The following is a 121,896-nucleotide window of genomic DNA, read 5'->3' on the forward strand; positions in this document are numbered from 1 at the left end:
TCCAAATTTTTTTTCTGGGGGGGCGCAAACAAACTGGAAAAAAAAAAAACATCAAGTGCAGCCGCTGTGCCCATCAAGTGCAGCCGCTGTGCCCATCAAGTGCAGCCGCTGTGCCATCAAATGCAGCGAATATGCTCATCAATTACTGCCAGTGTGCCCATCAAGTGCAGCCGCTGTTCCCATCAAGTGCAGCGAATGTGCCCATCAATTGCTGCCAGTGTGCCCATCATTTGCAGCTACTGTGCCCTATCAAATGCTGCCATTGTGCATTGCCCGCGAGTTGCCTGTCTTGCAGCGGGTCACGGTGGCGTCCTCCACATCCATGCTCCTCGATGTCTCCGGTCCTCTCTATCAGGCGTCCAATCACAGAGCCTGTTGTTTCAGCCAATCAGGTGACAGGTAACCAGACCCAAGCACCTGATTGGTTGAGAGGCGGGTCAGTGTTGGGAAAGCGATTTATTTGCTTCTCTAACACAACACTGAGTAAAAAGCGAACACACAGCATTGCGCCCGCTGTTTACCATTTTAAAAGCCAATTGGAGCCTACGGCTCTCATTAGGATGCCTTATAGAGCCTAAGGCTTCCAAAAAAAAAAAAAAAACGCTGCTGTAATTCAGGCTCCCGGCGCCGAACAAGGGGCCCGACACCTGAATAGGGGGCGGCAGCGGCAACCATAGATGGATAGATTCATGCAATGCATGAATCTATGGTGATAGAGGGGTGACCGGAGAGGGGGGCGGCGCCCCTGCGCCCTTTATGGACGCACCGTCACTGCTGTTCAATTATGTTGAAAAGTTAACAATTTCTATGGAGTTTACTTAATTTTTTACATGACTGTAAGTGAAAGCAATGCTGTGCTCCTTGGAGTCATATATCCTATAGTGTATATAATTGGTACCAATGTCTTTGGGCCCTTTCACACAGGCGGTGTGCATTCTGATCAGTAGGGGATCCGCTCACAAATCCCTTGCTGATCAGAGCAGATTGGGGCGAATGACAGGTTTGTATCCGCTCAGTTTATGCAGAGCGGACATGGACAGACCTACTCTGCTCTATGGGCATCTGGAAGTAAATGGACTCCGCTGTCCGTTTATACCTGGCTGACTCAGATCTGGTCCCCCCAAATGGAAGAGGATGCAGTCCTTCTTAATTTGTTTTTTCTAGCGTGCCTGATTGGACCCAGATAGGCAGGTGTAAACGGACACAAGTCCGTCGGTCTGTAGGGATGCTTGGACCTTCTGGTCGGGTCCGTCTAAAAAACTGACAGGCAGACCTGATCAGATCGCCCCGGTAAAAGAGCCTTTACTTGGAGTCCTGTATCTTATACTGTATATTAGTGGTAATGTGCAGTGGCGTCACTAGGGTTGGTGTCACCCGGTGCGGTAAAACATGGTGTCACCCCCCCCCCTCTGTGTAGGCTGCCCAGCACCAAGCAGGCAGCGCACGGGCATGGGGCGCACCCCAAACCAGCCCCTGTAAATGATAGTATAGGGCAGTATAGTGGCAGGTTAGGGTAGTATAGAGTGGTATAGTGGCAGGTTAGGGTAGTATAGAGTGGTATAGGATAGGTTCAGGTGGTATAGGGCATGTTGGGGTGATATAGGGTGGTATAGGGCAAGTTAGGGTTGCATAGGGCAGGTTGGGGTGGTATAGGGCAAGTTAGGGTGGTACAGGGCAGGTTGGGGTGGTATAGTGCAAGTTAGGGTGGCATAGGGCAAGTTAAGATGGCATGGGAAAGGTTGGGGTGGTACAGGGCAAGTTAGGGTGGCATTGGGCAGGTTGGGGTGGTATAGGGCAAGTTATGGTGGCATAGGGCAGATTGGGGTGGTACAGGTCAAGTTGGGGTGGCATGGGAAAGTTTGGGGTGGTACAGGGCAGACTGTGGTGGCACAGGGCAGGCTGTGGTGGCACAGGGCAGGCTGTGGTGGCACAGGGCTGTTTGGGGGGTACAGGGCAGGCTGGGGTGGTACAGGGCAGGCTGGGGTGGCACAGGGCAGGCTGGGGTGGCACAGAGCAGGCTGGGGTGTTACAGGGCAGGCTGGGCATGTCAGCTAAAAAAAAAAACGGGATGGTGTTACCCCTCTAGCGGGTGTCACCCGGTGTGGACCGGACCCCCCTAGCAACGCCTCTGGTAATGTGTTCCTTGCTACAAATTATGTTCTGATTCTCTTCATTTTCTTGTTTCAGGGCCCCCCGAAACCACTGCGGCAGGGAGGATGGGCAGACGACTCCTCGGGGACCTCCAAGTGAGTGTTTTCTTCTAACATTGGGGATAATGGTGAGCTGTTGATGGAGTACTGGAAGAGTTACAACCTGGGACACCCTCGGCAATCGGGGAAAGTTTTATGGGAAAACTTGGGGATCCTTGGGGCTCCAGCATGGCATCTGGACCCCACATAGGTCACATTCCTTTACATGATATCAGTACTAGGAGAACTTTTCAGAATGACATACAGAAAGATTGCTCGCATTACATTTACTGGATAAAAAGATGTTTCTTTCTTGCAGGCTGGGAAAGCGTGGTGCGGAGGACGTGGAAGAGTAAGTGACGCCATGTAAAGTGTAAAGTGATGTACTTTGTGAAAACATGGCAACATCTTAGAGGGCAGAGAATGACCTGCTCGCTTCACTGTAAGATGCCGCCATGTTTTGCCTCTTACAACCATTCACACGAGGAAAACCTATTACTGAATATAATATTTTCCTCCAGCAGTCCATCTCTTCTCTACTATCGTGTAATGTGATTTGTATTGTTAGGTGTGTCCAGTAACACAATCCTAGAATTGGCCCCCAGTATAGTGTACAGGACAAGGACCACCTCCCATCCTTCTCGTCTCATTATAGTATGCTATGTACATTATGTTATATATTATTAGATATCTGTGTACATTATATTATACATTATGGGGTAGATTCATAAAGACTTACGACGGGCGTAGCAGTAGATACGCCGTCGTAAGTCCGAATCCCCGCCGTCGTATATTGTGAGATACGCTTAAATATTGCTAAGATACGACCGGCGTAAGTCTCCTATGCCATTGTATCTTAACTGCATATTTACGCTGGCCGCTAGGGGCGTGTACGCTGATTTACGCCTAGAATATGTAAATCAGCTAGATACGCCTATTCACGAACGTACGCCCGGCCGTCGCAGTAAAGATACGTCGTTTACGTAAGGGGTTTTCAGGCGTAAAGATAAACCACCAAAAACATGGCGCAGCCAATGTTAAGTATGGACGTCGGAACCGTGTCAAATTTTTCAAATTTTACGTTGTTTGCGTAACTCGTCCGTGAATGGGGCTGGCCATAATTTACGTGAAGCAAGATGGCGGCGACGGCATCGAATGTGACGAGCGCATGCTTGTCGTAGTCGATGACGTCACCATGTTCGCGCCATTCAAAAGAACGTTGGTTCTTTTAAATCGTACATGTATTTTCCTGACGAGGATCCGGGCCGTGTGTACAGGGCTTAAAGCGGGGGTTCACCCTATTAATAAAAAAAAATATGTTTTTTTTCCTCTAGCATAAAATGAGGCATAGTAGCGCGAGCTACAGTATGCCTGTCTTTATTTTTTTAGCCTCGTACTCACTGTGCAATCGTAGAGACAAGATTCCGACTCCCCTCGGGGAATGGGCGTTCCTATGGAGAGGGAAGGTAATTGACGGCCGGCTCTGGCACGTCACGCTTCTCCGGAAATAGCCGAAATAGGACTTGGCGCTTCACGGCGCCTGCGCATAGTCTGTGCGCAGGCGCCGTATAGCGCCGTGAAGAGCCGAGATCTGTTCCGGCTGTCTTCGGGGAGCGTGACGTGCCAGAGCCGGCCGTCAATCACCTTCCCTCTCCATAGGAACGCCCATTCCCCGCGGGGAGTCGGAATCTTGTATCTACGATTGCACAGCGAGTACAGGGCTAAAAAAATAAAGACAGGCATACTGTAGCTCGCGCTACTATGCCTCATTTTATGCTAAAATGTTGTCATGGAGGGTGAACCACCACTTTAAGGCTTGAAAAATTAAACCAATTCATTATAGTGATAGCAGCAACATTAGGAGTGGCCAAATCAACAGTTTGGTACATTCTGAGGAAAGAAGAATGTACTGGTGAGCTCAGCAACATAAAAAGACCTGGACATCCACAAAAGGCAACAGTGGTGGATGATCGCAGGATCCTCTCTTTGGTAAAGAAAAACCCATTCGCAACATCCAGACAAGTGAAGGACACTCTCCAGGAGATGGGCGTATCACTTTCAAAGTCTACATTCAAGAGAAGACTTCATGAGCGCAAATACAGAGGGTTCACCACAAGGTGCAAACCATTCTTTGGACTGATGAAAAAAATAATAATAATCTGTACCAGAATGACGGGAAGAAAAAAGTGTGGAGAAGGCTTGGAACAGCTCACGATCCAAAGCACACAACGTCATCTGTAAAACATGGAGGAACTTGCAGTGTGATGGCATGGACATACATGACTTCCAATGGCACTGGGTCATTGGTGTTTATTGATGATGTGACAGAAGCAGCCGGCTGAATTCTGCAGTGTTTAGAGATATACTGTCAGCCCAGATTCAGCCAAATGCAGCAGTTGATTTGGTCGCGTTTAACTGCACAGATGGACAATGATCCAAAACGCACTACAAAAGCAACCCAGGAGCTTTTGAAGGAAAAGAAGTGGAATATTCTGCAATGGCCGGGTCAGTCACCTGATTTCAACCCAATTGAGCATTTTACTTGCTAAAGGCAAAAATAAAGGCAGAAAGAGACACAAACAAAGAACAACTGAAGATGGCTGCCGGTAGAACCTAGCAACGCATGAGAAAGGAGGAAACCCAGTCTTTAGTAATGTCCATGGGTTCCAGACTTCAGACAGTCATTGCCAGTAAAGGATTCTCAACAAAATATTAAAAATTAACGTTTTATTTATGATTATATTCATTTGTCCAATTACATTTGAGCCCCTGAAAATGGAGGGACTGTGTATAAAAATGATTGCATTTCCTAAAATTTGCATTTAATATTTATGTTCAACCCCTTGAATCAAAGCTGAAAGTCTGCACTTCAAATTCATTGTGATTATTTCGTTTACATTTTATTCTGGTGGATTACAGAGCCAAAAGTATGAAAATTGTGCCCGTGTCCAAATATATATGGACCTAAGTTTACATTCTGTGTACATTATAATATATTTTTACAACTTTGTACATTATAGTATGCCGTGTATATTTTATTATACTTTCTGTGTAAAAATGTAGTACGCTGTGTACATTCTCTCTTCTGCAGCAGCCGATTGAGACGGCAAAGTCTGGATGAGTCGGATGAGGGTGAAGGTGAGTGAGATGCATGGAGTCCAAAGGTGGTTGTGTGGAGTCGCATGAGCCCAGAACCAGGATAACCAAGAGAAGACAGGGATACGGGTCCATGACAGGGATAACAGAGAGAAGACAGGGATATGGGTCCATGACAGGGATAACAGAGAGAAGACAGGGATATGGGTCCATGACAGGGATAACAGAGAGAAGACAGGGATATGGGTCCATGACAGAGATAACAGAGACAGAACAGGTTCAGGACAGGGATAACAAAGCGAGCACAGGGATACGGGTACAGGACAGGGATAACAGAGAACACAGGGATACTGGTACAGGACAGGGATAACAGAGAAAACAGGGATACTGGTACAGGACAAGGATAACAGAGAACACAGGGATACGGGTACAGGACAGGGATAACAGAGAACACAGGGATATGGGTACAGGACAGGGATAACAGAGAACACAGGGATACTGGTACAGGACAGGGATAACAGAGAACACAGGGATACTGGTACAGGACAGGGATAACAGAGAACACAGGGATATGGGTACAGGACAGGGATAACAAAGCGAACACAGGGATAGGGGTACAGGACAGGGATAACAGAGAACACAGGGATAACAAAGCGAACACAGGGATACGGGTAGAGGACAGGGATACGGGTACAGGACAGGGATAACAAAGCGAACACGGGGATACGGGTACATGACAGGGATAACAAAGCGAACACGGGGATACGGGTACAGGATGGGGATAACGCAGAGATACGGGTACAGGACAGGGATAACAAAGCGAACACAGGGATACGGGTACAGGACAGGGATAACACAGAGATACGGGTACAGGACAGGGATAACAAAGCGAACACGGGGATATGGGTACAGGACGGGGATAACACAGGGATACGGGTACAGGACAGGGATAACAAAGCAAACACAGGGATAGGGGTGCAGGACATGGATAACAGAGAACACAGGGATAACAGAGAACACAGGGATACGGGTACAGGACAGCGATAACAGAGAACACAGGGATACTGGTACAGGACAGGGATAACAGAGAAAACGGGGATACGGGTACAGGACAGGGATAACAGAGAAAACGGGGATACGGGTACAGGACAGGGATAACAGAGAACACGGGGATACGGGTACAGGACAGGGATAACAGAGAACACAGGGATAACAGAGAACACAGGGATACGGGTACAGGACAGGGATAACAGAGAACACAGGGATAACAGAGAACACAGGGATAGGGGTGCAGGACATGGATAACAGAGAGAGCACATTTTGTGATATTCTGACATTTTTGGAATTGTCTCGGTAGATATTCCGGTGATTCCAGATCTGGAGGAGGTTCAGGAGGAGGATTTAGCCCAGCAAGTTGCTGCACCCCCCAGGTAAGAATTGTTCTGTATCTTGCTATGGGGGTTATTTACAAAAAGCAAATCCACTTTGCACTACAAGTGCACTTGAAATTGCACTGAAAGTGCAGTCACTGTAGATTCGATTGGGACATGCAAGGAAAATAAAAAACAGCAGTTTAGCTTGCACATGATTGGATTTACAGCGACTGCACTTCCAAGTGCACTTTTCATTTATAGTTTGCGCTTGTAGTGCAAAATGGATTTGCCTTTTGTAAATAATAACCCCCCTATGTCTCTGTATGCTGTGTCCTCTCCATCCCTTGCTTTGTCCTCTCCACCCCTTGCTGTGTCCTCTCCATCCCTTGCTGTGTCCTCTCCATCCCTTGCTTTGTCCTCTCCATTCCTTGCTGTGTCCTCTCCATCCCTTGCTGTGTCCTCTCTACCTTTCCACACTCTCACTGTGTACTTCCTTGCTTCTTCTATAACATTACAGCGTGTGCCTGAATTTTCTTTCCTTTTAGTGTTCAAGTAAATCGAGTGATGACCTATAGAGACCTGGACAATGATCTTATGAGACACGCCGCTTTCCAGACCCTGGTGAGCTCCCTACGTCCCCCATACTGCCACTAGACACCCCGTCTGCCTCGCATACAGCCACTAGACACCCCGTCTGCCCCGCATACTGCCACCAGACACCCCGTCTGCCCCACATACTGCCACTAGACACCCCGTCTGCCCCGCATACTGCCACTAGACACCCCGTCTGCCCCGCATACTGCCACTAGACACCCCGTCTGCCCCGCATACTGCCACTAGACACTCTGCTGTACATACTGCCACCAGACACCCCGCCTGCCCCACATACTGCAACTTGACACCTCGTCTGCCCTGCATACTGCCACTAGACACCCGTCTGCCCCGCATACTGCCACTAGACACCCCGTCTGCCCCGCATACTGCCACTAGACACCTCGTCTGCCACACATACTGCCACTAGACACCTTATATGCCCCGCATATTGCCACTAGACACTCTGCTGTACATACTGCCACCAGACACCCCGTCTGCCCCGCATACTGCCACTAGTCACTCTGCTGTACATACTGCCATCAGACACCCTGTCTGCACCACATACTGCCACTGGACACCCCCTGTCCCCCGCATACTGCCACTGGACACCCCCTGTCCCCCGCATACTGCCACTGGACACCCCCTGTCCCCCGCATACTGCCACTGGACACCCCCTGTCCCCCGCATACTGCCACTAGAAACCCCGCCATGGATGCCTTAATTGCCCCAATTCAATGTAACTACAATAGGATTTACCTTAAAAGATGTAACTCCTTTTTCCTTGGACCTCCACCTCACTCCCATTGATCTGCTGTCCTGTCACAGAAGAAGATCTTCTCCCAGTAAGGGGTGAACATATGACCAGATCTGAGTATTCCCCATTCATCCTTACACTGAATTTTTGCCAAAGGTTATCCACCATCCTTCTTTACAGTGACTTGCCCCAGAAAATGCAATACACCCTCAGCCCAGAGTACCTGTGGTGTCTGCTGTAGTATGGAGGTTGGTGTAGTTCTGGTGTGGTGGTAGGGGTGGTGTCACCGGGGTGGGTGGTTCTTGTGTTTTCATGGGTATGACACGGAATGACTATTGGGTGTAAACAGAAAATCTGCAATTATCTATATTAATGGACAGTTTGTCTATAGACGTTTCTTTTCACTCAACACTATCATATTCTTTTATCAGGATGGAGACATCGATCTAAAACTCCTCACCAAAGTCTTGTCACCAGAAGGGGAAGTGAGAGAGGTGAGATCACAGACTGCAATGATGGGAACCAGATTAGACAATGGCCTGTTCTAGTTATGGTCCTGGGTAACTGTGATTGGTATTGGGGGGGTTTGCCATGTCTGGGATGGGAAATAACATGTCGGGGGGAGGTAACATGTCTGGAAGAAGGGATATGACATGTTCGGGGGTCCAGCTAGGGGTGATGGTATTTTGTGGGTGCGATGTGGTAATGTGGTTTTCCTCCACAGGACGACGTGCACTGGGACTGGGATTTGCTTTACACTGAAGTTTGCTCGGAGCTCCAGACGGAGTGGGATGTGGGGAAGACGGAGGATGATGGCTTAGTCTGTTGACTGTAAAGAAAAGTTTATTTTTCTTTGTACATATGCAATAAACTTTATTTTATATATTTGTAGAAGGAATTGGCTATGTCTTGTAGTATTTGTCCGCAGCTCTTCTGTGCCCTGACCTTAGCACCCTCCTGCTGGGTAAGGGCAGAAGGTGCCATGTCATAGCAGTGCCATGGAAAAGAGGCATCTGCCAGGGACACACGGCACAGTTAGGTGGGTGTCAGTTGGTCACAGGCCAGAAATTCGGGACAGATGGTGTGCAGGTCATGCTGGCTGCCCTGACAGGCCACGTACTGATGCCAGGCTGGACCCTCAGTCCATGTACAGGGAGTGGTGTATGAGCTGTATTAGTAAATCTGAGTGACCATTGTGCACCTTGCTGAGCTGCCAGTGTACTGCTGCCATTGTCTGAGCCTGCAGAGCTTCTAAAAGACTCGGGGGGGGGGGGGGGGGTCACCTATCATTTTACAAGGAAGGGGGGTCCTCCTATTGTATTCAGACTCTGGCTGTGTCCCTGTCAGGTATTACACTCCCCCCCCCCCCCATATTCACCCCATGACACCCCCCCCCCCCCCCTCTGATATGAGCCAGTAAAGGGAGATTTTCCGATGAGATTACATCCTCCTGATCGTATCTGTAATGTAGTGGCTCTGCTGCTCTTATTAGCTGATGATAATTAGCATGTGATGACAACGTCAAGTGCAGCTAATGATGCTGAGGAATGTAAGCGGCGTGTTCCTCCGAGACCTTACTGTGCACTCTGCAAACATGGGACCCGCACTGTGTACTCTGCAAACATGGGACCCGCACGGTGTACTCTGCAAACATGGGACCCGCACTGTGTACTCTGCAAACATGGGACCCGCACGGTGCACTCTGCAAACATGGGACCCGCACTGTGTACTCTGCAAACATGGGACCCGCACGGTGCACTCTGCAAACATGGGACTCGCACGGTGTACTCTGCAAACATGGGACCCGCACGGTGCACTCTGCAAACATGGGACCCGCACTGTGTACTCTGCAAACATGGGACCCGCACGGTGCACTCTGCAAACATGGGACCCGCACTGTGTACTCTGCAAACATGGGACCCGCACGGTGTACTCTGCAAACATGGGACCCGCACGGTATACTCTGCAAACATGGGACCCGCACGGTGCACTCTGCAAACATGGGACCCGCACGGTGCACTCTGCAAGCATGGGACCCGCATGGTGCACTCTGCAAACATGGGACCCGCACTCTGCAAACATGGGACCCGCACGGTGCACTCTGCAAGCATGGGACCCGCACTGTGCACTCTGCAAACATGGGACCCGCACGGTGCACTCTGCAAGCATGGGACCCGCACTGTGCACTCTGCAAACATGGGACCCGCACGGTGCACTCTGCAAACATGGGACCCGCACGGTGCACTCTGCAAACATGGGACCCGCACGGTGCACTCTGCAAGCATGGGACCCGCACGGTGCACTCTGCAAACATGGGACCCGCACGGTGCACTCTGCAAACATGGGACCCGCACTGTGTACTCTGCAAACATGGGACCCGCACGGTGCACTCTGCAAAAATGGGACCCGCACAGTTCACTCTGCAAACATGGGACCCGCACGGTGCACTCTGCAAAAATGGGACCCGCACAGTTCACTCTGCAAACATGGGGCCCGCACGGTGCACTCTGCAAACATGGGACCCGCACTGTGCACTCTGCAAACATGGGACCCGCACGGTGCACTCTGCAAACATGGGACCCGCACAGTGCACTCTGCAAACATGGGACCCGCACAGTGTACTCTGCAAACATGGGACCCGCACGGTGCACTCTGCAAACATGGGACCCGCACGGTGCACTCTGCAAACATGGGACCCGCACAGTGCACTCTGCAAACATGGGACCGCACGGTGTACTCTGCAACCATGGGACCCGCACGGTGCACTCTGCAACCATGGGACCCGCACAGTGCACTCTGCAAATATGGGACCGCACGGTGCACTCTGCAACCATGGGACCCGCACAGTGCACTCTGCAAACATGGGACCGCACGGTGTACTCTGCAACCATGGGACCCGCATGGTGCACTCTGCAACCATGGGACCCGCACTCTGCAACCATGGGACCCGCACTGTGCACTCTGCAAACATGGGACCCGCACTGTGCACTCTGCAAACATGGGACCCGCACGGTGCACTCTGCAAACATGGGACCCGCACGGTGCACTCTGCAAACATGGGACCCGCACGGTGCACTCTGCAAACATGGGACTCGCACAGTGCACTCTGCAAACATGGGACCGCACGGTGTACTCTGCAACCATGGGACCCGCATGGTGCACTCTGCAAACATGGGACCCGCATGGTGTACTCTGCAAACATGGGACTCGCACAGTGCACTCTGCAAACATGGGACCTGCACGGTGCACCCTGCAAACATGGGACCCGCACGGTGCACTCTGCAAACATGGGACCCGCACGGTGCACTCTGCAAACATGGGACCCGCACGGTGCACTCTGCAAACATGGGACCCGCACAGTGCACTCTGCAAACATGGGACCGCACGGTGTACTCTGCAACCATGGGACCCGCACGGTGCACTCTGCAACCATGGGACCCGCACAGTGCACTCTGCAAACATGGGACCGCACGGTGCACTCTGCAACCATGGGACCCGCACAGTGCACTCTGCAAACATGGGACCGCACGGTGTACTCTGCAAACATGGGACCCGCATGGTGTACTCTGCAAACATGGGACCCGCACTCTGCAACCATGGGACCCGCACTGTGCACTCTGCAAACATGGGACCTGCACTGTGCACTCTGCAAACATGGGACCCGCATGGTGTACTCTGCAAACATGGGACCCGCATGGTGTACTCTGCAAACATGGGACTCGCACAGTGCACTCTGCAAACATGGGACCTGCACGGTGCACCCTGCAAACATGGGACCCGCACGGTGCACTCTGCAAACATGGGACCCGCACGGTGCACTCTGCAAACATGGGACCCGCACGGTGCACTCTGCAAACATGGGACCCGCACGGTGCACTCTGCAAACATGGGACCCGCACGGTGCACTCTGCAAACATGGGACCCGCACGGTGCACTCTGCAAACATGGGACCCGCACGGTGCAAAAATAGGATTCTGCAAACATCGCATCCTGCACTATGCACTCTACAAAGAAAGAACCCCACACTATGCAATTATGGGACCCCATTCTCTCCTCTGCCTGCTGGGGGTCTGTTCAATGTATCTACGTTTCCTCTGTGCCCCCTTATCCTGAACAATGCCCCCGGGATGGCATCTCACTGTGGCATGCACACAATCCCCGGGCTGTGCTGACAGGACACGGCTCTCTGCTCTGTCACCGGCGGATGTGGCTCAGGAACCTGCAGCTTCGGTTACAGCCTGTCGCTAGCACCTGTCTGCACCATCCTGCAGGTGTGTGTATGGGGGAGGGGCGCTCCGCACAGGAGACGACTCATCTGTACATTGCACAAGTGGGAATCTAAAATATTCATCTAGCTAGTTATCACTCTAGCATCCTTCTCTGGTTTGGCACATCCCTTCTCCCACTGGGGCCGAAATAGACAAAACTTTTTTTTTTTTTTTTCATTTTGGATAGAGCAAGGGAGGGTTATAACCCCTGGCAGATTTTTGTCTCGCCATCTGTGTCCCATTGCAGAGATTTCCCTTCACTTCCTGTCCCATAGCCAAACAGGAAGTGAGAGAAAATCTCTGAGAATTAAAGGGGTTGTAAAGCTTTGTGTTTTTTTCACCTTTTAAAGCGGAGGTCCACACAAAAAAAGAACCTCCACTTTCCGGAACCCCCCCTCCCCCTTTCTGTGTCACATTTGGCACCTTTCGGGGGGAGGGGGGTATAATACAGGTATTTGCACCCACTTCCAGGCATAGATTCCCACGGGGGGTCACGCCCCTTTAACCCGCACTGTCACACCCCTTCCTCGCTGTCTTCTGGGAAACACAGGTCCCAGAAGACAGCGGGGGCCAGTGAGGACGCACAGCGCGACTCGCGCTTGCGCGGCAGGGAACCGGGAAGTGAAGCCAAAATGCTTCACTTCCTGATTACCCCACTGAAGATAGCGGCGGGGGAAGCCAATAGCCGATCAATTGATCGGCTTTGGCTGCCGACATCGCGGGCACCCTGGATAGGTAAGTGTCCTTATTAAAAGTCAGCAGCTGCAGTATTTATAGCTGCTGGCTTTTAATAAATATATATATAATATATATATATATATATATATATAATATATATATATATATATATATATATATATATTTCTCTTTCGTTCATAGACGGACACAGCCTTCATTGACCTTAGGGTTATGCTTCTTCCTACATCTCCTAAATCTCCTGGTAGGAAGAAGCATAACCCTAATGTCAATGAAGGCTGTGTCCGTCTATGAACTCAGAGAAATGGATTTTACGGTGAGTACAAAAATCCTTTTTTTTTTTTAGGCGGACCTCCACTTTAATGCATTAAAGTGAAGAAACACCTTGCAGTCAACGAGCCCCTGTTTTACTTACCTGAGCCTCGAATCTCTGTGGGCGCGATCCCACGTCGGCTCTTCACTGGATGATTGATAGCAGCGCAGCCATTGGCTCCCACTGCTGTCAATCACATCCAATGACGCGGGGCCGAGTCACACAATTGGTGGCTATGGACGCCGATTGAATGGAACAGGAGCGTGCCCACAAGCTAACCCCCCTCGGGAAAGAGCTTCCCAGAGGGGGTTAGCTTTTGTGGGGAGAAGCTGCGAGAGCCGCCGTGGGACCCCAGAAGAGGACAATCGGGGGCCTATCTGTGCAAAAAGAACTGCACAGTGGAGGTAAGCATGACATGTTTGTTTTGTTTCTTTTTTACATAATATTTGAACCTTTACAACCCCTTTAAGGGAATTCCTTGGCGACCCCCCCCCCCCCCAGGTCCCCAGAACTAGTGTCCCCATAAATTATATTACTTTTACTTTTAAATTATAAATTATATTACTTTTCTGACAAAAAAGCAACCCAAAATTTGAAATATTCTTTTAAGCCTCATGCACACAATCGGATTTCCATCGGACAAATCTGTGGATTTTTGTCCGAAGGGCGTTGGCCGTGAACATGTTCTGCATACAGACGGCAGAACTTTTTCAGCCAACATACACGAAACAATGTGGTTTTTCTGCTCTTTAGCGCTACCCTTTGGGCAACTTCTGCTATTGTTGTGTTACGATTAGCATTGGTTTGCAGCATGCGTGTTTATACTTTGAATTTTAGTCCGACGGACTTGTGTACACACCATCGGATAATCCGACGGGACACATTTGTTGTCGGAAAATTTGAGAGCATGACCATCCAACATTTTGTTGTTGGAAATTCCGACAACAATTGTCCGATGGAGCATACAGAAGGTCGGATTATCCGACAAAAGCCTTCCATCACACAATTGTTGTCGGAATATCTGATCGTGTGTAGGGGCCTTTACTTTTACTTTCAATGATAATGAGCAGTTGTTCGGGTTTTAGAGGCTGAATTGTTGGTGTTTTGAGCTGAGACCATTAGACACATTGGGGGTTATTTACGAAAGGCAAATCCACTTTGCACTAAAAGTGCACTTGGAAGTGCAGTCGCTGTAGATCCGAGGAGGACATGCAAGGAAAATAAAAAACAGCATTTTAGCTTGCACATGATTGGATGATAAAATCAGCAGAGCTTCCCCTCATTTCAGATCTTCCCCTCAGATTTGCAGAAAGTCCTCAGGCGCAGCTATTGTGGGGAATGCAATAGTGATTGAATGGGATTCCCAACATGTTCTCCCATTCTGTTCCCATTATATACCCTTTCAAAATAGGGTGGGCTCAGGACACAGAGCATTGCGTTTGGAGCCCACCCAGTTGTGTTGCAACAGCGAATGAATATTAACACTGATCCTCCTCCTGGCCAATCGGGAAATGGGTCTGATATCCGTCACCCGATTGGCTGTAAAGACAGGTGATCCTATCGGACACCTAGGAGAAGGGGAGGAGACGCACAGTAGAACGAGAAGGTGAAGGGCCACTGGCCAATGCCTGATCCCTACCGCCCCTTGGATGCCCGAACCCTACCGCTCCTCGGATGCCCGAACCCTACCGCTCCTCGGATGCCCAAACCCTACCGCTCCTCGAATGCCCAAACCCAGCCGCTGCTGATCGGATGCCTGCCGCTTAGACGGGGTAAGTGCCAGTGGACCGACCGGCAGACAGTGTGGGGGTGGGGGGTTTGCGTTGCCATGGGGGGGCTGGTTTTCCCCTCCCCCCAACAAAAAAACACCAGCCGCCACTGATTCAGTAACGTCCAGTGCAGCTGAGGCTGCAGCGGGGGGGGCTGATGAATGTCCTCAATCCCTTTCTCAGTCTCAAATGTGAGACATTAGGGGGTCTGTTTAGACCCCTGATATTTCACAGCAGCTCCCAACAGGGCAGTTAAAAATGTAAAATTAAATAAAAAATGTAATTCTAAAAAAGCAAAATGTAACCAAATAATAAAATAAAAAAATTAAGGACCCATTTAAATGTGCTTTGCTCTCTGATCCTTTGTGATCCAAATGCTGACTGCTCTTCAGAGAGCAAAGCACATTTGACTGGCAGATTTAACTGCTTTAAATGGGTTGTAAAGGTAAAAAAATGTTTCCCTAAATTGCTTCCTTTACCTTAGTGCAGTCCTCCTTCACTTACCTCATCCTTCCATTTTCCTTTTAAATGTCCTTATTTCTTCTGAGAAATGCTCACTTCCTGTTCTTCTGTCTGCAACTCCACACAGTAATGCAAGGCTTTCTCCCTGGTGTGGAGAAAGCCTCTTGAGGAGGAGGGGGCGAGCAGGAGGGTCAGGACGCTCTCTACTTTGCAGATAATGAAAAGAGCTGTGTGTTAGTGGGCGTCCTGACACTCCTGCTCGCCCCCTCCCCCCTCAAGAGGCTTTCTCCACACCAGGGAGAAAGCCTTGCATTACTGTGTGGAGTTACAGACAGAAGAACAGGAAGTGAGGATTTCTCAGAAGAAATAAGGACATTTAAAAGCAAAATGGAAGGATGAGGTAAGTGAAGAAGGACTGCACTAAGGTAAAGAAAGCCATTTAGGGAAATTTGTTTTACCTTTACAACCCCTTTACCTACACTATTGTACTGCAACCACATGCTTTACACTTTAGTGGGTCTATTTTCTGCCATGGCTGCAAAGCATAGCATTGTGGCTGTGGCATTTTAGTGAAAATATCATTCAATATTTTCGGAGGGGGGCCCTGTCACGTAGGCTGTACTTTCTAACAGCGGCCCCGTATGGGGGTCCCTGGGTATAAGATAGGAGCGCTTCATTGGATGTATAGGATGGAAATATGGGGCCAGATTCTGATAGAATTACGTTGCTCCACAGCAGCGTAACGTATCTGATTTACGTTACACCGCCGCAGGTTTACAGCGTAAGTGCCTGATTCACAAAGCTCTTACCTGTAAACTTGCGGCGGTGTAACGTAAATCCGCTCGGCGCAAGCCCGCCTAATTCAAATGGGGCGGGCACCATTTAAATTAGGCGCGTTCCCGCGCCGAACGTACTGCGCATGCTCCGTCGGGTAAATTACCCGACGTGCATTGCGCTAAATGACGTCGCACGGACGTCATTTGTTTAGACGTTAACATAAATGGCGTCCAGCGCCATTCACAGACGACGAAATTTCGACGCGGGAACGACGGCCATACTTAACATGGCTTAGAACACCTAGGGCTCAGCCCTTATTTTACGCTGCGTATCTCGACGGAAACAACGTAAAGTTAGATCGACGGGCAGCGCGGACGTTCGGGAATCGCCGTAACTAGTCATTTGCATATTCTACGCCGACCGCAATGGCCGGCCTAGAATTGCATCCTTAAGATCCGACAGTGTAATTCAATTACACCTGTCGGATCTTGGGGCTATCTATGCGTAACTGATTCTATGAATCAGCCGCATAGTTAGGACGGCCGGAACACAGAGATACGCCGGCTTATCAGGAGATACGCCATCGTATCTGTTCTGTGAATCTGGCCCACGGTGACCAGGTGCTGCATTTATAGAGTGATATCAGGGCTGTGTATGGTCCAGGTCTCGCCATGTACATTATTATCTCACTCGCTCAAAGCTGGAGGTGGTAGGGCCATATACAACACTGAGGCCAGGTCACAACATAGAGTAGCCTCCCCTTCATTGGAGGCTGTAGCTGCTTGTTGTAGGCTTTGGCTATCTTTTACCCTTATTAGAGACTGCCAATATACTGGACGCCAGAACCAACATCCGCTGATATGACTGGCTGACCAGTAGGATGGAGTCCTGGGATGTTAGAACATCATAAGTGAATAGATTGGTGCTGGTGCAGGAAATGGGCCAGATTCACATAGAGATACGACGGTGTATCTCCTGATACACCGTCGTATCTCTGATTTACGTCGGTCGTATCTATGCGACTGATTCATAGAATCAGTTACGCATAGATATGCCTAAGATCCGACAGGTGTAACTGTGTTACACTGTCGGATCTTAGGCTGCAATTCCCGGCCGGCCGCTAGGTGGCGTTTCGCTTTATTTACGCGACGATTATGCAAATGAGAAGATACGCCGATTCCGAAACGAACGACCGCCCGGCGCTTTTTTTTTTTTACGTCGTTTGCGTTCGGCTTTTTCCGGCGTATAGTTACCCCTGCTTCTATGAGCCAATGTTAATTTACCCGTCGTTCCCGCGTCGAATTTTTAAATTTTACATTGTTTGCGTACGTCGATTCTCAAAAGCGCTGGACGCAAGTTACGCTCACGCCGAAACCAATGACGTCCTAGCGACGTCATTGGGAGCAATGCACGCCGGGAAAATTCGCGGACGGCGCATGCGCATTTAAATCGGCGCAGGGACGCGCCTGATTTAAATAATACACTCCCCCTAGCCGCGGAATTTGAATTCCGCCGGGGGATTTACGATCCGTCGCCGCAAGTTTTGAGGTAAGTGTTTTGTGAATTACCTACTTGCCTCAAAAACTTGCGGCGGCGGATCTTAAAACACATAGATCACGCGGATCTAAAGATCTGCTAACCTATGTGAATTTGGCCCAATGAGTTTTGCTGGTTTGTATGACATAAAATGTGATACAAATACAATTTGTCTATAAATTTCTTATCCATGCTGCAATTCATATTTGTGGCAGAGAAATGATATTATAATGATGATTAGACTTGGTGCGGATCAATGTATGAGATACGTGACACAAGAATGTCACATATCCCCCAGTGACACATGTGACAGCCAGAGGCTTCAATAGACAACATAATGACACAGCATGTCAGGGTCAGCTCTGTCACTGGAACCACTGAGCTGTGGGTGCAAAATGACCGAGACAAAGATCTATGGTGACCACATTGTAAACTATGGGGGTAGATTCACAAAATAATTACGCCGGCGTATCTCTTGATACGCAGCATAATTTCAAATTTTGCGCGTCGTATCTTTGTTTTGTATCCACAAAACAAGATACGACGGTATCTCGGATCGATCCGACAGGCGTACGTCTTAGTACGCCGTCGGATCACGGGTGCATTCTTTCGGCAGCCGCTAGGTGGCGTTTCCGTCGATTTCCGCGTCGAGTATGCAAATTAGCTAGTTACGGCGATCCACGAACGTACGTCCGGCCGGCGCTTTTTTTTACGTCGTTTGCATTCGGCTTTTTCCGGCGTATAGTTACCCCTGCTATATGGTGGCGTACTCAATGTTAAGTATGGCCGTCGTTCCCGCCTCGCATTTTAAATTTTTTTACTTCGTTTGCGTAAGTCATTCGTGAATAGGGATTTGCGTAGAATGACATCACCGTCGTAAGCATTGGCTTGTTCCGGTTTAATTTCGAGCATGCGCACTGGTATACCCCCATGGACGGCGCATGCGCAGTTAAAAAAAAAACGTTGTTTACGTCGGGTCACGACGTATTTACATAAAACACGCCCCCATCACATCACCGTTTGAATTTTGCGCCCTCACGCCGCCAAAGATACACTATGCCGCCGTAACTTACATCTACACTTACAACTCACATCAGAGGGTGAAGGGTTAACCAAAGTATGGTTCACAGTGGAGGCTGAAATGTTAAGGAAAGTATCGCTCACATCAGAGGGTAAAGGGTTAACCAGAATATGGCACACTGCGGAGGTGAAGGGTTAACCAGAATATGGCACACGTCAGAGGGTGAAGGGTTAAACAGAGTACGGCTCATAGCAGAGGATGAAGGGTTAACCAGAATATGGCACACAGCGGAGGGTGAAGGGTTAACCAGAATAGGGCACACAGCGGAGGGTTAACCAGAATAGGGCACACAGCGGAGGGTTAACCAGAATAGGGCACACAGCGGAGGGTGAAGGGTTAACCAGAATAGGGCACACAGCGGAGGGTGAAGGGTTAACTAGAATAGGGCACACAGCGGAGGGTGAAGGGTTAACCAGAATAGGGCACACAGCGGAGGGTGAAGGGTTAACCAGAATAGGGCACACAGCGGAGGGTGAAGGGTTAACCAGAATAGGGCACACAGCGGAGGGTGAAGGGTTAACCAGAATAGGGCACACAGCGGAGGGTGAAGGGTTAACCAGAATATGGCACACAGCGGAGATTAACGGGTTAACTAGAATTTACTATAAAGCAGAGAGTGAAGGGTTAGCCAAAATACAGCCCACAGTGGCAGATGAAGGGTTAACCACTGTACGGCATATTGTGTAGAATGAAGGGTTAACCAGAGTATGTCCTGCAGCAGAGGGTGAAGGATTGACCGGACTACGGAACACATCAGAGGGTAAAGAGTTAACCGGGTTGCAGTACACAGCGGTGGGCACAGGGTTAACCAGAATATGGCACAGTGCGGAGAGTAGGGGGTCAAACAGAGCACTGTGGAGGGTTACCTGGGGTACAGCGCACAGAGGGGGAAGGGTTAACCAGCACACGGTTGGCCGCCTCTTGCCCAGTAATGGACGATGGACTCTCTCTCGCTCCCCAGTGCTCCCAGTGCTCTCCGCTAAAAGCTTCTTTTCCAGATGTGACTCCCAGTATAAATAGAACTGTGTCCCAGGAGCGGGAGACAATGGCCCCTGCCAGGCTCTCTGGGGCCACTTCCTGCCCTAACATAACTTCACCATTAGGAGGATGAAATGTGGATGACAGCAAGATACTGCAAAGCCAGCTGACCTCCTATACCTGCCCCCCCCCCCCAATTCTTACCTTCTTTCCTTTAGTAACTCTCCCATAATTACCTGTCGTCCTCTAATACCCCTTATACCTACCTGCCCTCTCCTAATGCTCCCAATATTTACCTGCCCTCCAATACCCCTCATACCTACCTGCCCTCTCCTAATACTCCCAATATGTACCTGCCCTCCTCTAATACCCCTCATACCTACCTGCCCTCTCCTAATACTCCCAATATTTACCTGTCCTCCTCTAATACCCATCATACCTACCTGCCCTCTCCTAATGCTCCCAATATTTACCTGCCCTCCAATACCCCTCATACCTACCTGCCCTCTCCTAATACTCCCAATATTTACCTGCCCTCCTCTAACACCCCTCATACCTACCTGCCCTCTCCTAATACTCCCAATATTTACCTGCCCTCCTCTAATACCCATCATACCTACCTGCCCTCTCCTAATACTCCCAATATTTTCCTGTCCTCCTCTAATACCCATCATACCTACCTGCCCTCTCCTAATGCTCCCAATATTTACCTGCCCTCCAATACCCCTCATACCTACCTGCCCTCTCCCAATACTCCCAATATTTACCTGCCCTCTAATACCCATCATGCCTACCTGCCCTCTCCTAATACTCCCAATATTTACCCGTCATCATCTAATACCCATCATACCTACCTGCCCTCTCCTAATACTCCCAATATTTACCTGCCCCCCAATTCTTACCTTCTTTCCTCTAATAACTCTCCCATAATTACCTGTCGTCCTCTAATACCCCTCATACCTACATGCCCTCTCCTAATACTCCCAATATTTACCTGCCCTCCTCTAATGCCTACTATATGTTCCTCTCCCTCTCCTAATGCCCCCTACATTACCTGTCCTCTTTTGATGCCCCCATACTCACCTGTCCTCTCCTAATACTCCCCTATCCTCCTCTATTTCCCCCTTATTGGCGTGCCCTCTTCAGATACCCCCCCCCCCCAATACTTACCTACCCTTGTCTAATAATCCTCATACATATCTGTCTTCTTGTAATACCCTCATACTTATTTTCCCTCTCCAAATCCCTTCCCCCTACTTATCTGCCCCCTCTAATACCCCCATACTTACCTGTCCTCCCCTTATCCCTTCTTACTTACCCATCCACGTGTATAACTCATGTACAGCAGTCCTCAGGTAACCCTTAATACAAACTTTCTTCATAACACCTGAGTGAGCAGCTATGTGCATAATATGAGGCTGTAAGCTCTGTGGCCAACCCCCCCACCATGTGTGTATGAAAATCCCCCCCCCCATGTGTGTATGAAACCCCCCCCCCCCCCATGTGTGTATGAAAATCTCCCCCCGGGATTTGGTCAGTGTGTGCAGCATTGTGGAAGATGTTATCAGTGTCCATCTCTTCCTATTCTCTGTGGACCCCCTTCCCTGCTCCTCCATCAATCGCTCTGTTCACAGTTCATGTCACCTGGCTGTCAGAGCTCCACCGAGTCCCGCCCCCACCTCACTCTAACAGCCAATAGAATCAGATCCTATGTTTATCAGATTTGTCTGACCAGAATCCTGAGAGTTCAGTTTACTTCTCAGTAGAGCACCCAGATACTGGTCTGACCTCCACTCCTATCACAGAGATCCTCCGTCCACCCAGATACTGGTCTGACCTCCACTCCGATCACAGAGATCCTCCGTCCACCCAGATACTGGTCTGACCTCCACTCCTATCACAGAGATCCTCCGTCCACCCAGATACTGGTCTGACCTCCACTCCGATCACAGAGATCCTCCGTCCACCCAGATACTGGTCTGACCTCCACTCCTATCACAGAGATCCTCCGTCCACCCAGATACTGGTCTGACCTCCACTCCGATCACAGAGATCCTCCGTCCACCCAGATACTGGTCTGACCTCCACTCCTATCACAGAGATCCTCCGTCCACCCAGATACTGGTCTGACCTCCACTCCGATCACAGAGATCCTCCGTCCACCCAGATACTGGTCTGACCTCCACTCCGATCACAGAGATCCTCCGTCCACCCAGATACTGGTCTGACCTCCACTTCGATCACAGAGATCCTCCGTCCACCCAGATACTGGTCTGACCTCCACTCCGATCACAGAGATCCTCCGTCCACCCAGATACTGGTCTGACCTCCACTCCGATCACAGAGATCCTCCGTCCACCCAGATACTGGTCTGACCTCCACTCCGATCACAGAGATCCTCCGTCCACCCAGATACTGGTCTGACCTCCACTCCAATCACAGAGATCCTCTGTCCACCCAGATACTGGTCTGACCTCCATTCCGATCACAGAGATCCTCCGTCCACCCAGATACTGGTCTGACCTCCACTCCGATCACAGAGATCCTCCGTCCACCCAGATACTGGTCTGACCTCCACTCCGATCACAGAGATCCTCCGTCCACCCAGATACTGGTCTGACCTCCACTCCGATCACAGAGATCCTCCGTCCACCCAGATACTGGTCTGACCTCCACTTCGATCACAGAGATCCTCCGTCCACCCAGATACTGGTCTGACCTCCACTCCGATCACAGAGATCCTCCGTCCACCCAGATACTGGTCTGACCTCCACTCCGATCACAGAGATCCTCCGTCCACCCAGATACTGGTCTGACCTCCACTCCGATCACAGAGATCCTCCGTCCACCCAGATACTGGTCTGACCTCCACTCCAATCACAGAGATCCTCTGTCCACCCAGATACTGGTCTGACCTCCATTCCGATCACAGAGATCCTCCGTCCACCCAGATACTGGTCTGACCTCCACTCCGATCACAGAGATCCTCCGTCCACCCAGATACTGGTCTGACCTCCACTCCGATCACAGAGATCCTCCGTCCACCCAGGTACTGGTCTGACCTCCACTCCGATCACAGAGATCCTCCGTCCACCCAGGTACTGGTCTGACCTCCACTCCGACCACAGAGATCCTCCGTCCACCCAGGTACTGGTCTGACCTCCACTCCGATCACAGAGATCCTCCGTCCACCCAGATACTGGTCTGACCTCCACTCCGATCACAGAGATCCTCCGTCCACCCAGGTACTGGTCTGACCTCCACTCTGACCACAGAGATCCTCCGTCCACCCAGATACTGGTCTGACCTCCACTCCGATCACAGAGATCCTCCGTCCACCCAGATACTGGTCTGACCTCCACTCCGATCACAGAGATCCTCCGTCCACCCAGATACTGGTCTGACCTCCACTCCGATCACAGAGATCCTCTGTCCACCCAGATACTGGTCTGACCTCCACTCCGATCACAGAGATCCTCCGTCCACCCAGATACTGGTCTGACCTCCACTCCGATCACAGAGATCCTCCGTCCACCCAGATACTGGTCTGACCTCCACTCCGATCACAGAGATCCTCCGTCCACCCAGATACTGGTCTGACCTCCACTCCGATCACAGAGATCCTCCGTCCACCCAGATACTGGTCTGACCTCCACTCCAATCACAGAGATCCTCTGTCCACCCAGATACTGGTCTGACCTCCATTCCGATCACAGAGATCCTCCGTCCACCCAGATACTGGTCTGACCTCCACTCCGATCACAGAGATCCTCCGTCCACCCAGATGCTTGTCTGACCTCCACTCCGATCACAGAGATCCTCCGTCCACCCAGGTACTGGTCTGACCTCCACTCCGATCACAGAGATCCTCCGTCCACCCAGGTACTGGTCTGACCTCCACTCCGACCACAGAGATCCTCCGTCCACCCAGGTACTGGTCTGACCTCCACTCCGATCACAGAGATCCTCCGTCCACCCAGATACTGGTCTGACCTCCACTCCGATCACAGAGATCCTCCGTCCACCCAGGTACTGGTCTGACCTCCACTCTGACCACAGAGATCCTCCGTCCACCCAGATACTGGTCTGACCTCCACTCCGATCACAGAGATCCTCCGTCCACCCAGATACTGGTCTGACCTCCACTCCGATCACAGAGATCCTCCGTCCACCCAGATACTGGTCTGACCTCCACTCCGATCACAGAGATCCTCTGTCCACCCAGATACTGGTCTGACCTCCACTCCGATCACAGAGATCCTCCGTCCACCCAGATACTGGTCTGACCTCCACTCCGATCACAGAGATCCTCCGTCCACCCTGATACTGGTCTGACCTCCACTCCGATCACAGAGATCCTCCGTCCACCCAGATACTGGTCTGACCTCCACTCCGATCACAGAGATCCTCCGTCCACCCAGATACTGGTCTGACCTCCACTCCGATCACAGAGATCCTCCGTCCACCCAGATACTGGTCTGACCTCCACTCCGATCACAGAGATCCTCCGTCCACCCAGATACTGGTCTGTCCTTCACTCCGATCACAGAGATCCTCCGTCCACCAAGATACTGGTCTGACCTCCACTCCGACCACAGAGATCCTCAGTCCACCCAGATACTGGTCTGACATCCACTCCAGAGATCCTCAGTCCACCCAGATACTGGTCTGACCTCCACTCCGATCACAGAGATCCTCAGTCCACCCAGATACTGGTCTGACCTCCACTCTAATCAGAGAGATCCTCCGTCCACCCAGATACTGGTCTGTCCTTCACTCCGATCACAGAGATCCTCCGTCCACCAAGATACTGGTCTGACCTCCACTCCGACCACAGAGATCCTCAGTCCACCCAGATACTGGTCTGACCTCCACTCCAGAGATCCTCAGTCCACCCAGATACTGGTCTGACCTCCACTCCGACCACAGAGATCCTCCGTCCACCCAGATACTGGTCTGACCTCCACTCCGATCACAGAGATCTTCCGTCCACCCAGATGCTTGTCTGACCTCCACTCCGATCACAGAGATCCTCTGTCCACCCAGATACTGGTCTGACCTCCACTCCGATCAGAGATCCTCCGTCCACCCAGATACTGGTCTGACCTCCACTCTGATCACAGAGATCCTCCGTCCACCCAGATACTGGTCTGACCTCCACTCCGACCACAGAGATCCTCCGTCCACCCAGATACTGGTCTGACCTCCACTCCGACCACAGAGATCCTCAGTCCACCCAGATACTGGTCTGACCTCCACTCCGATCACAGAGATCCTCAGTCCACCCAGATACTGGTCTGACCTCCACTCCGATCACAGAGATCCTCCGTCCACCCAGATACTGGTCTGACCTCCACTCCGATCACAGAGATCCTCAGTCCACCCAGATACTGGTCTGACCTCCACTCCGATCACAGAGATCCTCCGTCCACCCAGATACTGGTCTGACCTCCACTCCGACCACAGAGATCCTCCGTCCACCCAGATACTGGTCTGACCTCCACTCCGACCACAGAGATCCTCAGTCCACCCAGATACTGGTCTGACCTCCACTCCGATCACAGAGATCCTCAGTCCACCCAGATACTGGTCTGACCTCCACTCCGATCACAGAGATCCTCCGTCCACCCAGATACTGGTCTGACCTCCACTCCGACCACAGAGATCCTCCGTCCACCCAGATACTGGTCTGACCTCCACTCCGATCACAGAGATCCTCTGTCCACCCAGATACTGGTCTGGCCTCCACTCCGACCACAGAGGTTCACTGCCCACCCAGATACTGGTCTGACCTCCACTCCGATCACAGAGATCCTCAGTCCACCCAGATACTGGTCTGACCTCCACTCCGATCACAGAGATCCTCCGTCCACCCAGATACTGGTCTGACCTCCACTCCGATCACAGAGATCCTCCGTCCACCCAGATACTGGTCTGACCTCCACTCCGATCACAGAGATCCTCCGTCCACCCAGATACTGGTCTGTCCTTCACTCCGATCACAGAGATCCTCCGTCCACCAAGATACTGGTCTGACCTCCACTCCGACCACAGAGATCCTCAGTCCACCCAGATACTGGTCTGACATCCACTCCAGAGATCCTCAGTCCACCCAGATACTGGTCTGACCTCCACTCCGATCACAGAGATCCTCAGTCCACCCAGATACTGGTCTGACCTCCACTCTGGCCACAGAGATCCTCCGTCCACCCAGATACTGGTCTGACCTCCACTCCGATCACAGAGATCCTCTGTCCACCCAGATACTGGTCTGACCTCCACTCTGGCCACAGAGATCCTCCGTCCACCCAGATACTGGTCTGACCTCCACTCCGATCAGAGATCCTCCGTCCACCCAGATACTGGTCTGACCTCCACTCCGATCACAGAGATCCTCCGTCCACCCAGATACTGGTCTGACCTCCACTCCAATCACAGAGATCCTCTGTCCACCCAGATACTGGTCTGACCTCCACTCCGATCACAGAGATCCTCAGTCCACCCAGATACTGGTCTGGTCTCCACTCCAATCACAGAGGTTCACTGTCCACCAGAAGCTCAGATACGTCTGTCTGACCTCCACTCTAATTACAGAGGATTTGCATCCACAGGATACCCAGGAATTCACCCCGACTACTTCACTCTCCATCACATGGTCCTGCTAAGCCAAATTTCAACATCTAAGGTAAGGAGTATTCTAATTTCTGTATTCTGATTATTCCAATTTCCCATTACAGACTACACTGCCAAATATCCTTCATCACTCCTACGCCTTCAGTTCTACCCTCCAATCATTTCCTGCACTCCACAGTTACACCCCCTAATCAATCCCTGCACCTCCTAGTTACACATCCTATTCAGACCCTGTACTCCACAGTTACACCCCCTAATCAATCCCTGCACCTCCTAGTTACACATCCTATTCAGACCCTGTACTCCACAGTTACACCCCTAATCAATCCCTACACCTCCTAGTTACACATCCTATTCAGACCCTGTACTCCTCAGTTACACCCCCTAATCAATCCCTACACCTCCTAGTTCCTACACATCCTATTCAGACCCTGTACTCCACAGTTACACCCCCTAATCAATCCCTGCACCTCCTAGTTACACATTCTATTCAGACCCTGTACTCCTCAGTTATACCCTCTAATCATTCCCTACACCTCCTAGTTACACATCCTATTCAGACCCTGCACTCCTCAGTTACACCCCCTAATCATTCCCTACACCTCCTAGTTACACATCCTATTCAGACCCTGTACTCCACAGTTACACCCCCTAATCAATCCCTACACCTCCTAGTTCCTACACATCCTATTCAGACCCTGTACTCCACAGTTACACCCCCTAATCAATCCCTGCACCTCCTAGTTACACATCCTATTCAGACCCTGTACTCCACAGTTACACCCCTAATCAATCCCTACACCTCCTAGTTACACATCCTATTCAGACCCTGTACTCCTCAGTTACACCCCCTAATCAATCCCTACACCTCCTAGTTCCTACACATCCTATTCAGACCCTGTACTCCACAGTTACACCCCCTAATCAATCCCTGCACCTCCTAGTTACACATTCTATTCAGACCCTGTACTCCTCAGTTATACCCTCTAATCATTCCCTACACCTCCTAGTTACACATCCTATTCAGACCCTGCACTCCTCAGTTACACCCCCTAATCATTCCCTACACCTCCTAGTTACACATCCTATTCAGACCCTGTACTCCACAGTTACACCCCCTAATCAATCCCTACACCTCCTAGTTCCTACACATCCTATTCAGACCCTGTACTCCACAGTTACACCCCCTAATCAATCCCTGCACCTCCTAGTTACACATCCTATTCTGACCCTGTACTCCACAGTTACACCCCCTAATCAATCCCTGCAACTCCTAGTTACACATCCTATTCAGACCCTGTACTCCTCAGTTACACCCCCTAATCAATCCCTGCACCTCCTAGTTACACATCCTATTCAGACCCTGTACTCCTCAGTTACACCCCCTAATCATTCCCTGCACCTCCTAGTTCCTACACATCATATTCAGACCCTGTACTCCACAGTTACACCCCCTAATCAATCCCTGCACCTCCTAGTTACACATCCTATTCAGACCCTGTACTCCACAGTTACACCCCCTAATCATTCCCTGCACCTCCTAGTTACACATCCTATTCAGACCCTGCACTCCTCGGTTACACCCCCTAATCATTCCCTACACCTCCTAGTTCCTACACATCCTATTCAGACCCTGTACTCCACAGTTACACCCCCTAATCAATCCCTGCACCTCCTAGTTACACATTCTATTCAGACCCTGTACTCCACAGTTACACCCCCTAATCAATCCCTGCAACTCCTAGTTACACATCCTATTCAGACCCTGTACTCCTCAGTTACACCCCCTAATCAATCCCTGCACCTCCTAGTTACACATCCTATTCAGACCCTGTACTCCTCAGTTATACCCTCTAATCATTCCCTACACCTCCTAGTTACACATCCTATTCAGACCCTGCACTCCTCAGTTACACCCCCTAATCATTCCCTACACCTCCTAGTTACACATCCTATTCAGACCCTGTACTCCTCAGTTACACCCCCTAATCAATCCCTGCACCTCCTAGTTACACATCCTATTCAGACCCTGTACTCCTCAGTTACACCCCCTAATCATCCCTGCACCTCCTAGTTCCTACACATCATATTCAGACCCTGTACTCCACAGTTACACCCCCTAATCAATCCCTGCACCTCCTAGTTACACATCCTATTCAGACCCTGTACTCCACAGTTACACCCCCTAATCATTCCCTGCACCTCCTAGTTACACATCCTATTCTGACCCTGTACTCCACAGTTACACCCCCTAATCATTCCCTACACCTCCTAGTTCCTACACATCCTATTCAGACCCTGTACTCCACAGTTACACCCCCTAATCAATCCCTGCACCTCCTAGTTACACATTCTATTCAGACCCTGTACTCCTCAGTTATACCCTCTAATCATTCCCTACACCTCCTAGTTACACATCCTATTCAGACCCTGTACTCCTCAGTTATACCCTCTAATCATTCCCTACACCTCCTAGTTACACATCCTATTCAGACCCTGCACTCCTCAGTTACACCCCCTAATCATTCCCTACACCTCCTAGTTCCTACACATCCTATTCAGACCCTGTACTCCACAGTTACACCCCATAATCAATCCCTGCACCTCCTAGTTACACATTCTATTCAGACCCTGTACTCCTCAGTTATACCCTCTAATCATTCCCTACACCTCCTAGTTACACATCCTATTCAGACCCTGTACTCCTCAGTTATACCCTCTAATCATTCCCTACACCTCCTAGTTACACATCCTATTCAGACCCTGCACTCCTCAGTTACACCCCCCTAATCATTCCCTACACCTCCTAGTTCCTACACATCCTATTCAGACCCTGTACTCCACAGTTACACCCCCTAATCAATCCCTGCACCTCCTAGTTACACATTCTATTCAGACCCTGTACTCCACAGTTACACCCCCTAATCAATCCCTGCACCTCCTAGTTACACATCCTATTCAGACCCTGTACTCCTCAGTTACACCCCCTAATCAATCCCTGCACCTCCTAGTTACACATCCTATTCAGACCCTGTACTCCTCAGTTACACCCCCTAATCATTCCCTGCACCTCCTAGTTCCTACACATCATATTCAGACCCTGTACTCCACAGTTACACCCCCTAATCAATCCCTGCACCTCCTAGTTACACATCCTATTCAGACCCTGTACTCCACAGTTACACCCCCTAATCATTCCCTGCACCTCCTAGTTACACATCCTATTCAGACCCTGCACTCCTCGGTTACACCCCCTAATCATTCCCTACACCTCCTAGTTCCTACACATCCTATTCAGACCCTGTACTCCACAGTTACACCCCCTAATCAATCCCTGCACCTCCTAGTTACACATCCTATTCAGACCCTGTACTCCTCAGTTATACCCTCTAATCATTCCCTACACCTCCTAGTTACACATCCTATTCAGACCCTGTACTCCTCAGTTATACCCTCTAATCATTCCCTACACCTCCTAGTTACACATCCTATTCAGACCCTGCACTCCTCAGTTACACCCCCTAATCATTCCCTACACCTCCTAGTTCCTACACATCCTATTCAGACCCTGTACTCCACAGTTACACCCCCTAATCAATCCCTGCACCTCCTAGTTACACATTCTATTCAGACCCTGTACTCCACAGTTACACCCCCTAATCAATCCCTGCAACTCCTAGTTACACATCCTATTCAGACCCTGTACTCCTCAGTTACACCCCCTAATCAATCCCTGCACCTCCTAGTTACACATCCTATTCAGACCCTGTACTCCTCAGTTACACCCCCTAATCATTCCCTGCACCTCCTAGTTCCTACACATCATATTCAGACCCTGTACTCCACAGTTACACCCCCTAATCAATCCCTGCACCTCCTAGTTACACATCCTATTCAGACCCTGTACTCCACAGTTACACCCCCTAATCATTCCCTGCACCTCCTAGTTACACATCCTATTCAGACCCTGCACTCCTCGGTTACACCCCCTAATCATTCCCTACACCTCCTAGTTCCTACACATCCTATTCAGACCCTGTACTCCACAGTTACACCCCCTAATCAATCCCTGCACCTCCTAGTTACACATTCTATTCAGACCCTGTACTCCTCAGTTATACCCTCTAATCATTCCCTACACCTCCTAGTTACACATCCTATTCAGACCCTGTACTCCTCAGTTATACCCTCTAATCATTCCCTACACCTCCTAGTTACACATCCTATTCAGACCCTGCACTCCTCAGTTACACCCCCTAATCATTCCCTACACCTCCTAGTTCCTACACATCCTATTCAGACCCTGTACTCCACAGTTACACCCCCTAATCAATCCCTGCACCTCCTAGTTACACATTCTATTCAGACCCTGTACTCCACAGTTACATCCCCTAATCAATCCCTGCAACTCCTAGTTACACATCCTATTCAGACCCTGTACTCCTCAGTTACACCCCCTAATCAATCCCTGCACCTCCTAGTTACACATCCTATTCAGACCCTGTACTCCTCAGTTACACCCCCTAATCATTCCCTGCACCTCCTAGTTCCTACACATCATATTCAGACCCTGTACTCCACAGTTACACCCCCTAATCAATCCCTGCACCTCCTAGTTACACATCCTATTCAGACCCTGTACTCCACAGTTACACCCCCTAATCATTCCCTGCACCTCCTAGTTACACATCCTATTCAGACCCTGTACTCCTCAGTTACACCCCCTAATCAATCCCTGCACCTCCTAGTTCCAACACATCCTATTCAGACCCTGTACTCCTCAGTTACACCCCCTAATCATTCCCTACACCTCCTAGTTACACATCCTATTCAGACCCTGCACTCCTCAGTTACACCCCCTAATCAATCCCTGCACCTCCTAGTTACACATCCTATTCAGACCCTGTACTCCTCAGTTACACCCCCTAATCATTCCCTGCACCTCCTAGTTCCTACACATCATATTCAGACCCTGTACTCCTCAGTTACACCCCCTAATCATTCCCTGCACCTCCTAGTTCCTACACATCATATTCAGACCCTGTACTCCACAGTTACACCCCCTAATCATTCCCTGCACCTCCTAGTTACACATCCTATTCAGACCATGCACTCCACAGTTACACCCCCTAATCATTCCCTACACCTCCTAGTTACACATCCTATTCAGACCCTGTACTCCACAGTTACACCCCCTAATCAATCCCTGCACCCCCTAGTTACACATCCTATTCTGACCCTGTACTCCACAGTTACACCCCCTAATCAATCCCTCCACCTCCTAGTTACACATCCTATTCAGACCCTGTACTCCACAGTTACACCCCCTAATCAATCCCTGCACCTCCTAGTTACACATCCTATTCTGACCCTGTACTCCACAGTTACACCCCCTAATCAATCCCTCCACCTCCTAGTTACACATCCTATTCAGACCCTGTACTCCACAGTTACACCCCCTAATCAATCCCTGCACCTCCTAGTTACACATCCTATTCTGACCCTGTACTCCACAGTTACACCCCCTAATCAATCCCTGCACCTCCTAGTTACACATCCTATTCAGACCCTGTACTCCACAGTTACACCCCCTAATCAATCCCTGCACCTCCTAGTTACACATCCTATTCAGACCCTGTACTCCACAGTTACACCCCCTAATCATTCCCTGCACCTCCTAGTTCCTACACATCCTATTCAGACCCTGTACTCCTCAGTTACACCCCCTAATCATTCCCTACACCTCCTAGTTACACATCCTATTCAGACCCTGTACTCCTCAGTTACACCCCCTAATCATTCCCTACACCTCCTAGTTACACATCCTATTCAGACCCTGTACTCCACAGTTATACCCCCTAATCATTCCACAAACTCCTCAGTACAGTTACACCCCCTAATGATTCTGCGTACTCTTCCGTTACACCCCCTATATACCCCTTTTCATTTCGTTGCACCCCATGGTTATGACCCGTAAACATTTCCAGCACCCCCTAGTTATGCGACCCAATCGTTTTCTGCACTCCCCAATTACACCCCTTATTGTTCCTTGCACCCCCATAGTTACACTTCCTAATTATTCCCTGCAACCCTCAGGTACAAAGTTAGGGGTGCATCCTTTAGAGACACCTGACGATTATTCGCTGCACCCCTCAGGAAAACTTGCCAGTCTCTGCGTCCTTCAGGTACACCCCTAGTCAGTCCCTACACCCCTCGGGTACAACACTAGTCATTTCCTGCACCCAAGTGCACTCCTAATCATTCCCTATACCCCTCAGGTACACCCCTAATTATTCCCTGCACCCCTCAGGTACACTTCTAGTCATTCCCTGCACCCCTCAGGTACACCCCTAATTATTCCCTATACCCCTCAGGTACACCCCTAATTATTCCCTATACCCCTCAGGTACACCCCTAATTATTCCCTGCACCCCTCAGGTACACCCCTAATTATTCCCTATACCCCTCAGGTACACTCCTCCCAGCTACCAACCCATTATTGCCTGGCTGTCCTCTCTCTGTAGTTCTTCTTTGGCCGGGGGCGATTGCAGAATGGACGAAGTAGAAGTCTCCAATGTGGATTCCGAACACTACCACAATCAGTAAGTAATGGAGACGGGATGTGGTGGGGGTACTCCTAGAGAAAGCAAAATGGACAGAGACCTATAGCTAACTGTAGGTAGGTGTATATCCAGGGTAATTTTTTATATTTATTGGACCCTGGGCAGAATTTTCTTGGGTCCTCTCAAATCCACTTATCGATTATTTGCGGGCTCAAGGGGAAGCTGCTTTGGGCCCCATAACAATGACTGGGCCTGGAACAGCTGCCCCTTTTGCCCTGTGTTAAAGATGGCCCTGTGTATATCTTTAGGTGAGTGCATATTTATAGGTAGGTAGGTAGGTGTGTAGCTCTAGGTCAGAGTTTCTCAACTCCAGTCCTCAAGGCTCCTTAACAGGTCTTGTTTTCAGACTTCCCATTATTTTTCACAGATGATTTGATCAGTTTCCCTGCCTTAGTAATTACCACAGCCATTTCATCTGAGGGAAATCCTGAATACATGACCTGTTGGGGGCGCCTTGAGGCGATTATGCATTTGCTGCGCTATACAAGTTACTCACTCACTCACTCACTCACTTGAGTTGAGAATTACTGCTCTAGGTAGTAGCGTAGATCTTTAGGCAGATGTGTATATCTTGCGGTAGTTATATATAATATATATATATATTCGGTAGATGTGTATATCTCTAAGTAGGTAAGTGTGCATCTTTAGGTAGAAGTATATTGCTTAGTAGGTGTTGATATTTCTGGGTAGGTAAGCGTGTATATCTCTAGACAGGTGTGTATATATCTAGGTGAATATATTTTTCTCTCTCTAGATTATTAGGTGTATATGGTATCTCCAGGTAGGTATATGTATCTCTAGGTAAGTGGCTGTGTACCTTTAAGTAGATGTGTATATTTTAGGTGTTTATATTTACATAGGTGTATATCTATAGGTAGGTATGTATATCTCTAGATTAGTGTATATCTTTCTAGGTAGGTGTATATATCTATAGGTAGGTGTAACTCTCTAGGTGGGGAGATGGGTATCTTTAGGTAGGTATGTATATCTCTAGGTAGGTGTATACTTTTCTAGGTAGGTGTATAAATCTCTAAGGGGGTAGGTGTGTATATCTCTAGGTAACTGCATTTCTCTTGGTAAATAGGTGTATATCTCTAGGTAGGTGTGTGTATATTTAGGTAAGTAATTGTATATCTCTAGGTAAGTAGGTGTATACCTCAAGGTAGAAGTGTATGGGCCATATTCTGAGTAAAGTTACGATGGAGTAACTCAGGATACTCCATCGTATCTCCCTTTTTTGGCCAGTGTATCTATGCGACTGATTCTCAGAATCATTTTTGCATAGATACACTTAAGATCCGCCATCTGTAAGTCACTTACACTGGCGGATCTTAAATGCAATGACGCCGGCCGCCGCTAGATGGCATTTAAGTGAAGGAGTCATTTGCGTATGCAAATGATCCTTCTACGCCGATTCACGAACGAGTTTGCGTCACGTAACCGTCGCTAACGTCGTTTGCGTAAGCGGAAACTTACCCCTGCTATATGAGGGGTAAGTTTCCGCAAGTCTCGCGTAGGCCATGTTACGGATGGCGTCGGGTCCCCGTCGTGTTTTTTCGTCGGATACGTCGTTTACGTAAGTCGTTCTTGAATACGACTTTACGTCAATGACGCACACGTCGGCGTCATTGACGTTTTCCGCCGAGAACTGGAGCATGCGCACTGGGCTTTTTGCAGCCCGGCGCATGCCCAGTTCTTTTGTATCGGGGGCGCGCTTCATTTGAATAGAAGCCGCCCCCTTGGAGATCCGCCAGGCTACGCCGGGACACTTACACTCCGCTGTCCCAACTTATGGAGCAAGTGTTTGGGGAATACAACACCTGCTCCAGTAAGTTGGGACAGCGGAGTGTAAGTGCCCTAAGCGAAGCAGGCGGATATTTACTCAGAATATGGCCCTATATCTTTAGGTAGGTGTGTGTATATCTCTAGAGAGGCTGTAGTGTATTTCTAGGTAGGTATGTATATCGCTGAGTAGGTGTATATTTCTAGGTATGTGTGCATTTCTTACTGTGTGTGAACATCTCTAGGTGGGTAGGTGTGTTTATCTCCAGGTAGGTGTATATCTCTGGGTAGGTATGTACATTTCTAAGTACATGTATATCTCCATGTAGATGCATATATCTCTAGGTAGGTGTGTAAATTTCTACGCAGCTGTACTGTATATCTCTCTCTGCAAGTGTACACATTTCTAGGTGGGTGTATATTACTATCGTAGGCAAGTAGGTGTATAGCTCTAGGTAGATGTGTATATCTAGGTAGGTGTACATGTTTTGGTGGGTGTATCTGTTATCTGTATATACTGTATGTTGGTACATATCTCCCCAAACAGTTGTGTATATTTCTGGGTGGGTGTAGAGCACTAGGTCAATTTAGATTTCTAGATAGTGGTGTGTGTGTATAGGTAGATGTGTGAATTTCTCAGATAGGTAGGTGTATATCTCTAGGTAGGTGTGTGTGTATCTAGGTAAATGTGTGAATTTCTCAGATAGGTAGGTGTATATCTCTAGGTAGGTGTGTGTGTGTATCTAGGTAAATATGTGAATTTCTCTAGATAGGTAGGTGTATATCTCTAGGTAGGTGTGTGTGCATCTAGGTAAATATGTGAATTTCTCAGATAGGTAGGTGTATATCTCTAGGTAGGTGTGTGTGTATCTAGGTAAATATGTGAATTTCTCTAGATAGGTTGGTGTATATCTCTAGATAGGTAGGTGTGTGTATATAGGTAAATGTGTGAATTTCTCTAGATAGGTAGGTGTATATCTCTAGGTAGGTGTGTATCTAGGTAAATATGTGAATTTCTCTAGATAGGTAGGTGTATATCTCTAGGTAGGTGTGTGTGTGTATCTAGGTAAATATGTGAATTTCTCTAGATAGGTAGGTGTATATCTCTAGGTAGGTGTGTGTATCTAGGTAAACATGTGAATTTCTCTAGATAGGTAGGTGTATATCTCTAGGTAGGTGTGTGTGTGTATCTAGGTAAACATGTGAATTTCTCTAGATAGGTAGGTGTATATCTCTAGGTAGGTAGGTAGGTATATTTGTGGGCTGGCACTGTAGGGATGTTTGTAGTGTCACCACCTCATTCACGGACATGGCTCCATGGTTGGAGTAATGGAGTGAATCTAATTATCGTTGATCTGTGTCCATTGAATAAGACGATGACCCTACACACCCATGTATGGCACCATCTGTGGAGCCCAGTGGAGATGGCGCACAACACACTATGCTGGTGAGATGGGAAATGCCCACCAGGGCCGATCTCCCTGACTCATTGATCTAGCGAGGTGAGGGTGACTCCTCCATATTGTTGTCACATGATCTTGGCCTCCTTCTTTCAGGCTCCTGCTCTGGATGAACTCCAATGATCGACCTCTGAGCGCCGCATGCTTTCTCAAGCAGGAGAACTCCAGCCCATGCTCCGCGGCGGGTTCTCTGACCCATCACAGTCCCAGCGGGTCTTCCGACTCTAGTGGCAGCTTTGGCATTTCTTTGAGTGGTCTGGACTCCCCGCCAGGGTGTGGAGGCCACAGACATTATGAAGGCTCAGGGAGGATGGGGACCCCCACCAAGAGTGAGTACCCACTGACTGCGGGCCCCAAGCGTCTGTGTCTGGTGTGCGGTGACGTGGCCTCCGGCTACCATTACGGCGTGGCATCGTGTGAAGCCTGCAAGGCGTTCTTCAAACGCACCATCCAAGGTAATGAGACGGGGGTGGCAAAAGTGTAACAGCGGAGGTTGGGAATGAATGAGTGTTGTCCTTGGACATTGGGAAGCTACAACCTGATCACTTGGATTTGGACCTGTTTGGTTTAAATTGGGACCTGATTGGTTTAAATTGAGAGCTGATTGGTTTGGATAGGCACCTGATTGGTTGCTATGGCCTAGTGCATGGGTCTTCAAACTACGGCCCTCCAGTTGTTCAGGAACTACAATTCCCATCATGCCTAGTCATGTCTGTGAATGTCAGTGGCCCAGATTCAAGAAGCAATTGCGCCCGTGTAACCATGAGTTACACGGCGCAATTGCTTACTTGCTCCGGTGTAACGAGTGCTCCTGATTCAGGAACCTCGTTACACCGGCTGCAGCCTAAAATCTGCGCGGCATAAGGCTCTTATGCCTCGCAGATTTTAGGCTGCATTCTTGCGGGGGCCGCTAGGGGCCGCTCCCATTGTGTATCAGCGTGTAGTATGCGAATTGCATACTACCACTGATTCACAATCTTGCGCGGGCCCCGCGCAAGCCAGGTACGGAGTTTCCGTACGGCTTCTTTAGCGCAAGGCTGCCCTTTCTAATAGCAGGGGCAGCCTGTGCTAAAGTATACCGCCGCTCCCGCGTCGCGACGTTCAAATGTTACGTCGTTTGCGTAAGTGCTTCGTGAATGGCGCTGGACGCCATTCACGTTCACTTTGAAGCAAATGACGTCCTTGCGACGTCATTTGCCGCAATGCACGTCGGGAAAGTTTCCCGGCGGAACATGCGCTGTACACTCGGCGCGGGAGCGCGCCTAAATTAAATGATTCCCGCCCCCGGCGGGATCATTTAACTTGCGCGCGCTTACGCCGGGCAAATTTGCCGGCGCACCCTCGCAGTTCACGGAGCTACTGCTCCGTGAATCGAGGGCAGCGCAAAATATTTGCAGGGGCGCAGGGCAAAATCATGGCCCAGCGCCCCCGCAAATATAGCGCAAGCTATGCTGAATCTGGGCCAGTGTGTTACAATGCCTCATGGGATGTGTAGTTCCACAACAGCTGGAGGGCCGTAGTTTGAGGATCCCTGGCCTAGTGGAACAATCATTGTAAATGTTTCTGGTTATCTGCCAATAGCTGTGATGCCCATGTGAGAAGCCTCAGCTAGAAGCTGGCATTTATCTGTCATCAGCTTTGAGCTTTTATAGATCTAGATCTGCCAGTGATAGAAAATGTGATGCTTATCTGTACAATCACCACACAGGGAACATTGAGTACAGCTGTCCGGCCTCCAAGCAGTGTGAGATCACCAAGCGGAGGAGGAAATCCTGCCAGTCATGCCGCTTTGCCAAGTGTCTGAAGGTTGGAATGCTAAGAGAAGGTAAGGAGCAGTTTCCAGGTATTGCCCAGAGGGATGCCGATTGGTGCTTTTGGCCCCAGTTTTCCTGTCAGAAGACTGGCCCGGTCACACATTCATATGGCCCCATGCGGGTGTGTTCCCTGTGCCAAGACAGCTGGTCCACCACACCCAGCAGAGCGGTCTTCTCACAGGAGGTTACTGCCATTCCATGTATGATCTTACAGAAATATGTATTTCTCTCAAGGGGTCAGACTGGACCGTGTGCGAGGAGGCCGGCAGAAATACAAGAGGCGCCAGGACCCTGAGGACAATGATTTCACCAGACCACTAATACCTTCTGCCCATAAAAAAACATGTAAGTGCCTGAAACTGCCCCCCACTAAGGGTGAGATGGATATAGAGGCCGGCACTGTGAGGGAAAAGGATATAGAGGCCGGCACTGTGAGGGGAAAGGATATAGAGGCCGGCACTGTGGAGAAGAGGCATATGGAGGCCGGAACTGTGGGGAAGAGGCATATGGAGGCCGGCACTGTGAGGGAAAAGGATCTAGAGGCCGGCACTGTGAGGGAAAAGGATCTAGAGGCCGGCACTGTGAGGGAAAAGGATCTAGAGGCCGGCACTGTGAGGGAAAAGGATCTAGAGGCCGGCACTGTGAGGGAAAAGGATCTAGAGGCCGGCACTGTGAGGGAAAAGGATCTAGAGGCCGGCACTGTGAGGGAAAAGGATCTAGAGGCCGGCACTGTGAGGGGAAAGGATATAGAGGCCGGCACTGTGAGGGAAAAGGATATATAGGTTGGCACTGTGAGGGAAAAGGATATATAGGTTGGCACTGTGAGGGAAAGGGATATAGAGGCCGGCACAGTACATGAGAGGGATATAGAGGACCCCACTAATGGTAAGGGAGTCCTGCACTAATAGTGAAAGGGGAGTGAGAAGGATGTAGAAGCTGGCACTGTGAGGGAGGGTGTAGAGGCCAACACAATAGATGGAGGATGGCACAGTGGGAGATGGGCTGAGCTCTGTGGGTTTGGGATATATGAGGTCCACATTGATTTTTGAGAAACGGAGGATCGCTATGTCAGCTCACTATAACTACTTTTTCTGTTACATCCAGACATGAGGACGAGGATTGTTTCGCACCTTCTGCTAGCGGAGCCAGAGAAGATCTTTGCCATGGCAGATCCCGCTGGTCCTGATAGTGATATCAAAGTGCTGAGCACACTGGTTGACCTCACTGACCGAGAGCTCGTCATGACCATCGGATGGGCCAAACACATTCCAGGTCCGAAACCGTTCACCGTTACCCCTCAATTCACTAATACCCCCAAATCACTAATACCCCCAAATCACTAATACCCCCAACTCACTACCACCTCCCTAATTCACTAATACCCCCAAATCACTACCACCTCCCTAATTCACTAATACCCCCAAATCACTAATACCCCCAAATCACTAATACCCCCAAATCACTAATACCCCCAAATCACTACCACCTCCCTAATTCACTAATACCCCCAAATCACTAATACCCCCAAATCACTAATACCCCCAAATCACTAATACCCCCAAATCACTAATACCCCCAAATCACTACCACCTCCCTAATTCACTAATACCCCCAAATCACTACCACCTCCCTAATTCACTAATACCCCCAAATCACTACCACCTCCCTAATTCACTAATACCCCCAAATCACTAATACCCCCCAAATCACTAATACCCCCAAATCACTAATACCCCCAAATCACTAATACCCCCAAATCACTAATACCCCCAAATCACTACCACCTCCCTAATTCACTAATACCCCCAAATCACTACCACCTCCCTAATTCACTAATACCCCCAAATCACTACCACCTCCCTAATTCACTAATACCCCCAAATCACTACCACCTCCCTAATTCACTAATACCCACCTAAGTTACTACTATCCACCCAATTTACTAATGACCCCCAATTTACTATTACATACCTACTGTACTAATACCCCCAATTCACTACTACCCACCCTCAATCCACTCATACACCCCATTTATTACTATCACTCAATTTACCAATAAGAACATTATTCATCACTAGCCCCCCCCCCCCCTCATTTCACTATTTGCCTCCTTATTTACTACTACCCACCCTCAAATCACTTATACACCCCATTTATTTTTACTAATACCACCTCTATTCATTACTACCCCCATAATATACCTATACACCCCCAATTCATTAATACACCCCCCCCCCCTCCATTTCACTACTTTCCTCCTTTTTCACTATTATCCACTTAATCCACTAATAACCCCCCAATTCACTACCCCCCGCCCCTCCCCAATTTACTAATATCTTCCCGTTTCACTAATACCTCCTGAATACATTACTATCTGTTCAATTCACTAATAACCCAAACATTATTTCTACTACCTCCCTAACTAATTAACATCCGCCAAATTTACTGTTATCTACCCAATCTACTAATACCTCCAGTTTACTACTACCCCCCCCCCCCAATTCACTAATACAGCCCAAATTCAAAACTACTCCCACAATTTACAAATACCCCAAAATTCACTATTCTCCACCCAGTTTACTAATATCCCCAGTTTACTACTTGTCTCAAAATACATTTATACCCTCAGTGCATCACTACTATGCCCCCAAATGTAATAATACCCCAAATGTATTACTATCTGCTCAATTCACCAATAAACCCCACGATTCAATAATACACAGCTCTCCCCCCCCCCCCTCAATTTGCTAATATCTACCCAATTCACTAATCCCCCCCCCCCCCAACCCCTTATCTATAGGCAAAATTTAAAATATCATATTCATCCTTTAATAAGGATACAGAGGCAAGGCTGTATGTATGTATGTATGCTGTATCTGTAATCTGTGTGTAATTCACCCCACCATGTAATACTGATCATGGGGGGGCTGAGTGTCTATGTGTACACCCCCCACTGACAGAGCTGTGTGACTGTGTGTGCAGGATTCTCCTCGCTCTCCCTGGCAGACCAGATGTGCCTACTACAAGGAGCCTGGATGGAGATTTTACTGTTGGGAGTTGTGTTCCGCTCTCTGCCGTACCAGGATGAGCTGCTATATGCTGAGGACTACATCATGGACGACATGCGGTCCCGGGTCTGCGGTCTACACAATCTCTACATCTGTACAATGCAGCTGGTACAACGATACCGCAAACTCCGCTTGGACAAGGAGGAGTATGTCACACTGAAGGCCTTAGTACTTACTAACTCAGGTACAACCTCTGACACTGCTGATCTACTGTACATACTGCTAAACTGCATACTGACACTCTGCTATTCCCCCCATGTACTGCACACTGACACCCTGCTATTCCCTCTGTGTACTGCACACTGACACTCTGCTATTCCCCCCATGTACTGCACACTGACACTCTGCTATTCCCCCCATGTACTGCACACTGACACCCTGCTATTCCCCCCATGTACTGCACACTGACACTCTGCTATTCCCCCCATGTACTGCACACTGACACCCTGCTATTCCCCCCATGTACTGCACACTGACACTCTGCTATTCCCCCCATGTACTGCATACTGACACCCTGCTATTCCCTCCATGTACTGCACACTGACACCCTGCTATTCCCTCCATGTACTGCACACTGACACCCTGCTATTCCCTCCATGTACTGCACACTGACACCCTGCTATTCCCTCCATGTACTGCACACTGACACCCTGCTATTCCCCCCATGTACTGCACACTGACACCCTGCTATTCCCTCCATGTACTGCACACTGACACCCTGCTATTCCCTCCATGTACTGCACACTGACACTCTGCTATTCCCCCCATGTACTGCACACTGACACTCTGCTATTCCCTCCATGTACTGCATACTGACACCCTGCTATTCCCTCCATGTACTGCACACTGACACTCTGCTATTCCCTCCATGTACTGCACACTGACACTCTGCTATTCCCTCCATGTACTGCACACTGACACCCTGCTATTCCCTCCATGTACTGCACACTGACACCCTGCTATTCCCTCATGTACTGCACACTGACACCCTGCTATTCCCTCCATGTACTGCACACTGACACCCTGCTATTCCCTCCATGTACTGCACACTGACACTCTGCTATTCCCTCCATGTACTGCACACTGCACACTCTGCTATTCCCCCCATGTACTGCACACTGACACTCTGCTATTCCCTCTGTGTACTGCACACTGACACTCTGCTATTCCCCCCATGTACTGCACACTAACACTCTGCTATTCCCCCCATGTACTGCACACTGACACTCTGCTATTCCCTCCATGTACTGCACACTAACACTCTGCTATTCCCTCCATGTACTGCACACTGACACCCTGCTATTCCCCCCATGTACTGCACACTGACATCCTGCTATTCCTTCCATGTACTGCACACTGACACTCTGCTATTCCCTCCATGTACTGCACACTGACACTCTGCTATTCCCTCTGTGTACTGCACACTGACACTCTGCTATTCCCTCCATGTACTGCACACTGACACTCTGCTATTCCCTCTGTGTACTGCACACTGACACTCTGCTATTCCCCCCATGTACTGCACACTGACACCCTGCTATTCCCCCCATGTACTGCACACTGACACTCTGCTATTCCCCCCATGTACTGCATACTGACACCCTGCTATTCCCTCCATGTACTGCACACTGACACCCTGCTATTCCCTCCATGTACTGCACACTGACACCCTGCTATTCCCTCCATGTACTGCACACTGACACCCTGCTATTCCCTCCATGTACTGCACACTGACACCCTGCTATTCCCCCCATGTACTGCACACTGACACCCTGCTATTCCCTCCATGTACTGCACACTGACACCCTGCTATTCCCTCCATATACTGCACACTGACACTCTGCTATTCCCCCATGTACTGCACACTAACACTCTGCTATTCCCTCCATGTACTGCACACTGACACCCTGCTATTCCCTCCATGTACTGCACACTGACACCCTGCTATTCCCTCCATGTACTGCACACTGACACCCTGCTATTCCCTCCATGTACTGCACACTGACACCCTGCTATTCCCTCCATGTACTGCACACTGACACTCTGCTATTCCCTCCATGTACTTCACACTGACACTCTGCTATTCCCTCCATGTACTGCACACTGACACTCTGCTATTCCCTCCATGTACTGCACACTGACACTCTGCTATTCCCTCCATGTACTGCACACTGACCCCCTGCTATTCCCTCCATGTACTGCACACTGACACTCTGCTATTCCCCCCATGTACTGCACACTGACACTCTGCTATTCCCTCCATGTACTGCACACTGACACCCTGCTATTCCCTCCATGTACTGCACACTGACACCCTGCTATTCCCTCCATGTACTGCACACTGACACTCTGCTATTCCCCCCATGTACTGCACACTAACACTCTGCTATTCCCCCCATGTACTGCACACTGACACCCTGCTATTCCCTCCATGTACTGCACACTGACACCCTGCTATTCCCTCCATGTACTTCACACTGACACCCTGCTATTCCCTCCATATACTGCACACTGACACTCTGCTATTCCCTCCATGTACTGCACACTAACACTCTGCTATTCCCCCCATGTACTGCACACTGACACTCTGCTATTCCCTCCATGTACTGCACACTGACACTCTGCTATTCCCCCCGTGTACTGCACACTGACACCCTGCTATTCCCCCCATGTACTGCACACTGACACTCTGCTATTCCCTCCATGTACTGCACACTGACACTCTGCTATTCCCCCCATGTACTGCACACTGACACTCTGTTATTCCCTCCATGTACTGCACACTGACACTCTGTTATTCCCTCCATGTACTGCACACTGACACTCTGCTATTCCCCCCATGTACTGCACACTGACACTCTGCTATTCCCTCTGTGTACTGCACACTGACACTCTGCTATTCCCTCCATGTACTGCACACTGATACTCTGCTATTCCCTCCATGTACTGCACACTGACACTCTGCTATTCCCTCCATGTACTGCACACTGACACTCTGCTATTCCCCCCATGTACTGCACACTGACACTCTGTTATTCCCTCCATGTACTGCACACTGACACTCTGCTATTCCCTCATGTACTGCACACTGACACCCTGCTATTCCCTCCATGTACTGCACACTGACACCCTGCTATTCCCTCCATGTACTGCACACTGACACCCTGCTATTCCCCCCATGTACTGCACACTGACACTCTGCTATTCCCTCCATGTAATGCACACTGACACTCTGCTATTCCCTCCATGTACTGCACACTGACACTCTGCTATTCCCTCCATGTACTGCACACTGACACTCTGCTATTCCCTCCATGTACTGCACACTGACACCCTGCTATTCCCTCCATGTACTGCACACTGACACTCTGCTATTCCTTCCATGTACTGCACACTGACACCCTGCTATTCCCTCCATGTACTGCACACTGACACCCTGCTATTCCCTCCATATACTGCACACTGACACCCTGCTATTCCCTCCATGTACTTCACACTGACATCCTGCTATTCCCTCCATGTACTGCACACTGACACCCTGCTATTCCCCCCCATGTACTGCACACTGACACCCTGCTATTCCTTCCATGTACTGCACACTGACACTCTGCTATTCCCTCCATGTACTGCACACTGACACCCTGCTATTCCTTCCATGTACTGCACACTGACACTCTGCTATTCCTTCCATGTACTGCACACTGACACTCTGCTATTCCTTCCATGTACTGCACACTGACACCCTGCTATTCCCTCCATGTACTGCACACTGACACCCTGCTATTCCCTCCATATACTGCACACTGACACCCTGCTATTCCCTCCATGTACTTCACACTGACATCCTGCTATTCCCTCCATGTACTGCACACTGACACTCTGCTATTCCCCCCATGTACTGCACACTGACACTCTGCTATTCCCTCCATATACTGCACACTGACACTCTGCTATTCCCCCCATGTACTGCACACTAACACTCTGCTATTCCCTCCATGTACTGCACACTGACACCCTGCTATTCCCTCCATGTACTGCACACTGACACTCTGCTATTCCCTCCATATACTGCACACTGACACTCTGCTATGCTGACACTGCCGGCCCTCACTTTGCTCTCTTTATCCTGCAGACTCGGCACACATTGAGGACGGCCGAAGTGTTCAGGATCTGCAAGATCTCCTCCAGGAGGCACTACATGAATATGAGATCAGCCATCACTGCGATGAGCCGCGGAGAGTCGCCCAGCTTCTGCTCACCCTTCCTCTGCTGCGACAGACTGCCAGCATTGCCATCCAGCACTTCCACAGTGTGCGGGCTCAGGGCAGAGTGCCAATGCACAAACTCTTCCTGGAAATGTTGGAGGCAAATTGTGACTGAGTGGAGAGTGGTCCTGGGCTGACATACTGAACCTGTGACCCTAAGGAAAGACTGGGCATTATAAAGGGCGGTACTCCCATCTGTCTGGTGCTTCACTGGCACATGTTATATGACAGAGGGCACCTCCAGCATGGGACATTCCCTCCAGGAGATCAGAATTCCAAGAAACTTGAGTGAGGGCCCATCGCACCCAGAGAGAGTGGGCTCTGCATCTCTGACTGCACCCCTCTATTACTGATTGATTCCCTCTGTCTGTGACTGAACCCCCTGGCCCTAACTGCACCCCTCTGTCCCTAACTGCACCCCTCTGTCCCTGACTGCACCCCTCTGTCCCTGACTGCACTCCTCTGTCCTCCACCAAACTCCTCTGTCGCTGACTAAATCCCTGTGTCCCTAAGTGTAAATCTGTGTACCAAACTGCACCCCTATGTCTCCCACTAAACCCCTATGTCCTTGACTGCACCCCCTCTTTCCCTGGCTGAATCCCACTTTCCTGGACTGCACCTCTATGTGCCCTGCTAAATCCCTCGTTCCCTTACTGAATCTCAATGTCCCTGACTATAACCCTGTATCCCCGACTGCCCTCCTCTGTCCTTGACTGAACCCCCTGTCCCTAACTGCACCCCTCTTTCTCTGGATGGACCTCTCTGTCCCTGACTGCATCCTTATGTCCTCCACTAAACCCCTCTATCCATGACTGAACCCCTATGTCCCAAACTGCAGCTCTATGTTTCTGGCTGTACCACTTGGTCTCTGACAACACCCACCTGTTCCCCACTACAACCCTCTATCTCCAACTGCACCCCTAATTTTAGACTGCACCTCATCTCTCCAAATGCACTTTACTATGTCCGACTGACCCCTCTGTCCCTGATTGTACCTTCTGTCCCTGCCTGCACCTTTTGTGTCCCTGATTGCCACCCTCTGCCCCTAAACTGCAACCTTCTGTTCTTGAATGCAACCCTCTGTTCTTGGCTGCACCCCTATGTCCCTAATTTTATCCACTCCCTTGTACCTGACTGTACCCCTCTTTCTGTCTCTGGCTGCACCCAGTCCCTCCATGTCCTTTATCCCCTGGTGCAGGGCTGTCTTAATGAGAGGGCACACCTGGGCACTGCCCAGGGGCCCCAGCTGCATGGGGGACCCCTGCACTATCCCCAAAGCAGCTGGTCCTTGAGCCCACGCTGCCCCTAAATTGGGAGCCCCATGATGGCACTGAGAGTGAAAGATACACAGGGGAGGCAGTCTGTCTCCTGCCTACTTGCTGTCTGTTTACCTGCACTGTCATCATTGTAGGGGCCCCAGGGCATTACTTTGCCCAGGGGCCCATGATGCTATTAAGACGGCCCTGCCCTGGTGTATCTGACCTTTCTTTCTGTGCCTGCTCTGGTCCCTTATATTACCCACTTTGCCCCCCCCCCCCTTATCCTCAGCTAAATTCAGTCTCTCATTCCCTACCTCCCCTCTTTTGAAGACGCTCTGACTCCTCACTTGGACACAACATCCCCCCTTTATTTATTTTTTCAACTTATATCATTGGTTAACGTCATGTGATTGCAGGGATCCTCATGGGTGGGGCAGCCAACTTACCCACACAATGGTCAGAGAACCAGCCCTTCAGGAATTAGACAGCCAAGCCCCACCACCTCTTCTCCTGAAGACCTTCTTTTCCTGGAGATGTTTTACAATTGCACATATTCACCTTTTTTTTCTATTTATTGATTTCTGATTTACACGACAGAATCGTTTTTGTTTTTTTTAGGGACACATTTGGTTATATCCACACTGAAATGAGACCTAGGACCAAAAACCTGATTAAAGGTCCTAAAAATTTCCTGTCCGCAAATCAAAAACCGGAAATCCTGAGATCCAATCCTGGTAATGTGTGTTATGAAGAAACCACTCCTCTGTCTCATCTTCGCTGCTCCAGAACCGCAGGACGCACGGCGGGGGCGTGTCAGTTTTTGCAAGTCACGACCATTGATGGTAACTCTCTGACCTTCCTACTAATTTATTTAATAAAACCTAATTATTAAATTATTGTTATCTTTTACTATCCAATGAAGGAGGAGATTTATGAGGATGGACAAAAACTCATTAATAAGTTCCTCCACTGTGTTCCATTATCTCCTAATGAAGTTATTTATCATGGTGGCTAATTGAAGAGAATGGAAAACCTTCACTGGGCTGCAAGGTTCCAGCATCCAGGGCCGGACTTACCATTGGCCTTGACTGGGCTCAAGCCCAGGGGCCCCACCCAATAGGGGGCCCCCTTTAAAAAAAAAAAAAAAAAAAAAAAATTTTTTTTTTTTTTTTTTTTTTTTTTTTTTTTTTAGGGGTCCGGAGTTCCCCAGGGGCCCGGAGGCCCCCAGACGGCAACCCCCCTTTTTTTTTATTTATTTTTTGTAAAAAAATGTTTTTTTTATATATTTTTTATTTTTATATATATATTTATATATATATATATATATATATATATATATATATATATATATATATATATATATATATATATATATATATATATATATATATATATATATATAAAAATAAAAAATATATAAAAAAAACATTTTTTTACAAAAAATAAATAAAAAAAAGGGGGGTTGCCGTCCGGGGCCCTGGAGACCCCTGGGCCCTTTAATAATAATAATAATAATAATAATATATATATATATATATATATATTTTATTATTATTATTATTAAAGGGCCCAGGGGTCTCCAGGGCCCCCGGATGGCAACCCACCTTTTTTATTTTTTTATAAAAAAATTAATTTTTTTTTATATATATATATATATATATATATATATATATTTTTTTATTAAAGGGCTCAGAGGTCCCCAGGGCCCCATGTGGCAACCCCCCCCCCTTTTTTTATTTTTTTTATAAATGTTTATTTTTTTATTTTTGTTTATTTTTTTATTTTTTATTAAAAGGCCCAGAGGTTCCCAGGGGCCCAGAGGTCCCCAGGGCCCCCGGGTTTGGCAACCTCCCTTTTTTTATGTATTTTTTATAAATGTTTTTTTTTTTTATTATTAAAGGGCCCAGAGGTTTATTTTTTCTTTTTATTAAAAGGACCAGAGGTCCCCAGGGCCCCGGATGGCTACATATATTTATATATATTTGTTTTCTTCTTTATTTCTTCTTTTTTTTGTAAAGGCCCCCCCGCTTCTCAATTTGCGGCAGCCCCCACGCTTCTCAATTTGAGGCGGCAGCACCCCCACCCCCCCTAGGTTCTCTGCTTCAGGGGGCCCATGCCTTAAGCTGTGCAAGGGGCCCCAAAATTCCTGATGGCGGCCCTGCGCATACCTCCCAACACGCACGGATTCTGTGGGACTTTCCCGCACAGACAGCTTCTTCCCGCAGTCCCGCAAAAGGGTTAATTTTCCCGCACTGCAAGAGGAGGCAGCACGGAAGCAGGAGGAACCGGAGTGGTGTGTGGAGGACTGTGGCTGCTGAAGGGAAGAAAGCCAGAAAGCCGGGCTAATGACAGTCTGTGGCCCCGGCTGTTGGCACAGGCGAGAGGCACTCCCCCGCTCAACAACTGCAAAATCCCCCCCCGCTCAACAACTTTAATGCGCTCCCCCCCGCTCAACAACTTCGATCCCCCCCAATTCTCGGCTCCAGGGGGCCCCTTCAACACTCAAGCCCAGGGGCCCCCACCACCCTAAGTCCTGCCCTGCCAGCATCCATCACCCATACAGCAGCAGTGATGGATCTATTATTGGTCAGTGAGGTAGATCGGCAAAGTCTGTCACCAGAAAGGCCATAAATGACTGCCATTACCAAGAGCCTCACCGGCCATTCATCGAAATAAATAACCGTGTCAGGCTAATATCTGATTTCAGCTGTCAGCACTGATCAGAGCTCTGCAGCCCCAGGCATCTGATAAACTACTGTTTTTCCAGCCTGAAAAATGAGCAAAAAATACACAAATCATCCAATGATGATGTATTACAATGGCCCAGATTCAAGAAGCACTTGCGCCCGCGCAACCATAGGTTACGCAGCGCAAGTGCTTACTTGCTCCAGTGTAACGAGTGCTCCTGATTCAGGAACCTCGTTACACCGACTGCAGGCTAAAATCTGCGCGGCAAAAGGCTCTTATGCCTCGCAGATTTTAGGCTGCATTCTTGCGGGGGCCGCTAGGGGGCGCGGCCATTGTGATCGGCGTATAGTATGCAAATTGCATACTACCACTGATTCACAAGCTTGCGCGGGCCCCGCGCAAGCCAGGTACGGAGTTTCCGTACGGCTACTTTTAGCGCAAGGCTGCCCCTTCTAATAGTAGGGGCAGCCAATGCTAAAGTATAGCCGGCCTTCCCGCGCCGTGAAATTTGAATTTCACGGCGTTTGCGTAAGTGAAACGTGAATGGCGCTGGACGCCATTCACGTTCACTTAGAAGCAAATGACGTCATTTGCCGCAATGCACGTCGGGAAAGTTTCCCGACGGAGCATGCGCTGTACGCTCGGCGCGGGAGCGCGCCTAATTTAAATGATTCCCGCCCCCGGCGGGATCATTTAACTTGCGCGCGCTTACGCCGGGGAAATTTGCCGGCGCGCCCTCGCAATTCAGTAGCTCCGTGAATCGAGGGCAGCGCAAAATATTTGTGGGGGCGCAGGGCAAAATCGTTGCCCTGCTCCCCCGCAAATATCGCGCAATTCTACCTGAATCTGGGCCAATGTGAATAAACCTTCTCCATAAACACGAATGATGGGGTAAAAAACCTCAGAACCACCGTGAGCCAGATGGGATGTCATAGTGGATCTCTGTCAGCATTCATTAATAGGGGATGCAGGGGCGGACTGACAACTCATGGGGCCCCCGGGCAATAGAAGATTATGGGGCCCCTGGGCTTACAGATGGCCACCATGCCAGGAGGCAGTGCAGAGGTGGGGCAGCTAAAATCTCGGGATTTTCACATCAAAAGCTCGTCGGTTTCGGACAAATCAGGGACAGATCTAAAAAAAACATAGGCCTAGATTCACGTAGGGCGGCGTACGTTTGAGCCGGCGTAGCGTAACGTATTTACGCTACGCCGCCGCAAGTTAGAGAGGCAAGTACTGTATTCACAAAGCACTTGCGTAGCGTAAATGTGTCGATGTAAGGGCGCGGAATTCAAATGACAAAGATGTGGGCGTTTTTTATGTTAATTCTACTTGACCCCACGTAAATGATGTTTTTTTTTTTAACGGCGCATGCGCCGTCCGTGGGGGTATCCCAGTGCGCATGCTCGAAATCACGTCGCAAATAGTCAATGCTTTCGACGTGAACGTAATTTACGCAAAGCCCTATTCGCGAACGTTTTACGCAAACGACGGAAAATTTGACGCTGGCTTGACGTCCATACTTAACATTGCGTACGCCTCATAGAGCAGGGGTAACGTTACGCCGAAAAAAGCCTTACGTAAACGACGTAAAAAAATGCGCCGGGCGGATGTACGTTTGAGGATCGGCGTATCTAGCTAATTTGCATACTCGACGCGGAAATCAACGGAAGCGCCACCTAGCGGCCAGCGTAAATATGCACCTTAGATCCAACGGCGTACTAAGACGTACGTCAGTCGGATCTAGCCCAGCTTCAGGCGTATCTTGTTTTGTGGATACAAAACAAAGATACGCCGGAGCATCCTAGAAGTTACGCAGCGTATCAATAGATACGCCGACGTAAGTTCTTCGTGGATCTGGCCCATAGATTTTTACCTACCTTCCCCTGGTTTTACTGAGCCTGGCAACCCTGATGGGGCCCCCTAGTGGCATGGGGCCCTCAGGCAGTGCCCGAGTGACTGAATGGTCAGTCCGCCCCTGAGGGGATGCCAATACTGACCTCTTCCATTGAGAATGCTTATCCCCCTGGCTGTCCTCATGATGCTCAGGCTTCAGTGCTGAGTCTTTGTCCCAGAACAAGTATCTAGATAAAGAACTCTGACACTTGTGTACATTGCTCTTGTTCTGGGTCTCTGAGTGAAGGTCAGACCCCCTGAGGAAGCGACATTTTTAGCAAAAGACCAGTATTGGCAGCCCATGGGCTCAGTTTATTTTGAAGGCCCCTCCGTTTCCTCCATCTGTAGTAAATCCTCAGACATATAGAAGGGTCTACACCAACTTTGATAGTGATGTGGGCCGGTGATCCCGGACGAGCCCCCACCTGTCGTGTCTTTGGTATTGGAAAATCACCAGAGTGAAGTGACTTCCTCCGACTCCATGAGGATTTGCAATAATCTAAACTGGGAGACATTCCAGAAGGTTCAGATTGTTTTTTTTTTTTTTTATACTGCTCACTATGATGTCACCATGGGGTTGGCACCATGTATCTGGCTAGGAGGCAGCATCCTTCTCCAACCCGGACATAAGGGGTGCAGGGACTTGTCTGGAGTCATCCGGATTTGGAGGATTCCAGTGCCTTGAAAAAGTATTCATACCCCTTGACGTTTTCCACATTTTGTCATGTTACAACCAAAAACATAAATGTATTTTATTGGGATTTTGTGTGAAAGACCAACACAAAGTGACACATAATTGAAAATTGGAAGGAAAATTATAAATGGTTTTCAGATCTTTTTACAAATAAATGTGAAAAGTGTGGGGGGGCAAATTAGTATGGCGCCCCCCGGAGTCAATACTTTTGTAGAATCGCCTTTCACTGCAATTACAGTTGCAAGTCTCTTTGGGGATGTCTCTACCAGCTTTGCACATCTAGAGAGGGACACTTCTCCCTCATTCTTCTTCTTTGTAGAATATCTCAAGCTCTGTCAGATTGGATGGAGAGCGTCTGTGATCAGCAATTTTCAAGTCTTGCCACAGATTCTCAATGTGATTTAGGTCTAGGCAGAAAATATATTCTCCTGCGCTGGTGCAGAGGGCCTTGGTAGGGGTGGTAGTGTTTCTTAAAGCGGTAGTTCACCCCCCCGACACATTTTACCATCGAGACAGGCATTGTAGCGCGAGCTACAGTATGCCTGTCCCGATTTTTTTAACCCCGTACTCACCTTGTAGTCGTCCATCGTAGATTTCGGCTCCCGCGGGGAATGGGCGTGCCTATGGAGAGGGAGGATGATTGACGGCCGGCCCTGGCACGTCACTCTCCCCGAAGACAGCCGGAGTAGGTCTCGGCTCTTCACGGCACCTGCGCACAGGCTATGCGCACGCGTCGTGAAGACCAAGCCTATTTCGGCTATTTCCGGAGAAGCGTGACGCGCCAGAGCCGGCCGTCAATCATCCTCCGTCTCCATAGGCACGCCCATTCCCCGGTATCTTCGATGGACGACTACAAGGTGAGTACGGGGGTAAAAAATTCGGGACAGGCATACTGTAGCTCGCGCTACAATGCCTGATTTTAAGGTAAAAGAAAAAAAAAAAAATTTTTCCCGTCGATAGGGTGAACCCCTGCTTTAATGGTGTATGTCTGGAGAAATCATGCAAGCCCCGCTGCCTATGCCGACTAGGGGAAGTCCGAAGTATTATTAGGTAGATTCACGTACATAGGATTAAATTTAGGACGGCGCAGCCTAGCCTGTTTAGGCTACACCGCCGTAAATTAGTTAGGCTAGTAGTGATTTTCAAACCACTTACCTGCTAATCTACGGCGGCGTAGCCTCAAACGAGCGGGCATAAGGGCGCCTAATTCAAATGACTAGGAGGGGGGCGTGTTGTATTGAAATGAGACTTGACCTCATGTTTTTTGACGTTTTTGGACACTGCGCATGCGCCGGGTGCCTACATTTCCCAGTGCGCATTGCGGCTAAGTACGCCGTACGGGCCTATTGATTTCGACGTGTACGTAAACTACGTAAATCCCGATTTGCGGACGACTTGCGCAAACGACGTAAAAAATTTGAACCTCGCAGGGGGAACGGCGGCCATACTTAACATTGTTCTTCCACCTCATAGGTGGAATAACTTTCGGCGGCCTATCCCTTAGGGAAACGACGTAATGCGACGGTGTAGGCCTGGCGTACGTTCGTGAATCGGCGTATCCCCTCATTTACATAATCTACGCCAGCCGCAATGGAAGCGCCATCTAGCGGCCAACAGAAACATTGCAAGCTAAGATAGAACGGCGCAAGCCGGCCTATCTTAGCTTTGTTTAAGTGTATCTCTGTTTGAGAATACACTTAAACAAACGCCGGCGTAGATTCAGAGTTAGGTCGGCTTATCTACTGATAAGCCTGCCTAACTCTTTGTGAATCTACCTAAATGTATAGAAGGAAAAGAAAGGCGCGTGGCTTGTAGCATGAATAGTTGAAAAAAGGAGTTTATTATAAACAAAATGGGTATATACAAAGAAATGCTACGTATTTGTACACGTGTGTATGATTACGTAGCATTTCTTTGTATATACCCATTTTGTTTGTAATAAACTCCTTTTTTCAACTATTCATGCTACAAGCCACGCGTCTTTCTTTTCCTTTTCAATTGGTCTGGACTGTGACTGGGTCATTCTAACACATGAATATGCTTTGATCTAAACCATTCCATTGTAGCTCTGGCTGTATGTTTAGGGTCGTTGCCCTACTGGAAGGTGAACCTCCTCCCCAGTCTCAAGTCTTTTGCAGACTCTAACAGGTTTTCTTCTAAGATTGTCCTGTATTTGGCTCCATCCATCTTCCCATCAACTCTGACCAGCTTCCCTGTCCTTGCTGAAGAAAAGCATCCCCATAACATGATGCTGCCACCGCCACCATGTTTCACAGTGGGGATAGTGTGTTCAAGGTGATGTTCAGTGTTAGTTTTTCACCACACATAGCGTTTTGCTTTTAGGCCAAAAAGTTTAATTTTGGTCTCGTCTGACCAGGGCACCTTCTTCCATATGTTTGCTGTGTCCCCCACATGGCTTCTCGCAAACTGCAAACAGGACTTCTTATGACTTTCTCTCACCAATGTCTTTCTTCTTGTCACTCTTCTATAAAGGGCAGATTTGTGGAGAGCACGACTAATAGTTGTCCTGTGGACAGATTCTCCCCCCTGAGCTGTGGATCTCTGCAGCTCCTCCAGAGTTACCATGGTCCTCTTGGCTGTTTCTCTGATGAATGCTCTCCTTGCCCGGCCCGGTCAGTTTAGGTGGACGGCCATGTCTTGGTAGGTTTGCAGTTGTGCCATACTCTTTCCATTTTTGGATGATGGATTGAACAGAGCTCCGTGAGATGTTCAACGCTTGGGATATTTTCTTTATAACCTTACCCTGCTTTATACTTCTCCAACTTTATACCTGACCTATCTGGTGTGTTCATTGGCCTTTATGATGCTGTTTGTTCACTAAGGTTCTCTAACAAACCTCTGAGGGCTTCACAGAACAGCTGTATTTATACTGAGATTAAATTACACACAGGTGTACTCTATTTACTAGTTAGGTGACTTCTGAAGGCAAATTGGTTCCACAAGATTTTAGTTGGGGGTATCAGAGTAAAGGGGGCTGAATACAAATGTACCCCACACACTTTTCACATATTTATTTGTAAAAAAAAAATGAAACCCATTTATCATTTTCCTTCCACTTCACAGTTATGTGCCACTTTGTGTTGGTCTATTATATAAAATCCCAATAAAATACATTTGTGTTTTTGTTTGTAACAAAATGTGGAAAATTTCAAGGGGTATGAATACTTTTTCAAGGCACTGTATCTCTCCATCATTTCACTGATGGCAATTTATAATCCTTTCCACACTTTCTATGTTCTTTACCTGGCAGAGCTACCATTATATGACAGTCAATAAATAAATCTGATGCAGCTCAGTGTGTTCTGTATGTGTCTGTTACTTGGGGGGGGGGGGGATAAATGATGTCACACCTCCGACTTCTGGGGGGGGGGGGGGTAAGTTGATTCTCGGGTCTGGGCAATGGAGGGATCACCAAATCGGCGTGTTCCCTCACGGAAAACTACAGCAAGAACTGTACGCCGGTGTCGTAGATTTGGGCAGAGCCGGCGCTGTAGATCTGGACGGAGACAGTGTCGTATCTCTGGGCGGAGTCGGTGTCAGCGTGGATCTGGGCGGAGTCGGTGTCGTATCTCTGGGCGGAGTCGGTGTCAGCGTGGATCTGGGCAGTCAGTGTTGTATCTCTAAACTGAGTCGGTGCTGTGGATCTGGGAGGAGTTGGCGCTGTGGATCTGGGCGGAGTCTGTGTCGTATCTCTGGGCGGAGTCTGTGTCATATCTCTGGGCGGAGTCTGTGTCGTATCTCTGGGCGGAGTCTGTGTCGTATCTCTGGGCGGAGTTGGCTTTGTATCTCTGGGCGGAGTTGGCTTTGTATCTCTGGGCGGAGTCTGTGTCGTATCTCTGGGCGGAGTTGGCTTTGTATCTCTGGGCGGGGTCGGCTTCATATCTCTGGGCGGGGTCGGCTTCGTATCTCTGGGCGGGGTCGGCTTCGTATCTCTGGGCGGGGTCGGCTTCGTATCTCTGGGCGGGGTCGGCTTCGTATCTCTGGGCGGGGTCGGCTTCGTATCTCTGGGCGGAGTCGGCTTCGTATCTCTGGGTGGAGTCAGTGTCGTATTTCTTGGGGCAGAGTCGGCTTCGTATCACCGGGTGGCGTCGGCGTTGTGGATCTGGGCGGAGTCGTGTCATATGTCTGGGCGGAGTCTGTGTCATATCTCTGGGTGGAGTCGGTGTCATATCTCTGGGCGGAGTCGGCTTTGTATCTCTGGGTGGAGTCAGTATCTCTGGGCGGAGTCGGTGTCATATCTCTGGGCGGAGTCGGCTTTGTATCTCTGGGTGGAGTCAGTATCTCTGGGCGGAGTCAGCTTCGTATCTCTGGGCAGAGTCGGCGGTGCATCTTTGGGCGGAGTCAATTAAGTATTTCTGGGTGGAGTCAGTATCTCTGGGCAGTGCATTTCTGGGTGGAGTCTCTCTTTGGGCGGAGTCGGCTTTGTCGATCTGGGTGGAGTCGGTGTCGCATTTATGGGTGGAGTCTCCTTGGGCGGAGTCTTCTTTGGGCGGAGTCGGCATTGTGGATCTGGGTGGAGTCGGTGTCGTATCTCTGGGCGGAATCATAGATCTGGGCGGAGTTGGCATCATAGATCTGGGCGGAGTCACAGTCAGATTGTTCTGGAAGGGCGGAGTGATTGATGGAGGGGGAGGGGTTTTCTAGGCTCCAATCTGAAGAAAGAAGGAAGTCTGGGGAGATCCCTCCTCTCTATTGGTTACAGAGCTTCTCTCCTCTCCTCCCATCCCATCACTGACAATACACTTCTGATTTTGGATACATTTTAAACATTTAAATGTGATTTCTCCTCCTCATCCCCGCCCACCGGATGTACAGAGGATCCCCCTACAATCAGTGTGATTATCCCCTCCCCCAACCCCGACCGTTATCTCCATCCTCTGCATATGGAGATCGGGAACTCCCTGTGGGAGGAGCCGGGGGGTGTGAGCTACACGGAATGGGCGGGGTCTCAGATTGATGAAAGCTCGGCGCAGATTCACCCCGCCCAGACCCCGCCTTCTCTCTAATGTACAGCCGGGGAAGCTCCGCCCCTCAGCGGGCTCCGGAGGGATGAGGATGAGGTGGTCGGGCGGTTCCTGAGGGTCCCGGGATGTCGGAGGGGCCCCAGGAAGACGGAGGGGCCCCATTCTATATAAACCGGGGGGGCCTCCCCATCCAGGACGACACCTGGGAGAGGATGTGGGGGCACATCGCCCGGACACACCCGACCGGGGGGGAGCTGGAGAGGGAGATCAGATCGGCCACCGACCTGCCGAGGGTGAGACCTACCGCCCGATAACGGGTCACCCCCCCCCTCACTATCATCATCCCCCTCCCCCACTATCATCATCATCTCCCATCAATCCCCTCCTCCCATTGTTATTACCCCCCCCCCCCCCCATCCTCATCCTTCCCATCCCCCCATCACCGACCTTTCTATTGTCATCTCCATCCCCCTCATTATTACCCCCCCCCCCCACTAATATCATCACCCTACCCCTCCCCTATCTCCCATTGTCATCACCCATAACTATCATCATCTCCATCCCTCTTCTCCCCCCCCCCCCCACTTTGTCATTACTGTCCTCCCCATCCTCCCAATATTACCATCCCCCATATCACCCATCACTGACCCCCCCCCCCCCCCCAATACTATCACCCTACCCATTGCCCTCCCCCCACCACGACATTATCATCACCATCCCCCCTCCCCCACTAATTACAGACTCCTCAAATATTATAACCCCCCCATTGTCATTACCATCCCCCTCCAATTACTCTCCCCCTATTATCACCACCCCCCCCCTCCACCACCAATCACTGGCCCCCTATTATCACCATCCCCCCCTCCACCTATCACTGGCCCCCTATTATCACCATCCCCCCTCCACCGCCAATCCCTGGCCCCCTATTATCACCATCCCCCCTCCACCGCCAATCACTGGCCCCTTATTTTCACCATCCCCCCCTTCATTGCCAATCACTGACCCCCTATTATCATCACCCCCCCCCCCCTTCACTGACCCCCTATTATCACCATCCCCCCTCCACCGCCAATCACTGGCCCCCTATTATCACCATTGCCCTCCACCGCCAATCACTGTCCCCCTATTATTATCGCCCAGACCCCCTGTTATCATACCCTATTATTACCACCATTTGCTGCCCCCCCTATCATCACCCCCCCCCCCCCCCCAGCATCAATCCCTGGCCCCCTATTATCACCATCCCCCCTCCACCGCCAATCACTGGCCCCTTGTATTATTGTCCCTTTATTGTAACTGCCTCTCCATCATCATCTCTCATCCTCACATTCACTATCCCCCAACTCAACTCCCTCTCTCTCTATTACCATACCCCTTATATTACAATCCTCAACTCTACATGCCCTCCCCGGGCACTATCTCCCTTGCCCTCCCCGGGCACTATCTCCCATGCCCTCCCCGGGCACTATCTCCCATGCCCTCCCCGGGCACTATCTCCCTTGCCCTCCCCTGGCACCATCTCCCTTGCCCTCCCCTGGCACCATCTCCCTTGCCCTCCCCTGGCACCATCTCCCTTGCCCTCCCCTGGCACCATCTCCCTTGCCCTCCCCAGGCACTATCTCCCTTGCCCTCCACTGGCACTATCTCCCATGCCCTCCCCGGGCACTATCTCCCATGCCCTCCCCGGGCACTATCTCCCATGCCCTCCCCGGGCACTATCTCCCATGCCCTCCCCGGGCACTATCTCCCATGCCCTCCCCGGGCCCTATCTCCCTTGCCCTCCCCGGGCCCTATCTCCCTTGCCCTCCCCGGGCCCTATCTCCCTTGCCCTCCCCGGGCCCTATCTCCCTTGCCCTCCCCGGGCCCTATCTCCCATGCCCTCCCCGGGCCCTATCTCCCATGCCCTCCCCGGGCCCTATCTCCCATGCCCTCCCCGGGCCCTATCTCCCATGCCCTCCCCGGGCCCTATCTCCCATGCCCTCCCCGGGCCCCATTTCCCATGCCCTCCCCAGGCACCATCTCCCTTGCCCTCCCCTGGCACCATCTCCCATGCCCTCCCCAGGCACTATCTCCCATGCCCTCCCCAGGCACTATCTCCCTTGCCCTCCCCAGGCACTATCTCCCTTGCCCTCCCCGGGCACTCTCTCCCTTGCCCTGCTCCACTTTAGCATTCCCCACCCTCACTTCCCCATCTCCTTCTCTTGGCAGGTGCCGGTCCCGGTGGTCCCGGTGTTCAGTGCGGGATCCTCTGTCTCTGAGAAGGTGGATGTTGTCCAGCGATACATCCGAGAGCTGCAGTATCCTTTCCGTCCTGTGCTGGGGTGGGGCAGGGCCCAGCTATAGGCTGATTGTATGGCGGGGTCTATTCGGGGGGGGGAGTATGGCACCGAGATAAAGGGCTATAGAAGAATTCCAGGGTTATGGGGGAAGTGAAACAACCATCGACTGTCTTTCCATTAACTCTTCATTCAGATACAACCACACTGGGACCCAATTCTTCGAGATCAAGAAGACCCGACCACTGACCGGGTATGGGGATGATGGGGAACGGGGGTGGTGACTAGGGTTGTCCCGATACCAGTATCGGTATCGGGTTCGATACCGAGTATTTGCGGGAGTACTTGTACTCCCGCAAATGCCCCCGATGCCTGAATAGAATACTTGCCCCCCGCCGCCGCCGCGTTAATCAGCGTGCAGGGAACATTACAGCTTTCGTTTGAATAGCTGTATCCCCGCCGCGCCGCGTATAGACACTCCCCCTTGCGCGTGATTGGACGGATGATCACCGTTTTGCCGCTGCGCCTTCGTAAATTACCTACGCTACGCTTGATTCACGGAGCAGTAGCTCCGTAAATTGCGTGGGCGCTCCTGAAAAATGCCCGGCGTAAGCGCGCGCAAATTTAAATGATCGCATAGGGGGCGTGGATCATCTAAATTAGGCGCGTTCCCGCGCCGAACGTAGTGCGCATGCTCCGTCGGGAAACTTTCCCGACGTGCATTGCGGTAAATGACGTCGCAAGGACGTCATTTGCTTCAAAGTGAACGTGAATGGCGTCCAGCACATTGAAATTTGACAACAAAATGAACCCTGCTGGTGGATTGATGGAAGTGTTGGAGGCGGGATGATGTTGGATAGTTTGGATGGTGTTTCTCTTCTGTAGATTGATGGATAGGTTGATGGTGGGGGCCTGAGAATGACGATGGAGGAGGTTCCAGGGGGATGACGATGATGGGGAGGTGATCAGTAGTGATTTAGGGCCAGATTCTCGTACATCCCGGCGTAGCGTAAGCTATTTACACTACGCCGCCGCAATTTACTGGAGCAAGTGCCGTATTCTCCAAGCACTTGCTCCGTAATTTGCGGCGGCGTGGTGTAAATGGCCCGGCGTATCCCTGCGTAATTCAAAGGGGGCGAACGAATTGCGCATGCGCCGGCCTTAAACGTAGGCCACTGCGCATGCTCCGTAGTACGCCGCAAATACATTGCTTGCGACGTGAACGTAATGAACGCACAGCCCTATTCGCGACGAGTTACGTAAACGACGTAAAAACCCGACGCTGTCCCGACGGCCATACTTAACATGGCATACGGCGGACCGACATAAGGTTACCCCCTCATATAGCAGGGGTAATCTTACGCTTCCGGAAACAACGTAAACTACGGCAAAGCGGCGCAAAAACGTTCGGGAATCGGCGTATTCGGCTCATTTGCATATGCGACGCTGAAATCGACGTAAAAGCCACCTAGCGGCCAGCGTCGTATTGCATTTAGGATCCGACGGTGTAAGTGACTTACACCAGTCGGATCCTAGCGTAATTCCGGCGTATCTTGTTTTGTGAATACAAAACAATGATACGCCGGCGGGATTTTCGAATTACGCCGGTGTATTTGTAGATACGCCGGCGTAACTCTTTTGAGAATCTGGCCCGGTGTTTCTTTCTGACAGATTGATGGAAGTGTTTGAGGGGATGATGGGGAGGTGATCAGTTTGGATGGTGTTTCTCTTCTGTAGATTGATGGATAGGTTGATGGTGGGGGCATGAGGATGACGATGGAGGAGATGGCGGAGGTTCCAGGGGGATGACGATGATGGGGAGGTGACCAGTAGTGATGGTGTTTCAGATTGATGGAAGTGTTGGAGGGGAGGATGATGGGGAGGTGACCAGTTTGGATGGTGTTTCTCTTCTGTAGATTGATGGATAGGTTGATGGTGGGGGCATGAGGATGACGATGGAGGAGATGGCGGAGGTTCCAGGGGGATGACGATGATGGGGAGGTGACCAGTAGTGATGGTGTTTCTTTCTGACAGATTGATGGAAGTGTTGGAGGCGGGATGATGGGGAGGTGATCAGTTTGGATGGTGTTTCTCCTCTGTAGATTGATGGATAGGTTGTTGGTGGGGGCATGAGGATGACGATGGATGAGGTTCCAGGGGGATGACGATGATGGGGAGGTGACCAGTTTGGATGATGTTTCTCTTCTGTAGATTGATGGTGGGGGCATGAGGATGACGATGGCGGAGGTTCCAGGGGGATGACGATGATGGGGAGGTGACCAGTTTGGATGATGTTTCTCTTCTGTAGATTGATGGTGGGGGCATGAGGATGACGATGGAGATGGCGGAGGTTCCAGGGGGATGACGATGATGGGGAGGTGACCAGTTTGGATGATGTTTCTCTTCTGTAGATTGATGGTGGGGGCATGAGGATGACGATGGAGGAGATGGCGGAGGTTCCAGGGGGATGACGATGATGGGGAGGTGACCAGTAGTGATGGTGTTTCAGATTGATGGAAGTGTTGGAGGGGAGGATGATGGGGAGGTGACCAGTTTGGATGATGTTTCTCTCTTGCAGACCGATGGATGGGTTGAGAAGGGGGAGAATGATGGGGGGGGGGGGGGTGAGGATGGTGATGACCGATTCTGAAGGTGTCTCTTTCTGGAAGATTGATGAACATTGTGGAGAGGAGATAATGTGAAGGTGACCAGTTCTGATGTTTCCTTCTGACAGAAAATGTTTTAACACATTGGGGGGAGGGGCGATGATGTTGCTGGCGAGATGAACGGCTCTAATGGAGATTCTCTCCGGAAGATTGATTGGAGTGTCATGGAAAGTTGGCTGTACGCAGAGCGCACACCATATCACCCTAATAAGCACACATTGGCCCGGATTCACATACATCGGCGCATATTTATGCCGGCGTAGCGTATCGAATATACGCTACGCCGACGCAGCGCAGAGAGGCAAGCGCCAAATTCACAAAGCACTTGCCTCCAAATCTACGCTGGGTTTCTTAGTCGTAACTTGCCGTAAGTGGAAGTGGGCGTGAGCCATGCAAATGAGGTGTGACCCCATGTAAATGAAGGACTAAGCGTCATAAAGATACGAATAACATGCGCCGTCCTGTGGACGCATCCCAGTGCGCATGCTCAGAATCGCGTCGAAACAACTGCCTAAGATACGTCTAATCACTGCATACGACATGAACGTAACCTACGCCTAGCCCTATTCACGAACTACGTAAACGACGTAAAATACGACGGCTGTGTTCCCTGGTCCATACCTTTACATGAGTTGCGCCTCCTATATGGGGAATAACTTTACGCCGGACGTAAGTCTTATGCAAACCGCGTATATTATGCATCGGGCGCAACTACGTTCGTGAATCGCCCTATTTCACCCATTTGCATATTTGAATCGAAAATCAATGGGAGAGCCAGCGTAAATATGTGCCCACGATACGCCGGCGTAGGAAAGTTAGGTCGGTCGGATGAAGCCTATTTTCAGGCGTATCTTGGTTTCTGGTAAGGCGCATAGATACGACTGCGCACATTTATACTTACGACGGCGTATCTTGAGATGCGTCTGCGCTTTGTGAATCCGGGCCATTTTGTCTAATGATATAATGCATCTTACCTATCACTCTATTTCCCGTACATCACCACAGCTTACGTTCTCAGTTCCATCGCATGACTTCCCCAGCGAGCAGTGTGCTTGGCTTTTTATTCAGGGACCACAAAAGAAATCACAAACAGGAAGTGATGACTCCAACAGCCAATCGGTTCCTCCATGGGAAGTGACATCAACGGAAATGACCTTACAGGAAATCCTTTCAACAGGATGAGTTAATACAAACAACCAATGAATAATAGCTAAAGGAGTCCTATGGGCGTGTCTGAGCAGAGACAGGGTGTATGCCTTACCTGGAAGCCATGTTGTTCAACTAAACAAAGGAACAACTAAACAAACATGAACTCCGTCTCTGACCATAACAACTCAAAGACTCCCGTATTTACCGCTGTTTATGAATCCTTATTCTGCGTTGTTCCAGAGAACAACGCATACCCGGATTATACTACCGTTCCTGTGGATGGCTATCTGCAGGTGTACGCTACGAATCTCGACGTGCTGATCAGACACACAGCAGAGACAAGAGCGTACATCCGCCTATAACCGATAATGTCCTTGCAGAGTGAACATATCCCCCTCAGACGAACGTCTTTGCAATGCACAGGGTCCCTTTAGCTGGCGGACATATCCCCACTCTACAAACATCTCTCTTCGATCCCAGGAAGATTTTCACTATCAGACGGGACTCAACCATTGTCAGTCGGCCCCAGTTAACTCTTTAGAGCGGGCTGGGGGAGTACTAACACTGGGCGACACTATTAGCTAGATTCCGAGAGAGTTACTGCGGCGTCGTAACTCTGAATCTACGCCGTCGTAAATTTAAGCATATTCTGGAAACCAGATACGCTTAAATTAGGCTAAGATACGAGCGGCGTAAGTCTCCTACGCCGTCGTATCTTAGGGTGCATATTTACGCTGGCCGCTAGGTGGCGCTTCCGTTGTTTTCCGCGTCGAATATGCAAATGAGCAATATACGCCGATTCACGAACGTACGTGCGCCCGTCGCAATTAGTTACGCCGTTTACGTAAAAGATACGCCGGCGTAAAGATAAAGCTGCTCCCTAGGTGGCGCAGCCCATGCAAGGTATGGACGTCGGAACAAGCCTATCTTTTTACGTCGTTTGCGTAAGTCGTACGCGAATAGGGCTGTGCGGAAGTTACGTTCACGTCGTAGGCAGTGTTCGATGTATCTTAGGCATTCTATCCGACGCATGCGCACTGGGATACATCCACGGACGGCGCATGCGCCGTTCGTTGATAACGTCATTTACGCGGGGTCATGCTTAATTTCCCTAAAACACGCCCACCTCTTCCTCATTTGAATTAGGCGCGCTTACGCTGGCACATTTACGCTACGCCGCCATAACTTAGGACGCAAGTGATTTGTGAATACAGCACTTGCCTCTCTAACTTGCGGCGGCGTAGCGTAAATACCATACGCTACGCCCGCACAAAGTTACGCTGCCCTACCTGAATCTGGCCATATGACAATACATATTAAATACATTGTCATAAATTTCAACAGTGGGGGGGGGGGGGGGGGGGGTTATGAAGGGTTGATAGAGGTATTGGTGGGGTTGGTGGTGGTGATGATGATGATGTGACCGATTCTGATGGTGTTTCTCTTCAGCAGATTAATGAATGTGTGGGAGGTGATGATGATTATGGTAGGGACTGGTGATTATAGCGAGGTGACCAGTTCTGATGTTTCTTTCCAAAAGATTAATGGATGCGTTGGAGGGGGGATAATGATGATGGGAGGTGTTGAGATATAATAAATGGGGGGGATGGTGGAGTTTTTTTTGGGGGGGGGGGTTATGATGGGAAGGTCATCAGTCTTGAAGGTCATCAGCAGACTGATGGAAATGTTGGATAAGCATGATGATGATGGGCAGTTTGGATGGTGATGACGGAGAGGTGACCAGTTCTAATCATCTTTCCCTTTGGCAGATTGATGGACCTGGCGAAGGAGATGACCAAAGAAGCTCTGCCAATCAAATGTCTGGAGGCCGTCATTCTGGCCATGTATCCTTCTGTGCACGCCATGGGTTTGTTCAGAGAATGCTGAATCGTCTGCCAGAAGTGCCCTCTTCGTGTTTCCTGCCTCCAGGATTTACACTGACCACTAGGGGCACTATAATTTGAAGTGTGTACTGGCTGTGATCAGGCCACAGCAGGGTTCATTCTAAATAATTTTGCAAATGTTTGTAAATAAGTTGAACCTGTGTTTATTTCAAATATTCAATTGTGTCAGAAGTTCATTGGCACATGATTGGGTTTCAGGGTGAACACATTATCTTATTTACTTACATTCACTGTGCTCTGTGTGATGCGGGATGGCAGTGCATGGTGTGTCCTGTAAAAGGGGTGATGGTGGCATTCCCTGACGCAGGACGGCTCTGTGTGAGGCAGGAGGGTGGTGGCAGTCTGGCGATGTGGGATGGCAGTAATCTATGTGATGCAGAGCTTATTACCGATATTCATCTAAAAGAACATCTGGGTAGGAGTGACCATACCATGATTTCATTTAATGTTGACTGTAAGCAACAAACGCATACGGGAAAGATAAAAACACTTCACTTTAGGAGAGCAAATTTTCCAAGGATGAGGACTGCTCTCCAAGACTTTTGCCGCATACAGACGGTCGTTTTTTGTGATGGGAAAAAAAAACATCGTTTTTGAAAACGTCATTTAAAATGACCGTGTGTGGGGAAAACGTCTTCTGAAAAACGACAAAAAAAAAAATTCGAACATGCTCGAAATTTTTGTGTTGTTTTTCAAAACGTCGTTTTTTGTGTCAATTAAAATGATAGTGTGTGGGCAAAACGACGTTTAAAACCCGTGCATGCTCAGAAGCAAGTTATGAAGCTAGTTTCAATGGAAAAGAGTGCTAAACGTAACTGCGCTTTGCTAGAGCATTTTGAAAAAACGATGGTGTGTAGGCAACGTCGTTTTTGAAAATGAAGTTTCAACAACGTCGTTTTATTTCATGATTTAAAACGTCGTTTTTTTTTTTCATCACAAAAAACGACCGTCTGTACGCGGCATTAGACTGGGAGGGAATATTGGCATCAATGGACACAGAACAGAAATGGGAATTCTTCTGTATGCAAAATCACTGCAAAGTATATTCCCATGGACAATAAGTTTAACTGGCTAAAAATAAAACCTATGTAGCTCAAAATGGCTATAAATAATAATTTAATTACTTTTAAAAAATATAACAATAAAGGAACACCATCATCATTTAAATGCTACAAGGAGAATGTAAAAAGGAAATCAAGGATGCAAAATTTCAAAACGAACGGCAGATTGCAAAAGATAGTACGACAAACCCCCAAAAATTCTTCAAATATGTTAATAGTAAAAAGGTCAGGTCTGAGCATGTAGGTCCCTTTACAAAATAATCTAGAGCAGGAGTGTCAAACTCAATTTCATTGTGGGCCGCATCAGCATTATGATTGCCCTCAAAAGGGCCGGTGGTATCTGTAAGATTAGATGTCCAGCGCATCCCCTCCCCTTACATTAGATGTCAAGAGCCCCCCCACCATCAGAAGTTGTGTCCCCCACTCTCCCTTACATCACAGTGCACCCCCCTTTCCTTATGCTGCTGGGAAGAAGATGGATGCATCGCTTGAAAGCAGAAAGTATGGGTTCTGGAGGAGGACCAGAAGAGGTGCGAGGGCCACATGAAATGACCTGGAGGGCCGGTTGAAATGGCCTGGAGGGCCGGTTTCGGCCCATGGGCCTTGTGTTTAAAACCTGAAGAGAAGGCAAATGTATTACTTTCTTCAGCTCTGTGTATACAAAAGAGCATGGGGGAGCTCATGTCCATAATAGGGGTGGGAGTGACACAGCCCCAAATGAATGAATGAATGACTTGTATAGCGCAACGCATGCAAACTGAATCGCCTCTGGGCGCTTTTTGCAGCCAGTATGTGCTTGGCTGGTGCAGTCATTTTACCCCGTAGGATCATGACACGCTAGGGACACACAGTCATACACAACATATATACATATATACTGGGCCAATTTGGACGAGATCCAATTTACCTACCAGCATGTCTTTGGAGTGTGGGAGGAAACCGGAGTACCCGGAGGAAACCCACGCAGACACAGGGAGAACATGCAAACTCCAGGCAGATGGTGTCGTGGTTGGGATTCGAACCAGCGAACCTTTTGCTGCTAGGCGAAAGTGCTACTCACTGCACCAAATGATCCACAATGGCTTAAAAGTGATATATTTAGACAGAATAAAGGTGGATAAAGCACCTGGACGGGATGGCATCCACCCACAGATCCTAAAAGAATTGAGCTCTGTCATTTCAAAGACCTTGTTTCTAATTTTTAGGGACTCGTTAATGACGGGACTCTTACCAGTGGATTGGCGCAGGGCCAATGTGGTGCCGAGATTTAAAAAGGATCAAAGTCTTTACCAGGTAACTATAGACCTGTTAGTTTAACTTCTATAGCTGGGAAGATACTGGAGAGATTAATAAAAGACCACAGAGGAGTTCTTGCTGGAAAAAATATTTTAAAGTGGAGGTTCACCCAAAAAATAAATTTTTAACATTCGATTGAGGCTTATTTTACTAAGCAGAATCGGGTGTTTTTTTTTAAATTAATGCAGTACTTACCGTTTCAGCCTAGGTTCACACTGCTGCGAATTCAAGATCGCGGTAAAATGCGCGATTTTACCGCGATTTCGCGGCCGCAATTTAATGTAAATCGCGGCCCGAAATCACAAAAAGTAGTACAGGAACTACTTTTTGAAATCGCAGATGCGGCGTCGCACTGATTAGGACAGTGCAATTGCCGCCGATTTGAGATGCGATTTGACATGTCAAATCGCATCTCAAATCGTTCCAAATCGTACCCAGTGTGAACCAGGGCTTAGAGATCGATGTTCTCCCGCCGCTTCCAGGTATGGGCTGCGGGACTGGGCGTTCCTATTTGATTGACAGCCTTTCCGACGGTCGCATACAGCGCGTCACGAGTTCCTGAAAGTAGCCGAACGTCGGTGCGCAGGCGCCGTATAGAGCCGCACCGACGTTCGGCTTCTTTCGGCAACTTGTGACGCGCTGTATGCGACCGTCGGAAGGCTGTCAATCAAATAGGAACGCCCAGTCCCGAAGATCATACCCGGAAGCCACGGAGAACATCGATCTCTAAAACGGTAAGTACTGCATTCATTTAAAAAAAAAAAACACCTGATTCTGCTTACTAAAATTGACCTCAATCTAATGTTAAAAAAAAATTTTTTGGGTGAACTCCCGCTTTAAGTAACAGACAGCATGGATTCATGACAGTCAGACAAACCTGATTTATTTTTATGAAGAGGTAAGTATAACCTTGGACAGAGGCGTGGCTGTGGACGTGATATACTTTGGATTTTGCAAAAGCGTTGGATACAGTTCCCCACACACGGCTCATGTGTAAGGTAAAGTCTACAGGATTGGAAATATCAGTTTGTAAATGGATAGAAAACTGGCTGAAAGACAGAATTCAGAGAGTCGTGGTTAAAGATTCTTACTCTGAATGGTTCAAGGTAATCGGTGGTGTACCCCAAGGTTCAGTGTTATCAGTGGGGTACCCCAAGGTTCAGTGTTATCAGTGGTGTACCCCAAGGTTCAGTGTTATCAGTGGCGTACCCCAAGGATCAGTGTTATCAGTGGCGTACCCCAAGGATCAGTGTTATCAGTGGTGTACCCCAAGGTTCAGTGTTATCAGTGGTGTACCCCAAGGATCAGTGTTATCAGTGGCGTACCCCAAGGTTCAGTGTTATCAGTGGCGTACCCCAAGGTTCAGTGTTATCAGTGGTGTACCCCAAGGTTCAGTGTTATCAGTGGTGTACCCCAAGGATCAGTGTTATCAGTGGTGTACCCCAAGGATCAGTGTTATCAGTGGTGTACCCCAAGGTTCAGTGTTATCAGTGGCGTACCCCAAGGATCAGTGCTGGGACCCTTATTTTTTAATATCTTTATAAATGATATTGGGTCTGGGATTAAAGTAACATTTCTGTCTTTGCAGATGACACCAAGCTATGCCGTGGAATAACGTCCTTACAGGATGTCTCCAATTTACAAGCCGACCTCCATGCTCTGTCTAATTGGGCGACTGAGTGGCAAACGAGGTTTAATGTTGACAAATGTAAAGTTATGCACTTGGGGGCTAAGAATATGCATCATACATACTAGGGGGAGTACAACTGGGGGGATCTGTAGTGGAGAAGGATCTGGGGGTTTTAGTTGATCATAAGCTCAATAATAACATGCAATGCCAAGCTGCGGTTTCCAAAGCGAGCAAAGTCCTTTCTTGTATAAGAGAGGTATGGACTCCAGAGACAGAGATATAATTTTGCCCCTGTACAAATCATTAGTAAGACCTCATCTGGAATATGCAGTTCAGTTTTGGGCCCCAGTTCTCAAAAAGGATATCGGGGAACTGGAGAAAGTGCAGAGAAGGGCAACCAAACTGATAAGAGGCATGAGGAGAGATTAGAGGAACTGAATTTATTCACTCTTGAGAAGAGGAGAATTAGGGGGGATATGATCAACATGTACAAATATATAAGGGGTCCATATAGTGAACTTGGTGTTGAGTTATTCACTTTATGGTCATCAGACAAGGGGGCACTCTTTACGTCTAGAGGAAAAGAGATTTAGGCCCAGATTCTTAAAGGAGATACGCCGGCGTATCTCCAGATACGCCGTCGTATCTCTGAGTCTGAGCCGTCGTATCTATGCGCCTGATTCTCAGAATCAGTTACGCATAGATTAGTATTAGATCCGACTGGCATAAGTCTCTTACACCGCCAGATCTTAACTGCATATTTACGCTGGCCGCTAGGGGCGTGTACGCTGATTTACGCATAGAAATATGTAAATCAGCTAGATACGCGAATTCACGAACGAACGCCTGGCCGACGCAGTACAGATATGCCGTTTACGTTAGGCTTTTCCCGGCGTAAAGTTACCCCTGCTATATGAGGCGTACCAATGTTAAGTATGGACGTCGTTCCCGTGTTGAATTTTGAAAATTTTACGTCGTGTGCGCAAGTCGTTCGCGAATAGGGCTGGGCGTCATTTACGTTCACGTCGAAAGCATTGGCTTCTTGCGGGTTAATTTGGAGCATGCGCACTGGGATGCTTTCACGGACGGCGCATGCGCCGTTCGTTAAAAGCGTAATTTACGTGGGGGTCACATAAAATTAACATAACACACGCCCACATTTGAATTAGGCAGGCTTACGCCGGCCTATTTACGCTTCGCCGCCGCAACTTTCGTTTGAGAATACGGCACTTGCCTGTAAAAGTTGCGGAGGCGTAACGTAAATAGGATACGTTACGCCCGCACAAAGATACGCCATTCTACGTGAATCCAGCCCTTAATCTACAAATCCTGAAAGGTTTCTTCACAGTAAGAGCTGTGGAACTGCATAACATGAGGTGATGGTGCTCTGTGTGATGTGTGTGTTCTCCATGACATGGAGTGACAGATCCCTGTGTGACCTGTAATGTATTCTCTATGATACGGAATGGGGGTGCGCAGCACAGATGTGGTAGGTGTCTACCTTTCATTGCTTTCCTGACCTCCCTCCACAGCTATCTGACCAACAGTATTTCCACCCTGGAACGTTTCCCCATCAGCTTCAAGACTCAGTTCTCGGGCGGCTGTTTCCGCCACATTGTTCTTGGCTTATACTGCAACGGGTATTTTGGTGCTGTGGGGATCAGCCGCCGGGAGGACCTGATGTACAAGCCGCTCCACTATCGGACTCTCAGTGATCTGTTGATGGATTTTCAGGAGGCGTACACTCGATGTTGGCACACGCTGCGCAAGGTGAAGATTGGCCCCTTTGTGTCGCATGACCCCCACAGCGTGGAGCAAATCGACTGGAAGCATTCAGTGCTGGATGTGCAGGAGCTGAGCGCGGAGGGGCTCCGCAGGGAGCTGGAGAGACACAGCAGGGAGATGAGACTCAGGGTAAGGAAGGGAACGCAGGTGGGTGAGTGGGGGCATGGAATTCTGGATGCCCCATTGTGTGACATGACCCCCCGAATAATCCTTCTCTTACCTTCTTAGATTACCAAGGGACCCCCTTCACCTCCTAAGGAGAGAAAGAGGGACATCACCTCATCCCCCCTGCGAGGACAGTCCAGCCCACAACGCAGGGATCGGCAGGACAGACGGTAACTTTACACTCTTACTATATATGACGTTCACTAGTGTGCACAGGGAATGTTGTGTCTATAGCAGCCGCCTTTGTAGGCTGATGGCGGCTCAGTAGTGACACATAGCTGGGTTCAATTATGGAACAGGAAGTAAGTTGTGCGCAGGAAAATCTTAGCGAAGGTAATGGGCCTCGTCTCTCTTGCGGAGAAATCGCCGTTAGTTCGTTTATTATTTATCTTTGGGTTCTTCAATTAAAGCGGAGGTTCCGCGGTTCCTCGTTTTTTTGTATTTGGGTACATTTAATGTGCTTACAGATACAAACTTAGGGCCAGATTCACAAAAGAGATACAACGGCGTATCTCCTGATACGCCGTCGTATCCCTGTTTCTATCTATGCGACTGATTCATAGAATCAGTTACGCATAGATAGCCAGAAGATCTGACAGGTGTAATTGTTTTACACTGTCAGATCTTAGGATGCAATACCGCGGCCGCCGCTGGGGGGAGTTTGCGTCGTAAACCAGCGTTGGGTATGCAAATTAGGAGTTACGGCGATTCCCGATGGATTTTCGCGTTCGCTGCGTCGCCGCTAGTCTAGTTTCCCGTCGCAAAGTTAGGCGTTGTTTTGGGTGCCTTAACTTTACACAGCACACGCATGTGCTGTATAAAGTATGGCCGTCGTTCCCGCGTCGAAATTTAAAAAATAACGTTGTTTGCGTAAGCCGTCCGGGAATACAGAATTACGCTACACGCGTCGCCGTTCGAAAAAATGACGTCACAGCGCGCAAAGCACGACGGGAATTACGGAACGGAGCATGCGCGGTAGGTCCGGCGCAGGAGCGTGCCTAATTTAAATGGCACACGCCCATTTAAATTGGCCGGCCTTGCGCCGGAGGCCACCGGCGTAGGTTTTCATCGCAAGTGCTTGGTGAATCAGGTACTTGCGATGAAAACTTGCGGCGGTGTAACGTATCTACGATACGTTACGCCTCCGCAATTCTTCGTGAATCTGGCCCTTGGCACTCACTTGGTAGCCGCTTAGCACCTTCTCCCATCTTTTTTTCGTTCAAAAGAAGAACTTATAAAAACCGATCCTGGACTTTTCCATCTTCCTTGTGGGCATTGTGAAGCCCACAAGCACAGACTTCCGGGTAGCGGTGATGCATTCACTGCAGTATCTCGCGCCCCGCTTGTTGAGTCACGAGACACGTTGAGAGCACGAGATTTGGAACATTAGTGGTACAGATCGTCTCCTGGGGATATGACAGTGAACTCCCAGCACACACCGCGGCGTCGGGGAAATTTAAAGATGTGCCCACTCCCGCGGGGAATGAAACCCGGAAGACACATGGAAAGGACGATTAGAAGGGTAAACATTGAACTAAAAAAAAAAAAAAAAAAACGATGGATTGCACATCTATGTATGCTGCTGCTATGAATGAGACAAAGTTAATATTTAGGGTGAACCTCCGCTTTAACGCTTCTCAGTCTCTCAATACCACAAATAGAAGCAGTGGCCCAGATTCAGTAAGATTTGCGCATAAATTACGGAGGCACAGGGCAACGATTTTGCCCTGCGCCCCCTCAAATTTGTGCCGCTGCCCTCGATTCACGGAGCAGTAGCTCCGTAAATTGCGAGGGCGCGCCGGCAAAATTGCCCGGAGTAAGCGCGCGCAATTTAAATGATCCCGCAGGGGGCGGGAATCATTTAAATTAGGCGCGTTCCTGCACCGATCATAAAGCGCATGCGCCGTCGGGAAACTTTCCCGACGTGCATTGCGGCAAATGACGTCGCAAGGACGTCATTTGCTTCAAAGTGAACGTGAATGGCGTCCAGCGCCATTCACGAATGACTTACGCAAACGACGTGAAATTCAAATTTCGCGACGCGGGAACGGCGTGTATACTTTAGCATTGGCTGCCCCTACTATTAGAAGGGGCAGCCTTACGCTAAACACGCCGTACGGAAACGACGTAACTTGCGTACGCAGGGCTCGCGCAACATTGTGAATTGGTGTTAGTATGCAATTTGCATACTATACACTGAGCACAATGGGAGCGCCCCCTAGCGGGCATCGCAAGAATGCAGCCTAAAATCTGCGTGGCATAAGAGCCTTATGCCACGCAGATTTTAGGCTGCAGTTACGATGTTCCTGAATCAGGAGCATTCGTAACGCCGGGGCAAGCAAGCAATTGCGCTGCGTAACTATGGTTACGCAGGCGCAATTGCTCTCTGAATCCGGGCCAGTGTTTTTATATCGGCGCAACCTCAGTAAAAGCTTGAGAGCCAAACCTGGAGCCCATGCTGTCCATAACCGCTATAAAAAATAATTGGTGTCGTACTATTGGCTTTGCCAAGGCCGTTTGGCCTGAGCAGGCAGAAAATGGGAGGTGAATTGGCCACAACTTGAGGAACTCCTAGTAACCTCTGGAGGAACCCTCGTTGAGAATAAACAAATCTGTTGCATACAGAGCATCCGGAAAGTATTCACAGCGCTTCACTTTTTCCACATTTTGTTATGTTCCAGCTTTATTCCAAAATGGATTCAATTTATTATTTTCCTAAAAATTCTCCAAACGCCCCATGATGACATTGTGAAAGAAGTTTGTTTGAAATGTTTGATAATTTATTAAAAATAAAAAACGAAAACCATCCCATGTTCATAAAGTATTCACTCAACGTCTGAGTATGAGGCTACAAGCTCGGCACGCCTATTTTTGGGCAGTTTCTCCCATTCTTCTTTGCAGGACCTCTCCAGCTCCATCAGGTTGGATGGGGAGCGTTGGTACACAGCATAGGCGTGCGCACAGGGTGTGCCCAGGCACACCCTAATCACTCCCTGCAGTGCAGATTCCCCCTGCTGCCCGGTGTCCCCCTCCCACAGCATGGCTGGCTTCCCTCCTCTCCCATTGGCTACTGCAGTGGGCACACATAGATGATATTTCAGGATGATTGGGGGAAGGGGTAATGTCATTTACCGGCCCCTTCCCCTTTCTGAATGAACACAGTGAGAGATCGCTAGTGTTTCTGAGCTTTCATGTGCACATCCTAATGCAACAGGCTGCACACATCTATGGTGCACAGCCATTTTCAGATCTCTCCAGAGATGTTCAATCAGGTTCAAGTCCGGGCCACTCAATAATATTTTTTATTTATTTTTTTAAATGTCAATGCTGTCCCTCTGAACTTGTGTGCAGAAGCAAACGCATATTCAAGTTGCGCCCACAGCACTAGACCTCCTCTGTATCTCTAAACGGGTAACCTGTAAAAAAAAATTAAGTGTCCCCTATGGAGATTTTTAACCACTTCATTACCAGCGTATAGGCATATGACGTCCGCAGGAGGGATCTCCCATCCTGGGTGGGCATCATATGACGTCCTGGGCTTCCCAGCCGTCTAGGGGGCGTGCGGGGCGGGCACCCGTGATTGCCCATGAACACAGCAGGACTGTGTGTGTCTGTAAACGCACAGATCCACGTCCTGTCAGGTGAGAGGAGACTGATGGTGTGTTCTTTGTACATAGAGACACAGATCGGTCACCTCCCCTTGTGTATCCCAGCCCCTTAGTTAGAATCACTCCCTAGGAAACATAATTAACCCCTTGATCGCCCCCTAGTGTTAACCCCTTCCCTGCCAGTTACATTTACACAGTGATCAGTGCATTTTTTTATAGCACTGATCGCTGTATAAATGTGAATGGTCTAAAAAATGTGTCAAGTGTCCGCCATAATGTCGCAGTCATGATAAAAAATTGCAGATCACCACCATTCCATTACTAGTAAAAAAATATATACGCTTATTGCAAAAAAAATGTATTTATTTTTTAACAAAAATATGTAGAAGAATGTATATCGGCCTAAACTGAGGGGGGGGGAGTCCATTTGAAAATTTCCGGTATTGAAGTGGTTAAGTACCGTAGTTTGTTGCCATTCCACAAGCAAATTTTAAAGTGCGACATGTTTGGCATCTATTTACTCGGCGTAACATCTTCCATATTATAGAAAGAAAAAAAAAATGTTTTTAATTCATTAAAATACATTTTGAAAGACTGCTGAGCAGATAGTGTGACATAAAATATTGCAATGACTGCCATTTTATTCTCAAGGATGGGGGGTCAGCAATCTACCAGTACATCCCAGACAGGTGGCTGGGGGGGGGGGGGGGGGAATCGGCAATCTACCAGTACATCCCAGACAGGTGGCTGGTAGATCGCGGTCTGACTTCAGAACATCAGAGTGCAATGCAGAGGGACTACATGTAAAGTTGGCGCTGTAGTAGGGCGTGGGAGACACATAAGCCAATGTCTCCTCTGTAGTGCCGGTGATCTGCCGTGCTGGTTCCATGTATCATGGAAGTTCCAGGGCATGCGCGAACTGATGCGCAGAGATGGTTCCAGCTATCGGGAAAGTTCCTTCAAGCACTGTGCAGGTGCAAACTTGCCGACGGAAATCCCCGAACGGCGGCTGGCATCCAGGGCGACGTGGACTTAGAGGAAAGTGGCCAGTCGGCCTCACGTCCTCGCTGCGCTTGGACGGCTCGCTTCGCTCGCTCGGCCTCCTGGCTCTTTTTTTTAACATCCTCCAATCCACGGGGATGTTAAAGAATGAGCCTGGATGCCGGGCGAGGTTCGGAGATTTCCGTCGGGAAGTTTGTGTCTGCGCAGTCAGTGAAGGAACTTCCCCCATAGTGGAACATTCAGGACAAGTCATCGGCTCCTGTCCCATAAGGAGTGATACCAACAGCACTCCACCTTTTATCCAGGCTGGCAGAGTGGCGCCAGCAACATCAAGTAGATCTTTAGGTCAGAGTGAAGCAATACACGGGGCATAATGGTATAGGGCTGCTTTCACACTGATGTGCTGCGGTTTCCCCACACCCCGGGGGCAATGCAGTGTACCTGCAGCTTTCCTGTGCTTAGTCATAGAGTTCTATGATATCCTTAACTGATTTTTTGAAAGATAAAAAGTGCATTTTATATACAACTATATAGATCAGACCAAAATGAGGGACAAATGAGGAGGAAAGAGGGACAGAGAGACATTGCTCCAAATCAGGGACAGTTGGGAGCTATGGAGACCTAGGTGTCTGACATCCAGGTTGGGTAGGGAACACATTTCCATCCATTAATTAAAAACCGTAGAAGAGAAAGTGTGTTACTGGCAAGATTACCGGGTGAAATATAAAAAAAAAAAAAAAAGGTAAAACAAGGCCTGAAAAAGGAAGAATAATGCAGCCAACGCATCTTAGGATTGTTTAATTGCTGTTGAAGCGTTAACTGCAAGGTTTGCCCAGGGCATGAGGAATAATGTGAACTACTGCTGTTATTCCGCACTCCTCCAGCAGATGGCGCTCTTCTCCACTGTTCCAGAATGTGGACAAGCCTCTCCGCATCCTGCACTGTACAGGATGACATCAGAGAGCGGCGAATAGTGAGGCAGCAAACGGAAGGGCGGGGGGGAGGGAGCCATCTGGAAAGGAGGAAGCGGGCGTGTGCGAGGAACAATGCAAGAATATCGCCTTATCATTCCCGAGCCAAAAGCAGCAGTTAACCCTTGCAGTGTTAAATATTTTTTTGTACCTGGAGTTAAACTTTATGCATTGATGGCATCCATGGAAGACAAATAATAATAATAATAACAATATTGATAAAATATGTGTGTGTGTGTGTGTGTATATATATATATATATATATATATAAAATAAAAAAATCACATGGCTATTCGTCAGTCGAAACTGCGTGTACTTTTTGTTTTGTGACAATTAACCAGACTGCTAAGAGAATAGGGGGAAACCGATGTTCTTATGATTGAACGTTCTTTATACACCTCACTGGCGGTCATTAAAGTGGAGGTTCACCCTAAAAACAAGTATTTACCATTCAATCCAGCATACTGCCGACATGTACAGTATGCTGTTTTGTTTTTCGGTTTACATACCGTAGTATAGGTATTTCTTCCCCCGGCTTCCGGGTAATGAATCCCGCGGGAGTGGGCGTTCCTATTCGAGACTAAGCGATTGACGTATGACAAAAGCTTGCCCCCCGGCGCACAAGGCGCGTCACCAGTTTCCGAAAGAAGCCGAACTGCGAGTCGGCGCTATACGGCGCCTGCGCACCAACGTTCGGCTTTTTTCGGAAACTGGTGACGCGTCTTTTACGCCGGGGGGCAAGCTTTTGTCATACGTCAATCACTTAGTCTCGATTGACAAAAGCTTGCCCCCCCGGCACACAAGGCGCGTCACCAGTTTCCTGAAAGAAGCCGAACTGCGAGTCGGCGCTATACGGCGCCTGCCCACCGACGTTCGGCTTTTTTCGGAAACTGGTGACGCACCTTTTGCGCCGGGGGGCAAGCTTTTGTCATACGTCAATCACTTAGTCTCGAATAGGAACGCCCACTCCCGCGGGATTCGCTACCCGGAAGCCGGGGGAAGAAATACCTATACTACGGTATGTAAACCGAAAAACAAAAAAAAACAGCATACTGTACATGTCGGCAGTATGCTGGATTGAATGGTAAATACTTGTTTTTAGGGTGAACCTCCGCTTTAACCAGTTCAGCTCCGGAAGATTTACTCCCCCCCTTCATAACCAGGTCATTTTTTGTGATACCGCCTTGCGGTATTTTAACCACTTGCTGACCGGCTGCAGTACATATACTGCGGCAGGTTGGCTCTATTGCGTGTAACGACGTACCTGTATGTCATTTTATGCAATCGCCAGCAGAGATGCGTTTGCAGCGATTGGCCAGAGGGGGGAGCCAATCAGGCGGACACGATGTTCGCCGGCCACCCACGATCGCTCCCCAGAGACAGAACGCCGATCTGCCGATGTAAACAAGGCAGATCGCTGTCCTGTCGGGGATGAACAGAGTGATCTTGTGTTTCTGATAAGCAGGAAGATGGATTCTCTGCAGTCATCCAGTGAGTCCATCCCCCACACAGTTAGAAAGCACCCCATGGGACACACTAATGCTGGCCACACACTATACAAAAAATCGTCTGAGATTTGGTCATTTAGACAGTTAGGCTCCTTTCACACGTGCGGACCGTTTTTTATCATCAGTTGATCTGTTTTTTCATCCGTTTTTCATCAGTTGTCATCCGTTTTTCATCAGTTGTCATCCGTTTTTCATCAGTTGTCATCCGTTTTTCAATCCGTTTTTTTTTTTTTTGTTAGAACTTTATTTTTATTACATATTTTGATGAAAAACGGATGTTATCAGATGTTAAACGGATCGTCCGCTAACATCCGTTTTTCGTCCGTTCTGTTTTTTTGACGGAGGAAAAATCGGAAGAAAACCCTTTAAAAAAAACGGAGACGGATGCTCATCCGCTAACGTACGCTATCCTATTGGAAAGCATTGCTGTCCGTAAACGGACGTATGAAAAAACGTGTGAAAGGACCCTTTGATTGTTTTTCGGCCAGTTAATGGGCACAAAAACGATAATCGTTGGGATGTTCGTGAGCTGTAAGGAACATTTCTGCCAAACGAACAATACATTGAAAGGTTAATGTGTTTCCCGTCTGAACGGTGTGCACTAGGTATATGTAAAAAATAACTGCATTGTGCACTACAGTCCATTTAACATGGTTCCCTATGGAAAACGTTCTGTCGTGAAAATCTGCAAACTGCACTAAAAATGCCGTGGTTGTGAATGGAGCCTAAGGCCTCGTACACACCATCGTATTTTCCGACAAGAATTGTGTTGAAAGCCTGTTGGCTGAAAATTCGACCGTTTGTACTCTCCACCGGACAATTGTTGTCGGATTTTCCACAGACTAATGTTGATAGCATGCGTTAAAATTTTTCCGCAGACCACGCGTTGTCAGATTTTTCAATCGTGTGTACACAAGTCACCAAACACGACATTAGCAGAAGGTGCCAAAAGGGTGGCGCTCAAGAGCTGAAAAACTACGTAGTACGTCGCTACATTTGTGTTTGTTGGCCGACAATTGTGTGCCGTTTGTATGCAAGACAAGTTCCTGGCCAACGCCCTTCTGACAAAAGGCTGACGCTTTTGTCTGCGGAAAATCCGATCGTGTGTGTGTACGATTTAAGACTCCCAACATTATTGGGATATGGTGCAGCTGTGAAGAATGGAAAAAGTCAGCTACGACCTTGAAAGCAGATTAGCAGCTTTAGGGCCGGATGAGAGCGTGCAACATAAACTGCGGGCATATTTCTACACGTGGGAGATGGTTACATGCCATACTTGTGTGAACTCGGCATGCACACAAGCCGCATTCAGGTATTCCCACCTCTGTGTGAGTTTACACAAGTACGGCCTTGTACCTGAATACAGCCATTCATTACTATGGGCGGCTGTACACTTTGGGCTAGATTCAGGTAGGGGAACGTAATTTTGTGCGGGCGTAGCGTATCCTATTTACGCTACGCCTCCGCAACGTAGACGGGCAAGTGCAGTATTCACAAAGCACTTGCTCTGTAAGTTGCGGCGGCGTAGCGTAAATCAGCCGGCGCAAGCGCGCCAAATTCAAATTGAGAAGAGGTGGGCGTGTTTTATGCAAATAAAACATGACCCCACATAAATGACGTCTTTAACGAACGGCGCATGCTCGAAATTCCGCCGCAAATCGTCAATGCTTTCGATGTGGACGTAATTTCCGCAAAGCCCTATTCGCGAACGACTTACGCAAACGACGTAAAATATTCAAAATTCGACGCGGGAACGACGTCCATACTTAACATTGCGTACGCCTCATAGAAGCAGGAGTAACGTTACGCTGGAAAAAGCCTTACGCAAACGACGTAAAAAAATCCGCCGGGCGCACGTACGTTTCTGAATCGGCGTATCCAGCTCATTTGCATATTCTACGCTGAAATCGACGGAAGCGCCACCTAGCGGCCAGCGTAAATATGCACCCTAAGATACGACAGCGTAGGAGACTTGCGCCGCTCGTATCTTAGCTTAATTTAAGCGTATCTGGTTTCCAGAATATGCTTAAATTAAAGACGGCGTAGATTCAGAGTTACGACGGCGTAGATTCAGAGTTACGACGGCGTAGATTCAGAGTTACGACGGCGTAGATTCAGAGTTACGACGGCGTAGATTCAGAGTTACGACGGCGTAGATTCAGAGTTACGACGGCGTAGATTCAGAGTTACGACGGCGTAGATTCAGAGTTACGACGGCGTAACTCTCTATGAATCTAGCCCTTTAGCTATGGGGTTGAGTTACTAAAACTGGAGAGTGCAAAACCTGGTGCAGCTGTGCATGGTAGCCAATCAGCTTCTAACTTCAGCTTGTCCCATTAAAGTGATTTGTAAAGGTTCAGGGGGTTTCAAGAAAAAAAAAAAAAATCTCATACTTGCCTCCACTGTGCAGTTTGCTTTGCACAGAGTGGCCCCCGATCCTCCTCTTCTGGGGTCCCATTTCAGCTTCTCCCTGCAATAGCTAAACCCCTCTGGGAAGCTCTCTCCCGAGGGGGTTACCTTGCGGGCGCTCTCCCGTGTGATACAGTCGGCGGCCATAGCCGGCGAGTGTATCACTCGGCCCGGCGCACTGCGTCATTGATTTGATGGACAGCAGCGGGAGCCAATGGCTGCGCTGCTATCGATCATCCAATGAAGAGCCGCCTCAAGCTGGGCGGAAGCTAGGCAGGATCGCGCCCAGGAGATTCGGGGCTCGGGTAAGTAAAATGGTGGCTCGGGTGGTGACTTCAAGGTGTTTTTTTACCTTAATACATAGGATGCATTAAGGTGAAAAAAACAAAGCCTTACAACCCCTTTAAGCTTTGACAGTAAAACCTGGAAGCGGATTGGTTGCTATGCAGAGCTGCACCAGATTTTGCACGCTCCCGGGCTTAGTAAATCAACCCCAAAGTCTCTCATATACGCCTGCAGTTTATGCTGTGCGGCTTCATGCACCCTTGTACATGAGGAATAGATGTGATCTAATGAGGCAGCACATTACAGTAAAGCAGAACTGTCCATTTTGGAGGGTTATAAACTACCCCAACTGTTTTTTTCCCCACAGTCATCTGTGTCCCATAGGAGTGATTTCTCTTTATTTCCTGACCCATAGCCAAAACAGGAAGTGAGGAAACCCCTGTATGTCACCAGAACTAGTGTGCCCACTGGAAGATTTCCCCTCTATTCCTGTTCTGGTGACTGCCTTAACATTTGCATTTTTTTTTTTTTTTCACGGGTGACATTAAATGGGGCTAATAGAGAGGGTGCCTCTTCGTAACTACTTGACCTCTGAAAGATTTACCCCCTTCACGATCAGGCCATTTTTTTTGCAATGCAGCACTGCGTTCCTTTAACCACTTCCACACCCTAGGGCAGTGATGGCGAACCTTGGCACTCCAGATGTTTTTGAACTACATTTCCCATGATGCTCAACTACACTGCAGAGTACATGAGCATCATGGGAAATGTAGTTCCAAAACATCTGGAGTGCCAAGGTTCACCATCACTGCCCTAGGGAATAAAATGGCGGCCGTTGTAACTTTTTATCTCGCACGGTATTTACGCAATAATATTTCAAACGCCTTTTTTTGGGGGGGTGGTTTCATTAACCACTTCCAGACCTTAGGTGTTTTTCAGATTCGGTGTTTGCAAGACTAAAACCGTTTTTTCTGCTAGAAAATTACTTAAAACCCCCAAACATTATATATTTTTTTTTTCTCTAACACCCTAGAGAATAAAATAGTGGTCATTCCAATACTTTTTGTCACACCGTATTTGCGCAGCGGTCTTACAAGCGCACTTTTTTTGGAAAAAAATCACTTTTTTGAATTAAAAAATAAGACAACAATAAATTTGGCCCAATTTTTTTATATATTTTGAAAGATAATGTTACGCCGAGTAAAATGATGCCCAACATGTCACGCTTAAAAATTGCGCCCGCTCGTGGCATGGCATCAAACTTTTACCCTAAAAAATCTCGATAGGCGATGTTTAAAAAATTCTAGAGATTGCATTTTTTGAGCTACAGAGGAGCTCTAGGGCTAGAATTATTGCTCTCGCTCTAACGATCGCAGCGATACCTCACTTGTGTGATTTGAACACCGTTTTCATATGCAGGCGCTACTCGCGTATGCGTTTGCTTCTGCGCGCGAACTCGCCGGGACGGGGCGCTTTAAAAAAAAAAATTTTTTGTTTTCTTATTTATTTTATTATTTTTTACACTGAAAAAAATAAATAAAAAATTTGATCACTTTTATTCCTATTACAAGGAATGTAAACATCCCTTGTAATAGAAAAAAGCACGACAGGTCCTCTTAAATATGAGATCTGGGGTCAAAAAGACCTCATATTTGGGCTTAAATGCAAAAAAAAAAAAAAAAGTCATTTTTTCAAATGACCAAAAAAAAAATTTGTCTCTTTAAGAGGCTGGGCGGGACTGACGTTTTGACGTCACTTCCGCCCAGCCGAGCTATGGGGACGGGCGAAGGAGATTTTTCCTTCAGTCTCGTCCCCGCTCACCAGCCGACAGCATCCGATCGCCTCCGCCGCTACCGACGGCTCCGGTAAGCGGCGGAGGGCGCAGGAGAGCGGCGGGAGCCCCTCTCCCGCCACCGATAACGGCGATCTCGCGGTGAATCCGCCGCGGAGACCGCCATTATCGGATTCCAGACCGCGCACACTAAAAATGGATACCTCGGTTGTGACAGCAGCTGCTGCCGTTACCGATATATCCATCTTTAAAAACAGGACGTACATCGTCGTGCGCAGGTCTGGAAGTGGTTAATTAAAAAATAACAAAAACAGTAAAGTTAGCCCAATTTTTTTGTATTTTTTACTATGAAAGATAATGTTACGCTGAGTAAATAGATACCCAACATGTCACGCTTTAAAATTGTGAACACTCATGGAATGTCGCCAAACTTCGGTACATAAAAATCTCCATAGGCGACGCTTTAAAGTATTTTTACAGGTTACCAGTTTAGAGTTACAGAGGAGGTCTAGTGCTAGAATTGTTGCTCTTACGCAAGCGGCGATATGACGGGTGGGAAGTGGCTAAATGACAATTGCGCAATGCTGTACTCAATTTGTCATTATATATTTATTTTCTAACACCCTATAGAATAAAATGGTGGTTATTGTAATACTTGCGCAGCGGTCTTACAAGCGCACTTTATTAAATTAAAAAAATAAGACAACAGTAACGTTGGCCCAATTTTTTTTATATTATGAAAGATAATGTTACGCCGAGTAAATTGATACCCAACATGTTACGCTTCAAAATTGCGTCCGCTCGTGGAATGGCAACAAACTTTTACCCTTTAAAAATCGCCATAGGCAATGTTTAAAAAATTCTACAGGTTGCATGTTTTGAGTTACAGAGGAGGTCTAGGGCTAGAATTATTGCTCTCGCTCTACCAATTGTGGCGATACCTCACGTGTGTGGTTTGAACACCACTTTCATATGTGTGCTCTACTCACGTATGCATTTGCACGCAAGCTCGGCGGGACGGGCATGTTCCTGGCTCCTAACTTTTAAGATTCCAAGCAAATTTGTCAAGCCCTGTAATTAGGGGAGCTGAACACAGAAGGCTTTTTACCTTCTTGTAGAAAATGCATTAACGTACAAAACATTGGTCTTTTTTGTATATATTGCAAAAAATAAAAACTGTAGAGGTGATCAAATACCACCAAAAGAAAGCTATATTTGTTGGAGGGGGGAAAAAAGGAAAATTGTATTTATTTTAGGGGGGGTAAAACCTTCCAGGGCTGAAGTGGTTAAAGTGTACCCCCCCAACTCTTTAGGGTCTATGCTATATATAAATACTTTTTTGGGGGGTTACAAGTAATTTTCTAGGGGAAAAAAATATATAATAAAAATACTAATTTAACCACTTAAGCCCCGGACCTTTAGGCAGCTAAATGCCCAGGCCGGGTTTTGCGATTCGGCACTGCGTCCCTTTAACAGACAATTGCACGGTCGTGCGACGTGGCTCCCAAACAAAATTGACGTCCTTTTTTTCCCACAAATAGAGCTTTCTTTTGGTGGTATTTGATCACCTCTGCAGTTTTTATTTTTTGCGCTATAAACAAAAATAGAGCGTCAATTTTGAAAAAAATGCAATATTTTTTACTTTTTGCTATAATAAATATCCCCCAAAAACATATATATATATATATATAAAAAAAAAAATCCTCGGTTTAGGCCAATACGTATTCTTCTACCTATTTTTGGTAAAAAAAAAAAAAAACGCAATAAGCGTTTATCGATTGGTTTGCGCAAAATTTATAGCGTTTACAAAATAGGGGATAATTTTATTATTTTTTTTTTTACTACTAATGGCGGCGAATAGCGATTTTTTTTTTTTCGTGACTGCGACATTATGGCGGACACTTCTGACACATTTTTGGGACCATTGTCATTTTCACAGCAAAAAATGCATTTAAATTGCATTGTTTATTGTGAAAATGACAGTTGCAGTTTGGGAGTTAACCACAGGGGGCGCAGAAGGAGTTATGCTTCACCTAGTGTGTGTTTACAACTGTAGGGGGGTGTGGCTGTAGGTCTGACGTCATCGATCGTGTCTCCCCTATAAAAGGGATCACACGATCGATGCAGCCGCCACAGTGAAGCAGTGTTTACATACGGCTCTCCCCGTTCTTCAGCTCCGGGGAGCGATCGCGAGGGAGCGGCTATAAACGAATAGCCTCGTCCCCGATCGCTCCCTGACGTTTTCCAACCGCCGCATGTAGCGGGGGGGGGGGGGGGGACGGGTCCCCGACCGGACCCCCGACAAGGCAGGGACGTACATGTACGCCCATATGCCTGTACGTGCCATTCTGTGGACGTACATATACATGCAGCAGTCGTTAAGCGGTTAAACAAAGTCCCAGAAAAGGCCTGGTCAGCAAGGGGCTAAAACTGACATTCGCCTACCAAGGTATTTTGAATTTTGCATAACTTCTCCCAAGAGCCAGCCAACCTCCTGTTTGCATAAGGAAGGAGTAGTACTGGGGCAGGGTGCTGTGATACTTACAGGAAGTACAGCACTCGGACGGCTCCTCCTGCCAGCATTGCATAGAGAAATACCCAGTGATGACACCCAGCAGGAAATCTAGATAAAAAAAATGCTACAGAAAGTATTATTTGATGCCGACAGGCACATTTGAAATCCGCTCACAATAATATAACAGATCTTCTCTTTTCTCTTACCAGATCATCTGGGGAAAAACCTACCGACCCCAAATCCTTACCTGACCTCAGTGGGTACCAGATCCGGGTGTGAGTGCCCTGTACCACCTTCATCCCATCTGGGATTGGATATGAACTCTGCCCCTTTTAGATGTAGATGACCCTGCCCCATTTGTGTCAGGCCCAGGACGGCAGGCGCGCTGAACGCCCACGATCCAACAGTGACGACTGCCGGAGGCGGAACTACAAATCAAGTGACGTGTATAGCTGGGTTCACGGCCACCTCCCTCCTTCCTCCCTCCCAACCTGGCTGTGACCAATCAGTAACCACTGTTGGAGGGGCTTCTGGTCAGAAATAATCTTTTAAAGTTTTGCCTTAGCACCATGCCACATGTGCCAGCCTATCGCCCTCATTCCCGCCAGTCGACCTACGTCCAGCGGAAAGCACCCTCACTACCGCCAGCTGACCCACGCCTGGCGGAGAGCCCACCCCATTGTCCAGCTATTTATTTATTCCAACACTTTTACACTGAATCCTAATAAAGCGGAAGATCTGCCATGTGTGTGTTTATTGTATGACGGAATAAAAGATCCGGCAATGTATTGTACAATTTATTACAACTATTCACACGTTGCAAACTTCTGCTCTCATCTAAAACATCTTCATATGTACAGATTTTACATACATGAACACTGTAAGGGAGCAGCACGTGTGGAACAGAAAATAACGCCACGTGGAAGCCCTGGACCTTACTGGGGGGGGGGTGGGGGCTGAAAATTAAAAAGAGACAGAGGAAATGTCCCAACTTGGGGAGGAGCTTCTTACTCCGGTTCTGGGGTTGAGAAGTCCAGGCTGAAGCGGGCCAGAAGGCAGAGATGGTCAGAGCAGCAGAAGGGGTTAGGGAGTCCTTGCCCTGCCCACAGATCATCCTCTGACAGCAGACACAGACGCCCCAACAGCTTCAGCTGGCCGTCCTGGAAGAAACGCAGACCTGGCAGGGGAACAAAAGACATGTAAGATGGGGACAGATGCAATACAATCTTAGCATGTTCTTGGCGTGTTGCTCACCCTGGTTGGTGCTGCATATCGGAACCGGCTCCGCAGAATAGAAGATGTAATCCACCGTGCTGCCGATTCCTAGCGGGAACGTTGTGACCTCGTGACGGTCTTTAGTGGGCAGGAAGTGGGTGTAAGCTGAGGTCAGCTGGAGCTGATGCTGCAATAAATGGGGTGTCCTGGGGGGCAGAGGACAGACAGATTAGTAACTGCACACAATAATATATACCATTCTACACACTGTACTGAACTATATCCCACAATACTGTAAGAGCTCTATATACACCTCTGTCAGGGGGACACGCATGAATTGTGTAAGGTAGGAACTGCTAATCTGAACCACGGCTTGACAGCAGAAGCTGTTCTTAGCCAGGCGGGGGGTGGAGTCCCGAGGTGAACCCAGGTACCTGTTGGAGTAGGGAGCGGTGCTCAGGCGGAGCCCCGAGTTGAATGCATTTACCAGTCAGCGCAGGGGATGGAGTCTCGAGGTAAATGCATTCACCTGTCAGGGCAAGGAGTGGTTCAGGATGGAGCCCCAAGGTGCACAGTTACCGGTCTGCACAGAGAGGCAGTTCACAGGTAGGTGGGGTGGAGCCTCAAGGTGAAAACAGTTGCTTGTTCGCTCAGAGGGCGGTTCTCAGGTAGCGGGATGGTGCCCAAGTTAAACGCAGTTACCCGTCACCAAAGGGGTCGGTTCTCAGGTGGGGTGGGGGGGTGGAGCCCCAAAAAAGTTACCTGTCTGCGCAGAGGGCGGTTCTCAGGCAGGGAATGGAGTCCTGAGTTTACCCAGTTACCTGTTGATGTAGGGAGCGGTTCTCAGGTAGGGGATAGAGTCCAAATTTCAATGCAGTTACCAGTCAATGCAGGAGGCGGGGATGAAGCATCAAGGTAAACACAGTTACCTGTCTGCGCAGAGGGTGGTTCTCAGGGGGATGAAGCATCGAGCTGAACACAGTTTGCTGTCTGCGCAGAGGGTGGTTCTCAGGTAGGGGGATGAAGCATCGAGCTGAACAGTTTCCTGTCTGCGCAGAGGGTGGTTCTCAGGTAGGGGGATGGAGTCTCAAGGTGAACAGTTAACCGTCTACGCAAAGGGTGGTTCTCAGGTAGGGGGATGAAGTCTCAAGGTGAACACAGTTTTCTGTCTGCGCAGAGGGCAGTTCTCATATAGGGGGATGGAGCCTTGAGGTGAACACAGTTACCCGTCAGCATAGGGTGCGGTTCTCAGGCAGGGGGATGGAGCCTCAAGGTGAACACAGTTTCCTGTCTGCGCAGAGGGCGGTTCTCATGAAGGGGGATGGAGCCTTGAGGTAAACACAATTACCCATCTGCACAGGGGGTGGAGCCTGAGGTGAATGCAATTATCTGGCTGCGCAGGGGGGCGGTCCTCAGGGTGGGGATGGTGCCCCAAGGTGAACACAGTTACCTGTCTGTGCAGGGAGTGGTTCTTATGCAAGGGACTGAGCCAAAAGGTGGACACAGTTACCTGCCGACACAGAAAGGCTGAGTGCAAAGGTAAAAGTGGTTACCCATCAGCACAAAGGGCTGTTTTCAGGAAGTGGGGCAGAGCACAGACGTAAACGCAGCTACCGGTCAGCACAGGAGGCGGGAAACAGAATTAAATGTAGCGTGGGTAGGGGGGCTTGGCTTCTTTGGTCAGGGGGGTAGAGCACAAAAGTAAAACGCAGTTACCTGTCAGCACAAGGTGGAAGGGGGGGGGGACACAGATGTAAATGTAGTTAACATTTAGTGCCGGGGGCAGTTCTCAGTAAGCTCCATCCAATTCTAAGATGGGGACAGCTGGCAGGATCTTGCAGCAGAATTTATATGATGTCTTCCATAATGCTGTAGCTGTCATCTATTACTCAGAAGTTTCTTACAGTCACTAACATTATGGTGGCAGATCGGCACCTGAATTGCGGCCTGGCAAGTCCCCAGCAACACAGAACATACATGCCAAGTGCTGCCCACCTCCCCTTCATCCCGGCCCTTCCTGTGAGTACCTGAGCAGTGAATCCGGTGGGTCTGGGAAGATCCCTGCCTGAGCCGCAGCTGCCTGTGAATCTGTCAGACACAGATGGGGAAGATGTTACAGCAGCCATAGTAGAGGACACATTTCTCTCTCTCCTGCTTACATTCACCCACCTGGACTATTGTCCGTCACCCCCTTGATCAGCACAAGGTTTTGGGGGCGCTGAAGGGCATACTCGCAATACCGAAACTCCAAGATGCTCTGGCGGGTGTACGTCTTTCTATCTAATGGCACAAAGACAAATCATAGATATGAATCTCCCTGTTGAGTCATGAATCTCCCTTTTGAGTCATAGGTGGGACAGGGTAAGGATGAGTGATCTCACCTTCGACCATTGGTGGCCTCGCCGCCACGTACCGGCATCGGTCATTGACCCCCAGAATGTCCGGCAACAGAGGAAAAGGCAGAACCCGGGACTGTGGAACTTCCCAGTATTGATCCTGGCCAGACACCTAGGAGAAAAGGCAACAGTTAGATGGAATAGAGAAAATGGCCAATCCCCATGCGCTATACCAACCCCCACCTTCCATGCTGGTATGCTGCGACAGTTCAGGAAGCCATTGTGCAGCAGCTGGTAAAGGGGAGAACTGGGTGTTGCGTTTAAATCTCCACACAGGATGATCGGGCATCGCTGACCTTCAGGGGTATGGGATAACTTATCCACCTCTGCCAGGAGAAGTGCCAACTGTGCCAGCTTAATGTCCCCTCGGCGGGGGTTGTAGAGAAGGTGTGTGTTAGCGACGCACAGGCTGGGGGGGTTGAGCCCATCTGGTGCCTCCTCAGACAGCACTGGCCGCAGCAACAGCACCAGTCCCACATTGTCACGATTCAGGACACCAACAGCCGGCCGGAAATACTCCACATGACTTTCCAGGAGCAGAGTGAAGCGCTGAGTCTTGAAGAAAGTAGCGCAACCATCGGTTTTCCGACCCGTCCGCCGCTTGTAGTGACAGCTATACCCTACGGAGAAACAGAGGGGTCAGCACACAGCACCCCCTTCTGGTGGCTGCAAAGAGGCGCAAAGTGGTACAAAGAGGAGCATTACCCAAAGCACTAAGGCTGGGCTGGATCTGATCTTTGTAGTGATTTTCCTGAACCTCCTGGAGACACAGAATCTGTGAGAGATCAAACATTGTTTATTATATATTCCGACATAATCCACGGTGCTGAACAGAGAACACTGAGCCAGTCACATCAGTCTCTGCAACAGAAGAGCTTACACTTTACTGACCCACCTGAATCATACACTATTGTTATTATACATTTACATACACACAAAGGCAGTATATGACAACTGAACGACAGGTATTGCAACAGCTGTACAGGTATGACATGGGAGTAATGGGTATGGCACAGGAGGTACAGGTATTTTACAAGCAATATGGGTAAACACAGGCAGTACAGGTATGGAACAGGGAGTACAGGTGTAGCACAGGCAGTACAGATATGGCATAGGTGAGATTGGATAGAACAATGAGGGGGTGGTATGACACAGGCAGTACAGGTATAGTACAGATATGGCATAGGTGATATGGAAATAACAAAGAGGGGGTGGGTATGACACAGGCAGTACAGATATGGCATAGGTGGTATGACACAGGCAGCATAAGTATGGGACAGGCAGTACAGATATAGATATAACAAAGAGGGGGTGGGTATGACACAGGCAGTACAGATATGGCATAGGTGATATAACAAAGAGGGGGTTGGTATGACACAGGCAGGATAAGTATGGGACAGGCAGTACAGATATAGATATAACAAAGAGGGGGTGGGTATATAACAAGCAGTATAGGTTTGGGACAGGCAGTACAGGTGATATAGATATAACAAATAGCGGGTGGGTATGACACAGGCAGTACAGGTATGGGACAGGGGGTATGAGCATGATACTGGGGGTGCAGGTTTGACATAGGGTCCAATATAAAGTAAGCACATCCACGACAATTTAGATGCACCAAATAAGATAATGTGATTGTAAAGGCTTAAATAGTTTATAAAATAACAAACTTGTAATACTTACCTTCTCTGTGCAATGGAATTTCACAGAGAAACCCCAAACCTCCTCTTCTGGGGGTCCTCCTCTTGCACTCCTTCTCTTTATGTGCAACCATAGCAAGTTGCTTACTATGGGGTTGCACGTGCAGGCTCACTTCCAAGCCTGCACGGAAGGGTGTCCAAAGACACACACAGCATGGCTAAGGCTGGGTTCACACTACTACACTACTTTCTTGTCCAATATTTTTTATTAAATTTTTCAAAAAACTACTTTCATCCTACTTTGCTCTGCTACATTGGTCCTACATTTATCCTACATTGGTCCTACATTTATCCTACATTCATGAACAGGATACTACTTTGGTCCGACTTCAATGATATTCAATGGGCCTGAAGTAGGATCAATGTAGGACCAAAAGTAGTACAGGGAGCATTTTCAAAGTCGGACCGACTTGTGTAGGACGCTACAAGACGCTCTCATAGGGAAACATTGAACACAGAGCAAAGTAGGATGAAAGTAGTGTAGTAGTGTGAACCCAGCCTGAGAAAGAAGAGAGAGAGCCACTACAGATCAGCACATCTCTGGATTGAGTGAGGACTTAGATAAGTATTTAGGAGGGTACGAGGGCAATACAAATACTAAGACATTTTTTTTTTACCTCCATGCAGGGAATGCATGGAGGTAAAAAAAAAAAAAAAAGTCTTGGCTTTACAACCACTTTAGGTACAAAAGTAGTCAGGGATAAAAATAAAATATACAAACTATAATATGTGTAAATCATAACAGGGAAGCATGAGATACAAAACAGCAGAAAACAACATATCAGATACAAGGTACAGTCATCATAAAGATGACAGCCCAAAATGTTGCTGCATCTTTGATTTGCCTTATTATTGTTCTTTGTATCTGAAACTATTAATTATTTTCTGCCATGTATGTATTTTTCTTCACTATACACACACACACATATGATACTTTGTGTATCTCGTTTATTATCCCTATGTTATTATGTATGTAATATATATTGTGGCCATCTGGGTTTGGTGAGGTTACCCCATAAAGTCAGTTTAAGCACCCTTGTGTTCTTTCTTATACTCTACATTCACTTGGGAATAGGTGTGCAAGACACAATCTCTATTCATTTGTGTGTGACATAGGGGGGCAGGGGGATGACACAGGGGGTACAGGTATAGCACAGGTAATACAGGTATGACATAGGCAGTACAGGGGTACAAGTATGACACAAGGGGGTTTGGGGGTTCAGATATGACACATGAGGTGCAGGTACGATCCAAAGGGTGTGAAACAGGAGGTACAGGTATAGCAAAGGCAGTACAGATATGGCACGGGGGGTAGAGGTATGGTGCAGAAGGTACAGATATGGCACAGGGGGTAGAGGTATGGTGCAGAAGGTACAGGTATAGCAAAGGCAGTACAGATATGGCACGGGGGTAGAGGTATGGTGCAGAAGGTACAGGTATGGCACAGGGGGTAAAGGTATGGCGCAGAAGGTACAGATATGGCACATGGGGTAGAGGTATAGCACAGGGGGTACAGGTACAGCACAGGAGGTGACTCACATCGGCCTCCCAGTGCTGCAGCTCCTGGAGCAAGTTGGGCCAGCGGTAGTCCCAGTGCAGGATGGAGGGAGGGCAGTGCTGGTACAGGTGGGGGTTCTGCTCGATCAGGTCCTGAGAAAGAATATTGTAGGACAGGACGGTGAAATCAAACTGCTTCTCACCCAGTTCAACCAAATCCGGATTGTACAAATCCTGCCAATCCCTCCACAGGACCTCTGCCGGGACAGAAGAGAGCACAGCGCTGACTGAGCAATACGTGGCAGTGTGTATAGCAATGTGTCAGTGTATAAGGCAGTGTGCATGTCAATGTAAGTGGCAGTGTGTATAGCAATGTGTCGGTGTATAAGGCAGTGTGCATGTCAATGTAAGTGGCAGTGTGTATAGCAATGTGTCGGTGTATATGGCAGTGTGCGTGTCAATGTAAGTGGCAGTGTGTATAGCAATGTGTCGGTGTATATGGCAGTGTGCGTGTCAATGTAAGTGGCAGTGTGCGTGTCAATGTAAGTGGCAGTGTGCGTGTCAATGTAAGTGGCAGTGTGCGTGTCAATGTAAGTGGCAGTGTGTATAGCAATGTGTCGGTGTATAAGGCAGTGTGCGTGTCAATGTAAGTGGCAGTGTGCGTGTCAATGTAAGTGGCAGTGTGTATAGCAATGTGTTGGTGTATATGGCAGCATATAAGGCAGCGTGTCAGTATGTTTATTTGGCAGTGTGTTGCACAGTATACATGTCAGTTTGTACTCACCGTGGTAGACGATGGGCTGTGGAAGGGTCTGCTCTATGTCCCCCATCTGCCATTTCTTTTCCTGCTCCCCATCTTTATCTTTCTTGTCTTGGCGTAGTTTCCAGTCCACCACAGCCGAGTCTTCTTCCCAGGATCCCCCCACTTGGGGTGTCTTCTCCTCCCTCAGTATTGGGGTCTCTGTGGTTCTCTCTACACTCTCCATGTTAGCAGAGCGCCATCATCTGTCCTGTGTGGGAGTAGTACTGCCTTCATTATATTCTACAGAAGTACCACCCCCACCCCTCGCCCTTGGGACATGTGTGACCCCAAACATCACTGCTATATTGATACACGAGCATCTGGGATAATGACACACTGACTATTGGGGCCCTCGATGTACACACAATGACATTAGCCCCTTCCCCTATAATGACACCCCGACTATAGAGGCTCTTAATGTACACACAATGACATCAGGGGCCCCCCTACACTGACTACAGGGCCCCCCTATACAGACAAACTGATTACAAGCGCCCTTGATGTGCACACAATGACATCAAGGGTCCCCCTATAACAATACGCTGACTACAGGGGCCCTTAATGTACACACAATTACATCAGGGGCCCCCCTATAATGACACACTGACTACATGGGCCCTTGATGTACACACAATTATATCAGGGGCCCCCTTTTACTGACACACCGACTACAGAGGCCCTTAATGTACACAAAATTACATCAGGGGCTCCCCTATACTGACACACTGACTACAGGGGCCCTTGATGTACACACAATTTTATCAGGGGTCCCCTTTTACTGACACACCGACTACAGAGGCCCTTAATGTACACAAAATGACATCAGGGGCCCCCTATACTGACACACTAGCATCAGAGGACCACACTACACTGATATTTGACCCGCCGGAAGTGTTTGTGTTTAGGACATTTTGGGGTGTTTTCTCCTCCCTCAGTATTGGAGTCTCTGTGGTTCTCTCTACACTCTCCATGTTAGCAGAGCACCATCATCTGTCCTGTGTGAGTAGAATAATTGTCATTATATTCTACAAATGAAGACCACCCCTCCCCCGGGGACGTGTGACCCCCAAATATCACCGCTATACTGACATGTGGAAACACGGGCCCCCACTATACTGACAGCCCGCCACCGGGGGTCCTCCCTATACAAACACACTGACAACAAGGGTCCCGCAGGAAGTGTCTGTGTTTAGGGCATCGCTCGCCCCGCCCATTTTTGGGGTGTCTCACCCGCCTCCTACACACCCGATTATCTTCTACTTCGGATAAACTTCCGCTTATCCTCGAGTCACACCACGTGTTTCCGGTCACAACAAAAATACACATACGTCATTTCCGGTTGAGCGGAACGTCCCCTGGTGTATGTCCTGCCCACTACGTAATACGTATGCGGTTTGCTCTCCACAGGGACACCTCCCTCCCCTGGCAGTGATCTCCAGGGTGACCCCGCCTACCCCACACTGATATCACCAGGGACCCCCCTCCTTCCTCCCCACACTGATATCACCAGGGACCCCCCTCCTTCCTCCCCACACTGATATCACCAGGGACACCCCCTCCCTCCTCCTCACACTGATATCACCAGGGACACCCCCTCCCTCCTCCTCACACTGATATCACCAGGGACACCCCCCTCCCTCCCTACACTGATATCACCAGGGACACCCCCCCTCCCTCCTCACCCATACTGATATCACCAGGGACACCCCCTCCCTTCTCACCCACACTGATATCACCAGGGACACCCCCCTCCCTCCTCGCCCACACTGATATCACCAGGGACACCCCCTCCCTTCTCACCCACACTGATATCACCAGGGACACCCCCTCCCTCCTCGCCCACACTGATATCACCAGGGACCCCCCTCCTTCCTCCCCACACTGATATCACCAGGGACACCCCCTCCCTCCTCACCCACACTGATATCACCAGGAACCCCCCTCCTTCCTCCCCACACTGATATCACCAGGGACACCCCCCCTCCCTCCTCACCCACACTGATATCACCAGGGACACCCCCCTCCTTCCTCCCCACACTGATATCACCAGGGACACCCCCTCCCTCCTCCCCACACTGATATCACCAGGGACACCCCCTCCCTCCTCCTCACACTGATATCACCAGGGACACCCCCCTCCCTCCCTACACTGATATCACCAGGGACACCCCCCCTCCCTCCTCACCCATACTGATATCACCAGGGACACCCCCTCCCTTCTCACCCACACTGATATCACCAGGGACACCCCCCTCCCTCCTCGCCCACACTGATATCACCAGGGACACCCCCTCCCTTCTCACCCACACTGATATCACCAGGGACACCCCCTCCCTCCTCGCCCACACTGATATCATCAGGGACACCCCCCTCCTTCCTCCCCACACTGATATCACCAGGGACACCCCCTCCCTTCTCACCCACACTGATATCACCAGGGACACCCCCTCCCTCCTCGCCCACACTGATATCACCAGGAACCCCCCTCCTTCCTCTCCACACTGATATCACCAGGGACACCCCCTCCTTCCTCCCCACACTGATATCACCAGGGACACCCCCCTTCCTCCTCCCCACACTGATATCACCAGGGACACCCCACTCCCTCCTCACCCACACTGATATCACCAGGGACACCCCCTCCTTCCTCCCCACACTGATATCACCAGGGACACCCCCCTCCTTCCTCCCCACACTGATCTCACCAGGGACACCCCTCCCTTCTCACCCATACTGATATCACCAGGGACACCCCCCCTCCCTCCTCACCCACACTGATATCACCAGGGACACCCCCTTCCTCCTCCCCACACTGATATCACCAGGGACACCCCCTCCTTCCTCCCCACACTGATATCCCCAGGGACACACCCTCCTCACCCACACTGATATCACCAGGGACACCCCCTCCTTCCTCCCCACACTGATATCACCAGAGACACCCCCTTCCTCCTCCCCACACTGATATCACCAGGGACACCCCCTTCCTCCTCCCCACACTGATATCACCAGGGACACCCCCTCCTTCCTCCCCACACTGATATCACCAGGGACACCCCCTCCCTCCTCACCCACACTGATATCACCAGGAACCCCCTCCTTCCTCCCCACACTGATATCACCAGGGACAACCCCCTTCCTCCTCCCCACACTGATATCACCAGGAACCCCCTCCTTCCTCCCACACTGATATCACCAGGGACACCCCCCTCCCTCCTCACCCACACTGATCTCTCCAGGGACATCCCACTCCCTCCTCACCCACACTGATATCACCAGGGACACCCCCTCCCTCACACTGATATCACCAGGGACCCCCTTCCTCCTCTCACACACCGATATCACCAGGGATCCCCCTCCTCCCCCACACTGATATCACCAGGGACACCCCCTCCCACACACTGATATCACCAGGGACCCCTTCCTCCTCCCACACACTGATATCACCAGGGACACCCCCTCCCACACACTGATATCACCAGGGACCCCCTTCCTCCTCCCACACACTGATATCACCAGGGACACCCCCTCTCCCAGCAGTGATCTCCAGGATGACCCCCCCCCCCCACTGATATTACCAGGGACACCCCCTCTCCCAGAAGTGATCTCCAGGATGACCCCCCCACTGATATTACCAGGGACACCCCCTCCCCCACCAGTGATCTCCAGGATGACTCCCCCCCCCCACTGATATCACCAGGGACACCCCCTCCCCCACCAGTGATCTCCAGGATGACTCCCCCCCCCACTGATATCACCAGGGACACCCCCTCCCTCCTCACCCACACTGATCTCTCCAGGGACCATCCTCCCCACACTGATATCACCAGGGACACCCCCCCCCCCACACTGATATCACCAGGGACATCCCACCCCCTCCTCACCCACACTGATATCACCAGGGACACCCCCTCCCTCACACTGATATCACCAGGGACCCCCTTCCTCCTCTCACTCACTGATATCACCAGGGACACCCCCTCCCACACACTGATATCACCAGGGACACCCCCTCCCACACACTGATATCACCAGGGACCCCTTCCTCCTCCCACACACTGATATCACCAGGGACACCCCCTCCCACACACTGATATCACCAGGGACCCCCTTTCTCCTCCCACACACTGATATCACCAGGGACACCCCCTCCCACACACTGATATCACCAGGGACCCCCTTCCTCCTCCCACACACTGATATTACCAGGGACACCCCCTCTCCCAGCAGTGATCTCCAGGATGACCCCCCCCCCACTGATATTACCAGGGACACCCACCAGTGATCTCCAGGATGACCCCCCCACACTGATATTACCAGGGACACCCACCAGTGATCTCCAGGATGATCCCCCCTCCCCCACAATGATCCCCAGGGACACCCCCTCCCCCAGCAGTGATTTTCAGGATGACCCCCCCCCCCCACACACTAATCCCCAGGGACACACCCACCAGTGATCTTCAGGATGATCCCCCCCTCCACCCCACTGATCCCCATGGACATCCCCTCCCCCAGCAGTGATCTCCAGGATACCCCCCCCCCACTGTTCCACCCCACTGATTGATCCCCAAGGACACACCCTCCCCCTAAATCAATTTCCCGGGACACACCTGTCCACCAGCAGTGATCTGCGGGGTGACTCCCCCTCCACACCACTGATCCCCATGGACACCTCCTCCCTACACAGGTGTTCAGGGACACCCCCTTCCCTCACACTGATCCACAGGGACACCCCCTTCCCTCACACTGATCCACAGGGACACCCCCTTCCCTCACACTGATCCACAGGGACACCCCCTTCCCTCACACTGATCCACAGGGCCACCCCCTCCATTCCCATACTGATCTCCAGGGTGACCCCTTTCTCCATAGGACATGCACTGATGCTCGGTCAGGTTATAGTTGGTCTGAAGGGCATTCAGTGCAACATGAGGTCCGGTGGTGGTAGAGGGGCAGTTTGTACACTATGGGGGGGATGGCATGGGCACTATGAGGTGGGGTAGAATCCTAGAACGTTTCTGCTTCCTCCTTCCTTGATTACTGAGATAGCCCAGGCAAGTGATGGGATCAGGTAATATATTAAGTATTGGCTCTGAGCCCAGGCAGGTGGTGCGGGTTCAGGTGACATATCAAGTGTCCGCTTTACCAGGGCAGAAGGTGCGAGGGATGGAGGGTTTGAATGATGGAGTCAAGTGACATATCATGTCCCAGTGCTTCGTGAGCTCATGTCATTTGACCGGCATCTGTCACACGTTGGGAAGAAGATGGCTAAACTTTGTGAGGAACTGCAGAGTCTGTCATTGTGTCCTGGCGGGGGGCAGAGTTGGGTAGATCCGTATGATACTGACCTGGAGCCAGAAGGTGAGTACTGAAGAGGCTCATGAGTACTGGAGAAGGTAAGTGAGCATTGAGGAGGGGGGGGGGGAGGACAGGAGAGAGAGGTGAGTACAAGAGAGTGGGTGGTGATTACCGGAGAGGTTGGTGAGTGCCAGAGAGGTGGCAGAATAGTGGAAAGGGAATGAGTAATGGAAAGGGTAGCAAGTAGCTGAGCTGAAGATGAGTACCACACAGGTTGGTGAGTAGTGGAGAGGGAGATGAGCAGAAAAGTGAGAGAGGAGTATTGGAGGAGTAAGTGAGTACTGGGTCGGGGGAGAGTACTAGAAAGGAGTGAGTCTTGATGAGGGAGGTGAATACTCGTGGGGGGGTACCTGAGACATGGGTGAGTATCAGAGAGGTTGGTGAGTAATGGAAAGGGAAGAAAGTAGCTGAGAGGGAGAGGAGTGCCAGACAGGTTGGTGAGTAGCGGAGAGGGAGGTGAATACTGTGGAGGAAAAAGAGCAGCAACGTTAGAGGTGAGTATTGGAGGAGTAAAATACCGGAGAGAGGGATGAGCAGCAAAGTGGGAGATAAGTGTGGGGGGAGAGTACTAGAGAGGAGTGATACTTTTATAAGTGAGGTGAATAATGGAGGGGGGTACCTGAGACATGGGTGAGTACTAAGGATGAGCTCTGGCGTGTTCGCATAGAACACGTGCAGAGCCCGTGAGGAAGTGTGCACGGCGCTGCGCTAATCACAGCCAGGGAGACATTGTCCCGATGCTCGGCTGCAGAGATCGGGAAATGTCTCCCTGGCTGTTATTAGCGCAGCGCCGTGCACACTTTCTGGCGGGCTCTGCACGTGTTCTATGCGAACACGCCAGAGCTCATCCTTAGTGAGGACAAGAGAGGTTGGTGAGTAGTGGAGAGGGGGTGAGTAATGGAAAGGGTAGCAAGTAGCTGAGAGGGAGATGAGTACTGGAGAGGGGGTGAGTGAGCGAGGTGAATACTGAAGAGGGAGATGAGTACTGGAGAGGGGGTGAGTGAGCGAGGTGAGTACTGGAGAGGGGGTGAGTGAGCGAGGTGAGTACTGGAGAGGGGGTGAGTGAGCGAGGTGAATACTGGAGAGGTAGATGAGTACTGGAGAGGGGGTGAGTGAGCGAGGTGAATACTGGAGAGGGAGATGAGTACTGGAGAGGGGGTGAGTGAGCGAGGTGAATACTGGAGAGGGGGTGAGTGAGTGAGGTGAATACTGGAGAGGGAGATGAGTACTGGAGAGGGGATGAGTGAGCGAGGTGAATACTGGAGAGGGAGATGAGTACTGGAGAGGGGGTGAGTGAGCGAGGTGAATACTGGAGAGGGAGATGAGTACTGGAGAGGGGATGAGTGAGCGAGGTGAATACTGGAGAGGGAGATGAGTACTGGAGAGGGGGTGAGTGAGCGAGGTGAATACTGGAGAGGGAGATGAGTACTGGAGAAGGGATGAGTGAGCGAGGTGAATACTGGAGAGGGAGATGAGTACTGGAGAGGGGGTGAGTGAGCGAGGTGAATACTGGAGAGGGGGTGAGTGAGCGAGGTGAATACTGGAGAGGGAGATGAGTACTGAAGAGGCGGTGAGGGGGTGAGTGAGCGAGGTGAATACTGGAGAGGGAGATGAGTACTGGAGAAGGGGTGAGTGAGCGAGATGAATACTGGAGAGGGAGATGAGTACTGGAGAGGGGGTGAGTGAGCGAGGTGAATACTGGAGAGGGAGATGAGTACTGGAGAGGGGGTGAGTGAGCGAGGTGAATACTGGAGAGGGAGATGAGTACTGGAGAGGGGGTGAGTGAGCGAGGTGAATACTGGAGAGGGAGATGAGTACTGGAGAGGGGGTGAGTGAGCAAGGTATATACTGGAAAGGGGGATGAGCAGCAAAGTGAGAGATGCGTATTGGAGTAATGATGGGCTCAGTCATGTTCGTAGCTCCGCATGCCCGAGCCTGCCAGGAAGCTTGCACTGCGAAGCGCTAATCACAGGCAGTGAGACATTTTCCGATCCGCGGCTGTAGAGATCGGGAAATGTCTCACTTCCTGTGATTAGCGCTGCGCAGTGTAAGCTTCCTGGCGGGCTAGGGCATGTGGAGCTGAGAACACGCCTGAGCCCATCCTTTTATTGGAGGAGTAAGTGAGTACAGGGCGGGGGGAGAGTAAGTCCTGAAGAGGGAGGTGAATACTGGTGGGGGGTACTGGAGAGGTTGGTGAGTACCGGAGAAGGAAGTGAATAATAGAGAGGCGAGTACAGGAAAGAGGAATGAGTAGCGGAGAGAGAGATGAGTACCAGGGAGGGGGTGAGTAGCAGAGAGGAGGGGGAGTACTGAAGAGGGTAGCATTGTGGTGAGGGTGGCGAGTAGGGTGAGTATGAGAGATGCCTCCTTCTGCCATGATTGTGTTTGGTAAGGTATATGTACACATACTATATATGTCTGCTCATTATGGTAGTGGTGTCCACACATGGCCAATCTGCTCTTAACTGCCTGTCTATGGGACGTTGCATCTGATTGGTTAAAGATTTGTAAATGGCCATTTTACTACATTCCTAGCTTTCACCTTCTTCTTCAGAATTAGAGCAGAGCTCTCCGGAAGACCCCCAGAGAAACGTGTACCTACAGGCATGCCAGAAGGCAGGTGTCGTGCCCATCTCATACTACCTTCGCCATATGAATGATAAATGTCTGAAGCTCAACCACCATGGACTGGGGCCCCGGGGAGCTGGTGCATTAGCCAAGTCACTGATGGTAAGTGTGACCTCACTGAATGTAGGAAATCATATGATGAGGGACATCTTCATAAGATGAGGAGAAGCAAATGGTTTTAGCAGCCAACCCCCAAGCTGTGTATTCCATGGTGGCTTCTTCCCGTCTGGGCAGAATGATGATTGTGGCCCCTGTAGGATATCGCATGAAGGGCCCCTCTTACAACTTCGTTCCTGCCTGTGCGGAGGGATATTTGGGTCCCCTGTAGGACATAACATGCAGAGCCCCTCTTACAGTTCCTCTCCTGTCTTGCAGTTGAATAGCAGCATCACCCACCTGAGTCTGGAGGACAATGCCATCGGGGCTGATGGGTTGGCGAAATTGGTGAAGGGGCTGAGAGGGAGCTGCCATATCCAGGAGCTGGTAAGTTTGTATTCGTATTCGGTGGTGATAAATGTTGACTCTCATGCCCCGTACACACGACGGCGAGTTCAGTGTGGAAGCCGCCGAGGAGCTCGGCGGGCCGACTTTCCTCATTGAACAACGAGGAAATAGAGAACATGTTCTCTTTTCGGCCCGACGAGTTCCTCGACGGGTTCCTCGCTGAAAAGTGTACACACGACCGAGTTTCTCGGCAGAATCCAGCTCCGACCGAGTTTCTGGCTGAATTCTGCCGAGAAACTCGGTCGTGTGTACGGGGCCTCACACTGTGCCCTTCTGTTCCAGAATCTCTCCAACAACAGCCTGAGTGAGGTTGGCTCTGAGCTGGTCTGCAAGATGATACTGGAAAACGTGTCTCTGCTCCGTATCCATCTGGCACGTAAGTTACACCGGCAACTCAAAACCGTTGCTGTGTCAACATACATTTTATCACTTTTTATCATTACATGTATAAAAAAAAAAGCTAAGAGCTCTACCAGTAATGACAACATAATACTGCACTATTCATTGGTAATGTACAATATTTTGTCATTACTGGTAGAGCTCTAAGCTTTTATCCATGTTGCATAGATTGAATAAAATGTTTTATAGGATTTTTCTCTGTTATTGTGGGTGGTTGACTATATAAGCCTTCACAGCTTAAACTGGTAACTCTCCAGCTGTTGTAAAACTACAAGTCCCATGAGGCATTGCAAGGCTGACAACTACAAGCATGACTCCCACAGGCAGAGGCATGATGGAACTTGTAGTTTCACAACAGATGGAGGGCCGCCAGTTTGAGACCCCTGAGCATGGGCACTTATAGGTAGATTCAGGTAGCATGGCTTAATGTTACGGCGGCGTAGCTTAGCCTGTTTAGGCTACGCCGCCGTAAATTAGCTAGGCTAGTAGTGATTTTCAATCTACTTACCTGCTAATCTACGGCGGCGTAGCCTCAAACAAGCGGGCGTAAGGGCGCCTAATTCAAATGACTTGGAGGGGGGCGTGTATCATGGTAATGAGGCTTGACCTCACGTTTTTGATGTTTTTTTACACTGCGTATGTGCCGGGCGACTACATTTCCCAGTGCGCATTGCGGCTAAGTACGCCGTACGGGCCTATTGATTTAGACGTGGACGTAAACGACATAAATCCCGATTCGCGGACGACTTACGCAAACGACATAAAAATTTCAAATTTTGCGGCGGGAACGGCGGCCATACTTAACATTACTATTCCACTAGAGCATAGATCTAACTTTAGGCGGCCTATCTCTTACGTAACCGGCGTAAAAGTACTGCATCGTCCTGGCGTTCGTTCTTGAATCGGCGTATCTCCTCATTTACATAATCTACGCCGGCCGCAATGGAAGCGCCATCTAGCGGCCATCAACAACATTGCAATCTAAGATAGGACGGCGCAAGCGCCCGTTCAGGTCCGCCTGAAAAAACTGAGAAAGGGGCCTAAGGGAAAAGATTTTTTACGACTGATTGGCAATGTAAGGGGCATTTTCCCTTTGCCTCCAGTGGACTAGTTTAAGCAGGGTTTCCTGGAAACCTGAATATTATTTCAAGGGTTCCTATAGGGTGAAATGGCTGAGAAAGAGACCGTTATAAACCATGGTTGGAGAAAGTTATAGAAGCGTGGTCTGGGGAGGTTATAGACAGCAGTCAGAGGATGTTATAGAGCAGCAATTAGCGGACCTCCAGCTGTTGCAAAACTACAAGTCCCATTATGCTTCTGCCTCTGGGTGTTATGGTTGTGGCTGTCAGAGTCTTGCTATGCCTCATGGGATTTGTAGTTCTGCAACATCTGGAGGTCCGCTAATTGCATATCCCCGTATAGAGCATGGGTCTTCAAACTACAGCCCTCCAGTTGTTCAGGAACTACAATTCCCATCATGCCTAGTCATGTCTGTGAATGTCAGTGTGTTACAATGCCTCATGGGATGTGTAGTTCTACAACAGCTGGAGGGCCGTAGTTTGAGAATCCCTGTTATAGAGGGATGGTCAGGATAGATGGCAATCAAAGAGGTTATAGGCTGTGGTCAAGGGGAGGCTGTAGATGGCAGTCAAGGAAGGTTATAGACATCACGGTGAAGCAAAGACGAGAATGACTTTTCTGGGTTTAGGTTTTTTATAAACCCAACTGGATAATATCGGTGAGAATATCGGGGTGTGATATAAAGGTCTTGTCCATGGGCAGATCGTCGGGTCGGATTTACGACAGCAGATCCCCACCTCATACTAGTACAGATAACCTTCTAGCCAACACGTGACATTGCACATTCCTCTGGGAGGATTTGGCACTTCCTTTATATGTTGGCTGTTTAGCTGCAGAAATATCTCTACAATATATGTGGAATTTAGCAGGTTGATAGGGTAATCATAACAACGTGGTGGCTCAATGCGACTGGCACTGCACTGACAAGCCATTCACCTCTGCAGCTAGGGGTTCGGATCCCGGTCTCGGCTACATGTGAATTGAGTTTGGCGGTCTCAGCCCGGCTCCCCGGTGGGTGTGCTATGCGAGGTAAGCCTGCGCTTAGTACGCCCACCCCCCTCCCTCAAAAACCACCACACTTGCACGCACTCGAAATTGGGTTAACATGCACGCACTTTGACCACGCGGTCTCTAAAAAGAGAGGTCGAAGGATTAACGGGGCTGGTTGAGCGGGCTAGATCCTCTCACTCCCTTATAGGGAGTCCCTCTGCCCCGTTGGGCTTCAAAGCGGAGCAGGTAGGGTGGGCTGTGTGGGAGGACCCCCTCACACACCCGCCATTGCCACCCGGGGCACGGAGAAAGGTGGCAGATTGCCTCTGGGGGAGGCATGCCTACTCCCAACTCCTGCAGTCCGGCTCCTCTCTCGAGTACACGCACAAAATACACTTTAAAAAAAAGACAACGTGTCTGAGCAGACAACGGTTCAGGGTGGAGCTGGTCTTTGGAAGTTTTCTGGGATCAGTTCTTCAGCCAGCATAATAAGTAACTGGGAAGAAAGATTTGTATTGGGATGAATCGGGAAAAGTCACATGTAACCCATTTAGGGCAGACAAGAGGCCAGAGACATTGCATAATGAGAACAAAATTGATAATTTTATACGACAAAAATGCAGAGCAAATCTTACCTGCCATGTCTTCCACTGAGGCCTAATCCTGACGTGGAACTGCAGGTGGCAGCAGCTGGGGGGGTCCCAACAGAGCTCCTCCCCCTCATCTCCCTGCTGAGTGCCTATATCGGTCTGTGCAGAATGAAGCTGCACGTGCCTAAAGGCAAATGTGCTCCAGGTAAACATAGGCAGTGAGCGGCCACAGGTGTACAGACTCTCAGGGAGCCCCTTCTCCTCTCCAGGCATAGAAGCGCATAGGACACACTACACTATTTGCTTGTAGCTTTTTGCTGAACGGTGACGAGCTACATCGGTACCAGATTGGTCAGACTTAATTCTCTCCCTTATTAAACGTGTCACTTCAACCGGGGGAAAGTCTCCTGTGCTGCCATCTTCAAAAATCCTGTTCATGTGCAGATGTGTCACAGGCCTGACATGGGAAAGACCTGCAGTATGTCTTCACCTGTGCATTGTATTCTTGCGCCTGCACATACATGCTGATAGTATGTGGGTCCTTGTGGAGCCCTGCATCACATGTGCAGGAATACCCTGCACATACACAGACATGCTAATTTTATATGCCATTTCCCACATACCCCAGTCGGGTCTGCACATGTGCGGAGTCTCACGAGACATATGCACCCTCGAGCAAAGCTTTGCTGTCTGAGACGTGTTGTGGACATCCCAGAAAGAAGGGGGGTCCCCATGTAATTTTCGCCTAGACGAGGTAGCAAAAAGTGCTGTGGTGCAGCACAAAAATGGTACAGAAAGTTTCCAGAAATTAGGAAACATTTTTCAGTTCTGTAAATGCAAGGGTGGAGGAACCAGGAGACACAAAGATGGTTAAATGACTTAAGATCCACATTTACATTACGACAAGGGTATCAAACTCTCAATTTAATCACGGGCCGCATCAGCATCATGGTCGCCCCCAAAGGGCCAGTTTTATCTGTAAGTCTAGATGTCCAGAGCATGCCACCCCCTCCCCTTACATCAGATATCACATTGCACCCCTCCTTACCATGTGCTGCTGCCAGGAAGGAGCTGGGAAGAAGAAAGTGTAAGGTCTTGAGGAGGACCAGAGGAGGGCTGTAGTCAGCTGCCTAAGGCCGAGTACTCACGAGCAGACATGTCCGATGAAACCGGTCCGCGGACCGTTTTCATCGGACATGTCTGCCCGGGGACTTCTGTTCGATGGCTGCACACACCATCGAACAGAGGTCCGCGCGTAAACAATACGCGGGGCGTGTCCGCGGTGTCGCCGCGTCGATGACGCGGTGTCGCCGCGACAATGACGCAGCGACGTGGGCGGCCTGCCTTTAAAATGCTTCCACGCATGCGTCGAAGTCATTCGACGCATGCGAGGGATGGCGGGCGGCAGGACATGTACGGTAGGTCTGTACAGACGACCAAACCTGTCCGATCCGCCCGAAAATGGTCCGCTCGGGCCAACACACGGCCAAACATGTCTGCTGAAACTGGTCCGCGGACCAATTTCAGCAGACATGTTTGGTCGTGAGTACGGGGCCTAAGTCTGCTGAATGCTGAGACCAGAGGAGGTGGAGATGGGGTGCAGCGGCTGCACAGAGAGGTGCAGAATCTGTAGGAGGAGTTAGTTATGTCCTTTATGCTGCCTCTTGCTGAGATGGGGGGTGGCAGAGATGAGCCTCTCACCGTGTCTGCTCAGAGAAGCCAAGGATCTGGCAGGGGAGTTCTGTCCTCCTCTCTGCTGCCGACCGCTGGGACAAGGTGGGGGCAGAGACAATGGGTTGCCACAGTTGCAAAAGAGGTGTGAGGGCCACATGAAAAGGCCTGGCAGGCCAGATTTGTCCCGCAGGCCTTATGTTTGACACATGTGCCTTACAAGATATGATTACCTACAGTATGATTAAAGTGGAGTTCCACCCATAAATATAACATTACATCAGTAGTTTTAAAAAAAATTCATTAGTCCTTTACGAAATTTTTTTTTTTTTTTTTAGATGCCTTCAAAGTGTTGTTGCTAGGCAGAATAGTTAATCTTCCCACTTCCTGCACCTAGGTGCTTAATGCTTCCTAACCTACACCGCACAGACTCCTGGGAATGTAGTGGGTGTAACTTTCCAGGAGTCTGTGCACTCCCCAGTCTCAAAGAATCATGTGACTTGGACAGCACAGGTGCTGAAACCTGATCTGACACTGCTTGTGCATCTGCAAGGCTTAAATCCAGGAAGTCATGCAGTCTGGCTTCATGATGCCCACACTTAAGATGGCCCCAGTCAATTTCTATTTTATAAAGTGTCTAAATGCTGTAACAACCTAACAAAACGGACCTTAGTTTACAGACTAACTTTACTAGAATACATTAAGCTTGTGTATTACAGGGGTATTTATATTTAAAATGTGAAATTGTGGCCGGAACTCCACTTTAAGCCCGTTAGATGAAGCACATCAGGGGGCGAAGTTACATCTGGCAAGAAAGAGAATGAGAGTGTTGTTTATATTCTCTCCATTCCATTGATCAGTACATAGATCATACTTGTTGCCATTGTTCATCTTCTTTTCCAGACAATGGATTCAACGATCAGTCTGCTAGATATTTCGCAGAAGCTCTGTCGGTAAGTCACCATCATAAGGCGTATTCTGATTCTGAGCAGTGTACAGAGGTCGCATTCTATTGTGCGCAGAGAAGACACAGGAGACTGATGAAGAGCTAGGAGGTTATGGGGACCGAGGTGGCACTGGTGATGGGGGTCATAGCGCTACACCAGTATGCAGAAGACTCTTCAGTGGCCTCCCTTGCAGAAATGACCAGCTGCTGGAATGCAATGGACAGTTCTTATTAAGGGTAGCCTGGTAATTGGGTCAATCATGGTGCCTCAGTTCTCATTTCTTGAATCGAGAACGAGTAGGGCCCTCTGATTCCTCCTGTATTGTATTGTAACTGTACTGTCTGCCTTCATGTGCGCAAACTGTTGGCGCTATATAAATCCTGTATAATAATAATATGTTGTCATGCTGGGAGGCGCAGTAAAGTGCTCATACAGGATATTGAAGTGACATTTGTGCTCTGTGCACACTATTGGGATCTTCCCTCTTGTTGGATCTTCTGTTGGACATATTTCCTCCTTGTGCTTTTTTGTTGCCTGCGGGTGATATATTCTGTCTGCCTTCCAACAGGCCAATTTCCGGGTGACAGTCCTGGATCTCAGCCACAATGAGTTCTGTGAGAAAGGAGGAGAGTCTTTAGGTCAGATGCTGGGTGAGTGATGGACATTGTTCAGTACAGGGAGAGATGCCCTCATATGCTGGGGCCCCTCACTGTTCATATCTCTATTTTCTGTCCCTTCACAGCTGCCAATGAGGGTCTCCAGGAGCTGAATCTGAGCTGGAATCACATCCGTATGAAGGGAGCCATTGCATTGAGCGCCGGCCTACGGGTAACCCCCTATATTTGTACACGCTGACTGCAGCTACCCTTAGCAACCAGATTTTTTATATTTTTTTGCAAATATAATTTTTATTAAAAGTTTTCAGTAGGGCTATTACTGATTAAAATTGTTGTGTTCGATTAATCATTTTTTTTTTTTTTTTTTTTTAATCGACTAATTTCGATTAATTATAACGCACATACAGATCCAACTACTTTTAGCTGATCTCCTTGCAGGCTGATTCCCAGTGCAGCTACCAAGCACTGGAAAAATGGATAGCAGGATACAAAAAACACACAAAGGCAGCGCTCGATGGGAATAGCATTAAACTTTTATAATCTTCAAATAGGTAACACAATAAATATTGCACTGGAGATAAAATCGATGTAGCTACATAAACTGTAAAAATGGTGAGAGTAATTCCAAACAGTAGCAAAAGCAGTCATAGCCAAGTATGATACTGGTATAAAACGGTGTACAACGATATCACTGCTGAATCCAGATGAGGAGGGGATAACATCAGTCGATCAATTTTTTTTTTTTTTACGATTAATCAAGGAATTAATAGTTAATTTCCACAGCCCTAGTTTTCAGGGATGAACAAGGTCCATAAACGGAAACATCATTCCACAATGTAAGAGGTCGAAGCCTCCGCGAGATGGTTTACATACAGGGGCGGACTGACCATTTGGGCACTCGGGCACTGCCCGAGGGCCTCATGCCCCATCAGGGTTGCCAGTCTCAGTAAAACCAGGGACAGGGATATAAAAATCTTTTTTTTTTTTTTTAAATCCCAAGATTATAGTATTCTGTGAGTATGTATACTGTGTGTATATTGTGTGTCGTTGTGCGTATACTGTGTATGTATACTGTATGTGTGTGTATACTGTGTGGCCCCATAATCTATTGCCCTAAGGCCCCATAGTCTCCTATTGCCCTAAGGCCCCATAGTCTCCTATTGCCCTAAGGCCCCATAGTCTCCTATTGCCCTAAGGCCCCATAGTCTCCTATTGCCCCAGAGCCCCATAGTCTCCTATTGCCCGAGAGCCCCATAGTCTCCTATTGCCCGAGAGCCCCATAGTCTCCTATTGCCCTAAGGCCCCATAGTCTCCTATTGCCCTAAGGCCCCATAGTCTCCTATTGCCCCAGAGCCCCATAGTCTCCTATTGCCCCAGAACCCCATAGTCTCCTATTGCCCAAGAGCCCCATAGTCTCCCATTGCCCGAGAGCCCCATAGTCTCCTATTGCCCGAGGGCCCCATAGTCTCCTATTGCCCAGGGGCCCCATAATCTCCTATTGCCCGGGGGCCCCATGAGTTGTCAGTCCTCCCCTGTTTACATAGATAAGATAATTCAATATACCAGACAATCAATATTCTCAGATATACATTGCTGATATGTCCCGTATTCATAGAAGGTGCGGGGATGTGGCAGTATGGGATTTCCATCTCCTGCTCATCCACTTCTTCATCCCATATAATCCTAGCATTAAAACTGTACATATAAATTAACAATACAAAGAGAAGGAAACAGAAAGAAGCCCAGAAGAAGGGGAATTGGGAAGAGGGGGCAGGGGGTTGGGGGGTGGCAGCTGGGGTCAGATACTTTTGGCTCTCATGTCTTGTATGCAGAGCAATCATGACCTAAACCTGTGGTAGCATGCTTGTCCCAAATAGGGACTTACCCTCTTCTGAGTAAATTAACATATTCCAAAGAGTCAGCAACCAGATTTCACCTTTAATCAGTTTAGAGAGGGTGGAACTGCCAGAGATCATTTCTGGTTGGTTGCAATATGTTTCTGCACTGTTATTATTGGTCTTTGCTGAATGAGATGACCCAACTGCTATCGGCACTTCCTCTCCCTCTGGCACAGGTGAATGGGATGTTGAAGGTGCTGAATTTATCATATAATGGATTCAGCAATGAAGGTGCTCTGGCACTGGGAGAAGCTCTGAGAATCAACAGTTCCCTTCTTCACCTTGATATCAGCTGCAACCAGATCAGCAATGAGGGAGTCCGGCTCTTCTGCAAAGGCTTGGAGTGCAATGAGAGCCTGCAAGTTCTCCAGGTAAGATCAGCAATAGAGGGAAAACCTACAATCCCACATTGCAGGGCCCTGGGGGGAGGATACAGAAAGTACTGTATTTCACATGATGTCTACCATCCGGATCAGAACAAACCAAAGAACCAGGTATGAACAGCATCAAAAGTACAGTGGAGCTCAGAGCGGGCAGCATCAGAAGGAGATCTGAGCCCTGGCCAGATGGGGAAATAACTGAGTTAGGAACGGTGTACAGCTCTGTACTAACTACAAACCACACAGAGGAATAGCTGAACTCTGGACAGACGGTACAGGGGAATAACTGAGCTCAGAGCAAGCAGCACAGATAAATAACTAAGCTCAGGAAAGGCAGCTAAGTTATGGGCAGACAATGCCAAATGTATAAGGCAAGAGCTGAGCTCAGGACAAGAAACAACAAAGAAATATATATATATACCGTATTTATTGGCGTATACGCGCACTTTTTTGCCCTGAAAATCAGGGCAAAATCGCGGGTGCGCGATATACGCCGATACCCGCTCCCCGTGCCGTGTTTGAACCACTGTGCCGGCATATACCGAGCGCAGTACACTCTGGTATAGTCGGCAGGCTTGGCTCCTCTCGCGGTCACATCCTGGATGTACAGGGCGCACAGGACGTGACCGCGAGAGGAGCCTAGCCTGCCTGACTATACCTGAGTGTACTGCGCTCAGTATATGCCGGCGCAGTGGTTCAAACTCAGCGCGGGGATCGAGCGGAGAGGACAGCGCAGAAGGACGCCGGACCCGACGAGGAGGACACCACCGAAGCCGCAGACGGACCCGACGAGGTTGCCGATGGACGCCGCGCAAGACACCAAAACTGTAAGTACTAAAATTATTTTTTTTACAGGAATGCGGGTCCACATTAGGGGTGCGCGCTATATGCCGGAGCGCGCAATACCCCGATAAATACGGTATATATACAAAACAGGCAGCAAAAGAGGTATAGCTGAGCTCAGGACAGACGGCACCAGAGGTATAGCTGTGTTATGGGCTGACAATCTCAAAGGTATACTACTCAGGACAGACAGCACAGAGAAATAGGCAAGCAGCAGAGGAAAAGCTAAAATCAGGGTAGGCAACACAGAGCAAAAGCTGAGCTCAGGACAGGCAGCACAGAGGAAAAGCTAAGGACCAGACAGGAAGTGTTGGAAGAATAGCTGAGCTTTGGGCAGACAATGCCAAATGCCAGACAATACTCTATAGTACTACAGAACATGCAACACCAAGGGAACTGCTGAGCTCAAGACAGGAAGTAGCATAGAAATATCTGCATTCAGGACCGGCAGGAACAGCTGAGCTTATGTAGCACCAGAGGAATACCTGAGTTATGGGCAGACAATGTCATATGTATAGTACCCAGGACAGGTGGCAGAGAGGAACGGCTTTGCATGGAACAGGTAGCACAGAGCAATAGCTGAGTTTAGGACAGGAAACAACAGACGAATAGATATGTTCAGGACTGGCAGCAATAGTGCAATAGCTGCACTCAGGACAGGCTACACAGAAGAATAGCTGCACTCAGGAGAGGCTACACAGAAGATTAGCTGAGCTCAGGATAGGCATTAACAGAGGCATAGCTGACTTCGGGATAGGCAGCACAGAGGAACAGTGGAGCTCAGAACAGGCAGCACCAGAGCAATAGCCTGAGTTATGTGCAGAAAATGCCAAAGGTTTAGTACTCAGGACAGGCAGCACAGAAAAGAAACTGAGCGCAGGACAAGTGGCAGCAGTAGACTGGCTAAGCTCAGGATAGTCAGCAAAGAGGAACAGCTGTGCTCAGAACAGGCAACACAAGAGGAATATCTGAACTCAGAACACTCTGCATCTGAGTTATGAGCAGTCAATGCCAAATGTATAGTGCTCAGGACAGAGGAATAGCTGAGCTCAGGACAGGCGGCAGCAGAGCGATAGATATGTTCAGGATTGGCAGCAACAGGGGAATAGCTGCGCTCAGGACAGGCAGCACAGAAGAATAGCTGAGGGCAGAATAGGCATCAACAGGGGAATAGCTGAATTCAGAAAAGGCACAGCTAGCTGAGTTATGGGCAAATAACAACAAAGGTAAAGTATTCAGAACCGAAAGAAGACAGAGGAATAGCTGAGCTCAGGACAGATGGCGCAAAGGAATAGCTGAGGGCAGCACAGGCAGCATTGAAGGTAGGTCCGAATTTGGAACAGGCTGGCAGAAAGCAAAATAAATTTACACAGTCAGAGCATTCTTTTCATCATTCATACCATGGAAAAAATATCTGCAATGTGATTTGGTTATTCTGGACTCTTTTCAGACTCAATATGAGCCATGGATGGATTATACATTAAAGCGGTTCTCCACCCTAAAGTGGAGTCCCGCTGATCGGAACCCTCCCCCCCTCCGGTGTCACATTTGACACCTTTCAGGGGGGAGGGGGGTGCAGATACCTGTCTAAAGACAGGTATTTGCACCCACTTCCGGCCACACGCTACAGGCAAAAGACGGGCATTCCGTCACATCCCGTCTGTCGCCCGTTGTGTGCTGGGAACACTCGGCTCCCATCACACAGCTTGTGAGCCAATCGGCGGGCGCAGCGCGACTCGCGCATGCGCCGTAGGGAACCGGGCAGTGAAGCCGCAGCGCTTCACTTCCTGATTCCCTCAGCGTGGATGGCGGGGGGAGCAGCAGAGTGACGAGCGATTGCTAGTGCTCTGCTGCGATCGGCGCTGGACTCCAGGACAGGCAAGTGTCCTAATATTAAAAGTCAGCAGCTGCAGTATTTGTAGCTGCTGGCTTTTAATATTTTGTTCCCATGGCACATCCGCTTTAAGCTATACGTTTACCATTAAATCTGACTGTGCCCTGTATATTTGACACATTCTAAGATGGTAACAGATGACACAGGTGATGAAAGCGACAACAGATCCTGAACTATCAGGCCTTTGTTCTCGGTAGCTGCTTTTCCTACAGCCAGTCTCTATTTGTGTGCCGGAGTTCCCAGGTATGCTGCCCTCCATCCTGCGCTTCTGCTGCCATTTCATTTAAATCCCACCATCCATTTATTGCAGCTCGCCAGGAACCCGCTGACAGTAGAGGGTGCCATCGTTTTGCTGAATTCTATTACCAGGAGGCCGGAAAACAGAATAGAGGACTTGGACATCTCTGTGAGTTACCAGTGTGAGGATGGATGACTACATTGTGCAATAATGGGCATTGAGTCATTTTAGGATTTCATAAATGATCATATAAACAAATAATATTATTGGTCGGGGGGTTCGATTTGGAACGAAAAGCCTATGGTGCATGTGCCCCTGGAGTGGCAGTCCAGGGGTATCTGAGTATCACTGTGTGTGAGGGACACTTTGATTTAAAGATACCACGGTCATTGCACCAGCTACACGCTTTTTTTAGCACCTGCCTCCTGGGCCGGGCCTTTTGGCTAGGACCGGAGCAATTTTTTATTCCTGGCCGGAGGGCCTGGTCATTGTTTCACCACAATGGCCACTTCTTTCACTCTCCTCTCCACTATCCCTTCCCCCACTTTATTTAATGTATTGCCTATGTTTTGTCACGTTTTTTTTTTTGTTTGTGCACATTTTGTCTCACTGTGTGATCAGTAGGGGGCCAGCCCTGAACGTCTTGGGATTGGGTGGACATGGCCTTCTGGCTTAGTCTGCCTGCTCTCATGGGGTCTCCCTTCGGGGGAGCCCCACCTAGTACTGGGAGGGTTCTGTTTCGGCAGTCCCTCCGAGGAAGTTGGGTCCGTGTCGGCTTCGGTTGCTCGGACCACAGTACCTCAGTCCCCGTCTGGAGCCTAACGCCCCGGGGGATCAGGGTTTTGGGTCCTTTCTTCACAGGAGGACCACTTGACGTTGCACCCGTCTGCACGTTTTTGTGAACACTCTTTATGTGTGTGCACATTTTTTCTGCACTGGGTGAAGTTTTTTTGGGCATGTTCACACGCCATAGGCTTTTCCAAAAAAAATAAAAAATATTATTGGTAACTGTCCCTCTAATATATATATATATATATATATATATATATATATATATATATATATATATATATATATATATATATATATAAAATACATATTTTTTTTTTTTTTTATTCTTTAAAAGTGTATTTTGTGCGTGTACTCGAGAGAGGAGCCGGACTGCAGGAGTTGGGAGTAGGCAGGCCTCCCCCAGAGGCAATCTGCCACCTTTCTCCATGCCCCGGGTGGCAATGGCGGGTGTGTGAGGGGGTTCTCCCACACAGCCCGCCCTACCTGCTCTGCTTTGAAGCCCAACGGGGCAGAGGGACTCCCTACAAGGGAGCGAGAGGATCTAGCCCGCTCAACCAGCCCCGTTAGTCCTTCGCCTCTCTTTTAGAGACCGCGTGGTCAAAGTGCGTGCATGTTAACCCAATTTCGAGTGCGTGTGTAGGTGTGGTGGTTTTTGTGGGAGGGAGGTGGGCGTACTAAGCGCAGGCTTACCTCGCATAGCACACCCACCGAGAGCCGGGCTGAGACCACCAAACTCAATTCACATGTAGCCGAGACCTTTATAAATAAAGAAACAGAACCCCTAAACAAATGATCTCTTTATTACCATAACAGAACAGTGAAGCACCTTGGAATTTGCACCACAGCGTTGTTCTGGGGCCCAAAGGGCCACATGAAGCCACCTCTACGTGTGGAATAATATTACCCTAATGGACCTTTCCCCTCTTTACAGAACGTTCTGGTCAATCAGCAGTTTCTCTCTCTCCTGGAAGCGGCATCCATCTCTCGGCCTGGACTGCGGGTTCTGTTTGCTGGAAAACAAGGATTTATCGCACAGAAACGTCCAACACGCCCCGATCCTATGAAGGTTATCCAGGTGATGATGCCTTTTATGTCATTTATGTATAGAGCACTCAGCATATGCAGGTGATCCATGTCTTTCCACTCTGTATGTGTCTTGATGGCTTTTCTGTGTTTAGAGACGTCATCATTGGGCAAGGCTAAGCCATAGACGGTTCAAATTTGTTTTCCTGCAGCCACGGGTTGCAGGAAAGAAATTGGTACATTTCCCCATCAACACAGACAGTGCTGAGAGGGGAATACCTTCTGCCAAACTAGTGTTTGCTCCCGGCAGGTGGGGTAACCCGCCCCAACTGGGAGAAGACTGATTATTGCTAGTGGCTGTAGCAGCCGCTAGCGGTAATCGCAAGCGAATCTGGCAGGCTGGTTGTACCAAATAGAGAAAAAAGAGGATCACCGCTCCAGGTGGGTCACTATATAGAGTAGACTGACTCAGGATACCGTGGGTGCTGGCAATGCACTGACCATGCATGAGATACGAAGAGAGGAAATGGATAGCCGCACTCCAATAACCAAAAGGTTGTCTTTTTATTCAAACGGACAGCAAATACATCACTTCACAAGGTCGCAGCAAAGGAACAAGGGAACAGCCGACGCGTTTCGCACTGAGCTAGTGCTTAATCATGGCTGAGCCATGGAGTGCGGCTATCCATTTCCTCTCTTCGTATCTCATGCCTGGTTGTACCAAAGTTGATCGATAAACTTGGTACATTCATTCTGCCCACACACGGCTCAAACTGATTTGAACCGTCTATGGCCGGCCTAAGCGCTAACTGTATTACCTGTCTCCAATAAGCATGGCAAAACTCTGAAGGGAATTTATCAAAACCAACAGGCAGAATCTAGATCAGCTGTGCATGGCAACCAACCAGCTTCTATCATAAGCTTGTTCAGTTAAATCTTTGAAAATGAAAGATAGAAACTGATTGGCTGCTCCAATGCTGATAAATTGCCCCGATTTTTCTGATCTGGTTATCTAACATTGGTTATTTTACCCCTGCAGGACTTTCTAGATGAACGCAAATTGCGCCTGCTGGACTTCTTCAAGAACATGGACAAAGATGGCAGCATGAGTGTCCCAGTCAGCGACTTTTGTCGTTTCATTGTGGCGAGTATCCACAGACTGTATACAGCTGTTCATGGGCCAACACACAACTTAGCCCTCCTTTGTCATCTGTCTAGGTGTTTGGTGGCCATTCATATAAAGCCACAGCATATTTATTAATACATAGAATGTGTAGAATCCCTGGGCCAGATTCACATAGAGATACGACGGTGTATCTCCTGATACACCGTCGTATCTCTAACTTAGGCCTGTCGTATCTATGCGACTGATTCATAGAATCAGTTACGCATAGATATGCCTAAGATCCGACAGGTGTAACTGTGTTACACCGTCGGATCTTAACTGCAATTTAAAAATAGCCGCGGGGGGCGTTCTCGCTGATTTACGTTGAGAAATATGTAAATCAGCGAGATACGCCAATTCACGAACGTACGCGGGTCCGACGCAGTGTTGTTACGACGTTTACGTAGCGGTTTTCCCGGCGTATACTTACCCCTGCTTCTATGAGGCGCAGCCAATGTTAAGTATAGCCGTCGTTCCCGCGTCAAATTTTTTTTTTTTACGTCGTTTGCGTACGCCGATTCTCTAACCCGCTCGTCGCAAGTTACGCTCACGCCGAAACCACTGACGTCCTAGCGACGTCAGTGGGAGCAATGCACGCCGGGAAAAATCGCGGACGGCGCATGCGCATTTAAATCGGCTCGGGGGACGTGCCTGAGTTAAATAGTACACTCCCCCTAGCCGCGGAATTTGAATTCCGCCGGGGGATTTACGATCCGCCGCCGCAAGTTTGGAGGTAAGTGTTTTGTGAATTACCCACTTGCCTCTCAAACTTGCGGCAGCGGATCTTAAATCGCATAGATCACGCAGATCTAAAGATCCGCTGATCTATGTGAATCTAGCCCCCTGTGTGGAAGTGTTGGATGCAGTTTTCTGTAAAGTGTTTTCACATCTCAATCATAGGATGTTCACCTGTAACTTGTATGTAACACTGCCTTGCCCATGTTCCCCTTCTATATAACCCTCTGTGAGCTCTGACTCTCTTCTTTCCTCAGCTGTCCGGTCTCCCCCTGGATTCTGCTCAGATAGACTGTCTGGTGCAAAGATTGGACAAACACCAGACAGGAACCATTGACTACAGGTTAGAGGATTGGAGAGGCCCACCTACAATCTTCTCATTCTTCTCTATTCTATCTCCTTGTCCATTCACTCCATTGTAGCCAAGTCACGATATCTTCTGTGTCCAGTGTAGACACAAGTCTTCCACTTTGGCCTATGCAAGGAAAGCTTTGTATTTGAATACGATGGAGTAATCTTTCTGAAGGAGGGTTGTAGATTTGGAGGCAACAGCAGTTCTTCCAGACGTTATCCCTTGTGGGTGATGGCCCTCTATAGAAGTAAACCCTGATTGGGGTTTTACTTCCTCTTTTGTTCCCTGCAAAATAAAAGCATAATGGGCTAGTATGCCTCGCATACTAGCCCATGTTGTGCTACTTACCTGCAAACGAAGCCCGCGATGTCCCCAGCTGGTGGGCGCATCCATCTTCACCCCTCTTCCTTCCGAGGCCGTGGACTCTGGCTCTGTGACTGGCAAAGTCGTGTGACGTCACTCCCACGCATGCGCTGGTCCTGTAGAAACGGTACGATGACTTTGGCGCAAGCGCATATGGTAAATATCTCCTAAACAGTGCAGGTTTAGGAGATATTTTCAGTACCTACTGGTAAGCCTTATTATAGACAAATAGCTAGATTCAGAGAGAGTTAGGCCGGCGTATCAGTAGATACGCCGACCTAACTCAGAATCTGCGCCGACCTATGTTTAAGTGTATTCTCAAACAGAGATACGCTTAAACATATCTAAGATACGACGGCTTGCGCCGTCCTATCTTAGGTTGCAAAATTTCTGCTGGCCGCTAGGTGGCGCTTCCATTGCGGTCGGCGTAGAATATGCAAATCACTAGATACGCCTATTCACGAACGTACGCCCGGCCGCCGCAGTACATTTACGCCGTTTACGTAAGAGATAGGCCGCCTAAAGTTAAAGCTGGGCCCTAGGTGGCGTAGCCAATGTTGAAGTATGGCCGCCGTTCCCGCGTCGAAATTCGAAATTTTTACGTTGTTTGCGTAAGTCGTCTGTGAATAGGGATTTACGTTGTTTACGTCCACGTCGAAGTCAATAGGCCCGTGCGGCGTACTTAGCCGCAATGCACACTGGGAAATGTAGGCGCCCGGCGCATGCGCAGTTGGAATAAAGCGTCAGGTCAAGCTCCATTAACATAAAACACGCCCCCTTAGACAAATTTGAATTAGGCGCCCTTACGCCCGCCCGCTTTAGGCTACGCCGCCGTAACTTAGCAGGCAAGTACATTGTGAATCATGTACTTGCCTCGCTAACTTACGGCGGCGTAGCTTCTTAATAAATCCTATCTTCTTGTTTTATGACCCCCTGATTGCTAGGAATCTGGTGGACTCTCGAAAGAAGATGGTGAAGGATCAACGAAAGCAGCAGCGTCGTAGAGCAAGAAAAGAACGTCTAGAGAAGCAGAGGAGCCAGAGAGCTCTAAAGTCTTTTCACAATGCAGTGAGAGCACTAACTCCGCCCCCAGCGTCCAGGGAGGCCGCGGGGAGCAATCGCAGCTCTGCTCACTTCTCTGGTTCTTCGCAGAGTTCTTGGTACCAGGAAATAGAAAACAGAAATGAAGCCAATTCTCCACAGATGCAGAACGGAGCGTCAGAAACCTTAGAGGCTGACGGCTTTTACAGTTCACAGGGAAGTCTGGGCTCTCCGTGTGTCTCCGAGCCTCGAACCCCCAAAAGAAGCTCCTCCCCTTGTTTGAGCGATCCTGGAAACTGAAGCAGCAGCCATGAAGTCATAGGCAACCTTCTTATACGTCATCCTTTGTTTACGTTTGTGCTCTGTAAATGTTCCTTACTAGTTGTCCTCCATTTTCACCTCCAGGACTCCTCTTGTGCTGCACCTTGTGTCCAACTCCCTCATAGAGCGCTGCCTGAAAACTTATTTCCACTGGGAGGCCCGCGGTATTTATGACAAGGGCTTAGACGCGAGTTTCACAACTCGCATTCGGCGCTCTATAAGTATTTATTCCAATCCAATCCAATTATAGACGCAGAGTAAACCTTTTATAAAAAGTGGGTTTGTTTACTTTATAGCATGTTGAAGACAAGAAATGCAGCTTTGCAGTACATTATTGCCAAGTTATATGTAATATCCTCCAGTGTACTGGCCAGGTATTGAAGATAAATAATTAATTATTCAGTTTTTTAACCCCTCCATGCCTAAGGGTAAAACAAATCTAAATGCCTAAGCACAATTTTGCAACTTTGACATGTGTTGTTAACCGTACATATCATCACAACTACTTTGTCCAGTTGGATTATACCGCGTTTTTTTCAGGACAAATTGGGCTTTCATTTTGTGGTAAATGATAATGGATACCTACTGATTTTTATTTTTTTTTATCAAAGGAAAACTGGCCTAAAAAATATATATTAAAAACAAAAAAACAAATCTAGCTGTATATTTCTTGTTCCTATCATAACCTACCATCAAAGAACAACTGATGCCACGTATGTGTATGTTATGTGTTATTTGTACCCGTAGTACAGCCCAGAAACAAGTGTGCATTTTGCTTTTTTTGGTTTTGTCCTACCTAAAACACACTGGGCCAGATTCACAGAAAAAGTACGCCGGAGTATCTACTGATACTCCGGCGTACTTTGAAATTTGCCGCGTCGTATCTTTATTTGTAATTCACAAACAAAGATACGACAGCATTTGGCTAAGATCTGACAGGCGTACGGCTTCGTACGCCTTCGGATCTTAGGATGCAATACTTCGGCGACCGCTGGGTGGAGTTTGCGTAGTTTTCCGCGTCGGGTATGCAAATTAGCTGTTTACGGCGATCCACGAAGGTACGCGCGTTCGTCGCATTCTCTTACGTCGTCGGGTTTTCCCGTCGTAAAGTTGCGATTGCTATTTAGGTGGTGTAATATTAGGACCATCCATGTTAAAGTATGGCCGTCGTTCCCGCGTCGAATTTTTAATTTTTTTTTTGCGTAAGACGTCTGGGAATACGAAAGGACGTAACGCACGACGCCGTTCAAAAAACACTTCGGGGCGCCGTAATTTCGCGCAAAGCACGGCGGGAAATTTCCTAACGGAGCATGCGCAGAACGTTCGGCGCGGGAACGCGCCTAATTTAAATGGTACACGCCCCATTTGAATTAGGCGGGCTTGCGCCGGACGGATTTACGTTACGCCGCCGCAAGTTTACAGGCAAGTGCTTTGTGAATCAAGCACTTACGCTTAAAACTTGCGGCGGTGTAACGTAAATGACATACGTTGCGCCGCAGCGCAAGTACGTGAATCTGGCCCACTGACACTAATTAAAAAAAAAAAATCCTGCCCAAAATATACTGACCCTGACCTTTGATCTTACTTGATCCAAACACTAATCCTGGCACCGATCTTGAGCAAACCGTGATATAGGTATTTATTTATTTATTTTTTACACACTTTTTTTCTCGTTCTGCAAGGAGAGACAAAGATACAATGTTTCTCTCTCGCCTCTATTCACAGAGAGAGAGAAACACAGGGGTGGCTTCACAGTGACTGATCACTGTGGCAGCCCATCAGGTGACCCAGAATCAGAGATCTGGGTCCCGATCTTTGGTACGGCACTCGGGGCTCTCGGTGAGACCCAGGTCCCTGTGCTGGGAGCACGCTTCCAGTCCAAAGGGAGGTACGCAAATATGCGGCCCCATGGTAAAAAAAATAAAAAAGCCCAGTGCAGTGGGACCGCATATTTGTGTTACATCGGCGTCAAGGGGTTAACCAGATCTTCGCATGTGATCATAATGGAGTCTTCAGGTGTCATTGCAGTCAGGTCTTCTTCCAGTCTGGACAGGGTTCCATCAGGAGATTGTGAGGTATCCAAGGTCCCCATCACCACCAAAAATGCAAATAATCCCTCAGATCAAATTTGGCCTAACATTAGTTCAGGCTTCTTAAAGGAGAAGTCCAGCCTGAGCTTGTTTGACTGTACTTCTCAAATGGGTCATAGGAGTGCAATTCGTTCTGCACTCCTGTGACCGATTTCAGCAGAGATCGGTCTAAAGTGCGCTCTCTGTTGACGTCACACAGATCCGTCCAGGCACAGTGTCATCACAACAATGAAGTCTGGGTTCGCCAAGTGCCTGGACTGATAACTGTCTCAGTCTCTCAGTGAGCCGCTGAGAGACTCAGACAGCCGCTCCCCGCCCCTCCACAGCTCAGCGCTGCAATGAGCGTGGAGGAGCAGAGAGGAGAGTTGCTGGCAGTCAGCAGCTCTCCGCTCAGGGAGCTGAGAGAAACGAGTCGTCGGTGGCTCGGTTCTCGGTGCAGAGACGTTGGGGGACAGATGCAGCATCGGCCTGATGCTGCATCCATCTAGGTAAGTATATTGGGAAAATAAAAACAAATATACTTCTCTTTTAATATAATACCTATAAAGCCAAAGCATTCCCATTTGTTGAGCAGATACAATTCAGAATTTTCCAAATAGTACCGCCTCCTAGAGGTATGAATGTAGTACAGCGGTCTAGGGCAGGGATCTCCAAACTTTCTAAACAAAGCACCAGTTTACTATCCTTCAGACGGGCCAGCGAGAGCCAGTGGCAGGAATCGTGACCCATAATTGGTGTCAGTGGCAGGAATCGTGCCCCATAATTGGTGTCAGTGGCAGGAATCGTGCCCCATCGTTGGTGTCGGTGGCAGGAATCGTGCCCCATTGCTGGTGGCAGGAATCGTGCCCCATCATTGGTGTCAGTGTCAGGAATTGTGCCCCATTGCTGGTGTCAGTGGCAGGAATCATGCCCCCTTTGTTGGTGTCGGTGGCAGGAATCGTGCCCCATTGCTGGTGATAGTGGCAGGAATCTTGCCCCATTGCTGGCGTCGGCAGGAAACATGCCCCATGGGCCAGATAAAGGGCCACATATGGCCCCCAGGCCACAGTTTGGAGACCGCTGGTCTAGGGTATAGAATGTATAGATGGGCTGTCTGTCTGACCGGCAGCTGCCTCAGCCTCTTGGTGTGCTCCTGAGAGCCTGTGCCAGATGCTCCTGCCCTCTTTACTGCCCAGTGAGCACTGGAAGGGCAGAGCAGAGAGCCAGTGACTGAGTCACTGGCTCTCTGTGAATTTGAAGACTGAGAACTAAGCGAGCAGCAGTCTTTGATCGCCTAGTTCTCGGTGCAGAGC

At 49.2% G+C, this 121,896-nt stretch overlaps 5 protein-coding genes across 8 annotated transcripts in view; 4 read left to right on the forward strand and 1 right to left on the reverse strand.

Annotated features, from left to right (window-relative positions):
- Positions 1-8,904, forward strand: part of IFT43 (intraflagellar transport 43) — a 13,261-nt gene extending 4,357 nt beyond the window's left edge. For both annotated transcript variants that reach the window (XM_040332515.1, XM_040332516.1), the window contains exons 3-9: positions 2,188-2,246; positions 2,509-2,541; positions 5,281-5,327; positions 6,643-6,715; positions 7,204-7,279; positions 8,438-8,500; positions 8,731-8,904. In XM_040332515.1, coding sequence (XP_040188449.1) covers positions 2,188-2,246; positions 2,509-2,541; positions 5,281-5,327; positions 6,643-6,715; positions 7,204-7,279; positions 8,438-8,500; positions 8,731-8,835 — 456 coding nt within the window. In that variant the 3' untranslated portion in view covers positions 8,836-8,904. The remainder of the gene's footprint in view (positions 1-2,187; positions 2,247-2,508; positions 2,542-5,280; positions 5,328-6,642; positions 6,716-7,203; positions 7,280-8,437; positions 8,501-8,730) is intronic.
- A 24,082-nt stretch (positions 8,905-32,986) lies between these two features.
- Positions 32,987-46,795, forward strand: ESRRB (estrogen related receptor beta). Its single transcript, XM_040332230.1, has 7 exons — positions 32,987-33,121; positions 36,481-36,839; positions 38,093-38,209; positions 38,433-38,543; positions 39,303-39,470; positions 41,181-41,450; positions 45,399-46,795. Exons 1-7 carry the CDS (start codon positions 33,072-33,074, stop codon positions 45,644-45,646), a joined length of 1,323 nt encoding a protein of 440 aa, XP_040188164.1. The 5' UTR covers positions 32,987-33,071; the 3' UTR covers positions 45,647-46,795.
- Positions 46,796-57,065: 10,270 nt separating this feature from the next.
- VASH1 (vasohibin 1) lies at positions 57,066-85,817 on the forward strand. The gene is made up of 7 exons (XM_040332915.1): positions 57,066-57,346; positions 59,262-59,350; positions 59,526-59,582; positions 64,914-64,988; positions 70,568-70,949; positions 71,049-71,155; positions 85,285-85,817. The coding sequence occupies exons 1-7, from the start codon at positions 57,179-57,181 to the stop codon at positions 85,352-85,354; spliced, it is 948 nt and encodes a 315-aa protein (XP_040188849.1). The 5' UTR covers positions 57,066-57,178; the 3' UTR covers positions 85,355-85,817.
- Positions 85,818-85,859: 42 nt separating this feature from the next.
- ANGEL1 (angel homolog 1) lies at positions 85,860-104,454 on the reverse strand. 3 transcript variants are annotated; one of them, XM_040332911.1, is made up of 10 exons: positions 104,280-104,454; positions 92,668-92,893; positions 91,926-92,140; positions 89,392-89,461; positions 88,870-89,306; positions 88,672-88,798; positions 88,460-88,570; positions 88,318-88,378; positions 86,330-86,496; positions 85,860-86,252 (listed from the first exon to the last, which is right to left on the reverse strand). In XM_040332911.1, exons 2-10 carry the CDS (start codon positions 92,867-92,869, stop codon positions 86,083-86,085), a joined length of 1,560 nt encoding a protein of 519 aa, XP_040188845.1. In that variant the 5' UTR covers positions 92,870-92,893; positions 104,280-104,454; the 3' UTR covers positions 85,860-86,082. The 3 variants fall into 3 exon arrangements, with proteins under 3 accessions (XP_040188845.1, XP_040188843.1, XP_040188844.1); XM_040332909.1 differs by lacking the exon at positions 104,280-104,454 and adding an exon at positions 93,931-94,036; XM_040332910.1 differs by lacking the exon at positions 104,280-104,454 and adding an exon at positions 93,916-94,013.
- LRRC74A (leucine rich repeat containing 74A) lies at positions 98,023-119,227 on the forward strand. Its single transcript, XM_040333190.1, has 13 exons — positions 98,023-98,046; positions 100,579-100,773; positions 101,047-101,154; positions 101,458-101,551; positions 106,809-106,858; positions 107,421-107,502; positions 107,595-107,680; positions 109,544-109,738; positions 112,795-112,890; positions 114,446-114,589; positions 115,577-115,681; positions 116,695-116,780; positions 118,097-119,227. The coding sequence occupies exons 1-13, from the start codon at positions 98,023-98,025 to the stop codon at positions 118,491-118,493; spliced, it is 1,662 nt and encodes a 553-aa protein (XP_040189124.1). The 3' UTR covers positions 118,494-119,227.
- The last annotated feature ends 2,669 nt before the right edge of the window (positions 119,228-121,896 follow it).

The sequence above is a fragment of the Rana temporaria genome, chromosome 13, assembly GCF_905171775.1.
Source record: "Rana temporaria chromosome 13, aRanTem1.1, whole genome shotgun sequence".
Taxonomy (NCBI): Eukaryota; Metazoa; Chordata; class Amphibia; order Anura; family Ranidae; genus Rana; species Rana temporaria.

Coding starts and splice junctions, on each gene's coding strand:
- ESRRB (XM_040332230.1), top strand. CDS start 33,072: ATGGACGAAGTAGAAGTCTCCAATGTGGATTCCGAACACTACCACAAT. Junction 38,544..39,302: donor TTCTGCCCATAAAAAAACAT/GTAAGTGCCTGA, acceptor TGTTACATCCAG/ACATGAGGACGAGGATTGTT. Junction 41,451..45,398: donor CTTAGTACTTACTAACTCAG/GTACAACCTCTG, acceptor TTTATCCTGCAG/ACTCGGCACACATTGAGGAC.
- VASH1 (XM_040332915.1), top strand. CDS start 57,179: ATGTCGGAGGGGCCCCAGGAAGACGGAGGGGCCCCATTCTATATAAAC. Junction 59,583..64,913: donor AAGACCCGACCACTGACCGG/GTATGGGGATGA, acceptor TCCCTTTGGCAG/ATTGATGGACCTGGCGAAGG. Junction 70,950..71,048: donor GCAGGGAGATGAGACTCAGG/GTAAGGAAGGGA, acceptor TTACCTTCTTAG/ATTACCAAGGGACCCCCTTC.
- ANGEL1 (XM_040332911.1), bottom strand. CDS start 92,869: ATGGAGAGTGTAGAGAGAACCACAGAGACCCCAATACTGAGGGAGGAG. Junction 89,462..91,925: donor TGCAGCACTGGGAGGCCGAT/GTGAGTCACCTC, acceptor GATCTCTCACAG/ATTCTGTGTCTCCAGGAGGT. Junction 86,253..86,329: donor GATATGCAGCACCAACCAGG/GTGAGCAACACG, acceptor TTCCCCTGCCAG/GTCTGCGTTTCTTCCAGGAC.
- LRRC74A (XM_040333190.1), top strand. CDS start 98,023: ATGATACTGACCTGGAGCCAGAAG. Junction 98,047..100,578: donor TACTGACCTGGAGCCAGAAG/GTGAGTACTGAA, acceptor CTACATTCCTAG/CTTTCACCTTCTTCTTCAGA. Junction 116,781..118,096: donor ACAGGAACCATTGACTACAG/GTTAGAGGATTG, acceptor CCTGATTGCTAG/GAATCTGGTGGACTCTCGAA.